This window comes from Taudactylus pleione, unplaced genomic scaffold (assembly GCF_031769625.1).
Source record: "Taudactylus pleione unplaced genomic scaffold, aTauple2 ptg001416l, whole genome shotgun sequence".
In the NCBI taxonomy this organism is placed as follows: domain Eukaryota; kingdom Metazoa; phylum Chordata; class Amphibia; order Anura; family Myobatrachidae; genus Taudactylus; species Taudactylus pleione.
The window spans coordinates 59,623-203,801 of NW_028285815.1; the positions used below are offsets into that span (position 1 = coordinate 59,623).

Consider the following 144,179-nt stretch of genomic DNA (forward strand, 5'->3'; position numbering starts at 1 on the left):
AAATACCGCAACCCGCGGCCGGGCAATGAGCGACAATCCCAAATACCGCAACCCGCCGCCAGGCAATGAGAGACAATCCCAAATACCGCAACCCGCGGCCGGGCAATGAGAGATAATCCCAAATACCGCAACCCGCGGCCGGGCAATGAGAGACAATCCCAAATACCGGAACCCGCCGCCAGGCAATGAGAGAAAATCCCAAATACCGCAACGCAATGAGAGACAATCCCAAATACTGCAACCCGCGGCCGGGCAATGAGCGACAATCCCAAATATCGCAACACGCGGCCAGGCAATGAGAGACAATCCCAAATACCGCAACCCGCGGACGGGCAATGAGCGACAATCCCAAATACCGCAACCCGCCGCCAGGCAATGAGAGACAATCCCAAATACCGCAACCCGCCGCCTGGCAATGAGAGACAATCCCAAATACCGCAACCCGCGGCCGGGCAATGAGTGACAATCCCAAATACCGCAACCCGCGGCCGGGCAATGAGCGACAATCCCAAATACCGCAACCTGCGGCCGGGCAAAGAGACGCAATCCCAAATACCGCAACCCGAGGCCGGGCAATGAGCGACAATCCCAAATACCGCAACCCGCGGCCGGGCAATGACCGACAATCCCAAATACCGCAACCCGCGGCCGGACAATGAGACACAATCCCAAATACCGCAACCCGCGGCCGGGCAATGAGAATCCCAAATACCGCAACCCGCGGCCGGGCAATGAGAGACAATCCCAAATACCGCAACCTGCGGCCGGGCAATGAGACACAATCCCAAATACTGCAACCCGCAGCCGGGCAATGAGAGACAATCCCAAATACCGCAACCGGGCAATGAGAGACAATACCAAATACCGCAACCCGCGGACGGGCAATGAGAGACAATCCCAAATACCGCAACCCGCGGCCGGGCAGTCAGACACAATCCCAAACACCGCAACCCGCGGCCGGGCAATGAGTAACAATCCCAAATAACGCAACCCGTGGCCGGGCAATGAGAGACAATCCCAAAAACCGCAACCGGGCAACGAGAGACAATCCCAAATACCGCAACCCGCGGCCGGGCAATGAGAGACAATCCCAAATACCGCAACCCGCGGCCGGGCAATGAGAGACAAACCCAAATACCGCAACCCGCGGCCGGGCAATGAGAGACAATCCCAAATACCGCAACCGGGCAATGAGAGACAATCCCAAATACCGCAACCCGCGGCCGGGAAATGAGACACAATCCCAAATACCGCAACCCGCAGCCGGGAAATGAGACACAATCCCAAATACCGCAACCCGCGGCCGGGCAATGAGAGACAATCCCAAATACCGCAACCCGCGGCCGGGCAATGAGAGACAAACCCAAATACCGCAACCCGCGGCCGGGCAATGAGAGACAATCCCAAATACCGCAACCGGGCAATGAGAGACAATCCCAAATACCGCAACCCGCGGCCGGGCAATGAGTAACAATCCGAAAAACCCCAACCCGCGGCCGGGCAATGAGAGACAATCCCAAATACCGCAATCCGCGGCCGGGCAATGAGAGACAATCCCAAATACCGCAACCCGCAGCCGGGCAATGAGAGACAATCCCAAATACCGCAACCCGCGGCCGGGAAATGAGACACAATCCCAAATACCGCAACCCGCAGCCGGGAAATGAGACACAATCCCAAATACCGCAACCCGCGGCCGGGCAATGAGAGACAATCCCAAATACCGCAACCCGCGGCCGGGCAATGAGACACAATCCCAAATACCACAACCCGCGGCCAGGCAATGAGAGACAATCCCAAATACCGCAACCCGCAGCCGGGCAATGAGCGACAATCCCAAATACCGCAACCTACGGCCGGGCAATGAGCGACAATCCCAAATACCGCAACCCGCAGCCGGGCAATGAGAGACAATCCCAAATACCGCAACCCGCGGCCGGGCAATGAGACACAATCCCAAATACCGCAACCCGCGGCCGGGCAATGAGTGACAATCCCAAATACCGCAACCTGCGGCCGGGCAATGAGCGACAATCCCAAATACCGCAACCTGCGGCCGGGCAAAGAGACACAATCCCAAATACCGCAACCTGCGGCCGGGCAATGAGCGACAATCCCAAATACCGCAACCCGCGGCCGGGCAATGAGCGACAATCCCAAATACCGCAACCCGCGGCCAGGCAATGAGAGACAATCCCAAATACCGCAACCCGCGGACGGGCAATGAGCGACAATCCCAAATACCGCAACCCGCCGCCAGGCAATGAGAGACAATCCCAAATACCGCAACCCGCCGCCAGGCAATGAGAGACAATCCCAAATACCGCAACCCGCGGCCGGGCAATGAGTGACAATCCCAAATACCGCAACCCGCGGCCGGGCAATGAGCGACAATCCCAAATACCGCAACCTGCGGCCGGGCAAAGAGACGCAATCCCAAATACCGCAACCCTCGGCCGGGCAATGAGCGACAATCCCAAATACCGCAACCCGCGGCCGGGCAATGAGCGACAATCCCAAATACCGCAACCCGCGGCCGGGCAATGAGACACAATCCCAAATACCGCAACCAGCCGCCAGGCAATGAGAGACAATCCCAAATACCGCAACCCGCGGCCGGGCAATGAGAGACAATCCCAAATACCGCAACCCGCGGCCGGGCAATGAGTGACAATCCCAAACACCGGAACCCGCGGCCGGGCAATGAGTGACAATCCCAAACACCGTAACCCGCGGCCGGGCAATGAGAGACAATCCCAAATACCGTAACCCGCGGCCGGGCAATGAGACACAATCCCAAATACCGTAACCCGCGGCCGGGCAATGAGACACAATCCCAAATACCGCAACCCGCGGACGGGAAATGAGAGACAATCCCAAATACCGCAACCCACGGACGGGCAATGAAACACAATCCCAAATACCCCAAACCGCGGCCGGGCAATGAGACACAATTCCAAATACCCCAAACCGCGGCCAGGCAATGAGACACAATCCCAAATAGCGCAACCCGCGGCAGGGCAATGAGACACAATCCCAAATACCACAAACATACACAATCCTAATACCGCAACCCGCGGCCGGGCAATGAGAGACAATCCCAAATACTGCAACCCGCGGATGGGCAATGAGACACAATCCCAAATGCCGCAACCCGCGGACGGGCAATGAGAGACAATCCCAAATACCCCAAACCGCGGCCAGACAATGAGACACAATCCCAAATAGCCCAAACCGCGGCCGGGCAATGAGACACAATTCCAAATACCCCAAATCGCGGCCGGGCAATGAGACACAATCCCAAATACCGCAACCCGCGGACGGGCAATGAGACACAATCCCAAATACCGCATCCCGCAGCCGGGCAATGAGAGACAATCCCAAATACCGCAACCCGCGGCCGGGCAATGAGACACAATCCCAAATACAGCAACCCGCAGCCGGGCAATGAGAGACAATCCCAAATACCGCAACCCGCGGCCGGGAAATGAGAGAGAATCCCAAATACCGCAACCCGCGGCCGGGCAATGAGAGACAATCCCAAGTACCGCAACCGGGCAATGAGAGACAATCCCAAATACCGCAACCGGCGGACGGGCAATGAGAGACAATCCCAAATACCGCAACCCGCGGACGGGCAATGAGAGACAATCCCAAATACCGCAACCCGCGGCCGGGCAATGAGAGACAATCCCTAATACCGCAACCCGCGGACGGGCAATGAGAGACAATCCCAAATACCACAACCCGCGGCCGGGCAATGAGACACAATCCCAAATACCGCAACCCGCGGCCGGGCAATGAGAGACAATCCCAAATACCCCAACCCGCAGCCGGGCAATGAGAGACAATCCCAAATACCGCAACCCGCGGCCGGGCAATGAGACACAATCCCAAATACCGCAACCCGCAGCCGGGCAATGAGAGACAATCCCAAATACCGCAACCCGCGGCCGGGAAATGAGAGAGGATCCCAAATACCGCAACCTGCGGCCGGGCAATGAGAGACAATCCCAAATACCGCAACCGGGCAATGAGAGACAATCCCAAATACCGCAACCCGCGGACGGGCAATGAGAGACAATCCCAAATACCACAACCCGCGGACGGGCAATGAGAGACAATCCCAAATACCACAACCCGTGGACGGGCAATGAGAGACAATCCCAAATACCGCAACCCGCGGCCGGGCAATGAGAGACAATCCCAAATACCACAACCCGCGGCCGGGTAATGAGAGACAATCCCAAATATCTGCGGCTGGACAATGAGACACAATCTGAGGCCGGGCAATGAGACACAATCCCTAATACCGCAACCCGCGGCCGAGAAATGAGACACAATCCCAAATACCGCAACCCGCGGCCGGGAAATGAGACACAATCCCAAATACCGCAACCCGCGGCCGGGCAATGAGACACAATCCCTAATACCGCAACCCGCGGCCGAGAAATGAGACACAATCCCAAATAAGGCAACCCGCGGCCGGGAAATGAGACACAATCCCAAATACCGCAACCCGCGGCCGGGCAATGAGCGACAATCCCAAATACCTCAACCCGCGGCCGGGCAATGAGAGACAACCCCAAATACCGTAACCCGCGGCCGGGCAATGAGCGACAATCCCAAATACCGCAACCCGCGGCCGGGCAATGAGCGACAATCCCAAATACCTCAACCCGCGGCCGGGCAATGAGAGACAATCCCAAATACCGCATCCCATAGCCGGGCAATGAGACACAATCCCAAATACCGCAACCCGCGGCCGGGCAATGAGAGATAATCCCAAATACCGCAACCCGCGGCCGGGCAATGAGTAACAATCCCAAATAACGCAACCCACGGCCGGGCAATGAAAGACAATCCCAAATACCGTAACCCGCGGACGGGCAATGAGACACAATCCCAAATACCGCAACCCGCGGACGGGCAATGAGAGACAATCCCAAATACCACAACCCGCGGCCGGGCAATGAGAGACAATCCCAAATACCGCAACCCGCGGCCGGGCAATGAGACACAATCCCAAATACCGCAACCCGCAGCCGGGCAATGAGAGACAATCCCAAATACCGCAACCGGGCAATGAGAGACAATCCCAAATACCACAACCCGCGGCCGGGCAATGAGAGACAATCCCAAATATCTGCGGCTGGGCAATGAGAGACAATCCCAAATACCACAAACATACACAATCCCTAATACCGCAACCCGCGGCCGAGAAATGAGACACAATCCCAAATACCGCAACCCGCGGCCGGGAAATGAGACACAATCCCAAATACCGCAACCCGGGGCCGGGCAATGAGCGACAATCCCAAATACCTCAACCTGCGGCCGGGCAATGAGACACAATCCCAAATACCGCAACCCGCGGCTGGGCAATGAGAGACAATCCCAAATACCGCAACCCACGGCCGGGCAATGAGAATCCCAAATACCGCAACCCGCCGCCAGGCAATGAGAGACAATCCCAAATACCGCAACCCGCGGCCGGGCAATGAGACACAATCCCAAATACCGCAACCCGCGGCCGGACAATGAGACACAATCCCAAATACCGCAACCCGCGGCCGGGCAATGAGAATCCCAAATACCGCAACCCGCGGCCGGGCAATGAGAGACAATCCCAAATACCGCAACCTGCGGCCGGGCAATGAGACACAATCCCAAATACTGCAACCCGCAACCGGGCAATGAGAGACAATCCCAAATACCGCAACCCGCGGACGGGCAATGAGAGACAATCTCAAATACCGCAACCCGCGGACGGGCAATGAGAGACAATCCCAAATACCGCAACCCGCGGCCGGGCAGTCAGACACAATCCCAAATACCGCAACCCGCGGCCGGGCAATGAGTAACAATCCCAAATAACGCAACCCGTGGCCGGGCAATGAGAGACAATCCCAAATACCGCAACCGGGCAATGAGAGACAATCCCAAATACCGCAACCCGCGGCCGGGCAATGAGAGACAATCCCAAATACCGCAACCCGCGGCTGGGCAATGAAAGACAAACCCAAATACCGCAACCCGCGGCCGGGCAATGAGAGACAATCCCAAATACCGCAACCGGGCAATGAGAGACAATCCCAAATACCGCAACCCGCGGCCGGGCAATGAGTAACAATCCGAAATACACCAACCCGCGGCCGGGCAATGAGAGACAATCCCAAATACCGCAATCCGCGGCCGGGCAATGAGAGACAATCCCAAATACCACAACCCGCAGCCGGGCAATGAGAGACAATCCCAAATACCGCAACCCGCGGCCGGGAAATGAGACACAATCCCAAATACCGCAACCCGCGGCCGGGAAATGAGACACAATCCCAAATACCGCAACCCGCGGCCGGGCAATGAGAGACAATCCGAAATACCGCAACCCGCGGCCGGGCAATGAGACACAATCCCAAATACCACAACCCGCGGCCAGGCAATGAGACACAATCCCAAATACCGCAACCCGCGGCCGGGCAATGAGCGACAATCCCAAATACCGCAACCTGCGGCCGGGCAATGAGCGACAATCCCAAATACCGCAACCCGCAGCCGGGCAATGAGAGACAATCCCAAATACCGCAACCCGCGGCCGGGAAATGAGACACAATCCCAAATACCGCAACCCGCGGCCGGGCAATGAGCGACAATCCCAAATACCGCAACCCGCGGCCGGGCAATGAGCGACAATCCCAAATACTGCAACCTGCGGCCGGGCAAAGAGACACAATCCCAAATACCGCAACCCGCGGCCGGGCAATGAGCGACAATCCCAAATACCGCAACCCGCGGCCGGGCAATGAGCGACAATCCCAAATACCGCAACCCGCCGCCAGGCAATGAGAGACAATCCCAAATACCGCAACCCGCGGCCGGGCAATGAGAGATAATCCCAAATACCGCAACCCGCGGCCGGGCAATGAGAGACAATCCCAAATACCGGAACCCGCCGCCAGGCAATGAGAGAAAATCCCAAATACCGCAACGCAATGAGAGACAATCCCAAATACCGCAACCCGCGGCCGGGCAATGAGCGACAATCCCAAATACCGCAACCCGCGGCAAGGCAATGAGAGACAATCCCAAATACCGCAACCCGCAGACGGGCAATGAGCGACAATCCCAAATACCGCAACCCGCCGCCAGGCAATGAGAGACAATCCCAAATACCGCAACCCGCCGCCAGGCAATGAGAGACAATCCCAAATACCGCAACCCGCGGCCGGGCAATGAGTGACAATCCCAAATACCGCAACCCGCGGCCGGGCAATGAGCGACAATCCCAAATATCGCAACCCGCGGCCGGGCAATGAGACACAATCCCAAATACCGCAACCAGCCGCCAGGCAATGAGAGACAATCCCAAATACCGCAACCCGCGGCCGGGCAATGAGAGACAATCCTAATACCGCAACCCGCGGCCAGGAAATGAGACACAATCCCAAATACCGCAACCCGCGGCCGGGCAATGAGACACAATCCCAAATACCGCAACCCGCGGCTGGGCAATGAGAGACAATCCCAAATACCGCGGCCGGGCAATGAGAGACAATCCCAAATACCGCAACCCGCGGCCGGGCAATGAGAGACAATCCCAAATACCGTAACCCGCGGCCGGGCAATGAGACAATCCCAAATACCGCAACCCGCAGCCGGGCAATGAGACAATCCCAAATACCGCAACCCGCGGCCGGGCAATGAGACACAATCCCAAATACCGCAACCCGCGGCTGGGCAATGAGAGACAATCCCAAATACCGCAACCGGGCAATGAGAGACAATCCCAAATACCGCAACCCGCGGCCGGGCAATGAGAGACAATCCCAAATACCGCAACCCGCGGCCGGGCAATGAAAGACAATCCCAAATACCGCAACCCGCCGCCAGGCAATGAGAGACAATCCCAAATACCGCAACCCGCGGCCGGGCAATGAGTGACAATCCCAAATACCGCAACCCGCGGCCGGGCAATGAGCGACAATCCCAAATACCGCAACCTGCGGCCGGGCAAAGAGACGCAATCCCAAATACCGCAACCCGCGGCCGGGCAATGAGCGACAATCCCAAATATCGCAACCCGCGGCCGGGCAATGAGACACAATCCCAAATACCGCAACCAGCCGCCAGGCAATGAGAGACAATCCCAAATACCGCAACCCGCGGCCGGGCAATGAGAGACAATCCTAATACCGCAACCCGCGGCCAGGAAATGAGACACAATCCCAAATACCGCAACCCGCGGCCGGGCAATGAGACACAATCCCAAATACCGCAACCCGCGGCTGGGCAATGAGAGACAATCCCAAATACCGCGGCCGGGCAATGAGAGACAATCCCAAATACCGCAACCCGCGGCCGGGCAATGAGAGACAATCCCAAATACCGTAACCCGCGGCCGGGCAATGAGACAATCCCAAATACCGCAACCCGCAGCCGGGCAATGAGACAATCCCAAATACCGCAACCCGCGGCCGGGCAATGAGACACAATCCCAAATACCGCAACCCGCGGCTGGGCAATGAGAGACAATCCCAAATACCGCAACCGGGCAATGAGAGACAATCCCAAATACCGCAACCCGCGGCCGGGCAATGAGAGACAATCCCAAATACCGCAACCCGCGGCCGGGCAATGAAAGACAAACCCAAATACCGCAACCCGCGGCCGGGCAATGAGAGACAATCCCAAATACCGCAACCGGGCAATGAGAGACAATCCCAAATACCGCAACCCGCGGCCGGGCAATGAGTAACAATCCGAAATACACCAACCCGCGGCCGGGCAATGAGAGACAATCCCAAATACCGCAACCGGGCAATGAGAGACAATCCCAAATACCGCAACCGGGCAATGAGAGACAATCCCAAATACCGCAACCCGCGGCCGGGCAATGAGACACAATCCCAAATACCACAACCCGCGGCCAGGCAATGAGACACAATCCCAAATACCGCAACCCGCGGCCGGGCAATGAGCGACAATCCCAAATACCGCAACCTGCGGCCGGGCAATGAGCGACAATCCCAAATACCGCAACCCGCAGCCGGGCAATGAGAGACAATCCCAAATACCGCAACCCGCGGCCGGGAAATGAGACACAATCCCAAATACCGCAACCCGCGGCCGGGCAATGAGCGACAATCCCAAATACCGCAACCCGCGGCCGGGCAATGAGCGACAATCCCAAATACTGCAACCTGCGGCCGGGCAAAGAGACACAATCCCAAATACCGCAACCCGCGGCCGGGCAATGAGCGACAATCCCAAATACCGCAACCCGCGGCCGGGCAATGAGCGACAATCCCAAATACCGCAACCCGCCGCCAGGCAATGAGAGACAATCCCAAATACCGCAACCCGCGGCCGGGCAATGAGAGATAATCCCAAATACCGCAACCCGCGGCCGGGCAATGAGAGACAATCCCAAATACCGGAACCCGCCGCCAGGCAATGAGAGAAAATCCCAAATACCGCAACGCAATGAGAGACAATCCCAAATACCGCAACCCGCGGCCGGGCAATGAGCGACAATCCCAAATACCGCAACCCGCGGCAAGGCAATGAGAGACAATCCCAAATACCGCAACCCGCAGACGGGCAATGAGCGACAATCCCAAATACCGCAACCCGCCGCCAGGCAATGAGAGACAATCCCAAATACCGCAACCCGCCGCCAGGCAATGAGAGACAATCCCAAATACCGCAACCCGCGGCCGGGCAATGAGTGACAATCCCAAATACCGCAACCCGCGGCCGGGCAATGAGCGACAATCCCAAATACCGCAACCTGCGGCCGGGCAAAGAGACGCAATCCCAAATACCGCAACCCGCGGCCGGGCAATGAGCGACAATCCCAAATATCGCAACCCGCGGCCGGGCAATGAGACACAATCCCAAATACCGCAACCAGCCGCCAGGCAATGAGAGACAATCCCAAATACCGCAACCCGCGGCCGGGCAATGAGAGACAATCCTAATACCGCAACCCGCGGCCAGGAAATGAGACACAATCCCAAATACCGCAACCCGCGGCCGGGCAATGAGACACAATCCCAAATACCGCAACCCGCGGCTGGGCAATGAGAGACAATCCCAAATACCGCGGCCGGGCAATGAGAGACAATCCCAAATACCGCAACCCGCGGCCGGGCAATGAGAGACAATCCCAAATACCGTAACCCGCGGCCGGGCAATGAGACAATCCCAAATACCGCAACCCGCAGCCGGGCAATGAGACAATCCCAAATACCGCAACCCGCGGCCGGGCAATGAGACACAATCCCAAATACCGCAACCCGCGGCTGGGCAATGAGAGACAATCCCAAATACCGCAACCGGGCAATGAGAGACAATCCCAAATACCGCAACCCGCGGCCGGGCAATGAGAGACAATCCCAAATACCGCAACCCGCGGCCGGGCAATGAAAGACAAACCCAAATACCGCAACCCGCGGCCGGGCAATGAGAGACAATCCCAAATACCGCAACCGGGCAATGAGAGACAATCCCAAATACCGCAACCCGCGGCCGGGCAATGAGTAACAATCCGAAATACACCAACCCGCGGCCGGGCAATGAGAGACAATCCCAAATACCGCAACCGGGCAATGAGAGACAATCCCAAATACCGCAACCGGGCAATGAGAGACAATCCCAAATACCGCAACCCGCGGCCGGGCAATGAGAGACAATCCCAAATACCGCAACCCGCGGCCGGGAAATGAGAGACAATCGCAAATGAAAAAAATATCGGGCAACTATGGAATTCAGGCCGCGTACAGCGTAATTGATTTGCAGCTGATTGGATGGCACTTGAGTATGGATCCCCTCAGGAGAAGTACCCTGACGTCGTCAGTTACTATGTGGAGTGACCCCCATGGATGAAGACGTAGAGCAGGGCTTGGCAAAGGAGGGAGCGAGGTAAGTTGCAGCCATGTTCCCAGAGAACAAGCTCCAACAAAATGGCGCCGGGGGAGCAGACGTATTTTCCTTAGACAGCTGACGTGTCAGTAATTAAAGATCAAGAGCGCGCATGCGCAGACAGCGTTTATGGCTTGCACACAACGCTTAAACTGACTCTGCTGGACATGCGCAGTAGGATAGAAGGCGCTCGGTGTCGGTGCGCATGCGCGGTGACTGCGTCCGGTGACAGATCCTGTCCTGAGGATGCTCTAAATAAGGAACCGGTAAGTGAGAGCGGGGCCCCTGCCGGGGTCTGTGTGTCCTCCTCCTCCTCCTCCCGTCACTGGGGTCTGTGTGTCCTCCTCCTCCTCCTCCCGTCACTGGGGTCTGTGTGTCCTCCTCCTCCTCCTCCCGTCACTGGGGTCTGTGTGTCCTCCTCCTCCTCCTCCTCCTCCCGTCACTGGGGTCTGTGTGTCCTCCTCCTCCTCCTCCCGTCACTGGGGTCTGTGTGTCCTCCTCCTCCTCCCGTCACTGGGGTCTGTGTGTCCTCCTCCTCCTCCTCCTCCTCCCGTCACTGGGGTCTGTGTGTCCTCCTCCTCCTCCTCCCGTCACTGGGGTCTGTGTGTCCTCCTCCTCCCGTCACTGGGGTCTGTGTGTCCTCCTCCTCCTCCCGTCACTGGGGTCTGTGTGTCCTCCTCCTCCCGTCACTGGGGTCTGTGTGTCCTCCTCCTCCCGTCACTGGGGTCTGTGTGTCCTCCTCCTCCCGTCACTGGGGTCTGTGTGTCCTCCTCCTCCCGTCACTGGGGTCTGTGTGTCCTCCTCCTCCCGTCACTGGGGTCTGTGTGTCCTCCTCCTCCCGTCACTGGGGTCTGTGTGTCCTCCTCCTCCCGTCACTGGGGTCTGTGTGTCCTCCTCCTCCCGTCACTGGGGTCTGTGTGTCCTCCTCCTCCCGTCACTGGGGTCTGTGTGTCCTCCTCCTCCCGTCACTGGGGTCTGTGTGTCCTCCTCCTCCTCCTCCTCCTCCCGTCACTGGGGTCTGTGTGTCCTCCTCCTCCCGTCACTGGGGTCTGTGTGTCCTCCTCCTCCTCCCGTCACTGGGGTCTGTGTGTCCTCCTCCTCCTCCCGTCACTGGGGTCTGTGTGTCCTCCTCCTCCTCCTCCCGTCACTGGGGTCTGTGTGTCCTCCTCCTCCTCCTCCCGTCACTGGGGTCTGTGTGTCCTCCTCCTCCTCCTCCCGTCACTGGGGTCTGTGTGTCCTCCTCCTCCTCCTCCCGTCACTGGGGTCTGTGTGTCCTCCTCCTCCTCCTCCCGTCACTGGGGTCTGTGTGTCCTCCTCCTCCTCCCGTCACTGGGGTCTGTGTGTCCTCCTCCTCCCGTCACTGGGGTCTGTGTGTCCTCCTCCTCCCGTCACTGGGGTCTGTGTGTCCTCCTCCTCCTCCTCCCGTCACTGGGGTCTGTGTGTCCTCCTCCTCCCGTCACTGGGGTCTGTGTGTCCTCCTCCTCCTCCTCCTCCTCCTCCCGTCACTGGGGTCTGTGTGTCCTCCTCCTCCTCCTCCCGTCACTGGGGTCTGTGTGTCCTCCTCCTCCTCCTCCCGTCACTGGGGTCTGTGTGTCCTCCTCCTCCTCCTCCCGTCACTGGGGTCTGTGTGTCCTCCTCCTCCTCCTCCCGTCACTGGGGTCTGTGTGTCCTCCTCCTCCTCCTCCCGTCACTGGGGTCTGTGTGTCCTCCTCCTCCTCCCGTCACTGGGGTCTGTGTGTCCTCCTCCTCCCGTCACTGGGGTCTGTGTGTCCTCCTCCTCCTCCTCCTCCTCCCGTCACTGGGGTCTGTGTGTCCTCCTCCTCCTCCTCCCGTCACTGGGGTCTGTGTGTCCTCCTCCTCCCGTCACTGGGGTCTGTGTGTCCTCCTCCTCCTCCCGTCACTGGGGTCTGTGTGTCCTCCTCCTCCCGTCACTGGGGTCTGTGTGTCCTCCTCCTCCCGTCACTGGGGTCTGTGTGTCCTCCTCCTCCCGTCACTGGGGTCTGTGTGTCCTCCTCCTCCCGTCACTGGGGTCTGTGTGTCCTCCTCCTCCCGTCACTGGGGTCTGTGTGTCCTCCTCCTCCCGTCACTGGGGTCTGTGTGTCCTCCTCCTCCCGTCACTGGGGTCTGTGTGTCCTCCTCCTCCCGTCACTGGGGTCTGTGTGTCCTCCTCCTCCCGTCACTGGGGTCTGTGTGTCCTCCTCCTCCTCCTCCTCCTCCTCCCGTCACTGGGGTCTGTGTGTCCTCCTCCTCCCGTCACTGGGGTCTGTGTGTCCTCCTCCTCCTCCCGTCACTGGGGTCTGTGTGTCCTCCTCCTCCTCCCGTCACTGGGGTCTGTGTGTCCTCCTCCTCCTCCTCCCGTCACTGGGGTCTGTGTGTCCTCCTCCTCCTCCTCCCGTCACTGGGGTCTGTGTGTCCTCCTCCTCCTCCTCCCGTCACTGGGGTCTGTGTGTCCTCCTCCTCCTCCTCCCGTCACTGGGGTCTGTGTGTCCTCCTCCTCCTCCTCCCGTCACTGGGGTCTGTGTGTCCTCCTCCTCCTCCCGTCACTGGGGTCTGTGTGTCCTCCTCCTCCCGTCACTGGGGTCTGTGTGTCCTCCTCCTCCCGTCACTGGGGTCTGTGTGTCCTCCTCCTCCCGTCACTGGGGTCTGTGTGTCCTCCTCCTCCTCCTCCTCCCGTCACTGGGGTCTGTGTGTCCTCCTCCTCCTCCTCATCCTCCTCCCGTCACTGGGGTCTGTGTGTCCTCCTCCCCCTCCCCCTCCCCCTCCCGTCACTGGGGTCTGTGTGTCCTCCTCCCCCTCCGTGTCCTCCTCCTCCTCCCGTCACTGGGGTCTGTGTGTCCTCCTTCTCCTCCCATCACTGGGGTCTGTGTGTCTTCCTCCTCCTCCTCCCGTCCCTGGGGTCTGTGTGTCCTCCTCCTTCTCCTGCCGTCACTGGGGTCTGTGTGTCCTCCTCCTCCTCCTCATCCTCCTCCCGTCACTGGGGTCTGTGTGTCCTCCTCCTCCTCCTCATCCTCCTCCCATCACTGGGGTCTGTGTGTCCTCCTCCTCCTCATCCTCCTCCCATCACTGGGGTCTGTGTGTCCTCCTCCTCCTCATCCTCCTCCCATCACTGGGGTCTGTGTGTCCTCCTCCTCCTCATCCTCCTCCCTTCACTGGGGTCTGTGTGTCCTCCTCCCCCTCCCCCTCCCGTCACTGGGGTCTGTGTGTCCTCCTCCTCCGTGTCCTCCTCCTCCTCCCGTCACTGGGGTCTGTGTGTCCTCCTCCTTCTCCTCCCATCACTGGGGTCTGTGTGTCTTCCTCCTCCTCCTCCCGTCCCTGGGGTCTGTGTGTCCTCCTCCCCCTCCCCCTCCAGTCACTGGGGTCTGTGTGTCCTCCTCCTCCTCTGTGTCCTCCTCCTCCTCCCGTCACTGGGGTCTGTGTGTCCTCCTCCTTCTCCTCCCATCACTGGGGTCTGTGTGTCTTCCTCCTCCTCCTCCCATCACTGGGATCTGTGTGTCCTCCTCCTCCTCATCCTCCTCCCTTCACTGGGGTCTGTGTGTCCTCCTCCCCCTCCCCCTCCCGTCACTGGGGTCTGTGTGTCCTCCTCCTCCTCCGTGTCCTCCTCCTCCTCCCGTCACTGGGGTCTGTGTGTCCTCCTCCTTCTCCTCCCATCACTGGGGTCTGTGTGTCTTCCTCCTCCTCCTCCCGTCCCTGGGGTCTGTGTGTCCTCCTTCTCCTCCCGTCACTGGGGTCTGTGTGTCCTCCTCCTCCTCCCATCACTGGGGTCTGTGTGTCTTCCTCCTCCTCCTCCCGTCACTGGGATCTGTTTGACCTCCTCCTCTTCCTTCTCCTCCCGTCACTGGGGTCTGTGTGTCCTGCTCCTCCTCCTCCCGTCACTGGGGTCTGTGTGTCCTCCTCCTCATCCTCCTCCCGTCACTGGGGTCTGTGTGTCCTCCTCCTCCTCCCGTCACTGGGGTCTGTGTGTCCTCCTCCTCCTCCTCCCGTCACTGGGGTCTGTGTGTCCTCGTCCTCCTCCTCCTCCCGTCACTGGGGTCTGTGTGGCCTCCTCCTCATCCTCCTCCCGTCACTGGGGTCTTTGTGTCCTTCTCCTCCTCCTCTTCCTCCTCCTCTTCCTCCTCCTCCTACTCCCGTCACTGGGGTCTGTGTGTCCTCCTCCTCCTCCTCCTCCTCCCGTCACTGGGGTCTGTGTGTCCTCCTCCACCTCCCGTCACTGGGGTCTGTGTGTCCTCCCGTCAGTCACTGGGGATGTCTATTCTATCATTGCGGCTTTCTCTATTATCACTAACTCTGTATCATCTGTCTGTCATTAGGGATGTCTCTCATTAGGGATGTCTCTCATGCCTTTCTCTTTTTCTCTATCTTGCAGTCTCTTGTTTGATATTGGGGCGTTTGCACCTTTGTATCACAGGGATGTCTCTCTTGTCTTACACTTGGGTTTCTCTTATCACCTGGGATGTCTTTTTTTTTTTATATATCTAGGTCTGTCACTGGGACTGTTGTTCCGGTCTTGCTGTCACTGAGGCTGTCTCTTTAGGTTGTTACTGTGAATGTCTGTTATATCATTGGAGATGTTTGTATCATCACTACCTCTGTCTCGTCTGTCTGTCATTAGGACTGTCTCTTCCTCTTTGTCACTGCATCTGTGTCTTCATCTCTATTACTGGTGCTGTCTCTCCCGTTTGTCACTGTCTCTTTTATCACCTGTGATGTATTTTCTATGAGTCTGTCACTTTGGCTTATTCTTCCTGTCTGCCACCAGGGCTGTCTCTTCCTGTCTATATTTGGTGTAGACTCTTCCCTGCTGCCTCTAGTATCGCTGGGGCTGTCTCTTCTGTCTGTCACGGGCTGCCTCTAGTATCGCTGGGGCTGTCTCTCCTGTCTGTCACGGGCTGCCTCTAGTATCGCTGGGGCTGTCTCTCCTGTCTGTCACGGCTGCCTCTACTATCGCTGGGGCTGTCTCTCCTGTCTGTCACGGGCTGCCTCTTGTATCGCTGGGGCTCTCTCTCCTGTCTGTCACGGGCTGCCTCTTGTATCGCTGGGGCTCTCTCTCCTGTCTGTCACGGGCTGCCTTTTGTATCGTTGGGCCTGTCTCTCCTGTCTGTCACGGGCTGCCTCTAGAATCGCTGGGGCTATCTCTCCTGTCTGTCACGGGCTGCCTCTTATATCGCTGGGACTGTCTCTCCTTTTTGTCACGTTCTGCCTCTAGTATCGCTGGGACTGTCTCTCCTGTCTGTCACGGGCTGCCTCTAGTATCGCTGGTACTGTCTCTCCTGTCTGTCACGGGCTGCCTCTAGTATAGCTGGGGCTGTCTCTCCTGTCTGTCACGGGCTGCCTCTAGTATCGCTGGGGCAGTCTCTCCTGTCTGTCACGGGCTGCCTCTAGTATCGCTGGGGCTGTCTCTCCTGTCTGTCACGGGCTGTCTCTCCTGTCTGTCTTTGAGGCTGTTCTGTCTGTCTATTACAGAGCTGTCTCCTGTATTACTGGTTCTGTCTCTTCCAGTGCAGGGATTGTATGTCTAATAAGGGTTTTCTCTATTTGTCTGTCACAGGTGTAAGTATATATCATGGTCTGTCTCCCCTTGCTGCGTCTGTCTGTCTCCCCTTGCTGCGTCTGTCTCTGTGTGATGCTGTTACTGTGACTCTCTAGGTGGATATATCTTCCCTATTACCCATGACAATGGGCAGACGACGGCACCCTGATCTATACTGCGCTCCTTTCCCGCTGTACGCTGTCCGCTTTCACCGCGAGGATGGGACGGTGATCACTGGCGGCGGTGGTGGTGCATCCAAGACTGGCATCAAGAATGCCCTGGTAAGTGCCCTCTGTGATGCCCGCGGCAGCGTGTCTGCCTGTGATGCCCGGGGCAACGTGTCTATCAGTGTAATGACTGTTGGCATTTATCCCCCAGCACTTCCTGCGACTGGAACGTATCTCAGGACAACTCGGGGCAGCGCTGCTCTACTCCCATGACACCGACACCAGGGCCACCATGAACTTAGCCACGACCGGCGACCTACTGGCTGCTGGTCAGGACGCTACATGCCACATCCTGCGCTACCAGCACCACCCAAAGCAAGACAACAATGATGGTGGTCTCCATGGTAACCATGGTAGAAGTTCCTCCTCTTATCATTAATATCTTTTATTGTTTATGTGCCACAAAGTTTCTGCAGAAAAGTGACTCACTGTAACCACGCCCACTGATTGTAACTACACCTATCATGTGACTAACCACGCCCACTGATTGTAACTACACCTATCATGTGACTAACCACGCCCACGCGTTCTGATTGTAACTACACCTATCATGTGACTAACCACGCCCACGCGTTCTGATTGTAACTACACCTATCATGTGACTAACCACGCCCACGCGTTCTGATTGTAACTACACCTATCGTGACTAATCACCCCCTTGCGTTCTGATTGTAACTATACCTATCATTTTACCAACCACCCCCATGCGGTCTGATTGTAACTACACCTATCATGTGACAATCATTCTGACTCTAACCACTCCCACGCATTCTGATTGTCACATGATAGGTGTAGTTATAATCATTCTGACTTATAACCACTCCCACGTGTTCTGATTGTAACTACACCTATCATGTGACCTCATTCTGACTCTAACCACTCCCACGCGTTCTGATTGTAACTACACCTATCATGTGACAATCATTCTGACTCTAACCACTCCCACGTGTTCTGATTGTAACTACACCTATCATGTGACCTCATTCTGACTCTAACCACTCCCACGTGTTCTGATTGTAACTACACCTATCATGTGACCTCATTCTGACTCTAACCACTCCCTGTTCTGCTTGTAACTACACCTATCATGTGACCTCATTCTCACTCTAACCACTCCCACGCGTTCTGATTGTAACTACACCTATCATGTGACAATCATTCTGACTCTAACCACTCCCATGTTTTCTGATTGTAACTACACCTATCATGTGACCTCATTCTGACTCTAACCACTCCCACGTGTTTCATGTGACACACGTTCTCATTGTAACCTCACCTATCATGTGACACACGTTGTCATTGTAACCTCACCTATCATGTGACATCATTCTGACTAACCACTCCCACGTGTTTCATGTGACACACATTCTCATTGTAACCTCACCTATCATGTGACACACGTTCTCATTGTAACCTCACCTATCATGTGACACATGTTCTCATTGTAACTACACCTATCATGTGACCTCATTCTGACTCTAACCACTCCCACGTCTTCTGATTGTAACTACACCTATCATGTGACCTCATTCTGACTCTAACCACTCCCACGTGTTCTGATTGTAACCTCACCTATCATGTGACAATCATTCTGACTCTAACCACTCCCACGTGTTCTGATTGTAACTACACCTATCATGTGACCTCATTCTGACTCTAACCACTCCGTGTTCTGATTGTAACTACACCTATCATGTGACCTCATTCTGACTCTAACCACTCCCACGTGTTTCATGTGACACACGTTTTCATTGTAACCTCACCTATCATGTGACACACGTTCTCATTGTAACCTCACCTATCATGTGACACACGTTCTCATTGTAACCTCACCTATCATGTGACATCTTTCTGACTGTAACCACTCCCACGTGTTTCATGTGACACACGTTCTCATTGTAACTACACCTATCATGTGACACACGTTCTCATTGTAACTACACCTATCATGTGACCTCATTCTGACTCTAACCACTCCCACGCGTTCTGATTGTAACTACACCTATCATGTGACATCATTCTGACTCTAACCACTCCCACGTGTTTCATGTGACACACGTTCTCATTGTAACCTCACCTATCATGTGACATCTTTCTGACTGTAACCACTCCCACGTGTTTCATGTGACACACGTTCTCATTGTAACCTCACCTATCATGTGACACACGTTCTCATTGTAACCTCACCTATCATGTGACATCATTCTCACTATAACCACTCCCACGTGTTCTGATTGTAACTACACCTATCATGTGACAATCATTCTCACTATAACCACTCCCACGTGTTCTGATTGTAACTACACCTATCATGTGACAATCATTCTGACTCTAACCACTCCCACGTGTTCTGATTGTAACTACACCTATCATGTGACCTCATTCTGACTCTAACCACTCCCACACGTTCTCATTGTAACCTCACCTATCATGTGACACACGTTGTCATTGTAACCTCACCTATCATGTGACACATGTTCTCATTGTAACCTCACCTATCATGTGACCTCATTCTGACTCTAACCACTCCCACACGTTCTCATTGTAACCTCACCTATCATGTGACACACGTTCTCATTGTAACCTCACCTATCATGTGACACACGTTCTCATTGTAACCTCACCTATCATGTGACACATGTTCTCATTGTAACCTCACCTATCTTGTGACACGTTCTCATTGTAACCTCACCTATCATGTGACACGTTCTCATTGTAACCTCACCTATCATGTGACACACGTTCTCATTGTAACCTCACCTATCATGTGACACACGTTCTCATTGTAACCTCACCTATCATGTGACACACGTTCTCATTGTAACCTCACCTATCATGTGACACACGTTCTCATTGTAACCTCACCTATCATGTGACACGTTCTCATTGTAACCTCACCTATCATGTGACACACGTTCTCATTGTAACCTCACCTATCATGTGACACGTTCTCATTGTAACCTCACCTATCATGTGACACACGTTCTCATTGTAACCTCACCTATCATGTGACACACGTTCTCATTGTAACCTCACCTATCATGTGACACACGTTCTCATTGTAACCTCACCTATCATGTGACACACGTTCTCATTGTAACCTCACCTATCATGTGACACACGTTCTCATTGTAACCTCACCTATCATGTGACACACGTTCTCATTGTAACCTCACCTATCATGTGACACACGTTCTCATTGTAACCTCACCTATCATGTGACACGTTCTCATTGTAACCTCACCTATCATGTGACACACGTTCTCATTGTAACCTCACCTATCATGTGACACACGTTCTCATTGTAACCTCACCTATCATGTGACACACGTTCTCATTGTAACCTCACCTATCATGTGACACACGTTCTCATTGTAACCTCACCTATCATGTGACACATGTTCTCATTGTAACCTCACCTATCATGTGACATCATTCTGACTCTAACCACTCCCACACGTTCTCATTGTAACCTCACCTATCATGTGACCTCATTCTGACTCTAACCACTCCCACGTGTTCTGATTGTAACCTCACCTATCATGTGACCTCATTCTGACTCTAACCACTCCCACACGTTCTCATTGTAACCTCACCTATCATGTGACACATGTTCTCATTGTAACCTCACCTATCATGTGACATGTTCTCATTGTAACCTAACCTATCATGTGACATCATTCTGACTCTAACCACTCCCACGCGTTCTGATTGTAACTACACCTATCATGTGACAATCATTCTGACTCTAACCACTCCCACGCGTTCTGATTGTAACTACACCTATCATGTGACCTCATTCTGACTCTATCCACTCCCACGCGTTCTGATTGTAACTACACCTATCATGTGACCTCATTCTGACTCTAACCACTCCCACGTCTTCTGATTGTAACTACACCTATCATGTGACCTCATTCTGACTCTAACCACTCCCACGTGTTCTGATTGTAACCTCACCTATCATGTGACAATCATTCTGACTCTAACCACTCCCACGTGTTCTGATTGTAACTACACCTATCATGTGACCTCATTCTGACTCTAACCACTCCCACGTGTTTCATGTGACACACGTTTTCATTGTAACCTCACCTATCATGTGACATCTTTCTGACTGTAACCACTCCCACGTGTTTCATGTGACACACGTTCTCATTGTAACCTCACCTATCATGTGACACACGTTCTCATTGTAACCTCACCTATCATGTGACACACGTTCTCATTGTAACCTCACCTATCATGTGACAATCATTCTGACTGTAACCACTCCCACGTGTTTCATGTGACACACGTTCTCATTGTAACCTCACCTATCATGTGACACACGTTCTCATTGTAACCTCACCTATCATGTGACAATCATTCTGACTCTAACCACTCCCACGCGTTCTGATTGTAACTACACCTATCATGTGACCTCATTCTGACTCTATCCACTCCCACGCGTTCTGATTGTAACTACACCTATCATGTGACCTCATTCTGACTCTAACCACTCCCACGTCTTCTGATTGTAACTACACCTATCATGTGACCTCATTCTGACTCTAACCACTCCCACGTGTTCTGATTGTAACCTCACCTATCATGTGACAATCATTCTGACTCTAACCACTCCCACGTGTTCTGATTGTAACTACACCTATCATGTGACCTCATTCTGACTCTAACCACTCCCACGTGTTTCATGTGACACACGTTTTCATTGTAACCTCACCTATCATGTGACACACGTTCTCATTGTAACCTCACCTATCATGTGACACACGTTCTCATTGTAACCTCACCTATCATGTGACACACGTTCTCTTTGTAACCTCACCTATCATGTGACACACGTTCTCATTGTAACCTCACCTATCATGTGACACGTTGTCATTGTAACCTCACCTATCATGTGACACACGTTCTCATTGTAACCTCACCTATCATGTGACCTCATTCTGACTCTAACCACTCCCACATGTTCTCATTGTAACCTCACCTATCTTGTGACACGTTCTCATTGTAACCTCACCTATCATGTGACACACGTTCTCATTGTAACCTCACCTATCTTGTGACACGTTCTCATTGTAACCTCACCTATCATGTGACACGTTCTCATTGTAACCTCACCTATCATGTGACACACGTTCTCATTGTAACCTCACCTATCATGTGACACGTTCTCATTGTAACCTCACCTATCATGTGACACACGTTCTCATTGTAACCTCACCTATCATGTGACACGTTGTCATTGTAACCTCACCTATCATGTGACACATGTTCTCATTGTAACCTCACCTATCATGTGACCTCATTCTGACTCTAACCACTCCCACACGTTCTCATTGTAACCTCACCTATCTTGTGACACGTTCTCATTGTAACCTCACCTATCATGTGACACGTTCTCATTGTAACCTCACCTATCATGTGACACACGTTCTCATTGTAACCTCACCTATCATGTGACCTCATTCTGACTAACCACTCCCACGCGTTCTCATTGTAACCTCACCTATCATGTGACAATCATTCTGACCACTCCCACGTGTGTCCAGTCCCTGGCATTAACCAGCTACTTTTTCTTCTCAGAAAGTAATGACCGAGGGTCAAGGAAGAGGAAAGCATCTAAGAGCAGCCCAGATGCCGTCGGGGGAGGCACTAAGGATGACACCCCACAGATCACCCTGCGCTCTGTTGCAGTGGTACAGACCGATTTCAGCACTGATACTCTGCAGAAGGCAGTGTGTTTTAACCAAGACTCTTCCAAGTTACTAACAGGGGGGGCTGATGGACATATCCGCGTTTGGGAGGTACGTTATCAGTATATGCCACCTATAGGCTATAACCCGTTTGTGTCCTGTCCTCACGTACTGTAATCACACCCACGGGGTACATCTTACAAGGTGCCCTCAGGCTTGGCAAATATACTGTAACAATTAGATTTTGCACTAGCATCCAGTGATCTCCATTACAGTGAGTGATTGTGCATTAGTGATAGAGAATAGAAGTGCGAACAGAATAATACATTTAGCTCTTCAGAAAACGGCATGAAAATAAAAACACATAAAATAGATAAAAGAGAAAGTTGTTCTTCAGGGTCCACAGGGAGACAATGGGATGTAGGTGGGGCCTGGAGGACCGGACACAAACTGCGGTCCTTCCCCCCCCATGCCCCGCCCACAGCTCCTGTCCTTCCCCCTCTGCCCCGCCCACAGCTCCTGTCCTTCCCCCTCTGCCCCGCCCACAGCTCCTGTCCTTCCCCCTATGCCCCGCCCACAGCTCCTGTCCTTCCCCCTCTGCCCCGCCCACAGCTCCTGTCCTTCCCCCTATGCCCCGCCCACAGCTCCAGTCCTTCCCACTATACCCCGCCCACAGCTTCGGTCCTTCCCCCCCTATATCCCGCCCACAGCCTGAGGCCAGCTCGGTTTTGTTGGTGTCCGGCAGGAGCTGGATCACCGTTATAATAGTGGGGCTGCTTCAAGCTTATTTTTTTTTTTTATATTTTCGTTTCTACTTTCTGTACTTTTGAGCAGCAGCGCGAGACAGTCCCTTGTATGTCTGCACTGCTGCGCCATCACACCTCCGCAGCGCCGTGACACCAACCCCCAACTAGGTACTCCCGGGGGGGCTCTGAGGGGGACTAGCTAGCAGGCTCCCCGGACCCCAGACTGCAGCCCGGAATCCAGGGGACAGGTAAGGCGGAGTCCCGCAGTGTAGCTTCCGGTCTCAGGAGACAGACTGGAGGTGCTGATGTGGACACTGGTGCGCCCACAGCTCCACTAGACCACTGGGGCATATATATCACTGGTGCAGGCCATATTTTACAGGCCAGGGGACCTGGTGGTTAATGTCAGCATAAGGGAGAAGGCGCTCTCCCTGCTGCCCCTCCCCCAGCTCAGGGCGCCATTCCACTGCGGTATTCCCGCTCCTCCCTCACCCTCCGCCCCCTCAGTCTCACAGCAGCCATTTTCTGCTTTCAGGTCTCTGGGAACGCAGGGTCCAGTCTCCCTGTATACCTCTCACAGGCCAGGTTATACAGCACTATATCCTACCAGCCACTGCGGTTATATTATATACTCTGCAGTGTATGTGACTTGTGCTAGCGCTGCTGTTTGTCTTCCTATTACTGTCAGCTTATACCTTTCCCTTTATATTACTATAACCCTGACATACTAATGTATAGGGGAGTCATTGTACCTCATATCTCCCTATATTTGTGAGGCCCATCACATACTATATATCGCTGTTGCACACTACACTGTGCCATATTACACATACATCTGGGTTGCTCACTGCACTGTGCCAGATTGTGTGTTACATTATTCTTACAGCTATGTCTGACAGAGGATCTCATTCAGGATGGTCTTTGTGCATCTTGTTATACTGCCCCGGGCACATCAGCCCCGGTGTCCTCTCCTCAGGACCCACCCTGGGCTACTCTTTCACAGGTGCTGGCAAACATTGCATACCACCTAGCGGTCCGTGTGGTAGCTCCCTCTATGGGATAGCCACAGCAGGTACTCCCTGCACATCCTTTGCCTCCTCCATGGGTAGATGTACTTTCTATCTCAGTGCAGAGTCTGGCGGATACCTATAGCCTTTCATCAAATGCTGCAAAAGGAGAGACCCTTACCTAGTAACCCTACTAAGCGTGCTGTATCTTCCCAGTCCTCCCAGCTATCAGAGTCTGATGTATCATCTGGGGAGGCAGAAGACACAGACCTCTCTCACTCTTGACTACCCCTCGGGAGACGAGGAACCCCCCCTTATCTAGTAACCCTACTAAGCGTGCTGTGTTATCTTCCCAGTCCTCCCAGCTATCAGTCTGATGTATCATCTGGGGAGGCAGAAGACACAGATCTCTCTCACTCTGACTCCCCCTCAGGAGACGATTAGCCCCCCCATACCTAGTAACCCTACTAAGCGTGCTGTGTTATCTTCCCAGTCCTCCCAGCTATCAGAGTCTGATGTATCATCTGGGGAGGCAGAAGACACAGACCTCTCTCACTCTGACTACCCCTCGGGAGACGAGGAACCCCCCCTTATCTAGTAACCCTACTAAGCGTGCTGTGTTATCTTCCCAGTCCTCCCAGCTATCAGAGTCTGATGTATCATCTGGGGAGGCAGAAGACACAGACCTCTCTCACTCTGACTACCCCTCGGGAGACGAGGACCCCCCCCTTATCTAGTAACCCTACTAAGCGTGCTGTGTTATCTTCCCAGTCCTCCCAGCTATCAGATTCTGATGTATCATCTGGGGAGGGAGAAGACACAGACCTCTCTCACTCTGACTCCCCCTCAGGAGACGAGGAGCCCCCCCTTACCTAGTAACCCTACTAAGCGTGCTGTGTTATCTTCCCAGTCCTCCCAGCTATCAGAGTCTGATGTATCACCTGGGGAGGCAGAAGACACAGACCTCTCTCACTCTGACTCCCCCTCAGGAGACGAGGAACCCCCCTCTAAATTGAATATACCTGCACTGGTGAGAGCTGTAAAATTCTATTCTACAAATAGAAGAGGATGAACCCGACACTTTTTAAATGACATAAGTTTCCTCACTGTGACCAGCTATCTGATCATATTAGTGACTCATGGAATATGCCCAGTAATAGATTTCAGCTGCCTAAACGTTTCAGTTCCTTGTACCCTCTTCCCGCTACTGATTGCACTAAATGGGAAGTTCCCCCAGCAGTGGATTCCCACGTCTGGATAAGAACGCTCCCTTACCTATCCATACTGCAACCTCCTTACAGGAGACTACGGATAGAAGGATGGAAGCTTGTTATAAAGCTATATACTCTTACAGGAGCTATTACTCGTCCTGCTAGGGCTACTCCCTGGGTGACAAAAGCCATTTAGAGTTGGGCAGAGGCCCTAGAAGAGACATTTCCCCCTGAGGCTTCAAGGGAACAGCTGTCCTACATATCTCACATTAAAGATACAGCTATGGATACTGCTATACTAGCCTCCAGGGCATCTGCCACCTCTGTAGTAGCCCGCCGTATTGTTTGGCTCTGCTCATTGAAGGCAGATTCGGACTCTAAAGCTGGCCACACATCTAAAGATTATCTGTCCAACCAGCCAACTAGTTGATTGGTTGGAATGAAAATCTGGTAAGGAATACAATCAGCAATTTGCTCCAAAACGCTGAAAAATAGACCAAAACTGTTTGAACAAATAGTTTAGATCAAACATTTAACAACCTTGTCTGAACGACCATTTTCATCTGTTTTCTGGCATTTAGGAGCAAATTGCTGATCATCAGTTACTCCCATACGTTACCAGATTTTCATTCCAACCAATCAACAAGTTGGCTGGTTGGATGTAAGTTGGTCTAGTATGTGGCCAGCTTAAGAAGGCTCTATAGTCTCTGCCTTATTCTGGAGATATCCTGTTTGGCCCATAATTGCATAAAATTGTGACTACCTTGGCAGCTTCTAAGACTGCGTTCTTGCCCTCTGCATATAATGCGAAGCGTCGGATGTCATCCTTTCGGTCCTTTCGTCCTCAAGGAAAAGGGTAAAGGTCAGTCCTTTCCAAGGCATCAACTAAGGCCTCCATGCCAAGGACCAAACAGACCTGGGCTACTAGACGTCCACCTACCAAATCAGAAGACAAGCCTTCAGCCTTATGGGGCGGTCCGCTCCCAGGGTGGGAGGTCGACTTCTTCAATTCGCCCGGTTCTGGGGTCAGACCACATCAAACGCCTGGGTAAGAGAAGTGGTCTCCCACGGATATGCCCTATCCTTCCTGAGGTGACCCCCCCTCCCCCAAGCAGATCTTTTGCACAGGACCTCCATCGGACTCAAGCAAGGCTCTGCTGCTCCAGAAGGCCATTCAGTCCTGCTCTCAGGAGTAATAATTCCGGTCCCCTCTTCACAGCGAGGCAAGGTCTATTTTCTTTGTTCAGAAGCCCAACGGGTCTCAAACAAATAGACAGTACACAGTAAAACAGTACAGTACATTACAGTAGACAAGTAACAAATAGCGCTACATCTCTCAACACAGCCGCTGATGCTAGGGGTGCAATGGTAATGGTGTAAGCTGAGACCTGTAGCTATTGGTGTGGGCGCACATAACGGGGTCTAGGTAATTTGAAGAAATGAAAACAATGGAGGATGTGAGAGCAGGGGCTGAGAGCCCTAGGAGGAGGTGTAGAGTGTAGCTGGTGTGCAAGGGAACAGGAGGGAGGAGGGCCCTGCTCATGGAACTTACAGTCTAAAGGGAGGGGATTTGTAACATACATAAAGCATGCGTGTACTGTAAGTCACATGGTGTTTTAATAGAGTAATGGGGTACACATAAAACGGGGGGATAACCTTTGATTATAGTGTTAGTGCCCACCTCTCCTGTAACTAAATAGTCTACGTGTCATATTGCGGATGTGTCTATACTTGGAATGAAATAGATCACTGACACCCAAAAGTTAATGAGATCATTCCCTCTCATAGGTAAACACGCCGCATGTTCCAACTGATCCCCATATCTATCTCATAGGGGTGTGGAGACCCTCAATCCTGTGGGTCTCAGCCCTTTCTCTCCTCTGGTCCTATTATGGACTGTCCTAGTGCCACCTTCCGGTGGTGGAACATCACATTCTGATGCTCTGCACGCTTCAATTCCCTATATCTTTTTATTTTTGTTTTAGGTCCCTGGGATGAAAAAACTTTATGATTTTAAAGCTCATGAAGGAGAAATAGAGGACATTGCTGTCAGTCCAGGGAATAAGGTAAATCGTGGTGTCCATGATCGGGGAGGGCCAGGGTACGAGGTAAATTGTGGTGTCCATAATCTGGGAGGGGCAGGGAGCGAAGTAAATTGTGGTGTCCATGATTGGGGAGGGCCAGGGTACGAGGTAAATTGTGGTGTCCATGATCGGGGAGGGCCAGGGCATGAGATAAATAGGGGAGGGCCAGGGAACGAGGTAAATCGTGGTGTCCATGATCGGGGAGGGCCAGGGAACGAGGTAAACCGTGGTGTCCATGATCGGGGAGGGCCAGGGAATAAGGTACATTGTGGTGTCCATGATCGGGGAGGGCCAGGGTACGAGGTAAATTGTGGTGTCCATGATCGGGGAGGGCCGGGGAACAAGGTAAATCGTGGTGTCCATGATCGGGGAGGGCCAAGGAATAAGTGGATAGTCACAGATAGGTGGTATTGGGGTACACCTCATGACTCACAGATTGGTGGCAGTGGTGTACACATTTTATAGGAATAGTTACAGACAGGTGTTGGGGTGCTGTTGGGGGAAAGGTCACAGGTGGTTGTGGGGTGATGTCGAGGGAAAGGTCACAAATGGAAGGTATTGGAGTGTTATTAGGGGAAAAGTCACAGATTTTAGGGTATTGGTGTGCTATTGGGGGAAAGGTCACATATGGCAGGTATTGGGGTACTATAGGGGGAAAGGTCACAAATAAGCTGTTGGGGGGGGGGAGAAGGTCACAGTTGGGATGTATTGGGGTGCTGTTTGGGGAAAGGTACAGGAAAAATTGGGGTGCTGTTGAGGGAAAGGTCACAATTGGGGGTATTGGTGAGCTGTTGGGGGAAGTCACAGATGGGAGTTATTGGGGTGCTGTTGATGGAAAGGTCACAATTGGGGTTATTGGGGTGCAGTTTTTGGAATGGTTAGAGATGGGAGTTATTGGGATTCTGTTGAGGGAAAGTCACATAATTAAGGTATTGGGGTGCTGTTTGGGGAAAGGTAACAGAAGGAGGATTTGGGGTCCTGTTGGGGGAAGTCACAGATAAGAGGTATGGGGGTACTATTAGTGGAAAGGTCACAGATTGGAGGTATTGGGGTGTTGGTTAAAATATCACAGACAGCAGGTATTGGGGTGCTATTAGGGGAAAGGTCACAGATGGGAGGTATTGTGATGTTGGATGAAAGGTCACTGTTGGCAGATATTGGGGTTCTTTTATTTGCCTGGATCTGGGGACATCTCCTGTATTGGGGCATGTGGTATATGGGAAAGAACTCTCTCTTAGGATTGGATAAATGAAGTAATTAAGACATAACGTTTAATACATGATCATTAATATAGTTGCCTCTTGGCACCAAGTAAGCATTTACACATATTTCGAAAACATTTTCAAAACTCCCGTCCCTACCGCGACTTTAGAAAAACCTCCCGTCCCTACCGCGACTCTAGAAAAACCTCCCGTCCCCACCGCGACTCTAGAAAACACTCCCGTCCCTACCGCGACTCTAGAAATAAATGTCTTACTTTACATTTTTGTAGACAAACCTGTAAGGGTCATATCCCCTCGTTTCCGGCAAATGATCGGCAGAATAGTTTAGGCCACATCACATGGAAATAAACATTCTTGCCGATACGGGGAGTCCAAACGGAACCTGATAAAAGACATAGGTCAGAAACCATTATTAATGTGAGAGGTAAGAGGTGCAGCGACCTCCTCACACAATACACAGACTCTCTGGTGAGATATATATAATAATGACACATGTAGTTTGGCATGAATAGGTGAAATGTAAATGATCGTGTTTGTCCCTGCTGTATGGTCACCTCGATGTAGGAAAATGAGGAGGGTCCCTAATTCTGCTGCTCCTCACTGGCCATCTGTGAGGGGGGAGAGATTGGTGAAGAGCCGGTTGCCCTTAGAAACAACAGTGTGACAGGGATATTCCTCACATTTTCAGCTCTACTGTTGTTACCCAGCGACATCGGACCCCTAATGAGAGAATTACTCTACTAGAGATAATCACCAGTCAATAGAGGAAAAGAGAAAGATGCTTTGACAACGGAGGAGCATTTATTGTGTGCAACATAGCTGAGTATTAAAGCATTATCGTTACCAAGGTCACAACGTCTGTACAGATGTTGAAGTAAATACAGTATCACATATATTGTTATACTGTTAAGCATTTACACACATTGATTATACCCCAGTTACCGCACCTTATCCTATCCTTATTGGTGATTATAATCATCTGCATACAGTTCATATAACCCTGTAATTGCTTTTGTTAGTACTGGGTGTGTAGGGTCCACAGTACCTCAAAACGCCTACTACAGTTATTGTAAAGTCCCGTTCTGCACACAACACAATAATACCCCTACTCCACTTATTGTAAAGTCCCGTTCTGCACACACAACACAATAATACCCCTACTCCACTTATTGTAAAGTCCCGTTCTGCACACAACACAATAATACCCCTACTCCACTTATTGTAAAGTCCCGTTCTGCACACAACACAATAATACCCCTACTCCACTTATTGTAAAGTCCCGTTCTGCACACACAACACAATAATACCCCTACTCCACTTATTGTAAAGTCCCGTTCTGCACACAACACAATAATACCCCTACTCCACTTATTGTAAAGTCCCGTTCTGCACACAACACAATAATACCCCTACTCCACTTATTGTAAAGTCCCGTTCTGCACACAACGCAATAATACCCCTACTCCACTTATTGTAAAGTCCCGTTCTGCACACAACGCAATAATACCCCTACTCCACTTATTGTAAAGTCCCGTTCTGCACACAACACAATAATACCCCTCCTCTTATTGTAAAGTCCCGTTTTGCACACACAACACAATAATACCCCTACTCCACTTATTGTAAAGTCCCGTTCTGCACACACAACACAATAATACCCCTACTCCACTTACTGTATGTGAATTTCTTCAGCAACGGTGGCTGCTCGTCGCACCTTCTGGCTGCGATCCTGGAAGGCGGACGCAGATTTGGAGGCGTTGCCATTTACCGGAGAAGTTCTCTTCGGTCCGGATCTGGACAAGATTGTGGCCACACTGGCGGCAGCCAAATCGGCTTGTCTCCCATCGGCCGCTGCTCCTTCTGGTTCTGGATCATCGTCCTTTCGGTCTTATAGGGCCCAGGGCAGGCCCAAACCACAGTCTTTTCCTCGACAGGCTGGCCCTAAGAAATCGGCCAAGCCCCGGAAGCAGGCATGGAGTACCAGACGTCCGGCCCCTAAGCCAGATGACAAGCCTGCGGCCTGACGGTCCGGGCCTCCCTTTGGGGGATCCCAAAGTGGGAGGCCGCCTGCTGCAGTTCGCCCAGTGTTGGTCGGTCACTACGACAGACACTTGGGTTCTCGAGGTGGTCTCCCACGGGTACGCCCTCTCTTTCCGGCACAGACCCCCGGCTCGATTCTTCACCACGGGTCTACCATCAGACCGGAACAAGGCTACCGAGCTGCGGAAGGTATTGCACACTATGCTCCAGGCTGGAGTTATAGTGCCTGTTCCATTCTCCCAGAGGGGCCAGGGTTTCTATTCAAATCTTTTTTTGGTACAGAAACCCAATGGGTCGTATCGTCCGATTCTCAACCTCAAGGCTCTCAACAAGTCTTTGCGGGTACCAAAGTTTCGGATGGAGACCCTACGGTCCATCATTCTGGCGCTGGAACCTGGGGACTACATGGTGTCATTGGACATACAGGACGCTTACCTGCATGTCCCTATTCTTTTGCGCCATCAACAGTTCCTCAGGTTTGCAATCCGCAGCGACCACTTCCAGTTTCGGGCGTTACCTTTTGGCCTGGCGACAGCACCACGTGTGTTCACCAAGGTGATGGCGGTCTTGGCGGCTTCTCTGCGGCTGCAGGGAGTCCGCATGTTGCCGTACTTGGACGACCTTTTATTGGTGGCAGGATCTCCAGAGCTCCTTCTACGCCACTTGGACCTGACCATTGCGCTACTGCAACGGCACGGCTGGCTAATCAACTGGCAGAAGTCCACTCTAATCCCGTCTCGGCGGATTCTGCACCTCGGAGCCTTATTGGACTCGGGACAGCAAAGGATCTTCGTGACGGGGGAAAAGATCTCTGCTTTACAGTCGAGGGTGCGCAGTTGTCTGCACAGCCGCCGGGTGTCTCTACACTCGGCAATGAGGTTACTGGGCTCCATGGTGGGTGTTCGACATGGTGGAATATGCCCAGTTTCACTCCAGACCTCTGCAGCACCTGATCCTGTCCAAGTGGAATGGACTGCCTCAGTCTCTTAAGTCCCAGACGATTGTGCTCACCCCGGAGGTTCGCCTGTCCCTTGCCTGGTGGTTACAGACGACCCATCTCAGCAAGGGACGTCCGTTCTGTTTTCCAAATTGGGTCCTGTTGACAACGGATGCCAGTCTTCGGGGCTGGGGAGCAGTTTCGGGTCCACACTTGTTCCAGGGCAGGTGGACGCCGACAGAAGCGGAGCTTCCAATCAATATCTTGGAACTCCGTGCGGTCTTCAATGCTCTCCAGCAGGCACATCGGGTTCTCCAGGGTCGTCCGGTACAGGTCCAGTCGGACAACGCTACCACCGTGGCCTACATAAACAGGCAAGGAGGAACCCGAAGTCGGGCGGCTCTCGTGGAGGTCTCTCGGATCCTGGTATGGGCGGAGCGCAATCTTCCGGCCATATCAGCGGTCTTCATCCCGGGAGTGCTAAATTGGGAGGCAGACTTTCTAAGTCGCCAGGACGTTCATCCGGGGGAATGGTCCCTGCACCCGGACGTTTTTCAACTGCTGGTGGACAGATGGGGTCTTCCAGAGATCGACCTCATGGCGTCCCGGCACAACAACAAGTTGCCGGTGTACGGGTCTCGCACAAGAGACGAAGGGGCATCTCTGGTGGATGCTCTGTCCATCCGGTGGACGTTCCGGTTCGCATACCTGTTCCCTCCGGTCTCCCTTCTTCCACGGGTAATCCGGAAATTCAAACAGGAAGGAGGGACGCTCCTGTTGATAGCTCCCGCGTGGCCCAGACGGCACTGGTTCTCAGACCTTCAGGGTCTGTCCGTGGACAGTCCTCTGCGGTTGCTGCTACGACCGGACCTTCTGTCACAGGGTCCTTGTCTTCACCCGGACCTGACTCGGCTGTCTTTGACGGCGTGGCTGTTGAGACAGCCATGCTGAGGTCCAGGGGGTTTTCCAGCTCTGTGGTGCGTACCATGTTACGAGCTCGGAAGCCGTCTTCCGCGAGGATATACCATCGCGTGTGGCATACGTTCTTCCACTGGTGTCGACCGAGAGGTTATGCACTGCGGGAATTTCGTCTGTCTCGGATACTCGCCTTCCTACAAGCGGGACTAGATCATGGGCTTCGCCTTGCTTCTTTGAAGGTACAGGTTTCGGCCCTGTCTGTCTGGTTTCACCGTAGGATTGCTACAATCCCGGATGTGCGCACCTTTATGCAAGGTGTTCTCCGCATTCAGCCGCCCTTTGTTCCACCTGTGGCGCCTTGGGATTTGGCTGTGGTCCTGAGGGCTCTCCAGGGACCTCCGTTTGAACCACTGGGCTCAGTGGATCTTAAATGGCTAACAGCTAAGACTGTTTTCCTTCTGGCTATTGCTTCGGCCAGACGTGTTTCTGATTTAGGGGCTCTTTCTTGTAAACCCCCTTTCTTGGTTTTTCATGGGAACAGGGCAGTGCTCCGCACTCGGCCCGAGTTTCTTCCCAAAGTTGTTTCCCAGTTTCATGTTAACGAGGAAATCGTTGTTCCGGCCTTTAACTCACCTGGTCTTTCCGTGGGTGAGGCCTCTTTGGATGTTGTGCGGGCCTTAAGGACTTATGTTGACCGCACTTCTTCGTTTAGGAAGTCTGACGCCTTGTTTGTCCTCTATGGCTTCCGTAAAAAGGGTTGGCCTGCTTCAAAGCAAACTTTGGCGGCCTGGATCCGTATGGCTATTTCTGAAGCTTATCTTCATGAAGGCCTGCCGGTTCCTCCTTCTGTGAAGGCTCATTCCACTAGGTCTGTGGGTCCTTCGTGGGCAGCTCGACGTGGTGCCTCTGCAGTCCAGATCTGCAAGGCTGCTACGTGGTCCTCTGTCCATACCTTCGTGAGGTATTACAGGTTTGACACCTTTGCCTCTCAGGATGCTTCCTTCGGGCGGCGGATTCTCCTTTCTGCACAGGAGCGTCCCCACCCTTAAAGGATACTGCTTTGGGACATCCCCAAGGTATCCTGTGGATACCCTATGGACCCTGAAGTAGAAAATATGAGATATGGTAAGAACTTACCTTTGTTATCTCTATTTCTACGAAGTCCATAGGGTTCCACAGGACTCCCGCCCTGTCGCACCTGTGCTGCAGATGGGCTTTGCTCTGGTCACTGGTTTTCCGTCTCTCTCTGGTGAGAATGTGATTCTTGTGTGTGTCCAGATCTTTGTTCTCTCTCTGCCTTCTCCTCCTCCGGCCTATGGCTTGGTAACTAACTGAGGTGCCTTGGCTCGGGGGCGGGGTATAGGAGGGGGACCCTAGTGCATCCTGGGAGGCTGAAAGCTTAACTCTATGGTGCCCGATGACTGACGTCACACCTATACCCCAAGGTATCCTGTGGAACCCTATGGACTTCGTAGAAATAGAGATAAGAAGGGTAAGTTCTTACCATATCTCATATTTTTTCTAGAGTCGCGGTAGAGACGGGAGTTTTGAAAATGTTTTCTAAATATGTGTAAATGCTTACTTGGTGGCAAGAGGCAACTACATTAATGATCATGTATTAAACGTTATGTCTTAATTACTTCATTTATCCAATCCGAATGCTGAGGATACACTATACAATTATCTGTGTAAGCTGTCTGGTGGGAAGAAAATTCTGGTCCGTTTTCTAGTGTTTGGGAGCAAATTTCTATTACGCTGGCTTCTTACATTAGTAACACACGGGATACCCGTCATTGCCTAGCTCTAGCACTACGGGCGGGGAACGCTGGCTTCTTACATTAGTAACACACGGGATACCCGTCATTGTCTAGCTCTAGCACTACGGGGGGGGAACGCTGGCTTCTTACATCAGTAACACACGGGATACCCGTCATTGTCTAGCTCTAGCACTACGGGCGGGGAACGCCGGCTTCTTACATTACTAACACACGGGATACCCGTCATTGTCTAGCTCTAGCACTATGGGCGGGGAACGCCGGCTTCTTACATCACTAACACACAGGATACCCGTCATTGTCTAGCTCTAGCACTACGGGCGGGGAACGCCGGCTTCTTACATCAGTAACACACGGGATACCCGTCATTGTCTAGCTCTAGCACTACGGGCGGGGAACGCCGGCTTCTTACATCACTAACACACGGGATACCCGTCATTGTCTAGCTCTAGTACTACGGGCGGGGAACGCCGGCTTCTTACATCAGTAACACACGGGATACCCGTCATTGTCTAGCTCTAGCACTACGGGCGGGGAACGCCGGCTTCTTACATCAGTAACACACGGGATACCCGTCATTGTCTAGCTCTAGCACTACGGGCGGGGAACGCCGGCTTCTTACATCACTAACACACGGGATACCCGTCATTGTCTAGCTCTAGCACTACGGGCGGGGAACGCCGGCTTCTTACATCACTAACACACGGGATACCCGTCATTGTCTAGCTCTAGCACTACGGGCGGGGAACGCCGGCTTCTTACATCACTAACACACGGGATACCCGTCATTGTCTAGCTCTAGCACTACGGGCGGGGAATGCCGGCTTCTTACATCAGTAACACACGGGATACCCGTCATTGTCTAACTCTAGCACTACGGGCGACGAACGCCGGCTTCTTACATCAGTAACACACGGGATACCCGTCATTGTCTAGCTCTAGCACTACGGGCGGGGAACGCCGGCTTCTTACATCAGTAACACACGGGATACCCGTCATTGTCTAGCTCTAGCACTACGGGCGGGGAACGCCGGCTTCTTACATCAGTAACACACGGGATACCCGTCATTGTCTAGCTCTAGCACTACGGGCGGGGAACGCCGGCTTCTTACATCAGTAACACACGGGATACCCGTCATTGTCTAGCTCTAGCACTACGGGCGGGGAACGCCGGCTTCTTACATCAGTAACACACGGGATACCCGTCATTGTCTAGCTCTAGCACTACGGGCGGGGAACGCCGGCTTCTTACATCAGTAACACACGGGATACCCGTCATTGTCTAGCTCTAGCACTACGGGCGGGGAACGCCGGCTTCTTACATCAGTAACACACGGGATACCCGTCATTGTCTAGCTCTAGCACTACGGGCGGGGAACGCCGGCTTCTTGCATCACTAACACACGGGATACCCGTCATTGTCTAGCTCTAGCACTACGGGCGGGGAACGCCGGCTTCTTACATCACTAACACACGGGATACCCGTCATTGTCTAGCTCTAGCACTATGGGCGGGGAACGCCGGCTTCTTACATCACTAACACACGGGATACCCGTCATTGTCTAGCTCTAGCACTACGGGCGGGGAACGCCGGCTTCTTACATCACTAACACACGGGATACCCGTCATTGTCTAGCTCTAGCACTACGGGCGGGGAACGCCGGCTTCTTACATCAGTAACACACGGGATACCCGTCATTGTCTAGCTCTAGCACTACGGGCGGGGAACGCCGGCTTCTTACATCACTAACACACGGGATACCCGTCATTGTCTAGCTCTAGCACTACGGGCGGGGAACGCCGGCTTCTTACATCACTAACACACGGGATACCCGTCATTGTCTAGCTCTAGCACTACGGGCGGGGAACGCCGGCTTCTTACATCACTAACACACGGGATACCCGTCATTGTCTAGCTCTAGCACTACGGGCGGGGAACGCCGGCTTCTTACATCACTAACACACGGGATACCCGTCATTGTCTAGCTCTAGCACTACGGGCGGGGAACGCCGGCTTCTTACATCACTAACACACGGGATACCCGTCATTGTCTAGCTCTAGCACTACGGGCGGGGAACGCCGGCTTCTTACATCACTAACACACGGGATACCCGTCATTGTCTAGCTCTAGCACTACGGGCGGGGAACGCCGGCTTCTTACATCACTAACACACGGGATACCCGTCATTGTCTAGCTCTAGCACTATGGGCGGGGAACGCCGGCTTCTTACATCAGTAACACACGGGATACCCGTCATTGTCTAGCTCTAGCACTATGGGCGGGGAACGCCGGCTTCTTACATCACTAACACACGGGATACCCGTCATTGTCTAGCTCTAGCACTACGGGCGGGGAACGCCGGCTTCTTACATCAGTAACACACGGGATACCCGTCATTGTCTAGCTCTAGCACTACGGGCGGGGAACGCCGGCTTCTTACATCACTAACACACGGGATACCCGTCATTGTCTAGCTCTAGCACTATGGGCGGGGAACGCCGGCTTCTTACATCAGTAACACACGGGATACCCGTCATTGTCTAGCTCTAGCACTACGGGCGGGGAACGCCGGCTTCTTACATCACTAACACACGGGATACCCGTCATTGTCTAGCTCTAGTACTATGGGCGGGGAACGCCGGCTTCTTACATCAGTAACACACGGGATACCCGTCATTGTCTAGCTCTAGCACTACGGGCGGGGAACGCCGGCTTCTTACATCACTAACACACGGGATACCCGTCATTGTCTAGCTCTAGCACTACGGGCGGGGAACGCCGGCTTCTTACATCAGTAACACACGGGATACCCGTCATTGTCTAGCTCTAGCACTACGGGCGGGGAACGCTGGCTTCTTACATCAGTAACACACGGGATACCCGTCATTGTCTAGCTCTAGCACTACGGGCGGGGAACGCCGGCTTCTTACATCACTAACACACCAGCTGATATTTGTGGGGGGTATGTGGTCACTGTTCTGAGCTGTCAGTAAATGTGTTTGGGGATCGGATGAGCTGGGTATATAATGGGTTTTGGTGCTGCAGGTGGTGACGGTCGGGCAGGATTTCCGCTGCTGTGTGTGGGAGGCTGATCAGCTTCTGTCTGAGCTTCAATGGAACGAAAATCTACCAAATATCCCAGACAAAATGTACAGATACCGAGTGTGCAGGTGAGGAGTACACTGTCATATACCCTGCATGGGAGGGAGAGCACAGGGTACACTGTCATATACCCTGCATGGGAGGGAGAGCACAGGGTACACTGTCATACACCCTGCATGGGAGGGAGAGTACAAGGTACACTGTCATACACCCTGCATGGGAGGGAGAGGACAGGGTACACTGTCATATACCCTGCATGGGAGGGAGAGCACAGGGTACACTGTCATACACCCAGGATGGGAGGGAGAGCACAGGGTACACTGTCATATACTCAGGATGGGCGGGAGAGGACAGGGTACACTGTCATACACCCAGGATGGGAGGGAGAGGACAGGGTACACTGTCATGCACCCTGCATGGGAGGGAGAGGACAGGGTACACTGTCATACACCCAGGATGGGAGGGAGAGGAGAGGGTACACTGTCATACACCCAGGATGGGAGGGAGAGGACAGGGTACACTGTCATACACCCAGGATGGGAGGGAGAGGACAGGGTACACTGTCATACACCCAGGATGGGGGGGAGAGGACAGGGTACACTGTCATACACCCAGGATGGGGGGGAGAGGACAGGGTACACTGTCATACACCCAGGATGGGAGGGAGAGGACAGGGTACACTGTCATACACCCAGGATGGGAGGGAGAGGACAGGGTACACTGTCATACACCCAGGATGGGGGGGAGAGGACAGGGTACACTGTCATATACCCAGGATGGGGGGGAGAGGACAGGGTACACTGTCATATACCCAGGATGGGGGGGAGAGGACAGGGTACACTGTCATACACCCAGGATGGGCGGGAGAGGACATGGTACACTGTCATACACCCAGGATTGGGGGGAGAGGACCGGGTACACTGTCATACGCTATAGTTCTGATAACTCTGTGACCTTTGATCTTTAGGTTTGGGAAAGGAGCAGACCAGGGAAATGGCCTCCGGCTCTACACTGTACAGATTCCGTATAAGAGGGAGCGTCGCCCTCCGCCCTGTTACCTCACCAAGTGGGATGGACTCAGCTGTCTGCCTTTACTCACTGAGCCATGTGGTAATGAGGTCATCTCATGTCTCGCAGTCAGGTGGGTTCACTGACGCCATCTTTGTTTTTCTGACCTGTCCCAGTTTTTTTCTCTAAAGGGCAAAGTGGTTCTCTCTATTTCTCCCTCACCAACCATAGGGGACACAGGCTTAGACCATGGGTATAGGGTGAGCAGGAGGGGTCTGGGCACCAAATAGTTAAACTTCTTCTCCCAGCAGCCCCGGCTCCTCCCCCCTATGCCCCAGGCAGCTCAGTTCAGTTTGGTGCTCTGCAGTCTAAACTCCTTTTTGATTTAATTATTATTTATCTTATCTACCTTTGGCTATAAGTGGGCAACGCTAGGCATCCTATAGGACGCCCGCACTGCCGCTCCACTGACCCTCATCGCAGGTGGCTGCTGCAGTGGCGAGCGGGTCAGTGACCTCCGCCAGTCCCACAGCGCACACCGGGGACCCGACATCGGGGAAGGAGCACAGAGTGCTCAGATGTAAGATCTTGCAGCGGCTGTTACCACCAGTGTGGGAGACCATCGGCGGTACCCAGGCCGCCTGGCGCCTCCGCTAGATCACCAGGGCACAAGCAATGGGGCGATTCGTTAGAAGCAGCCATTGCCCTGGGACGTCTAGTATCAGCTAGGGGGAGGTAGACTCTCCCCATTCAGCCCCTCCCCGCTCGCTTGGCGCCCTCCCTCACTGCGACAGCCATGCCACAGGGCTTCTGCCCCCTCTCTCTCCTCCCAACTGAGACACTGAGCGGCCATGTTACCCTGTGCCTGCGTCAGTCAGTGTATGGAGAGCAGTAACGTGCGCCCGTCTCCCTGTGTACCTATTCCCATGGGGTCAGGTATACACTACGCTCCTTCCTACTGGCTGGGGTTTGGATTGCTGAGCAGTTACTGCCCATTAATATGCAGCATTGAATGTCTCTCTGCATGTACAGTATTTGTGTTCATACATTATATTTTTCAGTTTATTCTGATTAGTAAATCCCTTATCTGTAAATCCCGATTATTGTGGGGTGAGGTCACGTTCATTGCACTCCCCCTTTTATTTAGGGTCTCCAAGGGCACAGCACCCAGGGATGGGGGTGCCTCAGTGCTGTGTAACTGCAGGACTTGTACCTCTGTACTCTCTCCTCGGGGTCCGGACCACCATGGGCTCTGTGTCCTGTGATTCGCAGCCAGAGTGTCAGTCAGCCATGACTTCCACCTCGGGCCGGCCTGGATACCGCTCATATAGGTAAGGTTGCAGCTGGCTAAGGGCTAGTGTGTATCCTCTGCAGTGTCAGAGTGTGCCCGTCACGCAGAACCCCAGGGCCCGCTTCCCGTACTACTATCCCTACTGGGGCCTAGCTGGGTACCTGATAGCATTCTGCCTTAGGAGCCAGGGATGCCGCCATTCTCGCTTTAATCGCAGGTGTCTGCATCTTTCCAGCTCAGACTGGACAGGAACCGCACTTCAGGCTCATTACTGCCTCACAGCTCTGAGGTCCTATGTTTTATTCCCACTACAGTTCTTCCCTCCTGGGGCTATGCAGTAGCCGTTCAGGAACGGCTTTTGATCCTATTTCTTTCCTACTGGTCACGCCCTGCTGGCCTCCTGAGTGGGACTTTGGCCAGTCTCTTCGTCGTTCACCTGGAATTCCTCAACAGGCTTTTTGGTGAACCAGGGGTTCCCAACCACGGTCCTCAAGGCACACTAAGAGACCAGGTTTTATGGATAGCCATACTTGAGCACCTTAATTAGTACCTCAGTTATTTTGATTAAACCATCTGTGTTTTAGCATGGATATCACCAAAACCAGGACTGTTAGTGTGCCTTGAGGACTGTGGTTGGGAATCACTGCTCTATCCATCATTCTCGGGGCCGCCTTTGTTTTCCGGGAGGCCTTTTTCCTGGTTCCTGTCCGGCCCAGTCACGAGAGTTTTCCTCTGGCTAGCGGTCCGAGAGGAGCATTTTAATTTTCAGACATTTCCATTTGGTCTTTCCAGAGCCCATAAACTTTTAGCGAAAGTCATGGTAAATCATTTATGCTGCAGTGGCGTCATGTATCTACCTACTCTAAACGACCTTCTGATCCTTGTCAGGCCTCCAGATGTTTTCAAGGAACACAGTGGTCTCTCATTAGGTCTCTTCAGTCCCACAGAAAGATCATCACTGGGATGTATCACACCTGGACTCCGTTGCAGGAGATGTACCATATGAAGGATTCACAAGGTTTCGCGGAGTGTCAATACACGTTCATGCAAATCCTGGGATCGTTTGTCTCCACATTCGTCATGACGGAGTATGCCCAGTTTCTCCCAGCCTCTTCGGATGAAAGATTGTCCCTGTGGAACAGTTCCCACCAATAGCTCACACCTTCCTGGGAGGTTAGGCTTTTCCTCTGGTGGTCCAGGCGTCCCGCTTACACTGGGGTCGCCCCCCTTGGGATTCCACACAGGGTCCTCCTCACCATCAATGTCAACAATCTTCCAGGACATTGAACATCCTCCGGGTGCCGATCAACTTTGTAGGTCTCCGAACAATTTTCAGCCTGCTTCGGCTGCTCCTAGTGCCTGGTTCAATCCAGGTTCAATCCGATTACGTGACTGCCATTGTCTACATAAACCAGTGGCACTCCCATTCACGGCGCATTGTAGAAGGTGAAATGAGTTCTCCTCTGGACAGTATGTCAGCTTCCGGCTCTGTCGGTAGGCTTCCTCCCCAGAGTCCGGGTTGGGGAAGAGAGCTTCCTCGGTTACCCGGCCACCAGCCCATGCAAATGGGGTCTTTGTCCACATGCCTTTTCGGATCCTAGTTCTTCGCTGGGGCTGGCCAGACATCGCCTTGGTGGTATCTCGGCACGAACACAGACTATGTAGATACTGCTCTGAAGCTGCTGTGGCTCAAAGGGCTAAATCAAAGCATATAGTATACCAAGTACCAGGGTTCTGGAAGCCCTTCTGGTGGATTCCGCCAGAAGTTCCGTCTCTCGTATGCCTTCATTACAAGGACTTTTTTGTACCTGTGCTCAGGCACCTATTTTTCTACGAAGGAGGCCTCTTTGGATTGTGCCGGCCCCCCGGATCTTTAGGGTTCGGACTTGAGTTTCTTCCCCACTTTAGTCCTATACGATTTTCTTAAATGGGACTGGCTGGATTCCACACGGGACTTAGTCAGTTGGCTTTGTTTGATGTTTTGTTACGCTTTTGCGATGGCGGTCCTTTCTGTCCGTCTTTACATTCAGATTTTTTTCACTGGATTGGGCTTCTTGGGTGGCTTACCAGCGGTGCCTCGGCTGAGCAGCTTCGTAAGAGAGGCCCTGTGGTCCTCCGCTCATGCTTTTATTCCGGTTCTGTTTTCCACTTTCGCTGCCACGAAAGCGGCTTTTGGCTGAAGGGGTTATCGGTGCAGCTCCAGCGCGACCCCTCCCGTAATGGGATAGCTTTGGGATGTCCCATGGTCTAAGGCTGTGTCCCCTGTGGTTCGTGAAGAAGAAAAGAAAACTCGTCTTATCTGGTTAAGTCCTTTTCTTCGAGCTCCATAGGGGACACTGGCCGCCCACCCTGATGCACCAGGCTGGCAGGGTATTTACTCTGTTTCCAGTCCTCCTTTAGCGTTTCTGGGTGTTTGGACCAGTACAGATGTGTCCACGTACACCTTTGTGAAAATTGAGCCATAGCCTGCCGTTCATGGCATCGGATAACCAGGCCCGCCAAGATGTACATTTCGGGACATGTGTAAGGAGGCTGAAATATAGTGTAGTACCACTTTTCAGACAGCAGGTGGCATTTTTAGAAAAGTACTGCGGCTGCCTAAGTAGTAAGCTGGAGAGGAAGATCCTATACAGTAAGCTACCTCCCATTGCAGTGACAGACAGGCTTACATACAGTATGCAGCGCCAGACAGGCTTACAAAATTCCCTGCATACTTTGGCTACATATACAGTAAAAGGTCCTACAGGATAGAAATTAGCACTTTGAAATAAATCTCCATATTTCATATGCTGAAAAAAAAACCTGTTGCTATATTCCTATCTGGATCTAGAACAGAAGCTGTCAGTTTCAGTTCATTTTCACTATGTAAGAGGTAAAAGACTTCAGTATTTGTCTGTAGGTGTAATAGCATAGTGGTAAGGTGACTGCACATCACACCAGGAAATTAAGGTTTGAATCTCAGTGTAAACCTATTTTTTTTTTCTCCAAAATTACATTTTTATGATTCAATATATATACAGTATAATTCAAAAACTGACCATCAGTAATTTACAATATGTTTATGTCCTTCTCCAGGTAAATACTTTGCTTTTTCTCAACACAGAGGGGAGGGGGGAGGAATTCATTTTGTAAAGGAAAGGCTGCACATTTTCCATAGACAACAAATCACATTTTCATTAGCCCTCCCCCTGTCTTTTGTTACTACTCATTAATGTTGCCCTTTGTGTATTGAGACACTTTTGTACAATGACACAGAAGCAGGGGCGTATCTTCCTATTGGCCTGGCTGGCCCTTGAAAGCCCGACATCACTAGCACATGATCTCCTGTCTCTTAGCAGTGTCCTGCAGTCAGCTGCAGCAATGATCACTGGTCTCCTTCTGTCTCCTCTGCGCTTACCAGTGTTCTCCATTCCTTGTTACTATGTATTAGCCTTCTTATATTTCCCTTTATATCAGAAACATTTAAAATTATGGAGAGTAAATTATTTTTATTTTTATCCCTAATATATTTCATCACCCACAATACCTAACACATACCAATCACCACTCACTAATTCCAATATGTCAACTGTGCAGGAAAAGAGCGCAAGCACCACATCAATCACAAGGCTCTATTCGCAAGGTAATTTGCATATATGCAAATTATCTTGCCCACAATGCATCTTGTTTGTTATTAATGCCCTCTTTTCCTGTGTTGTTGACATATAGAAATTAATAAACAGTGCTTGCATGTAGTAAGTGTTATAACTGAAAAAAATTAAAATAATAATAAAAATATATGTGTGTGTGTGTATATATGTATATGTGTGTGTGTATGTATATATATGTGTGTATATGTATATATATATATATATATATATATATATATATATATATATATATATATATATATATATTCTCCCTATTTCTACAGTCATTTTGGGGGACTGGCTATGATCTTTTTAGGTGGTGGCTAACCCCGTGTTGGGAATAAGACATGATACATATGGACTGTCTTCATTCTTATGTGGGAAAATATGAAAGATCTATCATCCCAGTAAATTAAAGGTAGAGTGTAGGTATCAGTTGTTAAAAAGCGTAGCGCGGTATAGATAGCCCAATTTGAATTTATGTAAATTGTTACCCATAATGCATTTTGTTTGTTTTTGATTCAATGTTTTTAAGCTTTTCCTGTGTTTTTTTGCATAAATAAATTTATATATAGTAGTTTGCAATGGAGTAAGTTCTATAAAAGATATATATATATATATATATATATATTACAAAGAGAAATAAAAATGATACTCTCCCTATTTCTTCACATGTGTGAATTAAACTACCCCCAGTGTGTGTTTTTTTTTTTTTAGTAGAAGCAGTCATTGGAGGGGGGCGCCAGTCTATTAGTTTGCCAGGGGCGCTCGGACCCCTAGATACACCCCTGCACAGAAGCATGGATGGGATCAGTGAGACCCCTCTGTGCGGCTATGTATATCAATGACATAGATGCATGCATGGACCAGGAGATCCGTGCTACTTGCATCTGGGTCATTGACACAGAGTATAGATGGGATCAGAGAGACCCGTCTGTGTTGCTGTGGTAAAAAAAAACCTGTGAAAACAAATAAAAAATGGCATGCCCCCCTCCACAAAAGAGCCCTGAGGTATTAGTGACCCAGTGCTGGTTTTGATTAAATACAGGGGACAAATGACATACGGGTCCCCTGTACTTAAGCACAACAGGCACTGGGCTAGTCAGAACCAGCCCTGGTTGCAAAAATACGGGGGGCAAACAACATAGAGGCAGTGCGCAACTAGCACTGGGCACTGATCTGGTTCTGGAAATACAGGGGGAAAAAAGGAGTAGGGTCCCCCTGTATTATTCAGAACCAGCACCAGACTTTTTCTAGCGAGGGGGCTAATGCCACAGCTAGGGGAGCCCTTTCACTGGGCCCCCCAGTCAAAGCATTAACCCTGACCGCTAATCAGCCCAGGCCGGGGATCCCTGGGGAGCTAAGGACGCCCTAATCAGGGCCGACTCTTGGGTTGTTCAACCAGTGCGGTCGAACAGGGGCGCTGACCCATAGAGGGTGCACCCCTACAAATATCCCGCTTTCAGCCGGACAGCACTTTCCTGCTGTTCCACCCATGGGCCGAAGTGTCCCGTGGGTGGTCTGGTCAGGAGGTTGGGCACCGCCACCGCTGAAGCTGTGTGGTGGTGCCAGATCTCAGAGTAGCTGAATGGATGCTGCGCGCATGCAGTCAGCATCCATTCAGTGCCAGGAGAAGCCCAGCTAGTGATGAAGTGCTGGGCTCACCCCCATCCTGATATTACAAGGGTGCATTGTACCTATCCAGCACAGGGCGCGGTTACCCCTGGAGCCGACCCTGCCCCAATAAAGGGGTCTCCCTATCTAGGGGTAGGTCGATAGTGCAGTGTAGCGCATTTCAAATAGTTACAAATAATTTTTCTTTTGCTATGAAACTGCAGGTCCAAGCAAGCCTCCCCCACATGCTGGTACATTACGGGCTTGCTGGTACCCATAGTTCCACAGGAAAAGCAATATTAAAAAAAACACAGAACACACACACTGTAGACAGTACCATTTTATCACACATACATGCACTCACACATGTACACTGGTCCTGAATGTGTCCGGAGGGCTGCCTAAGTAGTACCAGGTCTTTACAGATCTAATAAAGGACTTTTGTCATTTTTATATCCTCTAAGTGCTGCTGTCTTTTTGAAGTGCTGGACTGTAATCTGTATCTACTGCAAGCCTCTATAAAATAAACATTACATAAGAATGATTTCAGAAGTCTATTAGTGTATTATATGTTTAAGTACCTACGGGTAGAGTAGTTTACTTTAAAATATAGAAACATCGGTCAACATTGATCTTCTAGAACCAATGTTTAGGTCTAAACAATCTTTGTAGTCAATGTTAAAAACATTGGTACTTCAGTTGCAATGTTTTCTTTTGATATCCTATGTCTTGTGCACATACTCCAAGCAGCTATCCTCCCCATCCCCATAATTGGGTCTGTGTGCTCCCCTTCCCCACCCACAGCAATGTGATAGCAGCAGCTCTCCTGCTCCCTCCCCCGCTCCAATGGCTCTGTGTGCCTCCTCCCCTACCCAAAAACACAGTAACAGCCTCTCTACACTCCACTTCCCCTCCCCCCGCCACCAACCCTCGGTCTTAGCTTGCTCACAAGTATATCATTTTCCTGCTTGCTGAACAACTAGTTCCAGCAGAAATATAGCAACAGTTTTTTTTCAGCATATGAAATATAGAGCCATATTTCCAAGCGCTATTTTCTATGTCATTTATCTAAAATGTGATTTTATGGCTCCAGTATATTGGATCTGAATCTGGTTTTGGAATTTTTTCCTTGGTGTTTTGTGTTTTGTGTTTCGGTTTTGGATCTGGATTTTTTATTAAAATATCAAAAAAACAGCTAAAATCAGATACAATGGGCCTGTTTTTGTTCCTACAGTATTATTAACCTCAATAACATTTATTTGCAGTCATTTCCAATCAATTTTGACCACCTCACAATATTCTTTTTATCATCTAGTGAAGGCCAAAAGGTTGCATCCAGCTAGCTGGCTGACTAAGCTAAGTGACACAGTGGGCGGCACTAACATGTGGCAGTTCAGCTTCCAATTTCCAACATGGATACAGTATGTTATACAGTGTGGGTTGGATACACCAATAGTGCACTTACTGTGACAGCAGTGTTGGCATAGCAGGGTTGCTGACGGTGTCCTCAGTACATGGAATGGCAGTGCTGTGGTGCTGGCGGTGTCCTCAGTACATGGAATGGCAGTGCTGCGGTGCTGGCGGTGTCCTCAGTACATGGAATGGCAGTGCTGCGGTGCTGGCGGTGTCCTCAGTACATGGAATGGCAGTGCTGCGGTGCTGGCGGTGTCCTCAGTACATGGAATGGCAGTGCTGCGGTGCTGGCGGTGTCCTCAGTACATGGAATGGCAGTGCTGCGGTGCTGGCGGTGTCCTCAGTACATGGAATGGCAGTGCTGCGGTGCTGGCGGTGTCCTCAGTACATGGAATGGCGGTGCTGTGGTGCTGAAGGTGTCCTCAGTACATGGAATGGCAGTGCTGTGGTGCTGGCGGTGTCTTCAGTACATGGAATGGCAGTGCTGCGGTGCTGGCGGTGTCCTCAGTATATGGAATGGCAGTGCTGTGGTGCTGGCGGTGTCCTCAGTATATGGAATGGCAGTGCTGTGGTGCTGGCAGTGTCCTCAGTGAAGGGTACCGCAGTGTCGGCAGTGCGGGGGTGCCAGTGGTGTCTTTAGTGCAGGTTTGCTGGCTGTGTCAGCAGTGCGGGGGTGCCAGTGGTGTCTTTAGTGCAGGTTTGCTGGCTGTGTCAGCAGTGCGGGGGTGCCAGTGGTGTCTTTAGTGCAGGTTTGCTGGCTGTGTCGGCAGTGCGAGGGGTTGCTAACTGTGTCCTCATCATTTTATCACCATCATCGGTGTCCCAATCATTTTAAAATACTACGTCCTCATTTATTGACGAGTTTTATCACCAAAACGAGTGATACTCACTGTGTATGATAAATGTTGCTCCAGCCAATCAGCTCCCAACTGTCACTGTGTATGATAAATGTTGCTCCAGCCAATCAGCTCCCAACTGTCACTGTGTATGATAAATGTTGCTCCAGCCAATCAGCTCCCAACTGTCACTGTGTATGATATATGGTGCTCCAGCCAATCAGCTCCCAACTGTCACTGTGTATGATATATGGTGCTCCAGCCAATCACCTCCCAACTGTCACTGTGTATGATAAATGTTGCTCCAGCCAATCAGCTCCCAACTGTCACTGTGTATGATAAACATTGCTCCAGCCAATCAGCTCCCAACTGTCACTGTGTATGATAAATGGTGCTCCAGCCAATCAGCTCCCAACTGTCATTGTGTATGATAAATGGTGCTCCAGCCAATCAGCTCCCAACTGTCATTGTGTATGATAAATGTTGCTCCAGGCAATCAGCTCCCATCTGTCACTGTGTATGATAAACATTGCTCCAGCCAATCAGCTCCCAACTGTCATTGTGTATGATAAATGTTGCTCCAGCCAATCAGCTCCCATCTGTCACTGTGTATGATAAACATTGCTCCAGCCAATCAGCTCCCAACTGTCACTGTGTATGATAATGGTGCTCCAGCCAATCAGCTCCCAACTGTCACTGTGTATGATAAATAGTGCTCCAGCCAATCAGCTCCCAACTGTCACTGTGTATGATATATGGTGCTCCAGCCAATCACCTCCCAACTGTCACTGTGTATGATAAATGTTGCTCCAGCCAATCAGCTCCCAACTGTCACTGTGTATGATAAACATTGCTCCAGCCAATCAGCTCCCAACTGTCACTGTGTATGATAAATGGTGCTCCAGCCAATCAGCTCCCAACTGTCATTGTGTATGATAAATGGTGCTCCAGCCAATCAGCTCCCAACTGTCATTGTGTATGATAAATGTTGCTCCAGCCAATCAGCTCCCATCTGTCACTGTGTATGATAAACATTGCTCCAGCCAATCAGCTCCCAACTGTCATTGTGTATGATAAATGTTGCTCCAGCCAATCAGCTCCCATCTGTCACTGTGTATGATAAACATTGCTCCAGCCAATCAGCTCCCAACTGTCACTGTGTATGATAATGGTGCTCCAGCCAATCAGCTCCCAACTGTCACTGTGTATGATAAATAGTGCTCCAGCCAATCAGCTCCCAACTGTCACTGTGTATGATAAATGGTGCTCCAGCCAATCAGCTCCCAACTGTCACTGTGTATGATAAATGGTGCTCCAGCCAATCAGCTCCCAACTGTCACTGTGTATGATAAATGGTGCTCCAGCCAATCAGCTCCCAACTGTCACTGTGTATGATATATGGTGCTCCAGCCAATCAGCTCCCAACTGTCACTGTGTATGATAAATGGTGCTCCAGCCAATCAGCTCCCAACTGTCACTGTGTATGATAATGGTGCTCCAGCCAATCAGCTCCCAACTGTCACTGTGTATGATAAATGTTGCTCCAGCCAATCAGCTCCCAACTGTCACTGTGTATGATAAATGTTGCTCCAGCCAATCAGCTCCCAACTGTCACTGTGTATGATATATGGTGCTCCAGCCAATCAGCTCCCAACTGTCACTGTGTATGATATATGGTGCTCCAGCCAATCACCTCCCAACTGTCACTGTGTATGATAAATGGTGCTCCAGCCAATCAGCTCCCAACTGTCACTGTGTATGATAATGGTGCTCCAGCCAATCAGCTCCCAACTGTCACTGTGTATGATAAATGGTGCTCCAGCCAATCAGCTCCCATCTGTCACTGTGTATGATAAATGGTGCTCCAGCCAATCAGCTCCCAACTGTCACTGTGTATGATAAATGGTGCTCCAGCCAATCAGCTCCCAACTGTCACTGTGTATGATATATGGTGCTCCAGCCAATCACCTCCCAACTGTCACTGTGTATGATAAATGTTGCTCCAGCCAATCAGCTCCCAACTGTCACTGTGTATGATAAACATTGCTCCAGCCAATCAGCTCCCAACTGTCACTGTGTATGATAAATGGTGCTCCAGCCAATCAGCTCCCAACTGTCATTGTGTATGATAAATGGTGCTCCAGCCAATCAGCTCCCAACTGTCATTGTGTATGATAAATGTTGCTCCAGCCAATCAGCTCCCATCTGTCACTGTGTATGATAAACATTGCTCCAGCCAATCAGCTCCCAACTGTCATTGTGTATGATAAATGTTGCTCCAGCCAATCAGCTCCCATCTGTCACTGTGTATGATAAACATTGCTCCAGCCAATCAGCTCCCAACTGTCACTGTGTATGATAATGGTGCTCCAGCCAATCAGCTCCCAACTGTCACTGTGTATGATAAATAGTGCTCCAGCCAATCAGCTCCCAACTGTCACTGTGTATGATAAATGGTGCTCCAGCCAATCAGCTCCCAACTGTCACTGTGTATGATAAATGGTGCTCCAGCCAATCAGCTCCCAACTGTCACTGTGTATGATAAATGGTGCTCCAGCCAATCAGCTCCCAACTGTCACTGTGTATGATATATGGTGCTCCAGCCAATCAGCTCCCAACTGTCACTGTGTATGATAAATGGTGCTCCAGCCAATCAGCTCCCAACTGTCACTGTGTATGATAATGGTGCTCCAGCCAATCAGCTCCCAACTGTCACTGTGTATGATAAATGTTGCTCCAGCCAATCAGCTCCCAACTGTCACTGTGTATGATATATGGTGCTCCAGCCAATCACCTCCCAACTGTCACTGTGTATGATAAATGGTGCTCCAGCCAATCAGCTCCCAACTGTCACTGTGTATGATAATGGTGCTCCAGCCAATCAGCTCCCAACTGTCACTGTGTATGATAAATGGTGCTCCAGCCAATCAGCTCCCATCTGTCACTGTGTATGATAAATGGTGCTCCACATCGTAGATTTTTCAGGGATAAAGTATCGGGCGCGCGCCCGCTTTATCCTCGTATTCAATATAAAATCTACGAAACGGGACCTGGCGAAGTGGGATTTGCGATAAAGTACGACATTTTCCTGGAAAAAATTGTAGGACCCCCCTAAAGTTGTAAAAACATGGGGGATCACTATGGGTACCCCCGTTTTAGCCTTTGATTGAAAGTCGGGGATTTAAATAGCCGCAGCAGGTGTTTTTTTTTCCGACATTGAAGAAGTGATGCAGAAGAGCACTTAGGTTATTTTTTTCGTTTTTTAAGTGTTCCCATACAAGAATACACCTGCCGCTAATAATCTATTCTAGAATACACCTGCCGCTAATAATCTACTCTAGAATACACCTGCCGCTAATAATCTATTCTAGAATACACCTGCCGCTAATAATCTATTCTAGAATGCACCTGCCGCTATAATTCTAGAATACACCTGCCGCTAATAATCTACTCTAGAATACACCTGCCGCTAATATCCTATTCTAGAATACACCTGCCGCTAATAATCTATTCTAGAAAACACCTGCCGCTAATAATCTATTCTAGAATACACCTGCCGCTAATAATCTATTCTATAATACACCTGCCGCTATAATCTATTCTAGAATACACCTGCCGCTATAATCTATTCTAGAATACACCTGCCGCTATAATCTATTCTAGAAAACACCTGCCGCTATAATCTATTCTAGAATACACCTGCCGCTATAATCTATTCTATAATACACCTGCCGCTAATAATCTATTCTAGAATACACCTGCCGCTATAATCTATTCTAGAATACACCTGCCGCTATAATCTATTCTAGAAAACACCTGCCGCTAATAATCTATTCTAGAAAACACCTGCCGCTAATAATCTATTCTAGAAAACACCTGCCGCTATAATCTATTCTAGAATACACCTGCCGCTTATAATCTATTCTAGAATACACCTGCCGCTATAATCTATTCTAGAATACACCTGCCGCTATAATCTATTCTAGAAAACACCTGCTGCTATAATCTATTCTAGAAAACACCTGCCGCTATAATCTATTCTAGAATACACCTGCCGCTATAATCTATTCTAGAAAACACCTGCTGCTATAATCTATTCTAGAATACACCTGCCGCTAATATCCTATTCTAGAATACACCTGCCGCTATAATCTATTCTAGAATACACCTGCCGCTAATATCCTATTCTAGAATACACCTGCCGCTAATAATCTATTCTAGAATACACCTGCCGCTAATAATCTATTCTAGAATACACCTGCCGCTAATAATCTATTCTAGAATACACCTGCCGCTATAAATCTATTCTATAATACACCTGCCGCTAATATCCTATTCTAGAATACACCTGCCGCTAATAATCTATTCTAGAATACACCTGCCGCTAATAATCTATTCTAGAATACACCTGCCGCTAATATCCTATTCTAGAATACACCTGCGGCTAATAATCTATTCTAGAATACACCTGCCGCTAATAATCTATTCTAGAAAACACCTGCCGCTAATAATCTATTCTATAATACACCTGCCGCTAATATCCTATTCTAGAATACACCTGCCGCTAATAATCTATTCTAGAATACACCTGCCGCTAATAATCTATTCTAGAATACACCTGCCGCTATAAATCTATTCTATAATACACCTGCCGCTAATATCCTATTCTAGAATACACCTGCCGCTAATAATCTATTCTAGAATACACCTGCCGCTAATAATCTATTCTAGAATACACCTGCCGCTAATATCCTATTCTAGAATACACCTGCGGCTAATAATCTATTCTAGAATGCACCTGCCGCTATAATTCTATTCTAGAATACACCTGCCGCTATAAATCTATTCTAGAATACACCTGCCGCATACTTGCAGAATAGCCCTGAACCTATTTCCCTATTTATAAACCCTTTTTTTTTTTTCCCCTTTTTTTTTTTTTTTTTTTCACCCCAATTTTTACATTTATTTTCTGGGGTGTCCCTATTTTTTTTTTTTTTTTTTGACACAGTTCTTTTTAAAATGTCATTCCCAGGGGTGCAGGCTATTTTTTTTTTAAGCCTGCACCCCTAAACCCCATTTCTGCACTTTTTTCGCCTCCTATTCAGTGGTGAAAAGTTATCCCCGTTTTTTTTCAAAGACTTTTCGAACCTGCGATAAGTCTTTGAAATTGAATACAGTGTAAAACTAAAACCTGCGATAATGACGTCATAGGTGTGATATTAACGCAAAAACTGAGTTTTCGCTCCATATTGAATTCCCCTAATAGTGTACACGGTGTTCACAGCCTCTAGATGAAATATGATGATATTCTAAAAAGTGTTATTGTTATTATATTATTGAATTATATAAATTTATTTTTGGAGCAAAAAAAAAAAATGTTTACACTGGGATTCAAACCCCAATTGCCAAGTGTGATGTGCAGTGACTCTACCACTACGCCACAATACCGCTGGATGGGAAGTACAGAATCAGTCTCTTCAGGAACTGACAGTTTTTGGTGCTAGTACAGTGTTTCAGCGGCTAGTACAGTGATTTAGATGCAAATGCATATTGCACCTTAACATAAACACTCCTCAAAACTCCTTGTTGCCCTCTATTAAAATCCAAAGGAGACCACTACTGTATCTTTGCTACATAGGTTGAACACTATTAAGTGCTACATTACATGATACACTGGCCACCCAGTGGTGAAAGTATGAATTGCACCTTTGCTGCACCACAGACATCACGGCACAACAGCATATGAGAATTGATGTCATGCCAAATTGAGAGACAATTTACATAAAGGTGTATGTGGACACATCTGTAAGTGTGGGACGGTCTTCCTTCTCCTCTTCCTCGCTCCTACCTTGGGTTTGCTAACTTAACTGGTCTGGCTGGGGGGGGGAGGAGCCGGGGCTGCCGGGAGAAGAAGTTTAACTATATGGTACCCGGACTCCGCCTGCTCACCCTATACCCATGGTCAAAGCTGTGTTTCCTTTTGAGTTTGAAGAAAAGGACATAACCAGGTAAGATAAGTCCTCTTATATCAGCAGTAATCTCTGTGTGATCTGTATGTACTCTCTGTATAGCAGCAGTAATCTATCTCTGTGATCTGTATCTGAGAGTACAACAGTATCTTGGTAGTGCACTGTTAGTAATGCTCTGTGTATCGGTAGTACACGGTCAGTAATGCTCGGTGTATCGATAGTTTCCCTCTCATGTCAGTAATACTCTGTGTATCGATAGTACACTGTCAGTAATGCTCTGTGTATCGGTAGTACACTGCCAGTGATACTCTGTATATCGGTAGTGCACTGTCAGTGATACTCTGTATATCGGTAGTGCACTGTCAGTGATACTCTGTATATCGGTAGTGCACTGTCAGTGATACTCTGTATATCGGTAGTGCACTGTCAGTGATACTCTGTATATCGGTAGTGCACTGTCAGTGATACTCTGTATATCGGTAGTGCACTGTCAGTGATACTCTGTATATCGGTAGTGCACTGTCAGTGATACTCTGTATATCGGTAGTGCACTGTCAGTGATACTCTGTATATCGGTAGTACACTGTCAGTAATACTCTGTATAGAATGTAAGCTCTTGCGAGCAGGGCCCTGTACCCTCTTGTACTTCTCCCTACTTTAGTTTCATCTACTTCTTACTCCCCACTAGGGCACCTAAGACTTGGTGCTTATGCTCTGTTGCTTATCTGGGTGTTATGGTCGCTAATGTAGCAATATATATTATCCTGGTCCTGTAGTGTATTGTTCTGTAAGTCGCTTGTCTACAACTTGTTTATGTACTTTGTAAGGCGCTGCGGAACATTTGTGGCACCATATAAATAAATTATAGTAATAATAATATAGGTAGTGCACTGTGAGTAATACTCTGATTATCGGTAGTACACTGTCAGTAATGCTCTGTGTATCGGTAGTACACTGTCAGTAATACTCTGTGTATCGGTAGTGCAATATAAGTTATACTCTGTGTATCGGTAGTGCACTGTCAGTAATGCTCTGTGTATCGGTAGTGCAGTGTCACCAATACTTGTGTATTGGTAGTACACTGTCAGTAATGCTATCTGTATCGGTAGTGCAGTGTCAGTAATACTTGTGTATTGGTAGTACACTGTCAGTAATACTTGTGTATTGGTAGTACACTGTCAGTAATGCTATCTGTATCGGTAGTGCAGTGTCAGTAATACTTGTGTATCGGTAGTGCAGTGTCAGTAATACTTGTGTATTGGTAGTACACTGTCAGTAATGCTATCTGTATCGGTAGTGCAGTGTCTGTAATACTTGTGTATTGGTAGTACACTGTCAGTAATACTTGTGTATTGGTAGTACACTGTTAGTAATGCTATCTGTATCGGTAGTGCAGTGTCAGTAATACTTGTGTATTGGTAGTACACTGTCAGTAATGCTATCTGTATCGGTAGTGCAGTGTCAGTAATACTTGTGTATTGGTAGTACACTGTCAGTGATACTCTGTATATCGGTAGCCTGGGGATTTCATGGTTTCTATGGACATTCAGGATGCATACGTGCATTTGCCTAATGCTCCAACCCACGGTTTGCTGTTCTGCAGCAACATTACCAGTTTCAGGTGCTGCCTTTGGTCTATCAACGGCCCCTCGGTTCTTAAACAAAATGATGGCAGTTATGGCAGCCCACCTCAGACGTCAGGAAGTCAGAATCCTGCCATACCTAGACAACCTCTTAATTTTAGCACAGTCACCGGTTGTGTTACAACGCCATCTCCAGCTGACTGTGGACTGCCTGCAAACACACAGCTGGCTCGTCAATTGGAAAAAAGTTATTCCTCTCTCCAAATGGTACATCTGGGGGATTCCTGGATTCTCGAATACATAATGTCACTGCAATTGGGTGTGCGCAATTTGCTTCACAGTCGGAGGGTATCCATTCACTAGGCGATGCAGGTCCTGGGGTCCATGGTATCCACATTCGATATGGTGGAATACGCCCAGTTCCACTCCAGGCCCCTTAAACAAATGATTCTCTCCCGGTGGAACAGGCAGTATCATCTGCTCCGGTTCCAAACGCTCCTCCTCTCTCCGGAGGTTCGGCTTTCCCTCTCATGGTGGCTGCAGATGTCCCATCTGGACAAGGGTCGCACCTTCTGGATTCCAAAGTGGGAGCTTCTCACTACAGATGCCAGCCTTCGCGGATGGGGAGCTGTATCCGGTGATCATACCTTACAGAGACGATGGACAACCCAGGAAAGTAGCCTGCCTAAAACATTCTGGAGCTTCGAGCAGTGTATAGAGCACTCACTCGGGCGCAAGACCTTTTCCAGGACAGGCCAATCCAAATCCAGTCCAACAACGCAACTGCGGTAGCCTACCTCATCAGGGAGGCACACATGCTGGAAGTAGCAAACATCCTGGGCCGAATGTCATCTCCCGGCAATGTCGGCAGTGTTCATCCCCGGAGTCCTCAACTGGGAAGCGGACTTCATAAGCTGTCAGGATCCACCCAGATGTCTTTCAACTCCTGGTGGATAGATGGAGCCTATTAGAAACAGTGTGCCTCACGTCACAACCACAAGGTCCCCAGGTATGGGGCCAGGACACCTTCGAGGACACTCTGGCAGTAAGTTGGGACTTCAATCTCTCATACCTATTTCTACTTCAGGGTCCATAGGGTATCCACAGGATACCTTGGGGTATAGGTGATGACGTCAGGCATCGGGCACCATAGAGTTAAGTTTTCAGTCCTCCCAGGATGCACTAGGGTCCCCCTCCTATACCCCGCCCCTGAGCCAAGGCATCTGTTTAGTTTGGTGCCCGCCCGGAGTCGGATGCACCTGTTGGAGTGGGGGCTAGAAGAGCCCCTGAAGTTTTCTTCAAGCAGCTGTGGCTGCACATCTGGAAGTACAGCATGGACAGTCAGTCCTGACGTCCATGCTGTCTTCCCTCCACCCCCGCCGGTACCAGAACGCCGGTACCGATCCGGGGATGCTGGTGAGCATCTGGGGTCACAGCGGTGACCCCAGATGTTCGGGACCATGGCCGGAATCAAGGGGGACAGCAAGGTAAGCAGCGGGGTCCCGCGGTGGGTCCACGCTGTTACATGGTCCAGAGTCCCCAGGCAGGGGGCTCCCTGGGGACTGGCGGCAGCGTGGAGCCAGGTTCTAACCTGCTCTTCCACTACCCCCCTGGGACAGCAGGACCGCGGCAGAGCGGTAGCACTGCGGCGTCCCAGGGGTTAATGCAGGCCAGGGGAGCGCGCCTTCCCTGTCTCACAGCCGGCGCCTCCCCCGCTGCACACAGCCTCTCTGCACACGCTGACTGTGTCAGCGCTCCTCCCCCAGGCTGGCCTCCTCTCTGCTCCTCTGTGGACATCTTTGGAAAGCATGGTGAGCGCTGCTGGACGCTGAAGATAGGTGGCATCGCGGTCTGGGTCCCCCGGCATACCTCTCCTCCGTTGGTTACAGGTCTGTGTATGCAGCGCTGTGTCCTACCAGGCTCTAAGTCTGTGTAGTTGAGGATCAGCGCGGATAGTGCAGGGATTAATTTCTTTGCATTGTATGTGACCTATGCTAGCGTCTGCTGCCTGTACTTTCTTTTTCTATCTGTCAGCATTTATCTGTCCCTGTTCTTTCTGCTAAGCCCTTGCGGTGCGGTGCTTGCAGGGTGGTCTCACACTATACTAACGAGTATCAGTGAGAGGGGTCACATACCTACCATTATGTCTGAAAGTGACTTTCCTCTCCAGCTTTTATGTACTGCATGCAAGGTACCTATAGCGGAGGGGGACGGCAGTGCGGAGGGACTATGTCGACGGTGTTATGCATTGATGCGGCCGATTATGGTCACGACTCCGGTACAGGAGCCGCCCTGGGCTTGTTTTGCCAAAGCGCTTACAACCCTAGTGGGCCAGTTAGCTCCGCAGCCTGCCTTCCCTCAGATGGGATTGTCCCAGCAGTCAGTGGTGTTGTCACCCATGCAGGGTTTCCCAAGACAATTGATGGTACCCCACAGTCTACCTATTTCCCCTTCTCAGGTCTCTCATGAGCCTGCGTGGGTTAATTCGTTAACTAGCTCTGTACAGCAGTTGTCAGAGGTGTTGCAAGGGGAGTCTGTGATGCGGCCTCACAAGCGGCCGGTGACGTCTCTGTCTGCTCCTTATGAGGATGACGACGGGACATCCGATGATGGGGAGATTCTGGATCTTTCTGACCAGGAAACTTCCCGCCCTAAAGAGTCGGACGCTAAGTCTAAGGTGTATATACCTGGCCTTATTCGTGCAGTCCGTACTGCTTTAGTTATTGAGGATTGAGGAGCCTCCGGTATCAAAGTCCAAATACGCCTTTTTCAAAGATGTTATAGGAGATACCACAGTGTTTCCAATTTCGGGGCAATTAGTTGACCACCTAGAGGAAGCGTGGAAACAGCCAGGCAAACGATATCAGCCTCAAAGACGGTTAGCAGTGGCGTATCCGTTTGCGGACAATTATTTTGCAAAGTGGGAATCCCCTCCTCAGGTGGATTCTCATGTGACACGCCTTTTCCGTAGTGCCACATTACCATGCCATCCATGTCCTCCCTTAAGGATGCTACGGACCGGAAGGTGGAGATCTGCCTGAAGTCCATCTATTCCCTTGCGGGGGGGGGCTGCGCGGCCGGCTATGGCCATTTGCTGGGTTGCCCGAGCTATGGAGCGCTGGGCTGATACGTTGGAGACGTCCCTCGATCCCGACTGTTCGGCTGAGCAGACGGAGTTGATCGGCAATCTCCGGGATTCGGCCACTTATATCAACGAAGCGGCCTTTGATGTTAGTACCCTGGCATCTCGAATTTCTTCGTCAGCTGTGGCTGCTCGTCGCACCTTGTGGTTGCGATCCTGGAAGGCGGACGCTGATTCCAAAAAGGGTTTGGAGGCGTTGCCCTTTAACGGAGAAGTTCTCTTCGGTCCGGACCTGGACAAAATTGTAGCCACGTTGGCGGCAGCTAAATCGGCATGTCTTCCGTCGGCTGCTGTTCCTTCTCGTTCAGGTACTCCGTCCTTTCGGTCTTATAGGGCCCAGGGTAGGCCTAAGACACAGTCCTTTCCCCGACGGGCTGGCCCCAAGAAATCGGCCAAGCCCCGGAAGCAGGCCTGGAGTACCAGACGTCCGGTCCCTAAGCCAGATGACAAGCCTGCGGCCTGACGGTCCGGGCCTCCCTTTGGGGGATCCCAAAGTGGGAGGCCGCCTGCTGCAGTTTGCCAGGTGTTGGTCGGTCACCACGACAGACACTTGGGTTCTCGAGGTGGTCTCACACGGGTATGCCCTCTCCTTCCGGCACAGACCTCCGGCTCGATTCTTCACCACGGGTCTACCATCAGACCGGAACAAAGCAGTGGAACTGCGGAAAGTCTTGCACACTATGCTCCAGGCTGGAGTTATAGTGCCTGTTCCATTCTCCCAGAAGGGCCAGGGTTTCTATTCCAATCTCTTTTTGGTGCAGAAACCCAATGGGTCGTTTCGTCCGATTCTCAACCTCAAAGCTCAAACCTCAAATCTTTGCGGGTGGCGAAGTTTCGGATGGAGACACTACGGTCCATCATTCTGGCGCTGGAACCTGAGGACTACATGGTGTCATTGGACATACAGGACGCTTACCTGCATGTCCCTATTCTTTTGCGCCATCAGTGGTTCCTCAGGTTTGCAATCTGCAGCGAACACTTTCAGTTCCGGGCGTTACCCTTTGGCCTGGCGACAGCACCACGTGTTTTCACCAAGGTGATGGCGGTCATGGCGGCTTCCCTGCGGCTGCAGGGGGTCCGCATGTTGCCGTACTTGGACGACCTTCTATTAGTGGCAGGATCTCCGGAGCTCCTTCTGCGCCACTTGGACCTGACCATTGCGCTACTGCAACGGCACGGCTGGTTAATAAACTGGCAGAAGTCCACCCTGGTCCCGTCTCAGCGGATTCCGCACCTCGGAGCCTTATTGGACTCGGGACAGCAAAGGATCTTTGTGACGGGGGAAAAGATCTCTGCCTTGCAGTCGAGGGTGCGCAGTTGTCTGCAGAGCCGCCGGGTGCCTCTACACTCGGCGATGAGGTTACTGGGCTCCATGGTGTCGGTATTCGACATGGTGGAATATGCCCAGTTTTACTCCAGACCTCTGCAGCACCTGATCCTGTCCAAGTGGAATGGATTGCCTCAGTCTCTAAAATCCCAGACGATAGTGCTCACTCCGGATGTTCGCCTGTCCCTTGCCTGGTGGTTGCAGACGACCCATCTCAACAAGGGTCGTCCGTTCTGGGTGGCGAATTGGGTCCTGTTGACGACGGACGCCAGTCTTCGGGGCTGGGGAACAGTTTCGGGTCCACACTTGTTCCAGGGCAGGTGGACTCCGGCAGAAGCAGAGCTTCCCATAAACATCTTGAAACTCCGAGCGGTGTTCAATGCTCTCCAGCAGGCACGTCGGGTTCTCCAGGGTCACCCAATGCAGGTCCAGTCGGACAACGCTACCACCGTGGCCTACATAAACCGACAAGGAGGAACCCGAAGTCGGGCGGCTCTCGTAGAGGTGTCTCGGATCCTGGGATGGGCGGAGCGCAATCTTCCGGCCATATCAGCTGTCTTCATCCCGGGAGTGCTAAACTGGGAGGCGGACTTTCTCAGTCGCCAGGACGTTCATCCGGGAGAATGGTCCCTGCACCCGCACGTTTTTCAACTGCTGGTGGACAGGTGGGGTCTTCCAGAGATCGACCTCATGGCGTCCCGACACAACAACAAGTTGCCGGTTTACGGGTCTCGCACAAGAGACGAAGAGGCGTCTCTGGTGGATGCTCTGTCCGTCCGGTGGACGTTCCGGTTTGCTTATCTCTTTCCGCCGGTTTCCCTTCTTCCACGGGTAATCCGGAAATTTAAACAAGAAGGAGGGACGCTCCTGTTGATAGCTCCCACATGGCCCAGACGGCACTGGTTCTCAGACCTTCAGGGTCTGTCCGTGGACAGTCCTCTGCAGTTGCTGCTACGTCCGGACCTTCTGTCACAGGGTCCTTGTCTTCACCCGGACCTGACTTGGCTGTCTTTGACAGCGTGGCTGTTGAGACGGCCATGTTAAGGTCCAGGGGGTTTTCCAGCTCTGTAGTGCGTACCATGCTCAGAGCTCGGAAACCGTCTCCCACGAGAATATACCATCGCGTGTGGCATACGTTCTTCCAGTGGTGTCGGCCGAGAGATTATGCACCGCGGGAGTTTCGTCTGTCTCGGGCTCTCGCCTTCCTGCAAGCGGGACTAAACCATGGGCTTCGCCTTGCTTCTTTGAAGGTGCAGGTTTCGGCCCTGCTACAATCCCGGATGTGCGCAGTTTTATGCAAGGTGTTCTACGCATTCAGCCACCCTTTGTTCCACCTGTGGCACCTTGGGATTTGGATGTGGTCCTGAGGGCTCTCCAGGGACCGCCGTTTGAACCACTGGGCTCAGTGGATCTTAAATGGCTAACAGCTAAGACTGTTTTCCTTCTGACCATAGCTTCGGCCAGACGTGTTTCTGATTTAGGGGCTCTCTCTTGTAGACCCCCTTTCTTGATTTTTCATGGGAACAGGGCAGTGCTGCGCACTCGTCCTGAATTTCTTCCCAAAGTTGTTTCCCAGTTTCATGTTAACGAGGAAATCCTTGTTCCGGCCTTTAACTCACCTGACCTTTCTGTGGGTGAGGCCTCTTTGGATGTTGTGCGGGCCTTAAGGACTTATGTTGACCGCACTTCTTCGTTTAGGAAGTCTGACGCCTTGTTTGTCCTCTATGGCTTCCGTAAAAAGGGTTGGCCTGCTTCAAAGCAAACTTTGGCAGCCTGGATCCGTATGGCAATTTCTGAAGCTTATCTTCATGAATGCCTGCCGGTTCCTCCTTCTGTGAAGGCTCATTCCACTAGGTCTGTGGGGCCTTCGTGGGCAGCTCAACGTGGTGCCTCTGCAGTCCAGATCTGCAAGGCTGCTTTGTGGTCCTCTGTCCATACCTTCATGAGGTATTACAGGTTTGACACCTTCGCCTCTCAGGATGCTTCCTTCGGGCGGCGGATTCTCCTTTCAGCACAGGAGCGTCCCCGCCCTTAAAGGATACTGCTTTGGGACATCCACAAGGTATCCTGTGGATACCCTATGGACCCTGAAGTAGAAAATATGAGATATGGTAAGAACTTACCTTTGTTATCTCTATTTCTACGAAGTCCATAGGGTTCCACAGTACTCCCGCCCTGTCAAACCTGTGCTGCAGATGGGCTTTACTCTGGTCACCGGTTTTTCCATCTCCCTCTGGTGAGAATGTGATTCTTGTGTGTGTCCAGATCTTGTTTTCTCTCTCTTCCTTGTCCTCCGGCCTATGGCTTGGTAACTAACTGAGATGCCTTTGCTCGGGGGCGGGGTATAGGAGGGGGACCCTAGTGCATCCTGGGAGGACTGAAAACTTAACTCTATGGTGCCCGATGCCTGACGTCATCACCTATACCCCAAGGTATCCTGTGGAACCCTATGGACTTCGTAGAAATAGAGATATCAAAGGTAAGTTCTTACCATATCTCATATTTTTATCCAATCTCCCTCCTCCCGAGGGTTCTCCGAAAGTTCAAACAAGAAGGTGGCACTTTGTGTATTGGTAGTGCACTGTCAGTAATGCTCTGTGTATCAGTAGTGCAATATACAGTCAGGTGCATAAATATTGGGGACATTGACAGAATTTTCATATTTTGGCCTCTATTCACCACCACAATGGCTTTGAAATGAAACAAACAAGGTGGGCTGTGCCTGCAGACTTTCAGATTTAATTTACATCCAAATCAGGTGAACGGTGTAGGAATTACAACGCTTTCTATATGTGCCTCCCACTTTTTAAGGGGTCAAAAGTAATGGTACAAACTAAACAATCCTAAATCTAACTTTCACTTTTTAATACTTTGTTGCAAATCCTTTGCAGGCACTTACAGCCTGAAGTCTGGAACGCATAGACATCACCAGACGCTGGGTTTCATCCCTGGTGATGCTCTGCCAGGCCTCTACTGCAAATGTCTTCAGTTCCTGCTTGTTCTTGGGGCATTTTCCCTTCAGTTTTGTCTTCATCAAGTGAAATCCATGCTCAATCGGATTCAGGTCAGGGGATTGACTTGGCCATTGCATAACATTCCACTTTTTAGCCTTAAAAAACTCTTTGGTTGCTTTTGCAGTATGCTTCTGGTCATTGTCCATCTGCACTGTGAAGCGCTGTCCAATGAGTTCTGAAGCTCTATGCTCTATGTATCAGAAGTGCAATATAAGTTATACTCTGTGTATCGGTAGTACACTGTCAGTAATGCTCTTTATATCAGTAGTGCAATATAAGTTATACTCTGTGTATTGATGGTACACTGGGCCTGATTCAGAGACGGTCGCTATTTGCAGTCGTTCGTTCAACAATAAGGGGGTGGCTATTCAAATGAACCGTTTGCTCTTTGCGGTCTGTTGACGCCTCTATGTCTGAACGAGCGAACAAAACTTGCGGTTGTAATTTTGAAAAAGCCGCCCCCTGCCCGCTCGCACCATACGTCATGTCCGCTATTTATTAGATTAATCGAGTACATCGAACAGGGTATGAACTGCTCGCTATTCTTGTGGCTGGTGTTAGCTACCACAAATTTGCGAGCAGTTCTGGCTATAAAATAACCCAGTGACGTGGTCAATGACGCTCCAGTATTAATTATGCACACCCTTAAAACGCCCGTTTTGACCTTTAAGCACGCCCGCGTTCTGATATCCACTCCCCGTTTTCAAGCACCTTCCCCCGTTACCACCCACATACGCCTCATTCTGTCACTCATATTAGCAGGCATTCGCTATTTAGCGAACAAACGATTTTCGGCCGCACTGACGGGTTCGCGCATGCGTATAGCGATCCGTACGCATGCGCAGTTGGGCAAACATCGCTCGGAGCGAACGAGCGGCCGCTTACGAGCGGCTCTGAATCAGGCCCACTGTCAGTAATGCTCTGTGTATCAGTAGTGCAATATAAGTTATACTCTATGTATTTATAGTGCATTGTCAGTAATGTTCTGTGTATCGGTAGTGCAATATAAGTTATACTCTGTGTATTGGTAGTACACTGTCAGTAATGCTCTGTGTATTTGTAGTGCACTGTCAGTAATGTTCTTTATGTTGCTAGTATTCTGTTAGTAATGCTCTATATATCAGTAGTGCAATATAAGTTATACTCTGTGTATCGGTAGTACACTGTTAGTAATACTCTGTGTATCGGTAGTACACTGTTAGTAATGCTCTTTATGTTGCTAGTACACTGTTAGTAATGCTCTGTGTATCGGTAGTGGAGTGTCATTAATGCTCTTTATATCTGTAGTACACTGTTAGTAATACTCTGTGTATCAGTAGTGCAATATAAGTTATACTGTGTGTATCGGTAGTACAGTTAGTAATGCTCTGTGTATACTCTGTGTATCAGTAGTACACTGTTAGTAATGCTCTGTGTATTGGTAGTACACTGTTAGTAATGCTCTGTGTATTGGTAGTACACTGTTAGTAATGCTCTGTGTATTGGTAGTACACTGTTAGTAATGCTCTGTGTATTGGTAGTACACTGTTAGTAATGCTCTGTGTATGGGTAGTACACTGTTAGTAATGCTCTGTGTATGGGTAGTACACTGTTAGTAATACTCTTTATATCAGTAGTGCAATATAAGTTATACTCTGTGTATTTGTAGTGCACTGTCAGTAATGCTCTGTATATTGGTAGTACACTGTTAGTATTGCTCTTTAGTATACTGTCAGTAATGCTCTGTGTATTTGTAGTGCACTGTCAGTAATGTTCTTTATGTTGCTAGTATTCAGTTAGTAATGCTCTTTATATCAGTAGTGCAATATAAGTTATACTGTGTGTATCAGTAGTGCAATATAAGTTATACTCTGTGTATTGGTAGTGTACTGTCAGTAAATCTCTGTGTATTGGTAGTGTAATATAAGTAATACTTTGTATATCGGTAGTACACTGTCAGTAATGCTCTGTGTATCAGTAGTGCAAAATAAGTTATGCTCTGTGTATCGGTAGTACACTGTTAGTAATGCACTGTGTATCGGTAGTACACTGTTAGTATTGCTCTGTGTATCGGTAGTGCACTGTTCGTAATGCTCTGTGTATCGGTTGTGCACTGTTAGTAATGCTCTGTGTATCGGTAGTGGAGTGTCATTAATGCTCTTTATATCTGTAGTACACTGTTAGTAATGCTCTGTGTATCTATAGTGCACTGTTAGTAATGCTCTGTGTATCGGTAGTGGAGTGTCATTAATGCTCTTTATATCTGTAGTACACTGTTAGTAATACTCTGTGTATCAGTAGTGCAATATAAGTTATACTGTGTGTATCGGTAGTACACTGTTAGTAATGCTCTGTGTATACTCTGTGTATCAGTAGTACACTGTTAGTAATGCCTCCTTTATGAACTCTGCAGTGATTGTGGAACATTCCTGGGTTTGGGCTCAGTCACCGGTTCTGTGGCCATTTACATCTCTTTTTCGCTACAGGTAAGTTCTGTGCCTGTGTGTGTGTTTGCGTGTGTGTTTGCCGGTATAGAGCATTTCAGGTTTTGGTGCTGGTACCTGCCGGGGTTTGTATGTAGGTCGAGGTGCCTATAAACTTGCAGAGTAAAGTAGATCGGGATACCTGTAAGGGAGTCTGTATAGGCCTGGGTATCTTTATAAGTGGTTCAGGGTGTTGCAGTATGTTATGCTGGGGGTGACAAGGTGTCAGTATTAGGGTAGGTCAGTGTTGGTATAAGGTATACTAGGATGAAGGCATGGTGTCAGTGTTAGGGTAGGTAAGGGTGTTGGTGTAAGGTATGTTGGGGTGATGGCAAGGTGTCGGTGTTAGGGTTGGTCAGTGTGTTGGGGTGATGGCAATATGCTGGTGTTAGGGTAGGTCATTGTGTTGGTGTAAGGTATGTTGGGGTGATGGCAAGGTGTCGGTGTTAGGGTAGGTCAGGGTGTTGGTGTAAGGTATGTTGGGGTGATGGCAAGGTGTCGGTGTTAGGGTTGGTCAGGGTGTTGGTGTAAGGTATGTTGGGGTGATGGCAAGGTGTCGGTGTTAGGATTGGTCAGTGTGTTGGGGTGATGGCAATATGCTGGTGTTAGGGTAGGTCAGTGTGTTGGTGTAAGGTATGTTGGGGTGATGGCAAGGTGTCGGTGTTAGGGTTGGTCAGGGTGTTGGTGTAAGGTATGTTGGGGTGATGGCAAGGTGTCGGTGTTAGGATTGGTCAGTGTGTTGGGGTGATGGCAATATGCTGGTGTTAGGGTAGGTCAGTGTGTTGGTGTAAGGTATGTTGGGGTGATGGCAAGGTGTCGGGGTTAGGGTTGGTCAGTGTGTTGGGATGATGGCAATATGCTGGTGTTAGGGTAGGTCAGGGTGTTGGTGTAAGGTATGTTGGGGTGATGGCAAGGAGTCGGTGTTAGGGGTAGGTCAGGGTGTTGGTGTAAGGTATGCTGGAGTGATGGCAAGGTGTCGGTGTTAGGATAGCTCAGGGTGTTGGTGTAAGGTATGTTGGGGTGATGGCAAGGTGTCAGTGTTAGGGTTGGTCAGGGTGTTGGTGTAAGGTATTTTGGGGTGATGGCAAGGTGTCAGTGTTAGGATAGGTCAGTGTGTTGGTGTAAGGTATGCTGGAGTGATGGCAAGGTGTCGGTGTTAGGATAGCTCAGGGTGTTGGTGTAAGGTATGCTGGAGTGATGGCAAGGTGTCGGTGTTAGGATAGCTCAGGGTGTTGGTGTAAAGTATGTTGGGGTGATGGTAAGGTGTCAGTGTTAGGGTAGGTCAGTGTGTTGGTGTAAGATATGTTGGGGTGATGGCAAGGTGTCAATGTTAGGGTAGGTCAGGGTGTTGGTGTAAGGTATGTTGGGGTGATGGCAAGGTGTCAGTGTTAGGGTTGGTCAGGGTGTTGGTGTAAGGTATGCTGTAGTGATGGCAAAGTGACAGTGTTAGGGTTGGTCAGGGTGTTGGCGTAGGGTATGCTGTAGTGATGGCAAGGTGTCAGTGTTAGGGTAGGTCAATGTGTTGGTGTAAGATATGTTGGGGTGATGGCAAGGTGTCAATGTTAGGGTTGGTCAGGGTGTTGGTGTAAGGTATGTTGTGTTGATGGCAAGGTGTCAATGGTAGGGTAGGTCAGTGTGTTGGTGTAAGGTATGTTGGGGTGATGGCAAGGTGTCAGTGTTAGGGTTGGTCAGGGTGTTGGTGTAGGGTATGTTGTGTTGATGGCAAGGTGTCAATGTTAGGGTTGGTCAGGGTGTTGGCGTAGGGTATGCTGTAGTGATGGCAAGGTGTCAGTGTTAGGGTTGGTCAGGGTGTTGGTGTAAGGTATGCTGTAGTGATGGCAAGGTGTCAGTGTTAGGGTTGGTCAGGGTGTTGGTGTAGGGTATGCTGTAGTGATGGCAAGGTGTCAGTGTTAGGGTTGGTCAGGGTGTTGGTGTAAGGTATGTTGGGGTGATGGCAAGGTGTCAGTGTTAGGGTTGGTCAGGGTGTTGGTGTAAGGTATGTTGGGGTGATGGCAAGGTGTCAATGTTAGGGTTGGTCAGGGTGTTGGTGTAAGGTATGTTGGGGTGATGGCAAGGTGTCGGTGTTAGGGGTAGGTCAGGGTGTTGGCGTAGGGTATGCTGTAGTGATGGCAAGGTGTCAGTGTTAGGGTTGGTCAGTGTGTTGGTGTAGGGTATGTTGGGGTGATGGCAAGGTGTCAGTGTTAGGGTTGGTCAGGGTGTTGGCGTAGGGTATGCTGTAGTGATGGCAAGGTGTCAGTGTTAGGGTTGGTCAGGGTGTTGGTGTAGGGTATGCTGTAGTGATGGCAAGGTGTCAGTGTTAGGGTTGGTCAGGGTGTTGGTGTAAGGTATGTTGGGGTGATGGCAAGGTGTCAGTGTTAGGGTTGGTCAGGGTGTTGGTGTACGATATGTTGGGGTGATGGCAAGGTGTCAGTGTTAGGGTTGGTCAGGGTGTTGGCGTAGGGTATGCTGTAGTAATGGCAAGGTGTCAGTGTTAGGGTTGGTCAGGGTGTTGGCGTAGGGTATGCTGTAGTAATGGCAAGGTGTCAGTGTTAGGGTAGGTCAGGGTGTTGGTGTACGATATGTTGGGGTGATGGCAAGGTGTCAATGTTAGGGTTGGTCAGGGTGTTGGTGTAAGGTATGTTGGGGTGATGGCAAGGTGTCAGTGTTAGGGTTGGTCAGGGTGTTGGTGTAGGGTATGTTGTGTTGATGGCAAGGTGTCAGTGTTAGGGTTGGTCAGGGTGTTGGCGTAGGGTATGCTGTAGTAATGGCAAGGTGTCAGTGTTAGGGTTGGTCAGGGTGTTGGTGTACGATATGTTGGGGTGATGGCAAGGTGTCAGTGTTAGGGTTGGTCAGGGTGTTGGTGTAAGGTATGCTGTAGTGATGGCAAGGTGTCAGTGTTAGGGTTGGTCAGGGTGTTGGCGTAGGGTATGCTGTAGTGATGGCAAGGTGTCAGTGTTAGGGTTGGTCAGTGTGTTGGTGTAGGGTATGTTGGGGTGATGGCAAGGTGTCAGTGTTAGGGTTGGTCAGGGTGTTGGCATAGGGTATGCTGTAGTGATGGCAAGGTGTCAGTGTTAGGGTTGGTCAGGGTGTTGGTGTAGGGTATGCTGTAGTGATGGCAAGGTGTCAGTGTTAGGGTTGGTCAGGGTGTTGGTGTAAGGTATGTTGGGGTGATGGCAAGGTGTCAGTGTTAGGGTTGGTCAGGGTGTTGGTGTACGATATGTTGGGGTGATGGCAAGGTGTCAGTGTTAGGGTTGGTCAGGGTGTTGGCGTAGGGTATGCTGTAGTAATGGCAAGGTGTCAGTGTTAGGATAGGTCAGGGTGTTGGTGTAGGGTATGCTGTAGTAATGGCAAGGTGTCAGTGTTTAGGGTAGGTCAGGGTGTTGGTGTACGATATGTTGGGGTGATGGCAAGGTGTCAGTGTTAGGGTTGGTCAGGGTGTTGGTGTAAGGTATGTTGGGGTGATGGCAAGGTGTCAGTGTTAGGGTTGGTCAGGGTGTTGGTGTAGGGTATGTTGTGTTGATGGCAAGGTGTCAGTGTTAGGGTTGGTCAGGGTGTTGGCGTAGGGTATGCTGTAGTAATGGCAAGGTGTCAGTGTTAGGGTTGGTCAGGGTGTTGGTGTACGATATGTTGGGGTGATGGCAAGGTGTCAGTGTTAGGGTTGGTCAGGGTGTTGGTGTAAGGTATGCTGTAGTGATGGCAAGGTGTCAGTGTTAGGGTTGGTCAGGGTGTTGGCGTAGGGTATGCTGTAGTGATGGCAAGGTGTCGGTGTTAGGGTTGGTCAGGGTGTTGGCGTAGGGTATGCTGTAGTGATGGCAAGGTGTCAGTGTTAGGGTTGGTCAGTGTGTTGGTGTAGGGTATGTTGGGGTGATGGCAAGGTGTCAGTGTTAGGATAGCTCAGGGTGTTGCTGTAAACGATGGTGCGCAGTTGTTATATACAGTATGTATAGAGTGCTACGTACTGTTCTGTAATCAGTCCCAGTATCTCCTCTGAAGTGCGCTGTATCACCTCTTGATGTTTCCATCTGATGTCTGCACACAGGAAGCTATGGCCGCCATTATTTGGATGAAGAATGCTCTATTCTAATTTATGTATAATGAAATGTGTGTCACATGAGGCCGCTCTGTATAGTGTGTGTCTCTTGTGGCATCATTAGTATTAAGTATATCACTGTTCTGCTGGTGTCTCTCAGTATCCCCTATTGTGTCCCACAGAAGCTGTATTACGTGGAAGAAGCCCACGGCATTGTGGTGACAGACATCGCCTTCTTTCCTGACACAAAGCAAGGAAGAGCCCTGCGGGGTGACAATGAGACTGCCATGCTGAGTGTCGCAGTAGACAGCCGCTGTAAACTTCATGTGGTGCCCAACAGACGTAGGTATCCTCCACTAAAAAGACATGAACAATAGTGAGCAGGTCCCTCTCCCTCCCCCCTCTGCACTATAGTGAGCACCTCTCCTCCCTCCCCCTCTCTGCACTATACTGAGCACCTCTCCTCCCTCCCCCTCTCTGCACTATACTGAGCACCTCTCCTCCCTCCTCCTCTCTGCACTATACTGAGCACCTCTCCTCCCTCCTCCTCTCTGCACTATAGTGAGCACCTCTCCTCCCTCCTCCTCTCTGCACTATAGTGAGCACCTCTCCTCTTTCCCCCTCTCTGCGCTATACTGAGCACCTCTCCTCCCTCCCCCCTCTGCACTATAGTGAGCACCTCTCCTCCCTCCTCCTCTCTGCACTATACTGAGCACCTCTCCTCCCTCCTCCTCTCTGCGCTATACTGAGCACCTCTCCTCCCTTCTCCTCTCTGCGCTATACTGAGCACCTCTCCTCCCTCCTCCTCCCTGCACTATACTGAGCACCTCTACTCCCTCCTCCTCTCTGCGCTATACTGAGCACCTCTCCTCCCTCCTCCTCTCTGCGCTATACTGAGCACCTCTCCTCCCTCCTCCTCTCTCCACTATACTGAGCACCTCTCCTCCCTCCCCCTCTCTGCACTATACTGAGCACTTCTCCTCCCTCCTCCTCTCTGCACTATACTGAGCACCTCTCCTCCCTCCTCCTCTCTGCACTATACTGAGCACCTCTCCTCCCTCCTCCTCCCTCCCCCTCTCTGCACTATACTGAGCACCTCTCCTCCCTCCCCCTCTCTGCACTATACTGAGCACTTCTCCTCCCTCCTCCTCTCTGCACTATACTGAGCACCTCTCCTCCCTCCTCCTCTCTGCACTATACTGAGCACCTCTCCTCCCTCCTCCTCCCTCCCCCTCTCTGCACTATACTGAGCACCTCTCCTCCCTCCCCCTCTCTGCACTATACTGAGCACTTCTCCTCCCTCCCCCTCTCTGCACTATACTGAGCACCTCTCCTCCCTCCTCCTCCCTCCCCCTCTCTGCACTATACTGAGCACCTTTCCTCCCCCCTCCTCTCTGCACTATACTGAGCACCTCTCCTCCCTCCCCCTCTCTGCACTATACTGAGCACTTCTCCTCCCTCCCCCTCTCTGCACTATACTGAGCACTTCTCCTCCCTCCTCCTCTCTGCACTATACTGAGCACCTCTTCTCCCTCCTCCTCTCTGCACTATACTGAGCACCTCTCCTCCCTCCTCCTCTCTGCACTATACTGAGCACCTCTCCTCCCTCCTCCTCTCTGCACTATACTGAGCACCTCTCCTCTTTCCCCCTCTCTGCGCTATACTGAGCACCTCTCCTCCCTCCCCCCTCTGCACTATAGTGAGCGCCTCTCCTCCCTCCTCCTCTCTGCACTATACTGAGCACCTCTCCTCCCTCCTCCTTTCTGCACTATACTGAGCACCTCTCCTCCATCCCCCCTCTGCACTATAGTGAGCACCTCTCCTCCCTCCTCTCTGCGCTATACTGAGCACCTCTCCTCCCTCCTCCTCTCTGCACTATACTGAGCACCTCTCCTCCCTCCTCCTCTCTGCACTATACTGAGCACCTCTCCTCTCTCCTCCTCTCTGCACTATACTGAGCACCTCTCCTCCCTCCTCCTCTCTCCCCCTCTCTGCACTATACTGAGCACCTCTCCTCCCTCCTCCTCTCTGCACTATACTGAGCACCTCTCCTCCCTCCTCCTCTCTGCACTATACTGAGCACCTTTCCTCCCCCCTCCTCTCTGCACTATACTGAGCACCTCTCCTCCTGCCTCCTCTCTGCACTATACTGAGCACCTCTTCTCCCTCCCCCTCTCTGCACTATACTGAGCACCTCTCCTCCCTCCCCCCTCTGCGCTATACTGAGCACCTCTCCTCCCTCCTCCTCTCTGCACTATACTGAGCACCTCTCCTCCCTCCTCCTCTCTGCACTATACTGAGCACCTCTCCTCCCTCCTCCTCTCTGCACTATACTGAGCACCTCTCCTCCCTCCTCCTCTCTGCACTATACTGAGCACCTCTCCTCCCTCCTCCTCTCTGCACTATACTGAGCACCTCTCCTCCCTCCTCCTCTCTGCACTATACTGAGCACCTCTCCTCCCTCCTCCTCTCTGCACTATACTGAGCACCTCTCCTCCCTCCTCCTCTCTGCACTATACTGAGCACCTCTCCTCCCTCCTCCTCTCTGCACTATACTGAGCACCTCTCCTCCCTCCTCCTCTCTGCACTATACTGAGCACCTCTCCTCCCTCCTCCTCTCTGCACTATACTGAGCACGTCTCCTTAGTCCTGGCTGCAGTGGCAGGCTCCTCCTGGTTCCCCATGCCCCATTACGGCAGCTACCTGAGATGGTCCGGGGCTGTGGCGCTTACATCTTGTTCCCCTGTACATCGCACTGGAGGTTACCACATAGTGCTGCTGCCGCCACCGGATAGGGTCTGGGCCGCGGCAGGTTAGACTCATTAAAATACATTTTTACCTACCTGGTGCCTAGTACCGGGAACAGATTTACAATGAGCACCTAACGCCTGTAAAAAGTTCAAATATGGCGCTGCAGCACGGGGTTATTTAACACCTGGGGGGAGCTTACCTGGCCACAGACGTTTTCATCCAGTAAAAGGCCCAGAACAGGCTCACTGGGTCAAAGTTCTGCCCACCATACATCAACGGTAGGTCCGACTGGGACCCTAACCCCTTAAAACCTGGCCAGGATCCAACTTGACCACCTCATGTTGGTTTCATCCCAATTGGTGCATGGGTGTCCAAATGCATAACCTAAGTATGTCTGTCTCCATTTACCGGTCTGCCCTATGTGGAGGAGTGGAAGCCTTCCCTCACCCCTCTGTATGCTGTAGGTAGGGTACTAACCTTGCTCCTGCAGTTCATGAACAGACAGACTGAGTAATATATTTCTGTGTTCTCCATATTAGGAACGTTCCCTGTGTGGGTGGTGTTTGTCCTGTGTGCCGTCCTGGTGGTGTTGGTGATTACGATACTTCAGTACACTTTTCCAGGCTTCTTCTAGACAGAGACCGCCTCAGCCCAGCAGTGTCTCAGAGGTCACAGCGTGGTCTTTCTGTTCCCATCAGCGCACAAACAAGTCTGTCCTCTCATTTATTCAGATGTCATTACTTTATGAGTGTGAAGGACCTACTGGCTCCCACTGATGTGAGAAGACGATTGGCCAAACCCTTGTCTATAGGATTGGCTATAAAACTGTGTCAGTGTCTCTACATTCCTCATCTGCTGCCTCATAGAGAACAATGATCAGTCCTGCAGCAAGGGGGCGATGATGTGCCTCATTAATAGGGATGGGTAAGTATAGGGCCTTCTGTATGTGGTTCTGAGTGATGAGCTTCCGTCGTGCCACCACTGATATTCACGTAGCGGAAAGTGCCCGAGGTGATGCCAGCATTGGAAGAGTACATCATGATCAGCAAATGGCATCCAGCTCTCTACCTTCCCAACTAAGGATGTCAGCAAAGAGTCAGCCATCTTGTCACTCCCAGCTCTCTGGGGGGTGGTCCGTACCTGATGGTGGGTTACAGACCTCGCTCTGATAAATACGGCTACTCTAATAAAGTGATTTTTTTTTTATACTTGGCATCTCCTGTCTTCATTCTATAGCAAAGAACGTCATTTGGGCCTGACTGAGAAGTGGACGTAGAAGCACCCTTGTACATTCATACAAGGTCTGAGACACGCAGGTCAGCGCACACGGTCATACCGATTGGTACTCCCATGTTAGGGTGATGAGGCTTCCTACCCCTGGATCACGGTATGCGAAACACTACTCCTGTGCTTTATTCATTTTCCTTCCAGCCGGCTGGGGAGATGAGGAAAACTCAGCACACACTGTGATGTATCCACTCAGCTCTCAGAGGCACATACCCTTTGAGCCGTCTTTTATAAGTTCAGAAAACTGCTGTTACAAACTGTGACCGGACGCCTTTCGCCTAGGCTGTCCCTGGTCACGGGTTAGCGCTTTTGGACTCCCACTCACCGTCAGTGACCGCCTGTCACTGACTCCGCCCACTGCGCCGTGGGCGTTTAACGATGCTGCCACCACCAAACTCTACCATCGGCGTTTGGAACCGCTTATTAGGTACACTCAGGCTCCTGCCTCGGAACCTAGAACCGCTTCTGCTGCGTATGCGTTTGACTAACTGCGGACACACCTCCTGTTTGGTGTCGGCGGTTCCCACCTGATCCCTCGCAATGGACCAGGTCTGCACGGTAGCTTGGCAGAGGGCTTGAACTTGGAGACACGGAGCTCTTACCCAGAACAGCAGGAGAACGGAATAGCGTTTTGGCGCAATTCTGTTGGTCGCAGGATTGAGGCAATTGAAGTAAAGGCAAGATGTATATTGCTCAAAGTCTTAAAAAAGACCCTCCCTTCAGATTGAAGGGGAATATCAGCATACAAGATGTTACAAGAATCTTATCAGCAGGTCTCCTCCACACAGAAGTTACAGGGTTGTACACATACAGGGCTCACAGTCCCTCTTTTTATGTCATTCTTACACACAACATCACAGGGGGGCAAATCCACCCTGTGCTCCTTCTAGCCAATAATTCTAGCTCAAAAAACATAAATTAACAACATATTACATTTCAAAGAAGTCTCTCAATATCCTCCTTCCTAATCCACCATCCAAACTTTAAACACAACTGATTTATCATACATTATACTGTCTCCTAAAATGTTGATATAACATTTCACAGGAAATGGTAAATGACATTCATCCTTATCAGTTTGGCATTTCCAACCTTAACACATTCAGATTTTAGAAGTGGCATCCAAAAGGATCTTCTTGAAAACAAATTAATTGTCTTTTCAAAAGTAAGTTCTGTATGTGAAGTGTTTGGCTATATGACACCATTCACACCTTCACACAGTAACCTTCCAGCCAGAGATCACTGACCACAACAGGTCTTCCTATTCATCAGACCTCCTGCTAGTTTCTGCAGACACAGAGGCTGGTCATGTCATATTCAGGCATATATTCAAGAAGTGCATTTTCTCTACAAAATATACATTTAAACCATATAGTGCATAGCCTCTTAAACATACGTTGCTTCATGTACTAATGCATTGCAGATCAGCTGCAGTGCATTACAGCAATACATTTATACTTGAATACAGTTTATTATAAACCATGTGCAGTGTGCTTTTACACTGTCCTTTTAAAAATGGCGCAATGGCATGAGGGTTAATCCCCTCAATGCCTTGGCAGCCATTTTAATCACGTGTGGTCGGCCTTCGGCTACACTTCTCTCCTCCCCCTCAAGCGGGCTACCAGAGGGCCATGTCCCAACGATTTGGCTCCTGGTCCCGCAGTCTCTTGGGGGGTTCAGGGAAGCTACCTGGGGGGCTTCGGCTCCGGCCTGGCAGTTCATCCATATTGCAGTGGGCCTTTCCTTTTCTGTGCACAATGTCCAAATAGTCACACTGAAGTCCAAGGCTCCACCACAATAGTCTGTCAGTTTCCCTTTTGGGGGGCCGGTCGCACACATAGTGCCGAAGGTGGTCCAATGCCCAAACAATTTACAACCACTGTGTTCCAATTGTGGCATACCCCACCTCCCACTGTAGCAGTATCCTGCTCAATCAAGCCACAGGGTGCTCCTGCCCATATGGCCCCTCCTGGCTCAGTACTGCTCCCAGTCCGTGCAATGACGCATTAGTTCGTACCACAATGTCCTGGTCCTGAAATTGCACCATCTGCACTGGAGCTGGTACCGGAGCCTCCTTCAATGTCTGGAATGCCAACTCACGAGCGGGTATCCAGTCCACTGACTTGGGAATTCCCTCCCTGGTCAACTCTGTAAGGGTTGTCACTACAGTATTACAGTCAGGGACAAATCGTACGTAGAGCCTTACAGTTTCTAAGGTCAGTACCTGTCTTGGGGTTGTGGGCCGGGGACAGTTTCTGGTTGCCTCCACCCCCACTGGTCTGGGCCTACCACTGTCTCCCCCCACTCTATACCCCAGGCACTGAACCTCTGTTATCTCCACCTGGCATCTGTCTGTACTACCTGTCAGACCTGCCCCACCATCCTCCTCCAATGACCTATGACTAAGGGAACCTACCCTGTCACCTAGGCCTTTTCTCACCACCTCGTCCGCTACCTGTTCCATAGTGATGGCGGACAGATCACCAGCCTCTGAACTCTGTGTGACATCCACCACGGGTAGGCTGCGTATCTTCCACGATCTACTTGGCACAAGCAGGGGACCTTTCTCCCTAACTGGCTTATCCCCTTCTACCTTCCTGGCTGCCCTGTACCTTAACCCTTCCCGCCAGGTCACACTCACTGCCGCTATCCCTGAAAGGCCGCTGCCAGCTTGGCACGATATGCTTTCCAGATATGGGTCAGCAAGCTGAGCTTCCCTGAACTCCTGTCTGGGGCCCTTACTTCCTTCTAAGTAGGGACAGTCTACAGGGGGATATGGGTTGGGATCGCTAGGGTCAGTTTGGTTGAGGTCAGTGAAAGGGAAGTCAGTGTGGTCATTCATACTCACCGCCGGAGTTGGCAAACCACTAGAGACAGGAGCATCACTGGGCACTCTCACAGGATCCAACAAGCTGGAACCAACATCCTCTGCGTTGCTAGGGGACGTAGGCATACCAGAGGCAAAAGGCATGCTGGGTAGATGTGCTGATCTAGCCGCTGTAATTTTTTCCCCTGGGCTAGTTGATGCTGTGGTAAGCTGCGCTGGCAGTTGTCTAGCCGCTGTAGTCTTTTTCTCTGGGCTGGGTTGTTCTGGTGCAGTTGATGTAGACTGTGATCTGGAAACTTGACTCGGGGCTATGGCGTCAGCAAACGTGGTAACGATTCCACCACCAAGATCATTCCCCAGGACCACATCGGTTGGAAGGCCATCCATTACAGCAACATCCCTCAACTCTGGGCCAGCTCCCCAGTCCAGGTAGACTCTCGCAACAGGTACCTCATGCTCTATTCCGCCTGCCACGGTCACTTTGGCAGTGCGACCTGGTAGTACTGTGGCAGGATCAATTAGGCAGGGGCTCACAACAGTGATTGAGGCCCCAGAGTCTCTTAATCCTTGTCCCTGCAGGGGCCCAACTTGCACCGTCTGCAGGTGCCGCCACATATTTTGGGGTGGCCCCTTGGCCATGCAGGTGATTCTCCTCACACTCCATTGGACTTTCTGGAGTAGGAACAGTCTCTTTGGACTCACCTCCCCGAGTCAGGCAAGCAAGCCGGGCTCCAGCACTCTGATTTGGGGCACAAGTCTGGGGTGCTTGGGGTGTTGGACAGTTCATCCTCAGAAGTCCGATTTTCCCACAGTCATAACACTTCTTGTCCAGTCGGGGCCCTGGTGGTCTCTGATGATTTGCAGGGGCGGGGCGGTTGCTGGCCAAGAGCACCCGGGTTGGAGGATGCCCGCTTTGGGGGGTGATGAGCAGAAGAGGGGTGTTCCCCTGGTTGTACAGTCCATTGGGGTCGACTGCTAGTCGGGCGCTTCTGCCCTTGTGGCCGAATTGCCACATACTTGTCTGCTAACTGGGCCGCCATCTTCAAGCTGGGTGGCTCCCGGTCTAGCACCCACTCCTTCACCTCTAGGGCGCACCTGCGGTAGAACTGCTCTTGGCATAGCAGATCAATCAGTGCGTCCCAGGTAGTGGCACCAGATCCCTTCACCCACTTCACCACGTACTGCCTCAGCTGAGTGGCGAACTGCTCATGGGTGCTGGTAGGGTTCTTGGGCAAGTCCCGGAACTTTTTCCTGTAGGACTCATGGGTGACAAAGTATTGCTGTAGGAGAGCCCTTACGACTTCGTCATAGTCACCGCAGTCCTTGGTGGCCACTCCTCGATAGGCCTCCAGGGCCTCTCCGTGCAGTGTGGGCACCAGGTGTCTGACCCACTCCTGCTTGGGTAAATTGTGTAGTTTACAAGTCCTTTCAAATACTTGCAAATGTCCATCAATGTCCCCATCACTGCAAACTTGGCAAACTGTATACGATCTGATCCCAGTACAGCAGTCTGCAACGGTGTTTGGGGTACCACGGCCCGTGGTGCCCGCTCGTCGTGCCACATCCGAATGATGAGCATACATTCTTGTTCCGTTGCCTTTTCTCCCAATTCCGCTAGCGGCTCCGCTAGGGTATCCATTCTGTCCCCCTTGGGACGTTTGGATCCCTGCCATGCTGGGGAATGCTGAGAAACATAACTGCTGTGAGAAGGGGCGGGACTTGTTGCTCTCACCAGGTTCTGAGGGGCGTCCATTGTTACGCTGGCCGCACTTTCCACCTCCGTCTGATGCAACTCCATTCCGCTGTTATCAGTCATCCTGCGCGTTCTCCTGAACTGCAGTTACTCCTCTCTTGAGTAACTCGGCTTCTCTCGTCAGGTGACCGAAAAGCCGCCTGGGATTATCCCACCGCTATGCCACCAGATGTGACCGGACGTCTTTCGCCTAGGCCGTCCCTGGTCATGGGTTAGCGCTTTTGGACTCCCACTCACCGTCAGTGACCGCCTGTCACTGACTCCGCCCACTGCGCCGTGGGCGTTTAACGATGCTGCCACCACCAAACTCTACCATCGGCGTTTGGAACTGCTTATTAGGTACACTCAGGCTCCTGCCTCGGAACCTGGAACCGCTTCTGCTGCGTATGCGTTTGACTAACTGCGGACACACCTCCTGTTTGGTGTCGGCTGTTCCCACCTGATCCCTCGCAATGGACCAGGTCTGCACGGTAGCTTGGCAGAGGGCTTGAACTTGGAGACACGGAGCTCTTACCCAGAACAGCAAGGGAACGGAATAGCGTTTTGGCGCAATTCTGTTGGTCGCAGGATTGAGGCAATTGAAGTAAAGGCAAGATGTTTATTGTCTTAAAAAAGACCCTCCCTTCACATTGAAGGGGAATATCAGCATACAAGATGTTACAGGAATCATACAGCAGGGCTCCTCCACACAGGATTTTCAAAGATGTTCACATACAGGGCTCACAGTCCCTCTTTTTATGTCATTCTTACACACAACATCACAGGGGGGCAAACCCACCCTGTGTTCCTTCTAGCCAATCATTCTAGCTCACAAAATATAAATTAACAACACATTACATTTCAAAGAAGTCACTCAATATCCTCCTTCCTAATCCACCCTCCAAACTTTAAACACAACTGATTTATCATACATTATACTGTCTCCTAAAATGTTGATATAACATTTCACAGGAAATGGTAAATGACATTCATCCTTATCAGTTTGGCATTTCCAACCTTAACACATTCAGCTTTTAGAAGTGGCATCCAAAAGGATCTTCTTAAAACAAATTAATTGTCTTTTCAAAAGGAAGTTCTGTATGTGAAGTGTTTGGCTATATGACACCATTCACACCTTCACACAGTAACCTTCCAGCCAGAGGTCACTGACCACAACAGGTCTTCCTATTCATCAGACCTCCTGGTAGTTTCTGCAGACACAGAGGCTGGTCATGTCATATTCAGGCATATATTCAAGAAGTGCATTTTCTCTACATTTCTATACATTTAAACCATATAGTGCATAGCCTATTAAACATATGTTGCTTCATGCACTAATGCATTGCAGATCAGCTGCAGTGCATTACAGCAATACCTATACACTTTAATACAGTTTATTATAAACCATGTGCAGTGTGCTTTTACACTGTCCTTTTAAAAATGGCGCAATGGCATGAGGGTTAATCCCCTCAATGCCTTGGCAGCCATGTTCATCACGTGTGGTCGGCCTCCGGCCACACAAACATTTGCCAAAAATGGTTTGACAGAATAGAATACATATGATTGGTTTAACAAGTACATAGGATGTGTCAATGCGTCTTCAGTTTGTCTTTTTTTCACAGTGTCCAGACTTAGTATCCTATTCTGGGATCATTCAGCTGCTGTTGTCTTGTAACTGCTTGTTCAGTATAATGCTGGCTCAGTCTCATGATATTTGTGTAAAGGAAAATGGCTTTTTCTGATGAATCTTACAGTATGTTTTACATAAACACTATAAATTATTATAGACTCTCACAATCCCCTCTTTTTATTAAAACATACTATCTTTCCCTTACTGGAGTCATGGCTTTCATAGTAACTATATTACTTCCATTGTCACCCTATGCAAGTAGATGCATGCATCATTCATCACTAGAATACCAAGAATCCCTAGATAGAGGGATTTCTTCCGACATCAGTACTACAGAAAACACATTTCTTCTCAGGTGTGATCAATGTAATTCTTTCACACGCTGAACACTTTTCCCACTCGGAGGCTCTCTTCTTATGTGTGACAGAGAGAGTCCCTACCGTGCAGATGCTTTATTTACCATTTTCCTGATATTATAAGATATATAGCAGTTCCACATAATGAGCAAAATTAATACATTGATTATAACGATTACTGGGTGAATGAGACCACTAAACATCCTTGTGACTGAAGGTGAGTTACCTGTGAACACATCCCACCAATGGTGCTGTAAATTATCTTATAATTGTGTGGCTGCTTCCACCAATTTCTCTGCTTCTACAACTGTCTGCATTTGTGCATGATGGGCAGAATAGTTACTTTCTGTAAGTGGTGAGCAAGTTTTTCTGTATTATTAATGGCATTAATGATACTTTGGAGATAAACTGTAAGGTTATGGGGAGGTATCTCAGTCACCTGAAATTCAAACTGTACATCTTCTTGTCTCTTCGCATAGGTCACATAAGTAGTGTTCTTCTACCTGAGGTGTGTAACGTTAAATAAGCATCCAGAAAAAGGATTTGGTAAATTATAGAGGGAAGTTGTATTCATATCATATGTGACTAGGCATACAACCTGAGGCTCTGCCTCTATAAACATATCCACCTCTTTATCATGCAATTCCCAGTTGCATACACTGGTTGGGTGTTCTAACTTACAAGGCTCATATAGCTGTGTTTGCTGAGGACATACTAATCCATCATCGGTATCAGTACATAGGGATACGTCATGTGTCCTATTACTGGTGACTATGTGTGTACCTCTCATCTGGGGAGTCCATAACTGAGTGCCTCCAGTAGTTGTCCACAAGTGGACTGGTAAGATGAAGTACTTACACATAACCTGTTTCTGTGTGACATTATACACATGAACTTCACCTGTGCAGAAGTTCTCAGTACACAACATATTTCCCTGAATTTGTATCCATAACAAAGAAGATATATTAAACATCCTTCTGTATACTTGTTCGTTACCTGTCATTAACTGTGTTTGTGCTTTACCCTTTTGCATATTTTGATGCATGGTTCTGAGAGAACATTTAGTCCAATTAAACAGTTCAGAAACATTTGTTGACAGGTAAAGTGTGTTAAACAGTGTGCTATTGAACACCTGTAAATATTCATTATCCCAAGATATACTGGCCTGTAATGGGGTAAATACTGTAGGCATCCATATAGCTTGCATTGTAACTAATCTCATATCTTCTCCTGCATTACTCATTTTGCTGGCTAAAGTTTCTATATCTATACTATTAAGTAACCCTATACCTGCACCTGATGCTCCTAACAATGTATCATACCATTCTCTCTTTTGTCTGCTATAGCATTTTGGATCTGGGGGGAAAGAGATATTAAATCTTAATATAGTGGTTTGTCTTTGGGTACCCACATTTACACAAGTGGAGGGAACTTTAACTAGTGAGTCATTCCTTATAGTGGGCTTGCTATTTAGGACGTACATCCTTGTCATTATTACTGAATTATTTGGTAATTGCGTGGTATTAGTGCAAACTAGCACTACACCTTTCTATAATTGTTGGGCTTCCTATGGGTATACCAGGGTCCGTACTATTGACACATTGAATACCCTGTGCCCACGTTTTCTTAAATCCTTTATAGCCCATAAACTTATCAGTACAACAATTTTTATTCCACTTATGATAGTAATATTATCATGCTCCCTTGGTGTCCAATAGAGATGCCTTATATTATATTGTCCCAAACTTTTTATATATATCGAACCTCCTGACCAGGTTACATTAAATCTGTGTAACTGGTAAGTCTGGTTACCATAGACTACCCTAGAGTACTCTTTGTCCTCCTTTTGTCCCCTGGTGTGTGCGCAATACCCTTAGACTAAGTCTAGCCAACATTATCACACAAAAAGGATTCATGATGGTGGTTCAATCTTGACCGTCAACTTCTTGCAATGTGAGGCGTGTATCCACGTACTCTTTCCTCTAATTTTCACTGAAGTTGGTGTAGTCAACAGAACCTGATATGGACCATCAAATCTTGGCTCCAGAGACTTTCTGACGTGTCTTAGTGTATACCCAATCGCCCGGTTCCAATGAATGTACACCAGGTACCGGTTCTGGGTCTGGAAGCGAGAAGAAACTATAGAATGGATGTTATTCACTTGATTACAAAGAGTAGCTACATAGTCTGTTAAATCTGCATGATTGTGCTGCAACTGTTGGGGGAAATAACACCCTGTCTTAGGAGGTCCTAAGAATAATATCTCATAAGGTGACAACTTATGTTTCTTACTGGGGGTGGTTCTTACTGAATATAAAGCTATGGGCAGACAGTCCACCCATGTCTTGCCTGTCTGTACCATAATCTTTTTTATCTTTAGTTTGAGGATACCATTTAGTATCTACATGCCCACTGGCAGTTAGAGAAGAGGTCTGTACAAACGAGGGTGTACTCATATGTCCCCACCCTAGGCAACTGAATATAGTGTATCTGCAGTCTCTGAAACGGGTATAATGGCTTTGGTGTATGTCTCTGTGGTACTTTTACTGTCTGTCCTGGATTGTGTTTCCCACACACCTGGCATGATGCTACATACGCTGTATCTGCTGCATTAAAGCCTGGTGCTATCCAGTGCTGGAGCACCGTGTTTACCATGGCCTCCTTTGAATTATGCACTGGACCATGGGCCAGCTGGGTCATCAGGGGATATAAGGCCCTTGGGATGCACCACCTAGTGGCTTTTGCCCAATGCATATTAACACAGGTGGCTCCCTCTTTCTCCCAGCATCTCTTTTCGCCTTCTGTGGCTTGTTCTTGAAACTGGTGTAAAGCCTGTATGTCCAAGGGGTCTTTCTTTGAGTCTGTTTCTATACCATAGAGGGCTGGGATAGGTAACAGGGCAGCTTGCTTAGCCTCAGCATCTGCTTTGGAATTCCCCTTGGCCTCAGCTGTTTTCTCCTTGGTGTGTGCTTGCACCTTTAAAATGACTACTCTACTTGGATGCTGTAAGGCTGCAAACAACAATCTAATGAGCTCAGCATGCTTAATGGTTTTCCCAGCCGAGCCCATAAAATCCCTACTCTTCCAAATAGGCCCGAAATCATGGGCCACACCCCAGGCGTACCTGGAGTCAGTGTAAATGTTTGCTGTCTGATTTTCAGCCATTATACATGCCTCAGTGAGTGCCCTCAACTCTGCTTCCTGTACTGAGCAGGAAGGTGGGAGTGGTTGGTGAATCAATACCTCATCTAAGGTGGTGACTGCATACCCTGTTCTAGAGCCATCTACAAACAATTCCCAGTCTGGATCAGATAAGGGAACATCTGTTACATTTTCTAGTTCCTTCATTTCAGTTTTCATAAGTTCAAGACAATCATGGTCAGAAAAGTTTGATTTGTATTTTTATGTGACTGTATTTGCAGTACATTATCACCCTCTTCATCCTCACTGTTGTGTTCCTTATTGCCATTACCTGGTATGTTGTCAACAGGAGTATGAATGCCTCCCTCACTATTCCCCTCTTTTGAATTCTGCGTTGGAAGCAATGTAGCAGGATTCAACACTGTGCACCTCATAATGGTCACACTGGTAGGGCTTAGTAGGGGTACCTCATACTTGGTTAACCTGGCTGCATTAAGATGCTTAGTTCTGGCCTGGTTAAGTATTTCTGTTACTGAGTGGGGAACCTGTATGATTAATGAATGGTCCAGCACTAAATCTGCTGCCTTGTCTTTAACCATAGCTGCAGCTGCTACTGCTCTTATACAAGAGAGTGCTCCTTTGATTAAACTATCAAGCTGCAATGAATAATTTGCAAGGGGCCGTTGTTTACCCCAATGTTCCTGCACTAATAGCTCTTCAGCATGTCCTTGTGTTTCATGACAGAATAACATAAAAGGCCTGTCATATCTGGGTAATCCTAGTGCTGGTGCTTGGGTAACTGTCGTTTTTATCTGCATAAAAGCTTCCTACTGTTCTGATGTTAATATTACTGTTTTGTCTTTTGTATCTGTCAACGCATCATAGAGTTGCTGCATTATGAGGGATGCGTTGGCAATCCATTCCATCAATACCCTATTAGAACTAGAAATGCTCCTGGTGGTAGTGGGCTCTGGCACTTTCTGTATAGCTGATATCCTATCTTGTGTCAAATGTCTTGTACCTTGAAAAATACAATGTCCTAAAAAGGTAACCTGTGTTTGAGCTGTTTGCAATTTTTCTTTTGACACTCTGCAATGTTGTTCACACAGAAAAATAAGTAATGATTTGGTTTCACTTTGACACTGTCCCTCTGCACACAGGAGCAAATCATCCACATACTGCAACAACTGGGTGGTCTCAAACTATGGTCTCCACCCTTGTATGGGAATAGAGCTGAAATTTCCTCCTGCATTAGGCAGTGGAGGAGCTGGTGGTGTAAGTGGTGATAAGTGTGGAGGTGATGGATAATGAGGTGATCTGGTTAAGCCTTGTTGATCACAGGGTTCCCCTGGCCAGGGCATTTGATTCCCACAAAATGGACAATTAGTGTTAGCATTAGGTACACATTTACCACATCCTGGGCATTTCCTGCCATCCCTTACTGGTGTGGTAAATGGAGCCAAACTTGGGTACTTTGGGCTTAAATCAGGGGCTGTTAGTGATGCCTATTGATCTACAAAAGGGATCACTGGGACAGGCCTCACAGTATTTGGACCACAATCTTCCATAAACTCAGTGTCTTGTGTTACCGCCTGTTCTTTATGTATTTCTTTGGCTACCTCTAACCAAGCCTGTACTTGCTTGCCTACTTTACACTCTATCCAAGCCTTGTTTTCATTTGCAAAGGTTTCCCATCTTACAGGATCCAGGTAACCCACACTGGGCATCCCTGCTTCCTGTAATATCTTTTGAATAACTTTATGTGCACTTTTCCCCTCCCTGGATTCGACTAGATCCGCAGGAGCACATGGTAGTTCTTTTATCATGCCTTTACTGCCCTGAGCCCCCGTTGTGGGTTACCGCACCTAGTTTTTCCTGTATCCCCTGAGGAATCTTTATTTTATTCAAAAGAACAATCGCTACTTATTCCTTAATTCTGCGTTCCTCCTGGGTAACCATACAACAATACCTGTCTTATCAGCTTCAAATGCCTATCAGCTGACCACCTCCTAATAACTGGACAAGCTACTACTGAACTATCCCTGCACAAATTATTGGCTAGCTAATTTATTAGTCCAGCCCAGTCCTTATCTATCCTGGTAGCCAAATATGTTGACACCCTATGAGACAAATATATACCACAGGGATCCTCTTATTTATTACAGCTATTAGAGGACTTATAAATGATCTGGTTTTCTGTAATATCATTACACAAGTACAACCCTCACACTTTAGTTATATGTAGTTCATATATCAGACTCTGGAGACATGTTATCCATGTCCTTTAAAACGACAATACAGTATTTCCAATGTCCCACTCCCACAGATTATGACCCACTGTTCTAATCCTTCTGACATGCTACACAGATGAATAACATGTACAACCCTTCAGCCCCAGGCGCCCCTAGGGGTACCAACGAGGAAATGTGAAGGACCCTATCCCGAATCAATGGGCACCTTTCTCTGCACTCCTAAACACTTTTGCTGTGCTATGAGAGCAAGGAGATCAGTGAATGTCTCAACCCAAGGGTCACATTTCTCAAAAAACAGGACAAGCCTTTAATTGCAGATGAGAAGTGCAGTCTATGGTTGATTATTTAAAGATCTGGCTCCTTCATATACATCTCACAGTTAGCACACATACAATCACACTCCTTTCACTCACTTCAAGACAAGACAACTTATACTTTAAAAGAGCAGGTTTGGCATATAATATATTCATAAATCCCCGATTAACCCATCCATACTGAACCCCACAATACTAATTAGGAAGCGCAGAAGAGAGCATTGAAAAGCGCAAATGCGCATTTGTTTTTCAATACTCACCCGGGTTTTGCTTCTGCAGTTCCAAATTTTCAAGTGGACATCCGTCAGTACAAGACAGGCAGTTGGGGATCCCGGACGAGCCCCCACAAAATGTTAGGGTGATGAGGCTTCCTACCTCTGGATCACTGTATGCGAAGCACTACTCCTGTGCTTTATTAATTTTCCTTCCAGCCGGCTGGGGATATGAGGAAAACTCAACACACTTGTGATGAATCCACTCAGCTCTCAGAGGTACATCCCCTTTGAGCCGTCTTTTATAAGTTTGGAAAACTGCTTTCACAAACATTTGCCAAAAATGGTTTGACAGAAAAGAATACATATGATTGGTTTAAGAAGTACATAGTATGTGTCAATGCATCTTCAGTTTTTCTTTTTTTCACAGTGTCCAGACTTGGCATCCTATTCTGGGACCTTTCAGCTGCTGCTGTCTTTTAACTGCTCGTTCAGTATAATGGTGGTTCAATCTCATGATATTTGTGTAAAGGAAAATGGCTTTTTCTGATAAATCATACAGTATGTTTTAAATAACATGCTGACTGAACAGCTCATTTGTGTGTGCACCAACAATTATCCGCCGCATTTCAGAGATTAACCGGCTGGTTAGTGAGAGGTCCATACATCAGGACTAACCAGCTGGAATAATCCCAGAGCCATGTTCCTCATCACTGGCCTGATGTACAGACCTCTCACTAACCAGCCAGAATTATCGAATTAGGCCTGAGATGAGGACACGGCTCTGGGGTAATTCGATAATTCTGGCTGGTTAGTGAGCGGTCTGTACGTCAGGCCTGAGATGAGGACACGGCTCTGGGGTGACGTACAGACCGCTCACTAACCAGCCGGAATTATCCCAGAGCCGTGTTCCTTATCTCAGGCCTGAAGTATGGACCTCCCTCTAACCAGACGGAATTATCCCATAGCCATGTACCTCATCTCAGGCCTGACGTACGGACCTCTCACTAACCAGTCATAATGATCAAATTATCCCACAGCCATGTTCCTCATCTTAGGACCTTTCACTAACCAGCTAGAATTATTCAAGAGTGAGATGTTCCTCATCTCAGGCCTGACGTACTGACCTCTCACTTACCAGCCAGAATGATCCCACAGCCGTGTTCCTCATCTCAGGCCTGACGTACTGACCTCTCACTTACCAGCCAGAATGATCCCACAGCCGTGTTCCTCATCTCAGGCCTGATGTACTGACTTCTCACTAACCAGCCAGAATGATCCCAGAGCCATGTTCCTCATTTAAGTCCTGATGTATGGACATCTCACTAACCAGCCGGAATGATCCCTTAGCCGTGTTCCTCAGATCTGACTTATGGACGTCTCACTAACCAGTCGGAATAATCCCTCAGCCATGTTCCTCATCTTAGGTCTGACTTATGGACCTCTCACTAACCAGCCAGATAGATCCCACAGCTGTCTTCCTCATCTCAGGCCTGATGTACGGACCTCTCACTAACCAGCCGGAATTATTCCACAGCTGTCTTCCTCATCTCAGGCCTGACGTACGGACCTCTCACTAACCAGCCAGGATGATCCCACAGCCGTCTTCCTCATCTCAGGCCTGACGTACAGACCTCTCACTAACCAGCTGAAATTATCCTACAGCCGTCTTCCTCATCTCAGGCCTGACGTACGGACCTCTCACTAACCTGCTGGAATTATCCCACAGCCGTCTTTCTCATCTCAGGCCTGACGTACAGACCTCTCACTAACCAGATGGAATTATCCCACAGCCGTCTTCCTCATCTCAGGCCTGACGTACGGACCTCTCACTAACCAGACAGTGTAATCAAATTATCCCAGAGCCATGTTCCTCATCTCAAGCCTGATGTATGGACCTCTCACTAACGAGCTGGAATTATCCCACAGCCGTCTTCATCTCAGGCCTGACGTACGGACCTCTCACTAACCAGCTGGAATTATCCCACAGCCGTCTTCCTCATCTCAGGCCTGACGTACGAACCTCTCACTAACCAGACAGTATAATCAAATTATCCAAGAGCCATGTTCCTCATCTCAAGCCTGATGTATGGACCTCTCACTAACGAGCTGGAATTATCCCACAGCCATGTTCCTCAGGCCTGACGTATGGGCTTCTAACTAAGCTTAGGGGCCCATTTATCAGAAAATATTTGCGGCATATTCCCCAAAAACACCTGTACCCGCAAACATTTAGTATACCCCAGATGTATTATGGAGGAATTGCAGCCGATCTCTCTATTTCCCACATTAGGCCTAATTCGATAATTAGCTGCAGCTCCCATAGGTTTCTATAGGGGATGCAATGCTGTCTGATTCCGTAGCTTGTCCCCCGCAGCCTATGGGCTACACATCGCAATACTAGCCGGGAGAAGGTTCAGAAGGTGCCCTTCCAGCAATGGCCCCTGTCCATACGTGGAGCACAGGAGTGAAGACACCACTGCCATCCCTGTCCCTGTGGTTGCTATGTATTACATGCCAGTGTTAAGAAGGCATACTGCAATGTGATCATGGGCGCTAATGGCCATATCTATGAGAGGACACTGCAAGGCTGCCTGCTGGGAAATGTGTCAGTGAGGAATGACTACACCTGCTGGGTGACCTGGGAAATGTGTGAGTAATGACTACACCGGTGCAGCTGCTGGTGACCTGGGAAATGTGTCAGTTAGTAATGATTACACCTGTGCTCCTGCTGGGTGACCTGGGAAATGTGTCAGTGAGTAATGACTACACCTGTGCAGCTGCTGGTGACCTGGGAAATGTCAGTGAGTAATGATTACACCTGTGCTCCTGCTGGGTGACCTGGGAAATGTGTCAGTGAGTAATGACTACACCTGTGCTCCTGCTGGGTGACCTGAGAAATGTGTCAGTGAGTAATGAATACACCTGTGCTCCTGGGTGACCTGGGAAATGTGTCAGTGAGTAATGACTACACCTGTGCACCTGCTGGGTGACTTGGGAAATGTTTACTGTTTGGGGTCCTTAGAACCACTGAGAGAGACTTTGACAGTCCATAGATCAGATTCCAGGAGATGTGACCCATGGCATTACTGGAACCAGCCCGTCCCAGGGGACCAGTCTGCTTTTCTTTTTCAGTAGTTTGATTCCATCACAGACATCTGGGTGAGAATTATTTGAGTGGGGGTATGTTAGAGATCTCTTAAGCTTCTCTCCTAGATACACTGGTGGGCTCCTTATTCTGTAATGTAGTCCTTACGTTAGAGCTTGGATAATTACTGAAAGCTTTTCTTGGTGTAGAAAGAGATGGGTTCTCGTTACCGGTTATGAACTTGAAGTCCTTGAACATCCAGCTCAGGGGGACAGATTTATCATGGAGTCTGGGGGTAATGATAATTAGTATGGGGTAAGGTGAGTTGGTGCCTGTGGAAATGAATGATGCGTATTTGCATGTCCCATATGGGAAGGATATTAAGGCCTTCGGGGTGCCGTCCAGGACCAGCATTATTCAGGGAATGTTCATGGTGCCGACGGCCGCTCTCTTGTGCTCCCGTGGGGCAGCTATTGATCCCTACCTGGGTGATCTTCTGAGCAAAGCAAATTCCCAGACTGTTCATCAGGAAACATTGTGGATTATAAGTTACAGGAAGCCCAATATCATGCCTTCCCCAAATGTAAGGTCGTTTTGGGGCAACTGTTTAACACCCACCAGCGCATGTTTCTACTGGAGAAGATCCTCTGATTACAGGTCCTTTGTGGGTGCGGGATTTGCATAACATAGGCACTATAATGTGGGTAGGTGCATTATGTAGACACCAAAATATCGACATATAGTATATGTCAGCAATCATCAAGATGAATACAGGGACGTAATACAGACATTTAATATATACACCAGATAAAACGTCAATGATCAAAATATAGACACCGTCATAATCTCAGCGTAGATCAAAGAATAAATAATGGTGATCAGTCATAATGGACGTACAACAGTGTTCACTGCGCAAACGCTGTAATATAGAGATGTGTAATATACAGGTGAGTGATATAGAAATAACAGACAGAAGGCACAATGCTAAATTATCAGGGTGTGTAATGCATGATACCCTGACTCTGATAGTGCCAGTAACTGTGCCCCTGGGTAACACCGTGCTGTACTGCAGGGGGCAGATGTACAATGTGCAGAGAGTTAGATGTGGGAGGGACGTGTCCTAGCTCAGAGCTACATTACAGTGTAAGGATAAAGCTGCCCAGCATGTGTGATACCCTGACTCTGATAGTGCCAGTAACTGTGCCCCTGGGTAACACCGTGCTGCACTGCAGGGGGCAGATGTACAATGTGCAGAGAGTTAGATGAGGGAGGGACGTGTCCTAGCTCAGAGCTACATTACAGTGTAAGGATAAAGCTGCCCAGCATGTGTGATACCCTGACTCTGATAGTGCCAGTAACTGTGCCCCTGGGTAACACCATGCTGTACTGCAGGGGGCAGATGTACAATGTGCAGAGAGTTAGATGTGGGAGGGACGTGTCCTAGCTCAGAGCTACATTACAGTGTAAGGATAAAGCTGCCCAGCATGTGTGATACCCTGACTCTGATAGTGCCAGTAACTGTGCCCCTGGGTAACACCGTGCTGCACTGCAGGGGGCAGATGTACAATGTGCAGAGAGTTAGATGTGGGAGGGACGTGTCCTAGCTCAGAGCTACATTACAGTGTAAGGATAAAGCTGCCCAGCATGTGTGATACCCTGACTCTGATAGTGCCAGTAACTGTGCCCCTGGGTAACACCATGCTGTACTGCAGGGGGCAGATGTACAATGTGCAGAGAGTTAGATGTGGGAGGGACGTGTCCTAGCTCAGAGCTACATTACAGTGTAAGGATAAAGCTGCCCAGCATGTGTGATACCCTGACTCTGATAGAGCTAGTAACTGTGCCCCTGGGTAACACTGTGCTGCTGTTATGGAAAAGTGTTTCACCAGCTAAGGCAGGATAACTTGGTTAGATGAGTTGCCTGCCAGGAGGACAGGATTTCTTGGTTAGATGAGTTGCCTGCCAGGAGGGCAGGATTTCTTGGCTAGATATGTTGCCTGCCAGGAGGGCAGGATAACACAGGCTGAAAATAGTTCAGGTGTAAATGTACAGTTTGATTACACACAGTAGGGCTGAGAAAGTTGTAGCTGCTGATTATACAGAGGAAGCACGGACCCAAAGGCTTGGGCCTGCATATACTGAGCACAGCATGTGGATTGTGAAAACAGACAACAAGCTAACAGCATTCAGAGCAGAGTGGAACAACAGTCTTGAATAATTGAGCTACCTGCTGAAGCCTGGAAGGCAGCGTGGAGGGAGACAGAGAGTGGTAAATAGAAGCAGCGGCTGAAGTGTAGACAATCACAGAGGATAGCTGGAACAACCAGACCGAGCTGTAGGAGGAAACTCTATAACTGGCGAGGGGGAATGAATCTGGAAGCTACAAATAGGAGGAGCAGCCAATCAACAGCATATGGAGTATGAGTCACTCTCTGCAGCATCCCCGGTGCTTGGTAATCAGCGGAACCGGATTCTGAGTCAGTGTATGTCCCGAGCCGGTGGGAAACAAGCCGCTGCCACGGCTTGTGACAGTAAACCAGGCTCTGGGGGTTCTTCAACCCCGTGTCAAGGGGGGGGGTAAAGGGAAATTCCTGAAAAAACATCCTCTTCAACCTGGGAGCGTGTAAGGCATCTTCTGGAATCCAGGAACGTTCTTCCGGACCATAGCCCTTCCAATGGACCAGAAACTGCAACCGACCTCTAGATACTCTAGAATCCAGCACTTTCTCAACCACAAACTCCTGTTGACCATGGACCACCACCGGAGCAGGCCTGAAAGAACTCCAGTTCCCAAATCTATCTGACTTATGAACTGGCTTTAATAAAGAGGCATGAAAAAGTGTTGTTAATCTTTAACGAATTTGGTAGTTGGAGTTTGAAAGCAACTGGGTTAACTTGAGAAATGATCCGGAAAGGACCAATAAACCAAGGACCCAATTTGTGAGAGGGTTGCCAGAGTTTGATATTTCTAGTGGACAGCCACAATAAGTCCCCCCTTTTGAACGTGCAAGGCCTCCGATGTCTATCTGCCAATTTCTTAGAATGGAGAGATGCCTTGAGGAGATTATGATGGACCTTGGCCCAAATACCACAGAGTCTGGAAACAGTCCCTGCATCAGAGGATCTGGAGAATAATAAATCAAATGAATTGGCCCAAGGATGTTGGCCCGTCACACAATAGAAGGGTGAAACTGAAGATGCAGAGTGACAGGAATTGTTAAAAGCAAATTCAGCCATGGGAACATGAGACACCCAATCAGTCTGGAATTTTGAGACGTAACACCGTAAATATTGCTCCAGGATTTGATTAGCACGTTCTGTCTGCCCATTAGCCTGTGGGTGATATCCTGAAGACAAGCTGAGACTGATACCCAGTGCAGTGCAGAAACATCTCCAAAACCGTGCAACAAATTGTGTCCCATGGTCGGAAACAATGTCACAGGGAAGACCATGCAAACGAAAAATATGTTCCAAGAAGAGGACAGAAAGTTCTTTGGCAGATGGCAATTTGGGCAGAGTAATAAAGTGCGTCATTTTGCTAAAGCGGTCCATGATAGTCCAAATAACTGAACAGCCAGCAGAGCGAGGAAGGTCCACAATGAAGTCCATCGCAATGTGTGTCCAGGTCTTTTTGGTGTGGAAAGAGGAAGCAGTAATCCTGATGGTGGGGTACGAGGAGCCTTGTTACGAGCACAAACCTTACATGCCAAAACAAACTCCCGAACGTCCAAAGACGGCCACCAAACCGCACGAGACATTAATTCAATGGTCTTATTGATGCCTGGATGTCCGAAAGCCCGTCTCACATGGAAGTCCTGTAGGACAGCTTTTCTCAAATTTACAGGAACAAACAGGCGATTGGTCGGTCTACCAGGAAGCAAATCCTCTTGAAACACAGACCGATCCTCAGCCAAATTTCGAGATAAAGCCACCTGGATACAAGATCTGGGAATGATGGATTCTTTGATCACAGTATCCTGTTGGACAGGAGTGAAACTCCTGGACAATGCATCAGCCATGATGTTAGTTGATCCGGGTTGAAAAGAAATGAGAAAATTAAATCTGTTAAAAAATAGTGCCCATCGTGCTTGCCTGGAGTTAAGCCTCTTGGCCGATTCAATGTATGCCAAATTTTTGTGGTCAGTGAGGTCAGAGATCCGGTGTTTGGCTCCTTCAAAGCAGTATCTCCAGACCTCAAAAGCTAACTTAATGGCAAGCAGCTCCCTGTTCCCAATGTCATAATTACACTTGGCTGAAGAAAATTTACGTGAAAAAAATGCACATGGATGGAGTTTGCCATCCAACGGATTATTCTGAGAGAGAATAGCTCCTGCCCCAATCTCAGAGTCGTCCACCTCAACCACAAAAGGCAGATCTGGATCCGGATGTTTGAGAACAGGGGCGCTGGTGAAAGCAAGTTTGAGATGTTCAAAGGCCCGAACTGCCTGACTAGGCCAGTTAGAAGCATCCGCACCTTTCTTGGTTAACTCTACTATGGGGGCAACAATGGAGGAAAACGAGCCAATAAATCTCCGATAGTAATTGGAAAAACCAAGGAAACGTTGAATGCCTTTCAATGTAGTAGGCTGAACCCAGTCCAATACTGCTTTAACCTTTCCAGGATCCATGGAGAAGCCATGAGGAGAAATAATATATCCAAGAAAAGATACTTGCTCCACATGAAACTCGCACTTCTCCAACTTGGCAAATAACAAATTCTCTCTCAATTTAGATAGGACCTGACTGACATGCTGGACATGCTGGTGCATGGAGTGAGAGTAAATGAGGATGTCATCGAGATAAACAACAAAAATGCCAAGAAACTCCCGAAGTACATCGTTGATAAAGTCTTGAAAGATTGCTGGAGCATTAGCCAATCCGTACAGCATAACTAAATTTTCATAGTGCCCCGTATGTGTATTGAACGCTGTTTTCCATTCATCTCCGTCCTTGATCCGGATCAAATTATAAGCTCCACGGAGATCAATCTTGGAAAAAATGGAAGCTTGCCGGAGCTGATCAAAAAGTACCGAGATCAAGGGCAAAGGGTACGAGTTTTTGATGGTGATTTCGTTTAATGCCCTAAAGTCAATGCAAGGACGTAATGACCCATCTTCTGGACGAAGAAGAAACAAGCCCCAACCAGAGATTTAGAAGGACGGATGAATCCTTTAGCCAAGGCATCCGCAATATACTCCTCCATGGCCTTATTCTAAGGTATAGAAAGAGAATAGAGATGACCCTTGGGTAACTTGGCTCCTGGTAACAGCTGTATGGCGCAATCATACGGACGATGAGGTGGTAGAGAATTGGCCTTTGATTTAGAAAAAACATCTGCAAAAAGATGGTATTGAGCAGGAAGTCCTGGAAGAGACTCTGAGACAGCAGAGATAGCTGTCCGGATGGGTGTAGATAAACAGCAATTTTGACACGCTGGACTCATTTGACAATATCCCCCGTAATCCAATCAATGATGGGATTATGGGTCATTAACCATGGAAACCCCAAAATGACTGGAGCAAGAGGACACTGGAGTAGCAAAAAAGAAATCATCTCCGAATGCAAAATTCCAACTGAGAGACGAAGAGGTGGTGTCTTGAATTTGATAAGACCATTAGCCACCAGACCACCATCTAACCCACAAATAGGAACCTCTTGAGGTAAAGGAACTGCAGCTAAACCTAAGGAATGAAAAAATAAGTCCATGAAGTTCCCAGCAGCCGCGCTGTCCACAAACGCCAATACGGAATGGACGGATTGCGACAGATGTACCACCGCAAGAACTAGCAATGAATTTTTTGAGGAAACAGATGCCAGGCCTAAATGTAACTCCTCTTTTACATTCAGACCCGATCTTTTACTGGCCTATGTGGGCAAGATTTCAGCGGATGACCCTTAGCTCCACAATATAGGCAGAGGCCTTGAGATAGTCGTCTTTGTCTCTCCCTGGGCGATAGCCGGAAAGCTCCCAGTTGCATAGGTTCCTCAGAGTCCTCCGCCAGCAGCCAGGAAGGTGACTGAGGCGACTGTACAGAAAGACTGCGTTCTCGGAGGCGTCGGTCAATACGGATGGCTGAAGAGATTAAGTCGTCAAGGGACTCAGGTGATGGATGTTGGACCAAAATGTCCTTGATGGCATCCGAAAGACCCAAGCAGAATTGGCTACGCAATGCCGGGTCGTTCCATCCTGAATCCACTGCCCATCTCCGAAACTCTGAGGAATAATGCTCTGCAGGATTCTTTCCCTGCCGAAGAGCCCGCAGCTTGGATTCGGCCAAAGAACTACGGTCAGGATCTGCATATAATAATCCAAGAGCATTAAAAAAGGCATCTACTGATAAAAGCGCAGAATGTGTTGAAGCGAGACCAAATGCCCAAGTCTGTGGATCTCCTTGTAAGAGCGAGATCACTAATTCTACCTGCTGAGTCTCGGATCCAGAAGATAAAGGTCGGAGACGAAAATAGAGTTTACAACTCTCACGGAAGTTCAGGAACTGAGTACGGTCTCCAGAAAACCTATCAGGGAGATTCATTTTAGGTTCCTTGGGAACGGCTCCAGGAGTGGATGCCCGAACATCCTCAAATCTTATAGAGAGCTCCTGAACTTTTTGGGTAAGCACTTGGATCTGTCCAGCAAGGATTTGTGCAGGGTTTTGAGCCTGCTCCATGATGAAGGACACGGAACGTACAGACTTAAATACAAAGTTGGCCGGTTATAATGTTATGGAAAAGTGTCTCACCAGATAAGGCAGGATAACTTGGTTAGATGAGTTGCCTGCCAGGAGGGCAGGATTTCTTGGCTAGATGAGTTGCCTGCCAGGAGGGCAGGATAACACAGGCTGAAAATAGTTCAGGTGTAAATGTACAGTTTGATTACACACAGTAGGGCTGAGAAAGTTGTAGCTGCTGATTATACAGAGGAAGCACGGACCCAAAGGCTTGGGCCTGCATATACTGAGCACAGCATGTGGATGGTGAAAACAGACAACAAGCTAACAGCATTCAGAGCAGAGTGGAACAACAGTCTTGAATAATTGAGCTACCTGCTGAAGCCTGGAAGGCAGCGTGGAGGGAGACAGAGAGTGGTAAATAGAAGCAGCGGCTGAAGTGTAGACATTCACGGAGGATAGCTGGAACAACCAGACCGAGCTGTAGGAGGAAACTCTATAACTGGCGAGGGGGAATGAATCTGGAAGCTACAAATAGGAGGAGCAGCCAATCAACAGCATATGGAGTATGAGTCACTCTCTGCAGCATCCCCGGTGCTTGGTAATCAGCGGAACCGGATTCTGAGTCAGTGTATGTCCCGAGCCGGTGGGAAACAAGCCGCTGCCATGGCTTGTGACAGCTGCACTGCAGGGGGCAGATGTACAATGTGCAGAGAGTTAGATGTGGGAGGGACGTGTCCTAGCTCACATCTTTACCAGGTCACATATGTGAAGGTAAATGGCTGGGGAGGCACTGGCAGTGACGTGCGGTGAGGTAATTGGCTGGGGAGGCAGTGCCTCACCTGTCATTCCCTTTTGACTATAAAAATTATTACAATCATACAAAGAAGATATTGTTATAGTAGAAGCTCTGTATTATACCGGAGTATGGCTGGAAAGTCTCTGCCTCACCTGCCCACACATCGAGTAAATGGACAGCACAGGTGGCGCTGCGGTCCTGAGGTGTATGCCCGGAGTTGCAGAGTAATCTGGGCAGGAGTGAGACACACCATTCTCTGCGGAGCTGTGGGAGGTCTGGGCGCCCCTCCTCCCCACATGCATCAGCGCCATCGGGGAGCATCACTAATCCCAGAAGGCCGTGCAGCCTGTCAGTGTCTAGTGTTCAGGAATAGGAAGATAGTCGCTAGAGCAAGCCAGGCTGCAGACAGACAGCGGAGGCATCGCGGGGAAGAACACAGGAGCGGCCGGCTGATAATCCCTCAGTGAGGCCCTTTGGTCTTGTTATTTTGCTTGCCTATTCCCTTATCCTACCACCAAGGGTAGTAGGTCCCATAAGCGTTCCCCCATTGTAGGCAGGCCAGAGGCCTGAGCCCCGGAAGGCTCTAGGCCGTCACTGCTAATGTTCAGCAATAGGCCATGGGCATTGATATTGTTTGGTGCTAGGCCGTAGTTTATTATTGAGTTGCAATTAGGCCAGAGCGGGTAAGCCCGGGGGGTAGCTCACCTGACTTGGGTAAGCAGACAGTAGGCCACATCTAGCCGTCCGTGGCCTGCCATCTGGCTAGAACCCTCTCCCCCCCGCAGTCTGGCACCCAGGGAAGGGAAGCTGTGGTGAGGCACCCGTTTCTTATTAGGTTCTGTAGCTGTGTATTGTGTTGTCTATTGCTGTTACGGCTTTATCTAACCACACCCGGATCGAGTCTTTTATTGTCCTCCGGGTTAGAGTCAGGGTCCCAGGTGAGCATGGTCAGTCAGGTAGTTGTGGGTGGCACACGCTAGGGAAAAGAGGTTATCGCAGCTGTGGGGGTGGGCTGCTGTTTTCTGTTCATTTGCAGGTGCAGAGAGCAGGACCTCCCGTCCACCAGGGGGACAAGAGTATATTCTGTGAGCATAATCTGTGTTTTGTGTGTTGTACATGTCGTGTGTCGTCCCTTCTCCCCCCTCCGTTTTGGGCATTTCCATTCGGGTTGCACCCTTGTGTGTAGCACGCGTTGGTTTAACCAGTCTGAGGCCAAAAATGCCAGTGATGACCACCCACTGATCCCAGTGCAGGACGTCCAGGCTGACGGCATCCGAGTCCCTTGCCAGAGGCTCCGCGTATCAGACCTCTCATGCAGGGCAGACCGTTACCAGACGCTCCCGACCGGAATCCCAGGATAGTCATCAGTGGGCTGAAGGTGAAGTCGCGGAATGCGGGAGGTAAGTGCCACTACCACACCTGCATGGCAGCAGGCACACGCCCTGGCATCTCACCTCTCACCAATATGCCCGTCTCAGGCAGAGAGAGCACAGTCTCCATGAGCTGAACAGCAGGATATCTCCGCAGCCAGAGGTCAGAGAATCCGGGAGGAGACGCAGGCAAGTCAGTGTGTGCTGGGAGGAGGAGGCCCGCCGATGAGCCCAGGCCCGCACATGAGCAGTTATAATTACAACAACTACTGGGACCTTGATAACCCAGGGATAAATATAACAGTAAGTGACTCTATAATAACATCCTGCACTCCAACTCAAGGACGGCCACAATCTAAAGCAAATTCGCCGGCGATGGGACCCACTTCAGTAAGCACATATACACTGTACACTTGCCGATGCCGGGCCTGATGGGAGAGAGACGCGTCACGGTGCAATCTGCATTCAGCTTGGCATCGCTAGCAACATCCCGTCAGCCTGGCAGTAGAGCCAATGGGCGATGTAGCTTATAACCCACAGGAGCGCGCATATCATGAGAACACACTAGATCAGAGGTTCCCAACCACGGTCCTCAAGGCACACTAACAGTCCAGGTTTTAAGGATAGCCATAGTTGAGCACAGGTGACTGTGGCCGGAGGCAGGCCACACGGGGTTAATGGCTGCCACAGCACTGAAGGGGTTAGTGTTTTTAAAAGGACAAAAAGGCGCCAGCCGCCCATTGTAAATGTACACTCTGCGCTACGTGCTGAGTGTTAAGTGTGTATTTAATGTTTTACATGTCGCCCGCTGCACTGGGGGAGTGTGGGTAGAGTGTGTCATGGCCGCTGCGGGACAGGGAGACCCAGCTCCCACTGCGACCAGCGCTGAAACCGTTAAAGTTGGGTCATAGTAACCTGTATTAATATACACATATTGTGCGGTAGAGCGCTGCATCTGCAATGCATTGGTGTATAAAGTGGAGTAGTATAGTCTATGACATGTGTGAATATATTTTTGTATGTAATATGGGTGTAAATGCACTTATAGAAATGTAACATGTCCTGACCTTTGGAGACAAACTGCTGGTTAGACATCCTCACCTAGGGATGGATATGGTAATGACCCTAGCCTGGCAGTGGGGATGGATATGGTAATGACCCTAGCCTGGCAGTGGGGATGGATATGGTAATGACCCTAGCCTGGCAGTGGGGATGGATATGGTAATTACCCTATAGCCTGGCAGTGGGGAGGGATATGGTAATTACCCTATAGCCTGGCAGTGGGGAAGGATATGGTAATTACCCTATAGCCTGGCAGTGACTGAAGAAGCCTTTCCTATGTAATGTGGACTAGGGAGACTCCTGTGTGTCTGTATACAATATCTCCGCAAGTTTGGGGAAAGCAAGCTGTTTGTGGTTAGGAAGCTTCTATGTTGTGTAAGAGCTTAGAAGGTGTAAGACTCAGAAAGCCCAAACTGGTTTAGTCATAGACGTGTGACAGGATGCATGCAATAGGAATTTGCATTATATTTACCTTTTCAGAGACAGTATATGTAACTCAGTCTGTGCTTAGGAAACCAAATGTTTTTGGGTGGTATCAAGGAAATTGATTTCATTTCTGTGAAATGTGAGACGTATTTATTTATGTTTTCTGAGAGAGCCTGATTGGCTGGAAGGAGCACAGGGTGGATTTGCCCCCCTGTGATGTTGTGTGTAAGAATGACATAAAAAAGAGGGACTGTGAGCCCTGTATGTGAACATCCTTATTAATCCTGTGTGGAGAAGAATTGTATTGTATGCTGAAATTCCCCTTCAATCTGAGTGGAGGGTCTTTTTTAAGAGCAATAAACACCTTTGCCTTTAAATTCTATTACATCTGTATCCTGCGACCAACAGAATTGCGCAAAACGCTATTCCGTTCTCCTGCTGTTCTGGGTAAGAGCTCCGTGTCTCCAAGTTCAAGCCCTCTGCCAAGCTACCGTGCAGACCTGGTCCATTGCGAGGGATCAGGTGGTAACAGCCAACACCAAACAGGAGGTGTGTCCGTAGTTAGTCAACGCATACGCAGCAGAAGTGGTTCCAGGTGCCGAGGCAGGAGCCTGATTGTACGTAAAAAGCAGTTCCAAACGCCGATGGTAGAGTTTGATGGTGGCAGCATCGTTACACGCCCACGGCGCAGTGGGCGGAGTCAGTGACAGGCGGTCACTGACGGTGAGTGGGAGTCCAAAAGCGCTAACCCATGACCAGGGACGGCCTAGGCGAAAGGCGTCCAGTCACAGTGACTTAATTAGTTCCTTAGTTATTTTGATTTAACCATCTGTGCTTAAGCCTGGATCTCACTAAAACCAGGACTGTTAGTGTGCCTTGAGGACCGATGTTGGGAATCACTGTACCAGATGATGTACCCGATATGTCGCTCTGATCCGCAGGATCGGATGACATATCGTCTAGTGTGTACCCACCCTTAGATCCACGTCTGTTAGATTTGCTGCACATCAGCCACCCTATTGGCGGATGTCCTCACCCAGGGCGAGGTTCTCAGTTCCACCCTATTGGCGGATGTCCTCAGCCAGGGCGAGGCTCTCCTCAGTTCCACCCTATTGGCGGATGGCCTCACCCAGGGCGAGGTTCTCCACAGTACCACCCTATTGGCGGATGGCCTCACCCAGGGAGAGGTTCTCCTCAGTCCCACCCTATTGGCGGATCGCCTCACAAAGGGCGAGGTTCTCCTCAGTCCCACCCTACTGGCGTATGTCCTCACCGAGGGCGAGGTTCTCCTCAGTCCCACCCTATTGGCAGTTGTCCTCACCCAGGATCTGTCACAAATTAAGAAAGTGACCTATATGGGTGGAATGCGTTAGAGCGAGATGCCCCTTTGTCAGGACTGCCCACGGGTTACAAATGCCGATCCCAAATATATACAGATACAATTATCCTAGCTGTAGCTACAGGGTATATATTAGTAAGTCAGTGTCTGTGCTTACACTCACTTTTATTCCTACAAAACTTGTACTTGATTAGATAATTATCATGTTATTATAAAACATATGTACAAAAATATTTCAGTGTTATGTTCTCAAACTACTGGTAAAAGACAGGAAAAAGAACCTTGAGAGTCCATTTTGCATGCGGATTTATTCTGCGAGGTTACGTCACCACGGGTTAGCAGCTGGAACTTGCCCTGTGATTGTGGAATGTTGTGAGAGAAGTTGATGAAAATTAGGAGGTATCAATGTTTCCTGTTTCAGGGTTTAATGATTTGGTTAAAGTTTATTTTCTGTAGCTGCCCCAGATCCTCCCAGTGGTGAACCACGGCTCCCGCAAATTGTCTGAAGACACGATCCATGTATCTCTGGTGATTAGGAAAGAGACCTTCCAGGAAGCCTATGTGGCCACCGTGGGCAAGGATGAGCAGAGCCACATGAGGGTTGGTGGAGGCTTCAGCCAGTGGAATCCCTGGGACAGGTTAGAAGAGATTAGAAGACTCTCAGTCACATACAGTAGTGACACCTGAATCCTGCTAGCTGAGGTCCTATAGATGAAACTCACCTTGAAGGGGAGAGAAAGGGTCATCGGCCGCATTGATGCACAGGACTGGGGTCTTGATGTTTCTCAGCTTGTTGTAAGGGCTGGCATGGTGGTAGTAATCATCGCACGACTCATAGCCAAACACCACTGAGGTATAACGTTCATCAAATTCCCGGATGGAGCGAGACTGGAACAAGGCAGAGAATGAGACACATTGACGTGGAATCAGGGGACATGGTCTCGTAATAAGCAGCTAGTTTACTGCCATTTTAATCTAAAATATGAATAACTCTTTTTTTTTTATAAGATCCCTAGAGAACTAGAAGCTCTGGCACCAGCGGTACACAAACAATATATACACAGGTCTAGCCATGTACTATATGGCAAATCAGGTGCCCATGTTATCTCATGCTCGATGGCATTATATAACGTTACAGAGCGCGTTCCCCCCAGCCCCGTGTACTAGAAGCATTATATGATGTTACAGAGTGCGTTCCCCCCCCCAGCCCCGTGTAATAGAAGCATTATATGATGTTACAGAGTGCGTTCCCCCAGCCCCATGTAATAGAAGCATTATATGACGTTACAGAGCGTGTTCCCCCCCAGCCCCGTGTAATAGAAGCATTATATGATGTTACAGAGCGCGTTCCCCCCCCCCCCCAGCCCCGTGTAATAGAAGCATTATATGACGTTACAGAGGGTGTTCCCCCCCAGCCCCGTGTAATAGAAGCATTATATGACGTTACAGAGCGCGTTCCCCCCAGCCCCGTGTAATAGAAGCATTATATGACGTTACAGAGCGTGTTCCCCCCCCAGCCCCGTGTAATAGAAGCATTATATGATGTTACAGAGCGTGTTCCTACCAGCCCCGTGTAATAGAAGCATTATATGATGTTACAGAGTGCGTTCCCCCCCCAGCCCCGTGTAATAGAAGCATTATATGATGTTACAGAGCGCGTTCCCCCCCAGTCCCGTGTAATAGAAGCATTATATGACGCTAGAGAGCGCGTTCCCCCCCAGCCCCGTGTAATAGAAGCATTATATGACGTTACAGAGCGTGTTCCCCCCCCCAGCCCCGTGTACTAGAAGCATTATATGACGTTACAGAGCGCGTTTCCCCTCAGCCCCGTGTACTAGAAGCATTATATGACGTTACAGAGGGTGTTCCCCCCCAGCCCCGTGTAATAGAAGCATTATATGACGTTACAGAGCACGTTCCCCCCAGCCCCGTGTAATAGAAGCATTATATGACGTTACAGAGCGTGTTCCCCCCCCCAGCCCCGTGTACTAGAAGCATTATATGACGTTACAGAGCGCGTTTCCCCTCAGCCCCGTGTACTAGAAGCATTATATGACGTTACAGAGCGTGTTCCCCCCCAGCCCCGTGTAATAGAAGCATTATATGACGTTACAGAGCGCGTTTCCCCCCAGCCCCGTGTAATAGAAGCATTATATGATGTTACAGAGCGTGTTCCCCCCCCCAGCCCCGTGTAATAGAAGCATTATATGACGTTACAGAGGGTGTTCCCCCCCAGCCCCGTGTAATAGAAGCATTATATGACGTTACAGAGCGTGTTCCCCCCAGCCCCGTGTAATAGAAGCATTATATGACGTTACAGAGCGTGTTCCCCCCCCAGCCCCGTGTACTAGAAGCATTATATGATGTTACAGAGCATGTTCCCCCCCAGCCTCATGTACTAGAAGCATTATATGACATTACAGAGCGTGTACCCCCCCAGCCCCGTGTAATAGAAGCCATTATATGACGTTACAGAGCGCGTTGCCCCCAGCCCCGTGTAATAGAAGCCATTATATGACATTAGAGCGTGTTCCCCCCCAGCCCTGTGTACTAGAAGCATTATATGACATTACAGAGCGTGTTCCCCCCCAGCCCCGTGTACTAGAAGCATTATATGATGTTACAGAGCGTGTCCCCCCCCCAGCCCCGTGTAATAGAAGCATTATATGACGTTACAGAGCGTGTTCCCCCCCAGCCCCGTGTAATAGAAGCATTATATGACATTACAGAGCATGTTCCCCCTCCCCAGCCCCGTGTAATAGAAGCATTATATGACATTACAGAGTGCGTTCCCCCCCCAGCCCCATGTAATAGAAGCATTATATGACATTACAGAGCGTGTTCCCCCCCAGCCCCGTGTAATAGAAGCATTATATGACGTTACAGAGCGTGTTCCCCCCAGCCCCGTGTACTAGAAGCATTATATGATGTTACAGAGCGTGTTCCCCCCCAGCCCTGTGTACTAGAAGCATTATATGATGTTACAGAGCGTGTTCCCCCCCAGCCCCATGTACTAGAAGCATTATATGATGTTACAGAGCGTGTTCCCCCCCAGCCCCGTGTGCTAGAAGCATTATATGATGTTACAGAGCGTGTTCCCCCCCAGCCCCATGTAATAGAAGCATTATATGACGTTACAGGGCGTGTTCCCCCCCCAGCCCCGTGTAATAGAAGCATTATATGATGTTACAGAGCGTGTTCCCCCCCAGCCCCGTGTAATAGAAGCATTATATGACGTTACAGAGCGTGTTCCCCCCCAGCCCCATGTAATAGAAGCATTATATGATGTTACAGAGTGCGTTCCCCCCAGCCCCGTGTAATAGAAGCATTATATGATGTTACAGAGCATGTTCCCCCCCAGCCCCGTGTAATAGAAGCATTATATGTTACAGAGTGTGTTCCCCCCAGCCCCGTGTAATAGAAGCATTATATGACGTTACAAGGTGTGTTCCCCCCCCCAGCCCCGTGTAATAGAAGCATTATATGACGTTACAGAGCGCATTCCCCCCAGCCCTGTGTACTAGAAGCATTATATGATGTTACAGAGCGCGTTCCCCCCAGCCCCGTGTAATAGAAGCATTATATGACGTTACAGAGCGCGTTCCCCCCAGCCATGTGTACTAGAAGCATTATATGATGTTACAGAGCGCGTTCCCCCCAGCCCCGTGTAATAGAAGCATTATATGATGTTACAGAGTGCGTTCCCCCCCCAGCCCCGTGTAATAGAAGCATTATATGATGTTACAGAGCGCGTTCCCCCCAGCCCCGTGTAATAGAAGCATTATATGATGTTACAGAGCGTGTTCCCCCCCCCAGCCCCGTGTAATAGAAGCATTATATGACGTTACAGAGGGTGTTCCCCCCCAGCCCCGTGTAATAGAAGCATTATATGACGTTACAGAGCGTGTTCCCCCCAGCCCCGTGTAATAGAAGCATTATATGACGTTACAGAGCGTGTTCCCCCCCCAGCCCCGTGTACTAGAAGCATTATATGATGTTACAGAGCGTGTTCCCCCCCAGCCTCATGTACTAGAAGCATTATATGACATTACAGAGCGTGTACCCCCCCAGCCCCGTGTAATAGAAGCCATTATATGACGTTACAGAGCGCGTTGCCCCCAGCCCCGTGTAATAGAAGCCATTATATGACATCAGAGCGTGTTCCCCCCCAGCCCTGTGTACTAGAAGCATTATATGACATTACAGAGCGTGTTCCCCCCCAGCCCCGTGTACTAGAAGCATTATATGATGTTACAGAGCGTGTCCCCCCCCAGCCCCGTGTAATAGAAGCATTATATGACGTTACAGAGCGTGTTCCCCCCCAGCCCCGTGTAATAGAAGCATTATATGACATTACAGAGCATGTTCCCCCTCCCCAGCCCCGTGTAATAGAAGCATTATATGACGTTACAGAGTGCGTTCCCCCCCCAGCCCCATGTAATAGAAGCATTATATGACATTACAGAGCGTGTTCCCCCCCAGCCCCGTGTAATAGAAGCATTATATGACGTTACAGAGCGTGTTCCCCCCAGCCCCGTGTACTAGAAGCATTATATGATGTTACAGAGCGTGTTCCCCCCCAGCCCTGTGTACTAGAAGCATTATATGATGTTACAGAGCGTGTTCCCCCCCAGCCCCATGTACTAGAAGCATTATATGATGTTACAGAGCGTGTTCCCCCCCAGCCCCGTGTGCTAGAAGCATTATATGATGTTACAGAGCGTGTTCCCCCCCAGCCCCATGTAATAGAAGCATTATATGACGTTACAGGGCGTGTTCCCCCCCCAGCCCCGTGTAATAGAAGCATTATATGATGTTACAGAGCGTGTTCCCCCCCAGCCCCGTGTAATAGAAGCATTATATGACGTTACAGAGCGTGTTCCCCCCCAGCCCCATGTAATAGAAGCATTATATGATGTTACAGAGTGCGTTCCCCCCAGCCCCGTGTAATAGAAGCATTATATGATGTTACAGAGCATGTTCCCCCCCAGCCCCGTGTAATAGAAGCATTATATGTTACAGAGTGTGTTCCCCCCAGCCCCGTGTAATAGAAGCATTATATGACGTTACAAGGTGTGTTCCCCCCCCAGCCCCGTGTAATAGAAGCATTATATGACGTTACAGAGCGCGTTCCCCCCAGCCCTGTGTACTAGAAGCATTATATGATGTTACAGAGCGCGTTCCCCCCAGCCCCGTGTAATAGAAGCATTATATGACGTTACAGAGCGCGTTCCCCCCAGCCATGTGTACTAGAAGCATTATATGATGTTACAGAGCGCGTTCCCCCCAGCCCCGTGTAATAGAAGCATTATATGATGTTACAGAGTGCGTTCCCCCCCCAGCCCCATGTAATAGAAGCATTATATGATGTTACAGAGCGCGTTCCCCCCAGCTCCGTGTAATAGAAGCATTATATGATGTTACAGAGCGTGTTCCCCCCCAGCCCCATGTGCTAGAAGCATTATATGACGTTACAGAGCGTGTTCCCCCCCCAGCCCCGTGTGCTTGAAGCATTATATGACGTTACAGGGCGTGTTCCCCCCCCAGCCCCGTGTACTAGAAGCATTATATGACTTTACAGAGAAAAGACCTCTTACACAGACAAATGACAGTAATATTCCATCTGACTGGAGACAATGATATAGGAGGCGTCCAGCCATTACCAAAAACAAGAGCACAACAGTGTCCTTGGCACAAAAATATAAATAGTTCTTAATTAATAATAAAATATATAAAAATAAGCCAATAAATTAAATAAAAAAAACATCTAGTGAGTAATAGTAGGAGTCTTAGGGGTATATACAGTGTTATTTTTCGGGGAGGGACAACCCCCGATACATATTCTGACTCTCCACGAGCGCTGGAGCAATTCATCATTACTTCGGCATGAACATGGCTGCTCCATAGAATAGTCTCTCTCTGCGAATCTTGGGAGTCAGACTCACACAGGCACACAAAGCCCCGGGCGTCTAGCGCAGGAGCCGGACAGAACCCTCTTACTAAGTTTCTACAAAAGTAGGTGAACATTTATATGATGATGAATATGGCCCTTAGAGGCCAAAGATATCTCTAATAGACAAGAAGTAACCAACCTGCGCATCACTATATCAGAAATCTCTAAATTGTCACAGAGAGAACTTCTGCATAATTCTGTTTGTGTTTTACCTGCGGACATGTTACAGATAATGATCCCTCTCTGAGCACTAGGGCCAGCATAGGAGTGGTCTCATTCAAAGGATAGAATTACTGCCGACCTTGTGAAGACTGGCATATCGTATGGCCGCTACCCACACCAGCACTGCTACAGCGTGGATACAAATATACAACATTTAAAGTGGTACTCTCTACCCCGTTACATCACCACAGCACCTTCTCTAGGACTCTCTACCCCGTTACATCACCACAGAACCTTCTCTAGGACTGTCTACCCTACTCCATCACCACAGCACCTTCTCTAGGGGACTCTACCCCACTCCATCACCACAGCACCTTCTCTAGGATGCTCTACGTTGCCCCATCACACTACATCACCTTCTCTTGGACTGTCTACCTCACTCCATCACACTACATCACCACAGCACCTTCTCTAGGACTCTCTACCCCACTACATCAGGCTGTATTATTAGAACGCCTTCTCTGGGACTATGAGAATAATTCTGCAGCCATGTTACATAGAAACATAGAATTTGTCGGCAGATAAGAACCACTAGTCTGCCCCTTTTCATGTATCCTTTAGGCAACTTCAACCCTATTTGCTCCTTAGGTCTCAAGGATAGTCTTATGCCTATCCCAAGCGTGTTTAAATTGTTCCACCATTTTAGCTCCAACCACACCTGATGGAGGCTACTCCACTTATCCACTACCCTTTCTGTGAAGTAATTTTTCCACAAATTTCCTCTGAGCCTCCCTCCCCCCAGTGTCAGTGCATGTCCTCTTGTTCTTGTACATCTCTTCCTATGAAGAATGCTTCCCTCCTGTCCCTTGTTAGAAACCCTTTATATATTTGAATGTTTCTATCATGTCCCCCCTTTCCCTTCTCTGCTCCAAACTATACATATAAGATATTTTAGTCTTTCTTGGTACATTTTGTGGTGTAGACCTTGCACCATTTTAGTTGCCCTTCTTTGTACCATCTCTAATGTAATAATATCCTTCTGGAGATATGGCCTCCAGAACTGAACACAGTATTGGAGATGAGGACGTACCAATGACCTATACAGTGGTATTATCACTTCTTTCTTTCTGCTACTGATTCCTCTCCCTATGTACCAAGCATCTGACTGGCCTTCCTCATTGCTTTGGTGCATTGCTTGCCTTTTTGTCACCTGAGATAGTGACTCCTAGATCCCTTTCCTCCTCAGTAGTTACCAGTATAGTGCCCTTAATACTATATTTATCCTTTATGTCACCTGAGATAGTGACTCCTAGATCCCTCTCCTCCTCAGTAGTTACCAGTATAGTGCCATTAATACTATATTTAGCCTTTATGTCACCTGAGATAGTGACTCCTAGATCCCTCTCCTCCTCAGTAGTTACCAGTATAGTGCCATTAATACTATATTTAGCCTTTATGTCACCTGAGATAGTGACTCCTAGATCCCTCTCCTCCTCAGTAGTTACCAGTATAGTGCCATTAATACTATATTTAGCCTTTATGTCACCTGAGATAGTGACTCCTAGATCCCTCTCCTCCTCAGTAGTTACCAGTATAGTGCCATTAATACTATATTTAGCCTTTATGTCACCTGAGATAGTGACTCCTAGATCCCTCTCCTCCTCAGTAGTTACCAGTATAGTGCCATTAATACTATATTTAGCCTTTATGTCACCTGAGATAGTGACTCCTAGATCCCTCTCCTCCTCAGTAGTTACCAGTATAGTGCCATTAATACTATACTTAGCCTTTATGTCACCTGAAATAGTGACTCCTAGATCCCTTTCCTCCTCAGTAGTTACCAGTATAGTGCCATAAATACTATATTTAGCCTTTGTCACCAGAGATAGTGACTCCTAGATCCCTTTCCTCCTCAGTAGTTACCAGTATAGTGCCATTAATACTATATTTAGCCTTTTTGTCACCTGAGATAGTGACTCCTAGATCCCTTTCCTCCTCAGTAGTTACCAGTATAGTGACATTAATACTATATTTAGCCTTTATGTCACCTGAAATAGTGACTCCTAGATCCCTCTCCTCCTCAGTAGTTCCCAGTATAGTGCCATTAATACTATATTTAGCCTTTATGTCACCTGAGATAGTGACTCCTAGATCCCTTTCCTCAGTAGTTACCAGTATAGTGCCATTAATACTATATTTAGCCTTTAAGTCATCTGAAATGGTGACTCCTAAATCCCTTTCCTCCTCAGTATTTTCTATTATAGTGTCCTTGATACTATATTTAGCCTTTGGATTTTTGAGACCCAAGTGCATGATTTAGCATTTTTTGGCATTAAACTGTAGTTGCCACGTTCTTGACCATTCCTGTAGTCTACCTAGATCATCAATCATTTGTGTTACCCCTCCTGGTGTGTCTGCCCTGTTGCATACCTTTGTGTCATCTGCAGAAAGGCATAGTTTCCCTTCAATACCATTTGCAATGTCACAAATAAAGATATTACAAAGCACTGATCCCAGTACAGATCCCTGAGGTTCTCCACTGGTAACATTTCCCTCCTGTGAATACACTCCGATTACAACAACTCTCTGTTTCCTATCCTGCAGCCATTATCTGATCCATTCAACAGTCATAGAATCCAATCCCATGCTTTCCAGTTTATTTAAGAGTCTGCGATGTGGAACAGTGTAAAAGCCTTACTAAAGTCTAGATAAGCTATATATATGCCCCCCCTTTATCTATTTCCTTAGTCACCCAGTCAAAAAAGTCAGTAAGATTTGTGTGACATGATCTCCCCCAGTAAATCCATGCTGTTTGGGGTCCTGTAAATTGTTGGATTTGAGATAATCTACGACTCTTTCTTGTAATACTGTTTCGATAATTTCCCAACTACTGATGTAAGGTCACTGGTCTGTAGTCACTGGTCTGTAGTCACTGGTCGGAAGTTACTGGCCTCTTCTTTGCTGCCACTTTTGAACAGTGATATTACATTTGCCCTTTTCCAGTCCTCTGGAATCACTCCTGATACTAGTGACTGGTTGAATAATTATGTTAATGGTGTTACCAGCGGGATGCAATCGGGAAACCAGCTGACGTGATCCCGACAGCCGACTTCCTGACTGCTTTATCCCAGCATGGGTTAAATGACATGCGTCTACATCTAGACACCTGTCATTTTCCTGACGCCGGGCACCACGAGTGGACAGCCGCGGGGGGAGGTAGGGTTAGGTTTAGCGCACCCGGAGGGGGATTTAGGATTAGGCACCCCCCGGGAGGGTTAGGCTAGGGGGAGGGTGGGTTAGGGTTAGGCACCCCCGGGGGGAGGTTTGGGTTAGGCTCCCCCTGGGGGACTTAGGTTTAGGCAGTGGGGAAGGGGGGGGTTATGCACTTACAGGGGGGATTAGGGTTAGGCACTTGGGGGGGAGGTTAGGGTTAGCCACCCCTAAGGAGGGTTAGGGTTAGGGGGGTTAGTTTAGGTTAGTATTTACTTAACTGTGAATGATCAGGATTTCCAGCACCATGCAGCTGGCGGTATTTCATACTGATTCCTTACCAGCACCCTTTAAGCTCTTTTAGTATCCTCGGATGAATCCCATCTGGCCCCATTGATTTATCCACTGTCAGATTAGAGAGTTCTGTTAGGACCCTCTCCTCAGTAAATGTACTTTCATGTTCCTCATTTCTATGAACACCTCTACAACATAACTGTGGCCCCTTCCCCTCTTTTTCTGTAGTGAATACTGAACAAAAATAATGATTTAGATGATCTGCTATTTCTTTGTCTCCCTGGATCATGTACTCTCTGTCCTAAGTCTTATTATTCCTCCATGTGACTTCCGCCTTTCACTTATGTACTAAAAAAGAGTTTTGATCCCTTTATCTACTGACTGGGCCATTTTCTCCTCAGCTTCTGCCTTTACAGCCTAATCGCCTTCTTAGCCTCCTTCCTCCTGGTAAGATACGCCTCTGTCGTTATTATTTTGTCTGCTTATATTTCCTAAAAGCCATCTTTTTAATGTCACATTAGTTGATACATGTTTTGTAAACCACACTGACTTCCTTTTCCTGTGCTTTTCCTAACCCTATTAATACAAAGGTCTGTAGCCTCCAGTATAGCATTTTTTATTATTTCCCACCTCTCCTGCTCTCCTTCCAAGGTCCTCCAATCTGCCGCTGACTCGGTAACACATCTCCCCATCTCTGCACAGTCAGCCTTCCTAATATATAACACTATTGTTTGTGTATGGCATGAATTGGACCCTGTCTTTACACTAAACCATAATGCTTGGTGATCACTGGATCCCAGGTTCTCACCCACATTTACATCCGATATTCTGTCACAATTTGTGAGTAACAAGTCCAGAATAGCATTTTTGTGAGTGGGCTCCCTCACCAATTGTTTGAGAGATGCTCCCTGAAGAGAATTTAGAAAGTGGCCACTTCTAGAGAAACTTGCAGCAGACACCTCCCAGCTTATATCAGGTAAATTAAAGTCTCCCATGATTATGACCTCTCCTTTTAAAGCCATTCTAGTAATGTCCTGCAATAGGTACTTATCCAGTTCATGTCCCTGTCCAGGTGGTCTATAGATCATCCCAGTACGAATTATGTGCTTGTCCCCCGTTTCTATGGTCACCCAAAGGGCCTCAGTTGTTGCTTCAACATTTTGTATTATAGCAGCATTTATGCTGTTTTCCACATACATAGCTACTCCTCCTCCAATCCTGCCCATTCTGTCCTTTCTAAATAGATAATATATCCCGGTATGGCTATGTCCCAGTCATGATTTTCATTACACCATGCCTCTAATTGCTGCAATATCTAGTTCATCCCTTGTCATTATTGCAATTAGTTCAGAGATGTTATCAGCTATGCTCCTGGCATTTGCACACATCGCTATAAGAGTTTTTCTTGTGCATCTATTTTTCAGAGACATGGTTACACAGTATATTACAAATGACAATGGTCAAGATGATTGTTGGTATTACCTGGTCTCAGATGTTTTTCCAATGTTTTTTAACTGTTATTTAAAAGGTTTCTACACTTTGTGAATTTCTGACCCCAGATAACTGCCCCCCAGATAACTGCCCCCATAACTGCCCCCATAACTGCATGCAAAGATAAAGTAGGTCTGATGAATACAGGCTACAGCTGAGGCCACATGACCATCTAATGACAGGAGATGGATGATCCCATGTAAAGTAAACACTAGGTCATAAATGATACTTCACTGACCAACATCTTCAGCCGGCAAAACCAATGACAAGCATGTACAATATTATACACATAGTTATAAATACACAGTTTGCATTAGTGCAAATATAGATTAGGAGTTCTAGTTTGCAGGATGGCAAATAAAATCTCATACAGTCAGGTGCATAAATATTGGGACAGTGACAGAATTCTCATATTTTGGCCTCTAGTCACCACCACAATGGCTTTGAAATGAAACAAACAAGATTTGCTTTACCTGCAGACTTTCAGATTTAATTTGAGGGTAATTACATCCAAATCAGGTGAACGGTGTAGGAATTACAACGGTTTCTATATGTGCCTCCCACTTTTTAAGGGGGCAAAAGTAATGGGACTATCAACTCAAAAGCTATTTCATGGACAGGTGTGGGCTATTCCCTCGTTATTTCATTATCTATAAGCAGGTAAAAGGTCTGGAGTTGATTCTAGATGTGACCTTTGCATTTGGAATCAGTTGCTGTCGACTCTCAATATGAGATCCAAAGAGCTGTCACTATCAGTGAAGCCATCATTAGGCTGAAAAATCAAAACAAACCCATCAGAGAGATAGCAAAAACATTAGGTATGGCCAAATCAACTGTTTGGAACATTCTTAAAAAGAAAGAACACACCGGAGAGCTCAGCAACACCAAAAGACCTGGAAGACCACAGAAAACAACTGTGGTGGATGACAGAAGAATTATATCCCTGGTGAAGGAAAACCCCTTCACAACAGTTGGCCAAATCAAGAACACTCTCCAGGAGGTAGGTATATATGTGTCAAAGTCAACAATCAAGATAAGACTTCACAAGAGTGAATATAGAGGGTTCACCACAAGATGCAAACCGTTGGTTAGCCACAAAAACAGGAAGACCAGATTAGAGTTTGCCAAAAACATCTAAAAAAGCCATTACAGTTCTGGAACAACATCCTATGGACAGATGAGACAAAGATCAACTTGTACCAGAGTGATGGGAAGAGAAGAGTATGGAGAAGGAAAGGAACTGCTCATGTTCCAAAACATACCACCTCATCAGTGAAGCATGGTGGTGGTAGTGTCATGGCGTGGGCATGTATGGCTGCCAATGGAAATGGTTCCCTTGTATTTATTGATGATGTGACTGTTGACAAAAGCAGCAGAATGAATTCTGAAGTGTTTCGGGCAATATTATATGCTCATATTCAGTCAAATGCTTCAGAACTCATTGGACGGCACTTCACAGTGCAGATGGACAATGACCCAAAGCATACTGCAAAAGCAACCAAAGAGTTTTTTAAGGCTAAAAAGTGGAATGTTATGCAATGGCCAAGTCAATCCCCTGACCTGAATCCGATTGAGCATGCATTTCACTTGATGAAGACAAAACTGAAGGGAAAATGCCCCAAAAACAAGCAGGAACTGAAGACATTTGCAGTAGAGGACTGGCAGAGCATCACCAGGGATGAAACCCAGCGTCTGGTGATGTCTATGCGTTCCAGACTTCAGGCTGTAATTGCCTGCAAAGGATTTGAAACAAAGTATTAAAAAGTGAAAGTTAGATTTAGGATTGTTTAGTTTGTCCCATTACTTTTGGCCCCTTAAAAAGTGGGAGGCACATATAGAAGCCGTTGTAATTCCTACACCGTTCACCTGATTTGGATGTAATTACCCTCAAATTAAATCTGAAAGTCTGCAGGTAAAGCACATCTTGTTTGTTTAATTTCAAAGCCATTATGGTGGTGAATAGAGGCCAAAATATGAAAATTCTGTCAATGTCCCAATATTTATGCACCTGACTGTATATTGTCTATACAGCTGAGGATACATGAGGGTTATTGCAGAGTCTGGGACTTGTAGTATTCAGTAAGGAAAATCACATGTTCTTCTCCACACGTCTACACAACCTTGTTCTTCCTCTTCTATCCATGAGATACCATGTCCCCTCCCAGCTTCTCTGCTCCTGGAATGGGTATGTAATGCCGGCAGAATACTGACAGCGGCATCCCGATGGTTGGTATCCTGACAGGGTTTGGGTAAGTATACTAACCTCCCCACCCCGCACCCTAACCCTCCCTAGCCTGCACCCTAACCCTCCCCACCCCACACCCTAACCCTCCCCAGCCCGCACCCTAACCCTCCCCAGCCCGCACCCTAACCCTCCCCACCCCGCACCTACCCCTCCCCAGCCTGCACCCTAACCCACCCCACACCCTAACCCTCCCCACCCCACACCCTAACCCTCCCCAGCCTGCACCCTAACCCTCCCCAGCCTGCACCCTAACCCTCCCCACTCCACACCCTAACCCTCCCAGTTACTGCCTAAACCTAACTCCCTAGTGGTGCCTAACCCTTCCCCCTAGGGTTGTCTATCCCTAACCTCCCCCCCAAAATCTAACCCTGCTACTCTCCCTAAACCTGGACCTCCCCCCGTAGCTAACGCTAAGGGTGCCCCGGACTTACCTCATTCGGGAGGCATCGGTATTTTGACACCTATTTTAAGTCCCTTGTTGGGATTTCCTTGTCGGCATCGCGGCCTCCGGTCTCATAACTACATCACCCAATGGTCTGTCTCTCTCCCTCCCCCGCATGTGCTCATCTATTCTATCCACAAGAAAATATCTTTCAACCTTTCCCTTATCTCCAGCTACTGTCACTTTCTGACTCCCCCCTTTGCGACCAAACTACTTGAGCAGCGCACTTCCCCTCATTCCCTCTGTAATCTGCCTCTCGCCTTCTCCGGGATAGTTACTGTACTTCCATATATTTATCTTACATCATTTCCTGTTGGTATAATTCCCTCATTTTGGGCTCTATTTATTATCATTATTATTACTAAAATAAAGTGATAAAGGCTGTTTTGTGTTGTCACACCCTTTTCACATTGTTAGTATCACCTATAGTTATTACAGGGAAATTGGAGTAGCATTCGTAAAATTCTACTCCAACCCCTAATTATCACTTATTTTTAGTAATCAGATCACATTTCCCATTATTGTAATAAGAAATGTGATCCGACCATAGTTACTAAATATAAATTGTGAAAAAATACCGGGGAAAGCCCTGTGATAATAACGTTACCTGGAGGTGGCGTTATCCAGGGTCTCCCCCGGTTACCGGACTCCTGCCCTGCTCTAACGGGGAGAACAGAGCCGGGAGCCGGCCCCAGTAATCAGCTGTGTGGTATACACAGACCCCACACTGATCACTGCTACACACACCACACGCTGATCACTGCTACACACACCACACGCTGATCACTGCTACACACACCACACGCTGATCACTGCTACACAGACCACACGCTGATCACTACTACACACACCACACGCTGATCACTACTACACACACCACACGCCGATCACTGCTACACACACCACACGCTGATCACTGCTACACACACCACACGCTGATCACTGCTACACACACCACACGCTGATCACTGCTACACACACCACACGCTGATCACTACTACACACACCACACGCCGATCACTGCTACACACACCACACGCTGATCACTGCTACACACACCACACGCTGATCACTGCTACACACACCACACGCTGATCACTGCTACACACACCACACGCTGATCACTGCTAAACACACCACACGCTGATCACTGCTACACACACCACACACTGATCACTGCTACACACACACCACACGCTGATCACTACTACACACACACCACACGCTGATCACTGCTACACACACCACACGCTGATCACTGCTACACACACCACACGCTGATCACTGCTACACAGACCACACGCCGATCACTGCTACACACACCACAAGCCGATCACTGCTACACACACCACACGCCGATCACTGCTACACACACCACACGCCGATCACTACTACACACACCACACGCCGATCACTACTACACACACCACACGCCGATCACTGGTACACACACCACACGCCGATCACTGGTACACACACCACACGCCGATCACTGCTACACACACCACACGCCGATCACTGCTACACACACCACACGCTGATCACTGCTACACACACCACACGCTGATCACTGGTACACACACCACACGCTGATCACTGGTACACACACCACACGCTGATCACTGGTACACACACCACACGCTGATCACTGCTACACACACCACACGCTGATCACTGCTACACACACCACACGCTGATCACTGCTACACACACCACACGCTGATCACTGCTACATACACCACACGCTGATCACTCCTACACACACACCACACGCTGATCACTGCTACACACACACCACACGCTGATCACTGCTACACACACCACACGCTGATCACTGCTACACACACCACACGCTGATCACTGCTACACACACCACACGCTGATCACTGGTACACACACCACACGCTGATCACTGCTACACACACCACACGCTGATCACTGCTACACACACCACACGCTGATACACTGCTACACACACCACACGCTGATCACTGCTACACACACCACACGCTGATCACTACTACACACACCACACGCTGATCACTGCTACACACACCACACGCTGATCTCTGCTACACACACCACACGCTGATCACTGCTACACACACACCACACGCTGATCACTGCTACACACACCACACGCTGATCACTGCTACACACACCACACGCTGATCACTACTACACACACCACACGCTGATCACTACTACACACACCACACGCTGATCACTACTACACACACACCACACGCCGATCACTACTACACACACACCACACGCTGATCACTACTACACACACACCACACGCTGATCACTGCTACACACACCACATACTGATCACTGCTACACACACCACACGCTGATCACTGCTACACACACCACACGCTGATCACTGAAAAAAAAATAAATGAACTTACCTGACTCCAGGGACCGTGGTCGGGGCTCCAGGTGATGTCTCCCCTCCGGTCAGCTGGTCTCCCATAGTGCACTGTGGCCCGGTCATCAGGTGATCGGGTCCCAGTGCAGTATGGGATATCACCTGACCAGAAGACATCACCGGAGGCCCGGATCATGCAGGTATGTGCAATTAAGGGAGGAGGGGGTCCGCTATTGCGGGGGCGGGGCTTAGCGCTGGGGGGTTAGCAGTGACGGTCGGTCGGCGCATGCGCGGGGCACTGGTCATGGGTTTTTTTTGACTAGTGTACGGAGGGGATTCGCAGGGACAGAGCTTTTTTGGCAAGCTCTGTCCCTGTGAGGGATTTGTAGTAAATCTCTGTGATATTGGCAATGCGAATTCAGTCGTTAATATCACACTACAATCTGCATTCAATATGCAGCATAGTTGCCTACCTTTTATAATCTCTTCCCGGGAGAAGCCCGGGTAAGAGAAGCAGCAGGGGGCCGATGGGGGCGGGGCCTAACGATTCGCGTCATTAAGCCCCGCCCCTCACGGCAAAACTGCCGCGATTGGGTAAAATTTACATAGGGGGCGGGGCCAAATGCTGTGATTCATGCAGAATCACATCTTAAGCCCCGCCCCCTTCACGGAGACCCGCGATCGCAGCGGGTATTCTCATTCTGCCCACTTAACTAGGAAGTGGGCAGAATGCGGGAGAAATGCCTACCCTTCCGGGGGTGCGGGGGGTTACCCGAAAAATCGGGAGCCTCCCGCGAAAACCGGGAGGGTAGGCATGTATGATATGCAGATTGTAGTAAATAGTCCTTTGTCTCTTATTAGTAGTGATATTGCTACTTACTCACCTGGTAATATTAGTGTCCACAACTGTTTCTGGGATTTTTTGGGTATTTAAACACAGATCTCTCCTCATGTGACAGCTTTTTCCTTTGCTGATTACTTATTTCCTGCATTATCACCAGAGGGTCATTTATTATTATTATTATCCTTTATTTATATGGCGCCACAGAGGTTCCGCAGCGCCTTACACACTACATAAATGAGCACACAAGAAAAAACAGTAATAGTAATATAAAACAATGCAGGACAAGGACATGGCGTATACACATAGCTGTATACCACAAGCAGCAGGGCATAAGCAACCAGGTGTTAGGTGCCAATTGGGGAGTTAGGAGTACATGATACTATAAGTAAGGGAGGAAATCACATGAGGGATGAGGGCCCTGCTCGTGAGAGCTTACATTCTAGGGGGGGGCAGACAGCGAGGGGCAACACAGACGGGGTACATAGTGAGAAAGGAGCATGGAGCAGGGGGTTAGGATATATGCCGCGGAATGTGAGGGGCAGACAGACAGGGGTGACACAGATGGGGTAGATAGTGAGGAAGGAGCATGGAGCAGGGGGTTAGGATATGTGCTGTGGAATGTGAGGGGTAGACAGACAGGGGTGACACAGATGGGGTAGATAGTGAGGAAGGAGCATGGAGCAGGGGGTTAGGATATGTGCTGTGGAATGTGAGGGGCAGACAGACAGGACAGGATAGGATGTCACAATGCAGTGCTTCATTCATCTATCTCTATGACAAAAATAGATTTTGTGGCGACTGACTTCTCACTACTGAGTTTTGATTTGACTTATGATCTACTTCTAGCAGTTGCAGCCTTTAGTAAATCCTTTGTATGCAGCAGCTTAACAAAATAAATCTATACTATTTATTGCACAAGACCTGGGGACAACAGTACGTATGAAAGCTCTATATGAGATCAGACCTCCTACAGGTAAGAAACAGACCTTCAGTGATAGAGGTGTACAACCAGTACCAACATTACCACAGTCATCTTCTCCTCTGTGCCCAGAGCTCCATCTCTTCTGTGCAAATCTCTCTCACTCCATCCTTCTCTAGAGATGTATCTTTCTAGAACCATTTACCTGGCTCCATCATCCTCTCTAGCACAGTACCTCATCTCTGCTTTATCACACTTATGTACAGCACTAGCTCTCTACAGCTCCATCATCCTCTCTAGCACAGCACCTCATCTCTGCTTTATCACACTTATGTACAGCACTAGCTCTCTACAGCTCCATCATCCTCTCTAGCACAGCACCTCATCTCTGCTTTATCACACTTATGTACAGCACTAGCTCTCTACAGCTCCATCATCCGCTCTAGCACAGCACCTCATCTCTGCTTTATCATACTTATATACAGCACTAGCTCTCTACAGCTCCATCAACCTCTCTAGCACAGAACCTCATCTCTGCTTTATCACACTTATGTACAGCACTAACTTTCTACAGCTCCATCATCCGCTCTAGCACAGCACCTCATCTCTGCTTTATCATACTTATATACAGCACTAGCTCTCTACATCTCCATCATCCTCTCTAGCACAGCACCTCATCTCTGCTTTATCACACTTATGTACAGCACTAACTTTCTACAGCTCCATCATCCTCTCTAGCACAGCAACTCGTCTCTGCTTTATCACCCTTACGTACATACAGTAGTTAGCTCTGGATCTCGACATAGCTCCATCAGACTACAATAGAGCTACATATCTTCTCTGGAACTCTATGCTACTAACAGAGGTCTGTGGTTCTAGATTATTACTCTTGTGCTGTTTACCCAGGAATAGCCAGAGACCTCCATACCTGTAACACATAGTCCACATCAAGGACTCTATCAATGATGTCACGATACCTGCAAAGGGAGAAACAATGAGAAATGAGCCAAGGGCAGAATGGTCAGGAGGACATGACGACAATGAGGAGATGGATCCCAAGAGAATATATATCCTTAGTGTACATCTGACATGCAGTTGAGCGATTATAGATGAACTGCGCATACGAAAAGGAACATTAATGTCCCTCGCAGTGACTTTTCATGCGCACTGTGATTAACTGTCGAGCGTTTGGTGGAGGTGACGGAGAGGCGGCAGAGAATGTAGGCGTGTTGAGTCTATATTGGGGGAGGTGATGGAGGTGGTGGCAGTGAATGCAGGCGTGTTGTGTCTATATTGGGGGAGGTGACGGAGAGGTGGCAGTGAATGCAGGCGTGTTGTGTCTATATTGGGGGAGGTGATGGATGTGGTGGCAGAGAATGCAGGCGTGTTGTGACTATATTGGGGGAGGTGATGGATGTGGTGGCAGAGAATGCAGGCGTGTTGTGTCTATATTGGGGGAGGTGATGGAGAGACGGCAGAGAATGCAGGCGTGTTGTGTCTATATTGGGGGAGGTGATGGATGTGGTGGCAGAGAATGCAGGCGTGTTGTGTCTATATTGGGGGAGGTGATGGAGGTGGTGGCAGTGAATGCAGGCGTGTTGTGACTATATTGGGGAGGTGATGGTGAGACAGAGAAAGTAGGCGTGTTGTGTCTATATTGGGGAGGTGATGGTGAGACAGATAATGTAGGCGTGTTGTGACTAAATTGGGGAGGTGATGGAGAGACGGCAGAGAATGCAGGCGTGTTGTGACTATATTGGGGGAGGTGATGGAGGTGGTGGCAGAGAATGCAGGCGTGTTGTGTCTATATTGGGGGAGGTGATGGAGGTGGTGGCAGAGAATGCAGGCGTGTTGTGACTATATTGGGGGAGGTGATATAGAGGCTGCAGAGAATGCAGGCGTGTTGTGACTATATTGGCAGAGGTGATGGAGAGGCGGCAGAGAATGCAGGCGTGTTGTGACTATATTCGGGGAGGTGATGGAGAGGCGGCAGATAATGCAGGCGTGTTGTGACTATATTGGGGGAGGTAATGGAGAGGCGGCAGTGAATGCAGGCGTGTTGTGACTATATTGGGGGAGGTGATGGAGGTGGTGGCAGAGAATGGAGGGCGTGTTGTGTCTATATTGGGGGAGGTGATGGATGTGGTGGCAGTGAATGCAGGCGTGTTGTGACTTTATTGGTTGGGGTGATGGAGGTGGTGGCAGAGAATGCAGGCGTGTTGTGTCTATATTGGGGGAGGTGATGGAGGTGGTGGCAGAGAATGCAGGCGTGTTTTGACTATATTGGGGGAGGTGATGGAGAGACGGCAGTGAATGCAGGCATGTTGTGACTATATTGGGGGAGGTGATGGAGGTGGTGGCAGAGAATGCAGGCGTGTTGTGACTATATTGGGGGAGGTGATGGAGAGGTGGCAGTGAAGGCAGGCGTGTTGTGACTATATTGGGGGAGGTGATGGAGAGACAGCAGAGAATGCAGGCGTGTTGTGACCATATTGGGGGAGGTGATGGAGAGACAGCAGAGAATGCAGGCGTTTTGTGTCTATATTGGGGGAGGTGATGGAGGTGGTGGCAGAGAATGCAGGAGTGTTGTGTCTATAATGAGGGAGGTGATGGAGAGGCGGCAGTGAAAGCAGGCATATTGTGACTATATTGGGGGAGGTGACGGAGGTGGTGGCAGAGAATGCAGGCATATTGTGTCTATATTGGGGGACGTGGTGGCAGAGAATGCAGGCGTGTTGTGTCTATATTGGGGGAGGTGATGGAGAGATGGCAGAGAATGCTGGCATGTTGTGACTATATTGGGGGAGGTGATGGAGGTGGTGGCAGAGAATGCAGGCGTGTTGTGTCTATATTGGGGGAGGTGATGGAGGTGGTGGCAATGAATACAGGCGTGTTGTGACTATATTGGGGGAGTTGATGGAGGTGATGGCAGAGAATGCAGGCATGTGTCTATATTGGGGGAGGTGATGGAGAGACGGCAGTGAATGCAGGCGTGTTGTGACTATTTTGGGGGCGGTGACTGAGAGACGGCAGTGAATGCAGGCGTCTTGTGTCTATATTGTGGATGTGATGGAGAGACAGCAGAGAATGTAGGCGTGTTGTGACTATATTGGGGGAGGTGATGGAGAGACGGCAGAGAATGCTGGCGTGTTGTGACTATATTCGGGGAGGTGACTGAGAGGCGGCAGAGAATGCAGGCGTGTTGTGTCTATATTGGGGGAGTTGTTGGAGGTGTTGGCAGAGAATGCAGGCGTGTTGTGTCTATATTGGGCGAGGTGATGGAGGTGTTGGCAGAGAATGCAGGCGTGTTGTATCTATATTGGGGGAGGTGATGGAGAGGCGGCAGAGAATGCAGGCGTGTTGTGTCTATATTGGGGGAGGTGATGGAGCGGCGGCAGTGAATGCAGGCGTGTTGTGTCTATATTGGGGGAGGTGATGGAGAGGCGGCAGATAATGCAGGCGTGTTGTGTCTATATTGGGGGAGGTGATGGAGAGGCGGCAGATAATGCAGGCGTGTTGTGACTATATTGGGGGAGGTGATGGAGAGGCGGCAGTGAATGCAGGCGTGTTGTGACTATATTGGGGGAGTTGATGGAGGTGGTGGCAGAGAATGCAGGCGTGTTGTGTCTATATTGGGGGAGGTGATGGATGTGGTGGCAGTGAATGCAGGCGTGTTGTGACTATATTGGGGGAGGTGATGGAGGTGGTGGCAGAGAATGCAGGCGTGTTGTGTCTATATTGGGGGAGGTGATGGAGGGACGGCAGAGAATGCTGGCTTGTTGTGACTATATTGGGGGAGGTGACTGAGAGGTGGCAGAGAATGCAGGCGTGTTGTGTCTATATTGGGGGAGGTGATGGAGAGGCGGCAGATAATGCAGGCGTGTTGTGTCTATATTGGGGGAGGTGATGGAGGTGGTGGCAGTGAATGCAGACATGTTGTGTCTATATTGGAGGAGGTGATGGAGGTGGTGGCAGTGAATGTAGGCGTGTTGTGACTATATTGGGGGAGGTGATGGAGGTGGTGGCAGTGAATGCAGGCGTGTTGTAACTATATTGGGGGAGGTGATGGAGGTGGTGGCAGAGAATGCAGGCGTGTCGTACCTATATTGGGGAAGGCGATGGAGGTGGTGGCAGAGAATTCAGGCGTGTTGTGTCTATATTGGGGGAGGTGATGGAGGTGGTGGCAGAGAATGCAGGGGTGTTGTGACTATATTGGGGGAGGTGATGGAGAGGTGGCAGTGAATGCAGGCATGTTGTGACTATATTGGGGGAGGTGATGGAGAGACAACAGAGAATGCAGGCGTGTTGTGTCTATATTGGAGGAGGTGATGGAGGTGGTGGCAGAGAATGCAGACGTGTTGTGTCTATATTGGGGGAGGTGATGGAGGTGGTGGCAGAGAATACAGGCGTGTTGTGAATATATTGGGGGAGGTGATGGAGGTGGTGGCAGAGAATGCAGGCGTGTTGTGTCTATATTGGGGGAGGTGGTGGCAGAGAATACAGGCGTGTTGTGACTATATTGGGGGAGGTGATGGATGTCACAGAGAATGCAGGCGTGTTGTGACTATTGGTGTAGGTGATGGAGGTGGTGGCAGAGAATAAAGGCGTGTTTGACTGTATTTGTGGAGGTGATGGATGTCGCAGAGAATGCAGGCGTGTTGTGACTATATTGGGGGAGGTGGTGGCAGATAATGCAGGCGTGTTGTGACTATATTGGGGGAGGTGATGGAGGTGGTGGCAGAGAATACAGGTGTGTTGTGACTACATTGGGGGAGGTGATGGAGGTGGTGGCAGAGAATGCAGGCATGTTTTGACTATATTGGGGGACGTGATGGAGAGATGGCAGAGAATTCAGGAGTGTTGTGTGTATATTGGGGGAGGTGGTGGCAGGGAATGCAGGCGTGTTGTGTCTATATTGGGGGAGGTGATGGAGAGATGGCAGAGAATGCAGGCGTGTTGTGTCTATATTGGGGGAGGTGATGGAGAGGCGGCAGTGAATGCAGGCGTGTTGTGACTATGTTGGGGGAGGTGATGGAGGTGATGGCAGTGAATGCAGGCGTGCTGTGACTATATTGGGGGAGGTGATGGAGAGGCGGCAGAGAATGCAGGCGTGTTGTGACTACATTGGGGGAGGAGATGGAGGTGGTGGCAGTGAATGCAGGCATGTTGTGTCTATATTGGGGGAGGTGATGAATGTGGTGGCAGAGAATGCAGGCGTGTTGTGACTATATTGGGGAGGTGATGGAGAGACGGCAGAGAATGCAGGCGTGTTGTGACTATATTGGGGGAGGTGATGGAGGTGGTGGCAGAGAATGCAGGCGTGTTGTGTCTATATTGGGGGAGGTGATGGAGAGGCTGCAGAGAATGCAGGCGTGTTGTGACTATATTGGCAGAGGTGATGGAGAGGCGGCAGAGAATACAGGCGTGTTGTGTCTATATTGGGGGAGGTGATGGATGTGGTGGCAGAGAATGCAGGCGTGTTGTGACTATATTGGGGAGGTGATGGAGAGAAGGCAGAGAAAGCAGGCGTGTTGTGACTATATTGGGGGAGGTGATGGAGAGATGGCAGAGAATGCTGGCATGTTGTGACTATATTGGGGGAGGTGATGGAGGTGGTGGCAGAGAATGCAGGCGTGTTGTGACTATATTGGGGGAGGAGATGGAGAGGCTGCAGAGAATGCAGGCGTGTTGTGACTATATTGGCAGAGGTGATGGAGAGGCGGCAGAGAATGCAGGCGTGTTGTGTCTATATTGGGGGAGGTGATGGAGAGGCGGCAGATAATGCAGGCGTGTTGTGTCTATATTGGGGGAGGTGATGGAGGTGGTGGCAGAGAATGCAGGCGTGTTGTGTCTATATTGGGGGAGGTGATGGATGTGGTGGCAGAGAATGCAGGCGTGTTGTGACAATATTGGGGAGGTGATGGAGAGACGGCAGAGAATGGAGGCGTGTTGTGACTATATTGGGGGAGGTGACGGAGATGGTGACAGAGAATGCAGGTGTATTGTGTCTATATTGGGGGAGGTGGTGGCAGAGAATGCAGGCGTGTTGTGTCTATATTGGGGGAGGTGATGGAGAGATGGCAGAGAATGCTGGCATGTTGTGACTATATTGGGGGAGGTGATGGAGGTGGTGGCAGAGAATGCAGGCGTGTTGTGTCTATATTGGGGGAGGTGATGGAGAAGTGGCAGAGAATGCTGGCATGTTGTGACTATATTGGGGAAGGTGATGGAGGTGGTGGCAGAGAATGCAGGCGTGTTGTGCCTATATTGGGGGAGGTGATGGAGAGGTGGCAGTGAATGCAGGAGTGTTGTGACTATATTGGGGGAGGTGGTGGCAGAGAATGCAGGCATGTTGTGACTATATTCGCGGAGGTGATGGAGAGACGGCAGAGAATGCAGGAGTGTTGTGTGTATATTGGGGGAGGTGGTGGCAGAGAATGCAGGCGTGTTGTGACTATATTGGCGGAGGTGATGGAGAGACTGCAGAGAATGCAGGAGTGTTGTGTGTATATTGGGGGAGGTAGTGGCAGAGAATGCAGGCGTGTTGTGTCTATATTGGGGGAGGTGATGGAGAGATGGCAGAGAATGCTGGCATATTGTGACTATATTGGGGAGGTGATGGAGGTGGTGGCAGAGAATGCAGGCGTGTTGTGTCTATATTGGGGGAGGTGATGGAGAGATGGCAGAGAATGCTGGCATGTTGTGACTATATTGGGGGAGGTGATGGAGAGGCGGCAGAGAATGCAGGCGTGTTGTGTCTATATTGGGGGAGGTGATGGATGTGGTGGCAGAGAATGCAGGCGTGTTGTGACTATATTGGGGAGGTGATGGAGAGACGGCAGAGAATGGAGGCGTGTTGTGACTATATTGGGGGAGGTGATGGAGGTGGTGGCAGAGAATGCAGGCGTGTTGTGACTATATTGGGGGAGGTGATGGATGTCGCAGAGAATGCAGGCGTGTTGTGTCTATATTGGGGGAGGTGACGGAGGTGGTGGCAGAGAATGCAGGCGTATTGTGTCTATATTGGGGGAGGTGGTGGCAGAGAATGCAGGTGTGTTGTGTCTATATTGGGGGAGGTGATGGAGAGATGGCAGAGAATGCCGGCATGTTGTGACTATATTGGGGAAGGTGATGGAGGTGGTGGCAGAGAATGCAGGTGTGTTGTGTCTATATTGGGGGAGGTGATGGAGAGATGGCAGAGAATGCTGGCATGTTGTGACTATATTGGGGAAGGTGATGGAGGTGGTGGCAGTGAATGCAGGCGTGTTGTGACTATATTGGGGGAGGTGGTGGCAGAGAATGCAGGCATGTTGTGACTATATTGGCGGAGGTGATGGAGAGATGGCAGAGAATGCAGGAGTGTTGTGTGTCTATTGGGGGAGGTAGTGGCAGAGAATGCAGGCGTGTTGTGACTATATTGGGGGAGGTGATGGAGAGGTGGCAGTGAATGCAGGCGTGTTGTGTCTATACTGGGGGAGGTGATGGAGAGGTGGCAGTGAATGCAGCCACGATGAGACTATATTGGGGGAGGTGATGGAGGTGGTGGCAGAGAATGCAGGCGTGTTTTGTCTATATTGGGGGAGGTGATGGAGGTGGTGGCAGTGAATGCAGGCGTGTTGTGTCTATATTGGGGGAAGTGATGGAGGTGGTGGCAGAGAATGCAGGCGTGTTGTGACTATATTGGGGGAGGTGATTGAGGTGGTGGCAGTGAATGCAGGCGTGTTGTGACTATATTGGGGGAGGTGATGGTGAGACAGAGAATTTAGGCGTGTTGTGTCTATATTGGTGGAGGTGATGGGGAGACAGAGAAAGCAGGCATGTTGTGACTATATTGGCAGAAGTGATGGAGAGGCGGCAGAGAATGCAGGCGTGTTGTGTCTATATTGGGGGAGGTGATGGAGAGGCGGCAGATAATGCAGGCATGTTGTGTCTATATTGGGGGAGGTGATGGAGAGGCGGCAGATAATGCAGGCATGTTGTGACTATATTGGGGGAGGTGATGGAGAGGCGGCAGAGAATGCAGGCATGTTATGTCAATATTGGGGGAGGTCATGGAGAGGCGGCAGAGAATGCAGGCGTATTGTGACTATATTGGGGATGTGATGGAGAGACGGCAGTGAATGCAGGCGTGTTGTGTCTATATTGGGGGAGGTGATGGAGAGACGGCAGTGAATGCAGGCGTGTTGTGTCTATATTGGGGGAGGTGATGGAGGTGGTGGCAGTGAATGCAGGCGTGTTGTGTCTATATTGGGGGAAGTGATGGATGTGGTGGCAGAGAATGCAGGCGTGTTGTGACTACATTGGGGGCGGTGACTGAGAGGTGGCAGTGAAAGCAGGCATGTTGTGACTATATTAGGGGAGGTGACGGAGAGGCGGCAGAGATTGCACGCATGTTGTGACAATATTGGGCGAGGTGATGGAGAGACAGCAGAGAATGCAGGCATGTTGTGTCTACGTTGGGGAGATGATGGAGGTGGTGGCAGAGAATGCAGGCGTGTTGTGTCTATATTGGGGATGTGATGGAGGTGGTGGCAGAGAATGCAGGCGTGTTGTGTCTATAGTGGGGGAGGTGATGGAGGTGGTGGCAGAGAATGCAGGCGTGTTGTGTCTATAATGAGGGAGGTGATGGAGAGACGGCAGAGATTGCACGCGTGTTGTGACTATATTGGGGGAGGTGATGGAGGTGGTGGCAGAGAAAGCAGGCATGTTGTGTCTATATTGGGGATGTGATGGAGGTGGTGGCAGAGAATGCAGGCGTGTTGTGTCTATATTGGGCGAGGCGATGGAGGTGGTGGCAGAGAATACAGGCGTGTTGTGACTATATTGGGGGAGGTGATGGATGTCTCAGAGAATGCAGGAATGTTGTGTCTATAATGGGGGAGGTGATGGAGGTGGTGGCAGAGAATGCAGGCATGTTGTAACTACATTGGGGGAGGTGATGGAGGTGGTGGCAGAGAATACAGGCGTGTTGTGACTATATTGGGGGAGGTGATGGAGAGACAGCAGAGAATACAGGCGTGTTGTGACTATATTGGGGGAGGTGATGGAGAGACGGCAGTGAATGCAGGTGTGTTGTGTCTACATTGGGGGCGGTGACTGAGAGGCGGCATTGAAAGCTGGCATTTTGTTACTATATTGGGGGAGGTGATGGAGAGATGGCAGTGAATGCAGGCGTGTTGTGTCTATATTGGGGGCAGTGACTGAGAGACGGCAGAGAATGCAGGCGTGTTGTGTCTATATAGGGGGAGGTGATGGAGAGACGGCAGAGAAGGCAGACGTGTTGTGTCTATATTGGGGGAGGTGATGGAGGTGGTGGCAGTGAATGCAGGCGTGTTGTGACTATATTGGGGGAGGTGGTGGCAGAGAATACAGGCATGTTGTGTCTATATTGGGGGAGGTGATGGAGAGACGGCAGAGAATGCAGGCGTGCTGTGTCTATATTGGGGGAGGTGATGGAGAGGTGGCAGTGAATTCAGGCATGTTGTATCTATATTGGGGGAGGTGATGGAGAGGCGGCAGAGAATGCATTCGTGTTGTGACTATATTGGGGGAGGTAGAGAATGCAGGCGTGTTGTGACTATATTGGGGGAGGTGATGGAGAGGCGGCAGAGAATGCAGGAGTGTTGTGTCTATATTGGGTGAGGTGATGGAGAGGAGGTAGAGAATGCAGGCGTGTTGTGACTATATTGGGGGAGGTTACGGAGGTGGCGGCAATGAATGCAGGCGTGTTGTGACTATATTGGGGGAATTGATGGAGGTGATGGCAGAGAATGCAGGCGTGTTGTGTCTATATTGGGGGAGGTGATGGAGGTGGTGGCAGTGAATGTAGGCGTGTTGTGACTATATTGGGGGAGGTGAAGGAAGTGGTGGCAGAGAATGCAGGCGTGTTGTGTCTATATTGGGGATGTGATGGAGGTGGTGGCAGAAAATGCAGTCGTGTTGTGTCTATATTGGGGGAGGTGATGGATGTCGCAGAGAATGCAGGAATGTTGTGTCTATAATGGGGGAGGTGATGGAGGTGGTGGCAGAGAATGCAGGCATGTTGTAACTACATTGGGGGAGGTGATGGAGGTGGTGGCAGAGAATACAGGCGTGTTGTGACTATATTGGGGGAGGTGATGGAGAGACAGCAGAGAATACAGGCGTGTTGTGACTATATTGGGGGAGGTGATGGAGAGACGGCATTGAATGCAGGTGTGTTGTGTCTACATTGTGGGCGGTGTCTGAGAGGCGGCATTGAAAGCTGGCATGTTGTTACTATATTGGGGGAGGTGATGGAGAGACGGCAGTGAATGCAGGCGTGTTGTGTCTATATTGGGGGCGGTGACTGAGAGACGGCAGAGAATGCAGGCGTGTTGTGTCTATATTGGGGGAGGTGATGGAGAGACGGCAGAGAATGCAGGCGTGTTGTGTCTATATTGGGGGAGGTGGTGGCAGTGAATGCAGGCGTGTTGTGACTATATTGGGGGAGGTGATGGAGAGGCGGCAGATAATGCAGGCGTGTTGTGTCTATATTGGGGGAGGTGGTGGCAGTGAATGCAGGCGTGTTGTGTCTATATTGGGGGAGGTGATGGAGAGACGGCAGAGAATGCAGGCGTGTTGTGTCTATATTGGGGGAGGTGGTGGCAGTGAATGCAGGCATGTTGTGACTATATTGGGGGAGGTGATGGAGAGGCGGCAGAGAATGCAGGCATGTTATGTCAATATTGGGGGAGGTCATGGAGAGGCGGCAGAGAATGCAGGCGTATTGTGACTATATTGGGGATGTGATGGAGAGACGGCAGTGAATGCAGGCGTGTTGTGTCTATATTGGGGGAGGTGATGGAGAGACGGCAGTGAATGCAGGCGTGTTGTGTCTATATTGGGGGAGGTGATGGAGGTGGTGGCAGTGAATGCAGGCGTGTTGTGTCTATATTGGGGGAAGTGATGGATGTGGTGGCAGAGAATGCAGGCGTGTTGTGACTACATTGGGGGCGGTGACTGAGAGGTGGCAGTGAAAGCAGGCATGTTGTGACTATATTAGGGGAGGTGACGGAGAGGCGGCAGAGATTGCACGCATGTTGTGACAATATTGGGCGAGGTGATGGAGAGACAGCAGAGAATGCAGGCATGTTGTGTCTACGTTGGGGAGATGATGGAGGTGGTGGCAGAGAATGCAGGCGTGTTGTGTCTATATTGGGGATGTGATGGAGGTGGTGGCAGAGAATGCAGGCGTGTTGTGTCTATAGTGGGGGAGGTGATGGAGGTGGTGGCAGAGAATGCAGGCGTGTTGTGTCTATAGTGGGCGAGGTGATGGAGGTGGTGGCAGAGAATGCAGGCGTGTTGTGTCTATAATGAGGGAGGTGATGGAGAGACGGCAGAGATTGCACGCGTGTTGTGACTATATTGGGGGAGGTGATGGAGGTGGTGGCAGAGAAAGCAGGCATGTTGTGTCTATATTGGGGATGTGATGGAGGTGGTGGCAGAGAATGCAGGCGTGTTGTGTCTATATTGGGCGAGGCGATGGAGGTGGTGGCAGAGAATACAGGCGTGTTGTGACTATATTGGGGGAGGTGATGGATGTCTCAGAGAATGCAGGAATGTTGTGTCTATAATGGGGGAGGTGATGGAGGTGGTGGCAGAGAATGCAGGCATGTTGTAACTACATTGGGGGAGGTGATGGAGGTGGTGGCAGAGAATACAGGCGTGTTGTGACTATATTGGGGGAGGTGATGGAGAGACAGCAGAGAATACAGGCGTGTTGTGACTATATTGGGGGAGGTGATGGAGAGACGGCAGTGAATGCAGGTGTGTTGTGTCTACATTGGGGGCGGTGACTGAGAGGCGGCATTGAAAGCTGGCATTTTGTTACTATATTGGGGGAGGTGATGGAGAGATGGCAGTGAATGCAGGCGTGTTGTGTCTATATTGGGGGCAGTGACTGAGAGACGGCAGAGAATGCAGGCGTGTTGTGTCTATATAGGGGGAGGTGATGGAGAGACGGCAGAGAAGGCAGACGTGTTGTGTCTATATTGGGGGAGGTGATGGAGGTGGTGGCAGTGAATGCAGGCGTGTTGTGACTATATTGGGGGAGGTGGTGGCAGAGAATACAGGCATGTTGTGTCTATATTGGGGGAGGTGATGGAGAGACGGCAGAGAATGCAGGCGTGCTGTGTCTATATTGGGGGAGGTGATGGAGAGGTGGCAGTGAATTCAGGCATGTTGTATCTATATTGGGGGAGGTGATGGAGAGGCGGCAGAGAATGCATTCGTGTTGTGACTATATTGGGGGAGGTAGAGAATGCAGGCGTGTTGTGACTATATTGGGGGAGGTGATGGAGAGGCGGCAGAGAATGCAGGAGTGTTGTGTCTATATTGGGTGAGGTGATGGAGAGGAGGTAGAGAATGCAGGCGTGTTGTGACTATATTGGGGGAGGTTACGGAGGTGGCGGCAATGAATGCAGGCGTGTTGTGACTATATTGGGGGAATTGATGGAGGTGATGGCAGAGAATGCAGGCGTGTTGTGTCTATATTGGGGGAGGTGATGGAGGTGGTGGCAGTGAATGTAGGCGTGTTGTGACTATATTGGGGGAGGTGAAGGAAGTGGTGGCAGAGAATGCAGGCGTGTTGTGTCTATATTGGGGATGTGATGGAGGTGGTGGCAGAAAATGCAGTCGTGTTGTGTCTATATTGGGGGAGGTGATGGATGTCGCAGAGAATGCAGGAATGTTGTGTCTATAATGGGGGAGGTGATGGAGGTGGTGGCAGAGAATGCAGGCATGTTGTAACTACATTGGGGGAGGTGATGGAGGTGGTGGCAGAGAATACAGGCGTGTTGTGACTATATTGGGGGAGGTGATGGAGAGACAGCAGAGAATACAGGCGTGTTGTGACTATATTGGGGGAGGTGATGGAGAGACGGCATTGAATGCAGGTGTGTTGTGTCTACATTGTGGGCGGTGTCTGAGAGACGGCATTGAAAGCTGGCATGTTGTTACTATATTGGGGGAGGTGATGGAGAGACGGCAGTGAATGCAGGCGTGTTGTGTCTATATTGGGGGCGGTGACTGAGAGACGGCAGAGAATGCAGGCGTGTTGTGTCTATATTGGGGGAGGTGATGGAGAGACGGCAGAGAATGCAGGCGTGTTGTGTCTATATTGGGGGAGGTGGTGGCAGTGAATGCAGGCGTGTTGTGACTATATTGGGGGAGGTGGTGGCAGAGAATACAGGCGTGTTGTGTCTATATTGGGGGAATTGATGGAGGTGATGGCAGAGAATGCAGGCGTGTTGTGTCTATATTGGGGGAGGTGATGGAGGTGGTGGCAGTAAATGCAGGCGTGTTGTGACTATATTGGGGAGGTGATGGAGAGGCGTCAGAGAATGCATTCATGTTGTGACTATATTGGGGGAGGTGATGGAGAGGTGGCAGTGAATGCAGGCGTGTTGTGTCTGTATTGGCGGAGGTGATGGAGAGGTGGCAGTGAATGCAGGCGTGTTGTGTCTATATTGGGGGAGGTGATGGAGGTGGTGGCAGTGAATGTAGGCGTGTTGTGACTATATTGGGGGAGGTGGTGGCAGAGAATGCAGGCGTGTTGTGTCTATATTGGGGGAGGTTATGGAGATGGTGGCAGTGAATGTAGGCGTGTTGTGACTATTGGGGGAGGTGGTGGCAGAGAATGCAGGCGTGTTGTGACTATATTGGGGGCGGTGACGGAGAGGCTGCAGTGAATGCAGGCGTGTTGTGTCTATATTGGGGGAGGTGATGGAGATGAGGTAGAGAATGCAGGCATGTTGTGACTATATTGGGGGAGGTTACCGAGGTGATGGCAGAGAATGCAGGCGTGTTGTGTCTATATTGGGGGAGGTGATGGAGGTGGTGGCAGTGAATACAGGCGTGTTGTGACTATATTGGAGGAGGTGACTGAATGGCGGCAGAGAATGCAGGCGTGTTGTGTCTATATTGGGGGAGGTGATGGAGGTGTTGGCAGAGAATGCAGGCGTGTTGTGTCTATAATGAGGGAGGTGATGGAGAGACGGCAGAGACTGCAGGCGTGTTGTGACTATATTGGGGATGTGATGTAGGTGGTGGCAAAGAATGCAGGCGTGTTGTGTCTATAGTGGGGGAGGTGATGGAGGTGGTGGCAGAGAATGCAGGCGTGTTGTGTCTATAATGAGGGAGGTGATGGAGAGACGGCAGAGATTGCACGCGTGTAGTGACTATATTGGGCGAGGTGATGGAGGTGGTGGCAGAGAATGCAGGCGTGTTGTGTCTATAATGAGGGAGGTGATGGAGAGACGGCAGAGATTGCACGCATGTTGTGACTATATTGGGGGAGGTGATGGAGAGGAGGTAGAGAATGCAGGCGTGTTGTGACTATATTGGGGGAGGTTACGGAGGTGGCGGCAGAGAATGCAGGATTGTTGTGTCTATATTGGGGGAGGTGATGGAGGTGGTGGCAATGAATGCAGGCGTGTTGTGACTATATTGGGGGAATTGATGGAGGTGATGGCAGAGAATGCAGGCGTGTTGTGTCTATATTGGGGGAGGTGATGGAGGTGTTGGCAGTGAATGTAGGCGTGTTGTGACTATATTGGGGGAGGTGATGGAGAGGTGGCAGAGAATGCAGACGTGTTGTGACTATATTGGGGGAGGTTTACGGAGGTGGCGGCAGTGAATGCAGGCGTGTTGTGACTATATTGTTGGAGGTTATGGAGAGGTGGCAGTGAATGCAGGCGTGTTGTGTCTATATTGGGGGAGGTGATGGAGGTGGTGGCAGAGAATGTAGGCGTGTTGTGACTATATTGGGGGAGGTGGTGTCAGAGAATGCAGGCGTGTTGTGTCTATATTGGGGGAGGTGATGGAGGTGGTGGCAGTGAATGTAGGCGTGTTGTGACTATATTGGAGGAGGTGGTGGCAGAGAATGCAGGCGTGTTGTGTCTATTTCAGGGGCGGTGACGGAAAGGCTGCAGTGAATGCAGGCGTGTTGTGTCTATATTGGGGGAGGTGATGGAGAGGAGGTAGAGAATGCAGGCGTGTTTTGACTATATTGGGGGAGGTTACGGAGGTGGCGGCAGAGAATGCAGTGAATACAGGCGTGTTGTGACTATATTGGGGGAGGTGACTGAATGGCGGCAGAGAATGCAGGCATGTTGTGTCTATATTGGGGGAGGGGATGGAGGTGTTGGCAGAGTATGCAGGCGTGTTGTGTCTATAATGAGGGAGGTGATGGAGAGACGGCAGAGATTGCACGCGTGTTGTGACTATATTGGGGGAGGTGATGGAGGTGGTTGCAGAGAATGCAGGCGTGTTGTGTCTATATTGGGGATGTGATGGAGGTGGTGGCAGAGAATGCAGGCGTGTTGTCTCTATATTGGGCGAGTCGATGGAGGTGGTGGCAGAGAATATAGGCGTGTTGTGACTATTGGGGGAGGTGACGGATGTCGCAGAGAATGCAGGAATGTTGTGTCTATAATGGGGGAGGTGATGGAGGTGGTGGCAGAGAATGCTGGCATGTTGTGACTACATTGGGGGAGGTGATGGAGGTGGTGGCAGAGAATACAGGCGTGTTGTGACTATATTGGGGGAGGTGATGGAGAGACAGCAGAGAATACAGGCGTGTTGTGACTATATTGGGGGAGGTGATGGAGAGACGGCAGTGAATGCAGGTGTGTTGTGTCTACATTGGGGGCGATGACTGAGAGACAGCAGAGAATGCATGCGTGCTGTGACTATATTGGGGGAGGTGATGGAGAGATGGCAGTGAATGCAGGCGTGTTGTGACTACATTGGGGGCGGTGACGGAGAGGTGGCAGTGAATGCAGGCGTGTTGTGACTATATTAGGGGAGTTGATGGAGGTGGTGGCAGAGAATGCAGGCGTGTTGTGTCTATATTGGGGGAGGTGATGGAGGTGGTGGCAGTGAATGCAGGCGTGTTGTGTCTATATTGGGGGAGGTGATGGAGGTGGAGGCAGTGAATGCAGGCGTGTTGTGACTACATTGGAGGCGGTGACTGAGAGGCGGCATTGAAAGCAGGCATGTTGTGACTATATTGGGGGAGGTGATGGAGAGACGGCAGTGAATGCAGGCGTGTTCTGTCTATATTGGGGGCGGTGACTGAGAGACGGCAGAGAATGCAGGCGTGTTGTGTCTATATTGGGGGAGCTGATGGAGGTGGTGGCAGAGAATACAGGCGTGTTCTGTCTATATTGGGGGAGGTGATGAAGAGACGGCAGAGAATGCAGACGTGTTGTGTCTATATTGGGGGAGGTGATGGAGGTGGTGGCAGTGAATGCAGGCATGTTGTGTATATTGGGGGAGGTGATGGAGGTGGTGGCAGAGAATACAGGCGTGTTGTGTCTATATTGGGGGAGGTGATGGAGAGACGGCAGAGAATACAGGCGTGTTGTGACTATATTGGGGGAGTTGATGGTGGTGATGGCAGAGAATGCAGGCGTGTTGTGTCTATATTGGGGGAGGTGATGGAGGTGGTGGCAGTGAATGTAGGCGTGTTGTGACTATATTGGGGGAGGTGATGGAGAGGCGTCAGAGAATGCATTCGTGTTGTGACTATATTGGGGGAGGTAGAGAATGCAGGCGTGTTGTGTCTATATTGTTGAAGTGATGGATGTGGCAGAGAATGCAGGCGTGTTGTGTCTATATTGGGGGCGGTGACGGAGAGGCGGTAGTGAATACAGGCGTGTTGTGTCTATATTGGGGGAGGTGATGGAGAGGTGGCAGTGAATGCAGGTGTGTTGTGACTATATTGGGGGAGGTGAAGGAGAGGTGGCAGAGAATGCAGGAGTGTTGTGTCTATATTGGGGGTGGTGACGGAGAGGCGGCAGTGAATGCTGGCATGTTGTGTCTATATTGGGGGAGGTGATGGAGGTGGTGGCAGAGAATGCAGGCGTGTTGTGACTATATTGGGGGAGGTGATGGAGAGGTGGCAGAGAATGCAGACGTGTTGTGACTATATTGGGGGAGGTTACGGAGGTGGCGGCAGTGAATGCAGGCGTGTTGTGACTATATTGGGGGAGGTTATGGAGAGGTGGCAGTGAATGCTGGCGTGTTGTGCCTATATTGGGGAAGGTGATGGAGGTGGTGGCAGTGAATGTAGGCGTGTTGTGACTGTATTGGGGGAGGTGGTGGCTGAGAATGCAGGCGTGTTGTGACTATATTGGGGGCGGTGACGGAGAGGCTGCAGTGAATGCAGGCGTGTTGTGTCTATATTGGGGGAGGTGATGGAGAGGAGGTAGAGAATGCAGGCGTGTTGTGTCTATATTGTGGATGTGATGGAGAGACAGCAGAGAATGCAGGCGTCTTGTGTCTATATTGTGGCTGTGATGGAGAGACAGCAGAGAATGCAGGCGTGTTGTGACTATGTTGGGGGAGGTGATGGAAGTGGTGGCAGTGAATGCAGGCGTGTTGTGACTACATTGGGGGAGGTGACAGAGGCGGCAGTGAATGCAGGCGTGTTGTGTCTATATTGGGGGACGTGATAGAGAGATGGCATAGAATGCAGGCGTGTTGTGTCTATATTGGGGGAGGTGGTGGCAGAGAATGCAGGCGTGTTGTGTCTATATTGGGGGAGGTGATGGAGAGATGTCAGAGAATGCAGGCGTGTTGTGTCTATATTGGGGGAGGTGACGGAGAGGCGGCAGTGAATGCAGGCGTGTTGTGACTATATTGGGGAGGTGATGGAGAGGTGGCAGTGAATGCAGGCATGTTGTGACTTTATTGGGGGAGGTGGTGGCAGAGAATACAGGCGTGTTGTGACTATATTGGGGGAGGTGATGGATGTCGCAGAGAATGCAGGCGTGTTGTGACTATATTGGGATAGGTGATAGAGGTGGTGGCAGAGAATACAGGCGTGTTGTGACTATATTTGTGGAGGTGATGGATGTCGCAGAGAATGCAGGCGTGTTGTGACTATATTGGGGGAGCTGATGGAGGTGGCGGCAGAGAATGCAGGCGTGTTGTGTCTATATAGGGGGCGGTGATGGAGGTGGTGGCAGAGAATGCAGGCGTGTTGTGTCTAAATTGGGGGAGGTGATGGAAGTGGTGGCAGTGAATGCAGGCGTGTTGTGACTACATTGGGGGAGGTGACAGAGGCGGCAGTGAATGCAGGCGTGTTGTGTCTATATTGGGGGAAGTGATGGAGAGATGGCAGAGAATGTAGGAGTGTTGTGTGTATATTGGGGGAGGTGGTGGCAGAGAATGCAGGCGTGTTGTGTCTATATTGGGGGAGGTGATGGAGAGATGGCAGAGAATGCAGGCGTGTTGTGTCTATATTGGGGGAGGTGATGGAGAGGCGGCAGTGAATGCAGGCGTGTTGTGACTATGTTGGGGGAGGTGATGGAGGTGATGACAGTGAATGCAGGCGTGTTGTGTATATAATGAGGGAGGTGATGGAGAGGCGGCAGTGAATGCAGGCGTGTTGTGACTATGTTGGGGGAGGTGATGGAGGTGATGGCTGAGAATGCAGGCATGTTGTGTCTAAATTGGGGGTGGTTATGGAGGTGGTGGCAGTGAATGCAGGCGTGTTGTGACTACATTGGGGGAGGTGACTGAGAGTCGGCAGAGAATGCAGGCGTTTTGTGTCTATATTGGGGGAGGTGACGGAGAGGCGGCAGAGAATGCAGGCGTGTTGTGTCTAAATTGGGGGAGGTGATGGAAGTGGTGGCAGTGAATGCAGGCGTGTTGTGACTACATTGGGTGAGGTGACACAGGCGGCAGTGAATGCAGGCGTGTTGTGTCTATATTGGGGGATGTGCTGGAGAGATGGCAGAGAATGCAGGAGTGTTGTGTGTATATTGGGGGAGGTGGTGGCAGAGAATGCATGCGTGTTGTGTCTATATTGGGGGAGGTGATGGAGAGATGGCAGAGAATGCAGGCGTGTTGTGTCTATATTGGGGGAGGTGATGGAGATGCGGCAGTGAATACAGGCGTGTTGTGACTATGTTGAGGGAGGTGATGGAGGTGATGGCAGTGAATGCAGGCGTGTTGTGACTATATTGAGGGAGGTGATGGAGAGGCGGCAGAGTAGGCAGGCGTGTTGTGACTACATTGGGGGAGGTGATGGAGGTGGTGGCAGAGAATGCAGGCGTGTTGTGTCTATATTGGGGGAGGTGATGGAGGTGATGGCAGAGAATGCAGGCATGTTGTGTCTATATTGGGGGAGGTAGAGAATGCAAGTGTGTTGTGTCTATATTGGGGGTGGTGATGGAGGTGGTGGCAGTGAATGCAGGTGTGTTGTGTCTATATTGGGGGTGGTGGCAGAGAGGCGGCAGTGATTACAGGCGTGGTGTCTAAATTGGGAGAGGTTATGGAGGTGGAGGCAGTGAATGCAGGCGTGTTGTGACTACATTGGGGGAGGTGACAGAGTCGGCAGAGAATGCAGGCGTTTTGTGTCTATATTGGGGGAGGTGACGGAGAGGCGGCAGAGAATGCAGGCGTGTTGTGACTATATTGGGGGAGGTGATGGAGGTGGTGGCAGTGAATGCAGGTGTGTTGTGTCTAAATTGTGGGAGGTGATGGAAGTGGTGGCAGTGAATGCAGGCGTGTTGTGACTACATTGGGGGAGGTGACAGAGGCGGCAGTGAATGCAGGCGTGTTGTGTCTATATTGGGGGTGGTGACGTAGAGGCGGCAGAGAATGCAGGCATGTTGTGTCTATATTGGGGGAGGTGATGGGGAGATGGCAGAGAATGCAGGCTTGTTGTGTCTATGTTGGGGGAGGTGATGGAGGTGGTGGCAGTGAATGCAGGCGTCTTGTGACTATATTGCGGGAGGTGATGGAGAGATGGCAGAGAATGCAGGCTTGTTGTGTCTATGTTGGGGGAGGTGATGGAGGTGGTGGCAGAGAATGTAGGCGTGTTGTGTCTATATTGGGGGAGGTGATGGATGTGGTGGCAGAGAATGCAGTTGTGTTGTGTCTATATTGGGGGAGGTGATGGATGTGGCAGAGAATACAGACGTGTTGTGACTATATTGGGGGAGGTGATGGAGGTGGTGGCAGTGAATGCAGGCGTGTTGTGACTATATTGGGGGAGGTGATGGAGGTGGTGGAAGTGAATGTAGGCGTGTTGTGACTATATTGGGGGAGGTGATGGAGAGACAGCAGAGAATGCAGGCGTGTTGTGACTATATTGGGGGAGGTGATGGAGAGACAGTAGAGAATGCAGGCATGTTGTGTCTATATTGGGGAGGTGATGGATGTGTTGGCAGTGAATGCAGGCATGTTGTGTCTATATTGGGGGAGGTGATGGAGGTGGTGGAAGTGAATGTAGGCGTGTTGTGACTATATTGGGGGAGGTGATGGAGAGACAGCAGAGAATGCAGATGTGTTGTGTCTATATTGGGGAGGTGATGGATGTGTTGGCAGTGAAGGCAGGCGTGTTGTGTCTATATTGGGGGAGGTGATGGATGTAGTGGCAGAGAATGCAGGCGTGTTGTGTCTATATTGGGGGAGGTGATGGATGTAGTGGCAGAGAATGCAGGCATGTTGTGTCTATATTGGGGAGGTGATGGATGTGGTGGAAGTGAATGCAGGCATGTTGTGTCTATATTGGGAAAGGTGATGGAGAGACAGCAGAGAATGCAGGCATGTTGTGACAATATTGGGGGAAGTGATGGAGGTGGTGGCAGTGAATGCTGGCATGTTGTGTCTATATTGGGGGCGGTGACTGAGAGGCGGCAGAGAATGCAGGCGTGTTGTGTCTATATTGGGGGAGGTGATGGAGAGATGGCAGAGAATGCAGGCGTGTTGTGACTATATTGGGGGAGGTAATGTAGAGGCGGCAGATAATGCAGGCGTGTTGTGACTATATTGGGAGAGGTGATGGAGGTGGCGGCAGTGAATGCAGGCGTGTTGTGTCTATATTGGGTGAGGGGATGGAGAGGCGGCAGAGAATGCAGGTGGGTTGTGTCTATATTGGGGGAGGTGATGGAGGGGCGGTAGAGAATGCAGACGTGTTGTGACTATATTGAGGGAGGTTACGGGGGAGACGGAAGTGAATGCAGGCGTGTTCTGACTATATTGGGGGAGGTGGTGGCAGAGAATACAGGCATGTTATGACTATATTGGGGGAGGTGGTGGCAGTGAATGCAGGTGTGTTGTGTATATTGGGGGAGGTCAATGAGGTGGTGGAAGTGAATGCAGGCGTTTTTATGACAATATTGGAGGAGGTGATGGAGAGACGGCAGTGAATGCAGGCGTGTTGTGTCTATATTGGGGTCGGTGACAGAGAGGCGGCAGTGAATGCAGGCGTGTTGTGACTATATTGGGGGAGGTAATGGAGGTTGTGGCAGAGAATGCAGGCGTTTTGTATCTATATTGGGGGAGGTGATGGAGAGGCAGCAGAGAATACAGGCGTGTTGTGTCTAAATTGGGGGACGTGATGGAGGTGGTGGCAGATAATACAGGCGTTTTGTGTCTATATTGGGGGAGGTGATGGAGGTGGTGGAAGTGAATGTAGGCGTGTTGTGACTATATTGGGGGAGGTGATGGAGAGACAGCAGAGAATGCAGGCGTGTTGTGACTATATTGGGGGAGGTGATGGAGAGACAGTAGAGAATGCAGGCATGTTGTGTCTATATTGGGGAGGTGATGGATGTGTTGGCAGTGAATGCAGGCATGTTGTGTCTATATTGGGGGAGGTGATGGAGGTGGTGGAAGTGAATGTAGGCGTGTTGTGACTATATTGGGGGAGGTGATGGAGAGACAGCAGAGAATGCAGATGTGTTGTGTCTATATTGGGGAGGTGATGGATGTGTTGGCAGTGAAGGCAGGCGTGTTGTGTCTATATTGGGGGAGGTGATGGATGTAGTGGCAGAGAATGCAGGCGTGTTGTGTCTATATTGGGGGAGGTGATGGATGTAGTGGCAGAGAATGCAGGCATGTTGTGTCTATATTGGGGAGGTGATGGATGTGGTGGAAGTGAATGCAGGCATGTTGTGTCTATATTGGGAAAGGTGATGGAGAGACAGCAGAGAATGCAGGCATGTTGTGACAATATTGGGGGAAGTGATGGAGGTGGTGGCAGTGAATGCTGGCATGTTGTGTCTATATTGGGGGCGGTGACTGAGAGGCGGCAGAGAATGCAGGCGTGTTGTGTCTATATTGGGGGAGGTGATGGAGAGATGGCAGAGAATGCAGGCGTGTTGTGACTATATTGGGGGAGGTAATGTAGAGGCGGCAGATAATGCAGGCGTGTTGTGACTATATTGGGAGAGGTGATGGAGGTGGCGGCAGTGAATGCAGGCGTGTTGTGTCTATATTGGGTGAGGGGATGGAGAGGCGGCAGAGAATGCAGGTGGGTTGTATCTATATTGGGGGAGGTGATGGAGGGGCGGTAGAGAATGCAGACGTGTTGTGACTATATTGAGGGAGGTTACGGGGGAGACGGAAGTGAATGCAGGCGTGTTCTGACTATATTGGGGGAGGTGGTGGCAGAGAATACAGGCATGTTATGACTATATTGGGGGAGGTGGTGGCAGTGAATGCAGGTGTGTTGTGTATATTGGGGGAGGTCAATGAGGTGGTGGAAGTGAATGCAGGCGTTTTTATGACAATATTGGAGGAGGTGATGGAGAGACGGCAGTGAATGCAGGCGTGTTGTGTCTATATTGGGGTCGGTGACAGAGAGGCGGCAGTGAATGCAGGCGTGTTGTGACTATATTGGGGGAGGTAATGGAGGTTGTGGCAGAGAATGCAGGCGTTTTGTATCTATATTGGGGGAGGTGATGGAGAGGCAGCAGAGAATACAGGCGTGTTGTGTCTAAATTGGGGGACGTGATGGAGGTGGTGGCAGATAATACAGGCGTTTTGTGTCTATATTGGGGGAGGTGACGGAGAGGCGGCAGAGAATGCAGGCGTGTTGTGACTACATTGGGGAGGTGATGGAGGTGGTGGCAGTGAATGCAGGCATGTTGTGACTACATTGGTCGAGATGACTGAGAGGCGGCAGTGAATGCAGGCGTGTTGTGTCTATATTGGGGGCGGTGACGGAGAGGCGGCAGTGAATGCAGGCATGTTGTGTCTATGTTGGGGGAGGTGATGGCAGTGAATGCAGTTGTGTTATGTCTATGTTGGGGGAAGTGATGGAGTGACGGCAGAGAATGCAGGTGTGTTGTGACTATATTGGGGGAGATGATGGAGGTGGAGGCAGAGAATGCAGGCATGTTGTGTCTATATTGGGGAAGTGATGGAGGTGGTGGCAGAGAATGCAGGCGTGTTGTGTCTATATTGAGGGAGGTGGTGGCAGAGAATGCAGGCGTGTTGTGTCTATATTGAGGGAGGTGAAGGATGTGGTGGCACAGAATGCAGGCGTGTTGTGACTATATTGGGGGAGGTGATGGAGGTGACGGCAGTGAAAGCAGGCGTGTTGTGTCTATATTGGGGGAGTTGATGGAGAGACAACAGAGAATGCAGGCGTGTTGTATCTATATTGGGGGAGGTGATGGAGGTGGTGGCAGAGAATGCAGGCGTGTTGTGTCTATATTGGAGGAGGTGATGGAGGTGGTTGCAGAGAATGCAGGCGTGTTGTGTCTATATTGGAGGAGGTGATGGAGGTGGTGGCAGAGAATACAGGCGTGTTGTGAATATATTGGGGGAAGTGATGGAGGTGGTGGCAGAGAATGCAGGCGTGTTGTGTCTATATTGGGGGAGGTGGTGGCAGAGAATACAGGCGTGTTGTGACTATATTGGGGGAGCTGATGGATGTCGCAGATAATGCAGGCATGTTGTGACTATATTGGGATAGGTGATGGAGGTGGTGGCAGAGAATACAGGCGTGTTGTGACTATATTTGTGGAGGTGATGGATGTCGCAGAGAATGCAGGCGTGTTGTGACTATATTGGGGGAGCTGATGGAGGTGGTGGCAGAGAATGCAGGCGTGTTGTGTCTATATAGGGGGCGGTGAAGGAGGTGGTGGCAGAGAATGCAGGCGTTTTGTGTCTATATTGGGGGAGGTGACGGAGAGGCGGCAGAGAATGCAGGCGTGTTGTGTCTAAATTGGGGGAGGTGATGGAAGTGGTGGCAGTGAATGCAGGCGTGTTGTGACTACATTGGGGGAGGTGGTGGAAGTGAATGCAGGCGTGTTATGACAATATTGGAGGAGGTGATGGAGAGACGGCAGTGAATGCAGGCGTGTTGTGTCTATATTGGGGTCGGTGACAGAGAGGCGGCTGTGAATGCAGGCGTGTTGTGACTATATTGGGGGAGGTAATGGAGTTTGTGGCAGAGAATGCAGGCGTTTTGTATCTATATTGGGGGAGGTGATGGAGAGGCGGCAGAGAATACAGGCGTGTTGTGTCTAAATTGGGGGACGTGATGGAGGTGGTGGCAGATAATACAGGCGTTTTGTGTCTATATTGGGGGAGGTGACGGAGAGGCGGCAGAGAATGCAGGCGTGTTGTGACTACATTGGGGAGGTGATGGAGGTGGTGGCAGTGAATGCAGGCGTGTTGTGACTACATTGGGGGAGATGACTGAGAGGCGGCAGTGAATGCAGGCGTGTTGTGACTACATTGGGGGCGGTGACGGAGAGGCGGCAGTGAATGCAGGCATGTTGTGTCTATGTTGGGGGAGGTGATGGCAGTGAATGCAGTTGTGTTATGTCTATGTTGGGGGAGGTGATGGAGAGACGGCAGAGAATGCAGGTGTGTTGTGACTATATTGGGGATGTGATGGAGGTGGTGGCAGAGAATGCAGACGTGTTGTGTCTATATTGAGGGAGGTGATGGAGGTGGTGGCAGAGAATGCAGGCGTGTTGTGTCTATATTGAGGGAGGTGAAGGATGTGGTGGCACAGAATGCAGGCGTGTTGTGACTATATTGGGGGAGGTGATGGAGGTGATGGCAGTGAAAGCAGGCGTGTTGTGACTACATTGGGGGAGGTGACAGAGGCGGCAGTGAATGCAGGCGTGTTGTGTCTATATTGGGGGATGTGATGGAGAGATGGCAGAGAATGCAGGAGTGTTGTGTGTATATTGGGGAGGTGGTGGCAGAGAATGCAGGCGTGTTGTGTCTATATTGGGGGTGGTGACGGAGAGGTGGCAGTGAATGCAGGCGTGTTGTGTCTATATTGGGGGTGGTGACGGAGAGGCGGCAGTGAATGCAGGTGTGTTGTGTCTATATTTTGGGAGGATACGGAGGTGGCGACAGTGAATGCAGGCGTGTTGTGTCTATATTGGGGGCGGTGACGGAGAGGTGGCAGTGAATGCAGGCGTGTTGTGTCTATATTGGGGGTGGTGACGGACAGGCGGCAGTGAATGCAGGTGTGTTGTGTCTATATTTTGGGAGGATACGGAGGTGGCGACAGTGAATGCAGGTGTGTTGTGTCTATATTGGGGGCGGTGACGGAGAGGCTGCAGTGAATGCAGGCGTGTTGTGACTACATTAGGGGAGGTGATGGAGGTGGCGGCAGTGAATACAGGCGTGTTGTGTCTATATTGGGGGTGGTGACGGAGAGGTGGCAGTGAATGCAGGCGTGTTGTGTCTATATTGGGGGTGGTGACGGAGAGGCGGCAGTGAATGCAGGTGTGTTGTGTCTATATTTTGGGAGGATACGGAGGAGGCGACAGTGAATGCAGGCGTGTTGTGTCTATATTGGGGGCGGTGACGGAGAGGCTGCAGTGAATGCAGGCGTGTTGTGACTATATTGGGGGCGGTGACGGAGAGGCTGCAGTGAATGCAGGCATGTTGTATCTATATTGGGGGAGGTGATGGAGGTGGTTGCAGTGAACACAGGCGTGTTGTGACTATATTGGGGGAGGTGATGGAGAGGCGGCAGAGAATGCAGGCGTGTTGTGACTATATTGGGGAAGGTGATGGAGAGACGGCAGAGAATGCAGGATTGTTGTGTCTATATTGGGGTAGGTGATGGAGGTGGTGGCAGTGAATGCAGGCGTGTTGTGACTATATTGGGGGAGGTGATGGAGGTGGTGGCAGAGAATACAGGCGAGTTATGACTATATTAGGGGAGGTGACGGAGAGGCGGCAGAGAATGCAAGTGTGTTGTGACTATATTGGGGGAGGTGATGGATGTGGCAGAGAATGCAGGCGTGTTGTGTCTTTATTGGTGGAGGTGATGGAGGTGGTGGCAGAGAATGCAGGCGTGTTGTGACTATATTGGGGGTGGTGATGGAGGTGGCGGCAGAGAATGCAGGCATGTTGTGTCTATATTGGAGGAGGTGGTGGCAGTGAATGCAGGCGTGTTATGACTATATTGGGGGAGGTGGTGGCAGAGAATGCTGGCGTGTCGTAACTATATT

General features: G+C 49.9%; 2 protein-coding genes across 3 annotated transcripts in view; one reads left to right on the forward strand and one right to left on the reverse strand.

Annotated features, from left to right (window-relative positions):
- Positions 1 to 11,086: 11,086 nt before the first annotated feature.
- On the forward strand, positions 11,087 to 72,698 carry PREB (prolactin regulatory element binding). Of its 2 annotated transcripts, none has more exons than XM_088463606.1 (10): positions 11,087 to 11,189; positions 16,567 to 16,731; positions 16,829 to 17,030; positions 22,267 to 22,487; positions 27,326 to 27,406; positions 37,365 to 37,489; positions 38,389 to 38,562; positions 64,640 to 64,712; positions 68,922 to 69,081; positions 72,030 to 72,698. In XM_088463606.1, the coding sequence occupies exons 1-10, from the start codon at positions 11,091 to 11,093 to the stop codon at positions 72,122 to 72,124; spliced, it is 1,395 nt and encodes a 464-aa protein (XP_088319732.1). In that variant the 5' UTR covers positions 11,087 to 11,090; the 3' UTR covers positions 72,125 to 72,698. The 2 variants fall into 2 exon arrangements, with proteins under 2 accessions (XP_088319732.1, XP_088319733.1); XM_088463607.1 differs by having other exon boundaries at positions 16,829 to 17,021.
- A 27,453-nt stretch (positions 72,699 to 100,151) lies between these two features.
- The window catches only part of LOC148442693 (protein ABHD1-like), a 318,796-nt gene continuing 274,768 nt past the window's right edge, over positions 100,152 to 144,179 (reverse strand). The window contains 4 exon segments of the mRNA XM_088463609.1: positions 100,152 to 100,455; positions 100,458 to 100,622; positions 100,716 to 100,881; positions 118,856 to 118,904. Of these exon segments, the coding sequence (XP_088319735.1) occupies positions 100,430 to 100,455; positions 100,458 to 100,622; positions 100,716 to 100,881; positions 118,856 to 118,904 (406 nt within the window). The 3' untranslated portion in view covers positions 100,152 to 100,429.

Excerpts from the sequence above, each read along its gene's own strand:
- PREB (XM_088463606.1), top strand. The coding sequence starts at position 11,091 with ATGCGCAGTAGGATAGAAGGCGCTCGGTGTCGGTGCGCATGCGCGGTG. Across the intron at positions 37,490-38,388 it reads TACAGATACCGAGTGTGCAG|GTTTGGGAAAGGAGCAGACC; the intron begins GTGAGGAGTACA and ends TTTGATCTTTAG. Across the intron at positions 64,713-68,921 it reads ACATCTCTTTTTCGCTACAG|AAGCTGTATTACGTGGAAGA; the intron begins GTAAGTTCTGTG and ends TGTGTCCCACAG.